This window comes from Oncorhynchus nerka, linkage group LG26 (genome assembly GCF_034236695.1).
Source record: "Oncorhynchus nerka isolate Pitt River linkage group LG26, Oner_Uvic_2.0, whole genome shotgun sequence".
In the NCBI taxonomy this organism is placed as follows: domain Eukaryota; kingdom Metazoa; phylum Chordata; class Actinopteri; order Salmoniformes; family Salmonidae; genus Oncorhynchus; species Oncorhynchus nerka.
The window spans coordinates 1,743,360-1,876,504 of NC_088421.1; the positions used below are offsets into that span (position 1 = coordinate 1,743,360).

Below are 133,145 nucleotides of genomic sequence, written 5' to 3' on the forward strand. Positions count from 1 at the left end.
ACAAAATGCATCCCATAATATTTTAACATAGAACAGCTATTTCTATCATTCCACCTACAGCAGCAGCCAATGTGTGGTGTTCAATATAAGCCATCATTGCATGTTTATCCACTTGTCCTTCAGACAAGGAGGTGACTGAAAATGTTGTTGTGTTGTTTGACACAAGAAACCAACTCTGATTGGTTATGCCACACCGGTCTGAAACATTGATAGTGTTTTAACTAACACGAAAACTCTAGAAAGTTGAGTGAAGTTCAATCTTGCGCTTCTCTCTGTGTGCTTATATTTCTTCTGCACTCAGCACAGCAGTCCCGGGGAGCTGTGTGGCGTTCTTGCTCATGAATACAGCTCAGAGAGCATGTGGAGCTGAAGGTGAAATGCCTCTAAAAAGGTGAGATGTCCTATAAAATCACAACGCCCCCCCTAAAAAAAGCATGTTTTGTTATTTGACAAATTCTGTTTTCATAGTTTCATTTTTTTAGGTTTGGGATTTTTATCAGTGTGATAAACTAGTGCAATAGAACAACTTTCTTAAGTTCAATACATTTTCTAGTAAGTTCAATATTTTTTTTAAATATTTGAACCCTTTACACTCGTGGGAATTGGCCTATGGACAGAGACAAATAAAAACAAATTGAGCTGGAGAAATATGGGAAGCATATGCATAACCATGGTAGCAATTGAAAAAGAAAACTTTAGATATTATTTGGAAATTATCCGACCAAAGGTGTGGACACAACAGTTTATCTGATATAAGACTGAATCCGAACATTAGACTGTTGATTTTATGTGCATTTATATTTACTGTACTTATTGCAGCATTTGTCTATATCGAATGGAAACATCATGGAAAATTTGGAGTAGGTGCAACATAAGACAAAAAACGAATTACAAGGGCTTGAGTGAGAGGTCTAACTGTGGCGTAAAAGTGGCCACACATTCTGAACTTTTGGTGACAAGTTATAATTAATGAATTATAATTAAGTGACATCATAGCTTTCACCTGATCAGTCTGTCATGGAAAGAACAAGTGTTCCTAATGTTTTGTCCACTGTGTTTATTTCCTGCATTTCAAAACATTTTGCCATGGGGCAGAGGAAAAATTCTGCACATTTTGTCATGTGTCTCAGAGAAAGTTTTGAAGTTTTAAAACACATTTCAGTCCCACTTTAAATTACTTTCAGCTTATAAATGTCATCGTTATGTGTATAGGTGGCAGGGAAGTCAGGTGCAGGAGAATCGAACTTGGTATAATGTAGTGAGAGGCATCGACTTCGGCAGAAATCGTGACAATAAAGGCTTCATAAAGCATACATAAGTACTACATAAAGGTTTTACATAGCATCTATAACCATATGTCATGCTTTATAAAGTGTTTGTAAATGTGACATAACCCACTATGTCAAATACAATATAAACGTGATTTATAAGGGGTGACTTGTTGGGTCGAAGGATGGCATACGCTAAGTGATGTCATGTTAGTCACATTACACCTAATCTCGTTCCCAGACACTTCCGCCCAAATGCATCAAACTTGGCCTTCATTAGTTAGGGTTAGGTTTCAAATCAAATTTTAAGAAGATAAATTGTGGAAATGGGTAGGGTTTAGCAATAATTATGAATTTTTGACTGTGTTAAGTAGTGACGATGACAAATACAACACTCAGTAAGCTCATTCCTATAGAATTCTATGGTCACTCCCACTAAGGCTGTCACACGTGCTCCCACTCCCCCACTCTGGCGTCTGGGTGCCAGGCGGTCCATCATTACGCACACCTGTCATCATTACGCACACCTGTCACCATTATTATGCACATCAGCGCAGTTTTGGACTCACCTGGACTACTTCACTATGTTTAAAAAAAATGTTTTGCCCCTTTTCTCCCCAAATCCGTGGTATCCAGTTAGTAGTTAGTATCTTGTCTCATCACTACAACTCCCGTACTGGCTCGGGAGAGACGAAGGTCGAAAGCCATGCGTCCTCCGAAACACAACCCAACCAAGCCGCACTGCTTCTTAATACAGCGTGCATCCAACCCGGAAGCCAGCCGCACCAATGTGTCGGAGGAAACACCGTTCACCTGGCGACCTGGTTAGCGTGCACTGCGCCTGGCCTGCCACAGGAGTCGCTAGTGCGCGATAAGACAAGGATATCCCTACCGGCCCTCCCTAACCCGGAAGACGCTAGGTCATTTGTGCTTCGCCCCAGGGACCTCCCGATCGCGGCCGGCTGCGACAGAGCCTTCACTATGTTGATTGCCCCCTCTGTCTGTCTGTCCTTCAGTTTGTTCCCCGTGTCAGCATTAACCAGACGCTGTCCTGTCCTGTTTCATGTCTGTTCATTAATTCATTGTTCACTCCCTGTACTTGCTTCTCGTCTCCAAGCATCTGTCCTTATAAAGGCAAACTTTGAATTGTTGATATCCCAGGCTTATTTGTGCTGTGTGTGCAATAGCCTGGGGATGACAATACACCAAGAAACATTTAACATGCTGATAGAAATGCAGTAAAACTGATTAAAGTTTCCCTGCATTAAAGTCCCCGGCCACTAGGAGTGTCGCCTCTGGATAAGTGTTTTCCTGTTTGCTTAAGGCGTTATACAGCTCATTGAGTGCGGTTTTAGTGCTAGCATCGGTCTGTGATGGTACATAGACAGATACGAAAAATACAGATGAAATCTCTCTCGGTAGATAGTGTGGTCTACAGCTTATCATGAGATACTCTACCTCAGGCGAGCAAAATCTCGAGCCTTCCTTAGATATTGTGCACCAGCTGTTGTTTACAAATATACATAGGCCCCCGCCCTGTGTCTTACCAGAGGCTGCTGTTCTATACTGCCGATAGTGTTGAACCTGCCAGCTGCATGCTATTAATGTTGTTGTTCTGCAACGACTCAGTGAAACATAAGACATTACAGTTTTTAATGTCCCATTGGTAGGATATACGTGCTTTCAGTTTGTCCCATTTATTTTCCAGCAATTGAATGTTAGCTAACAGTACAGATGGCAAAGGCAGATTAGCCACTCGTCGCCTGACAAGGCACCCCGATCTCTTTCCGCGATATCTCCAGTTTCTTTCTACAGCAAAGGACTGGGATGAGGGCTGTGGTGGCATTATTGCATTACTGTGGTGTAAAATTATTGTAGGGAATACTCAGTAGGGTCTGTAGAATGTACACATGTCATTTCGTGGTGCTCTGGATAATATGGAGTGTTGCTGGCCTTTTCCTCCACCCATTCCATTGGTGGCCGAATCACTTGCGCTTACTGCACTACAGAAAACATGCTAACCAAACAACAGTGCAGGGCATGCTCACTGAATTAAAGGGCAACTACAGTCAAAAATCAAAGTTTCTTAGATTTTTCCTTGAACCCAAAAGTCATCCCCTGATTTGGTTTAAACATTGTTGTGAACACAGAAAAAAACTATTTTGTTGGTTTTATAATTAGAAAAGTGTGAAAAAAATGGGGTAAACCAGAAAGAAATTGTGAAATCCAAAACCTGAAAAAACAGAACCAAGAAAATGTCATTTGGGAAGAAACGGGAAGTACCAACCTTTATCTCTGTGCATGATGTGCATGACCGGGAGCCGACGCTGTAGTAGTCCATGTGGGGTCAAACGACATCAGGAGGGCTAGCTCAGAACGTCTGAAAATAGATTTTAAAGAACTGATTCTAGCACTGAAAGATTCCAAAAAGCAGCCAATCATTTCAGGTCCGGTACCATCATTGGGCTACAGATGTGAACGATTCAGCAGACTAGCTGCGTTACACACCTGGCTAAAATATTACTGTAGTTCAGTTGGAATCACTTTTATAGAAAACTTTGACACCTTCTAGAAACAGAAGATACTCTACAGCAATGGTTCCCAAACGTTTTATAGTCCCGTACTCCTTAAAACACTCAACCTCCAGCTGCGTACCCCCTCTAGCACCAGGGTCAGCGCACTCTCAATTTTTTGTTGTTGTTGCCATCATTGTAAGCCTGCCACACACACACTATACGATACATTTATTAAACATAAGAATGAGTGTGAATTTTTGTCACAACCCGGCTCGTGGGAAGGGACAGAGCTCTTATAGGACCAGGGCAAAAATTATCTCTTTATTTAGCCATCTTACATATAAAACTTTCTTTGTTCATAAAAAATTGTGAATAACTTTCCACAGGACAATTAGAAGGTTGTGCTTGAAAGAATGCACATTACTCTGCAATGTTGGGGATGTATTGGAGAGAGTCTCCGTCTTCAATAATTTTCCACACACAGTCTGTGCCTGTATATAGTTTTGATGCTAGTGAGGGCCAAGAATCCACTCTCACATAGGTACAGTACGTGGTTGCAAAGGGCATCAGTGTCTTAACAGTGAGATTTGCCAAGGCAAGAAACTATGATGTTTGGCTACAGGTTAATGGCTACAGGTTAACGTCTTCCCTATCCAGAAACCTGGCAGTGGCGTCTGATTAAATTAAATTTTCACAGAACCGCTTGATGCAATATCGATGAGGCACACCTGTTCAGACATCGGTAAGTGGACTGGAGGCAGGGCATGAAAGGGATAACGAATCCAGTTGTTTGTGTCGGCCGTTTTTGGAAAGTACCTGCGTAATTGCGCACCCATCTCACTCAGGTATAGGGCTATATCACATTTGACATTGTCCGTAAGCTTGAGTTCATTTGCACACAAAGAATCATGCAATAATGGAAAGACGTGTTGTGTTTGTTAATGCAGACAGAAAAGAGCTCCAACTTCTTAATCATAGCCTGAATTATGTCCCACACATTGAATAAAGTTGTGGAGAGTCCCTGTAATCCTAGATTCAGAATATTCAGGCGAGAAAAAACATCACTCAGATAGGCCAGTCGTGTGAGAAACTCGTCCTCATGCAAGTGGTCGGACAAGTGAAAATTATGGTTAGTAATGAAACTTTAAGCTCATCTCTCAATTTAAGAAAAAAACGTTCAATACTTTGCCCCTTGATAACCAGCAGCGCACTTCTGTATGTTGTAAAAGCGTTACATGGTCGCTGTCCATATCATTGCATAATGCAGAAAATACGGGAGAGTTCAGGGGCCTTGCTTTAACAAAGTTAACAATTTTCACTGTAGTCCAAAACGTATTTCAAGCTGTCAGGCATTCCCTTGGCAGCAAGAGCCTCTCTGTGGATGCTGCAGTGTACCCAAGTGGCATTGGGAGCAACTGCTTGCACATGCGTTTCCACTCCACTATGTCTCCCTGTCATGGCTTTGCGCCATCAGTACAGATACCAACAAATCTTGACCACCAAAGTGCATTTGATGTCTCAAAGTTGTCCAGTACTTAAAAAATATCCCCTCACGTTGTCCTGGTTTCCAGTGGTTTGCAGAAGAGGATATCTTCCTTAATTGACCCCCCATATACGTAATGGACATATACCAGGAGCTGTGCCAGGCCCGCCACGTCTGTTCTCATCTAGCTGTAATGCATATAATTCTCTGGCTTGTACACGAAGCCATGACACTGATGCATTGTGAAACAGTGTTGTTTGATGAAGGCATTGTCTGTACATTTTTTGGGGCCTTTCCCCCAGCATTGTCCCAGCCATATCCACGGCAGCAGGAAGAATGAAGTCCTCCACAATAGTATGGGGCTTGCCTGTCCTAGCCACTCGGTAGCTCACCATATAAGATGCTTCTAGCCCCTTCTTATTAATGGTACAGTTGAAGTCGGAAGTTAACGTACACCTTAGCCAAATACATTTAAACTCAGATTTTCACAATTCCTGACACTTTATCCTCATAAAAATTCCCTGTCTTAGGTCAGTTAGGATCACCACTTTATTTTAAGAATGTGAAATATCAGAATAATAGGAGAGAATTATTTATTTCAGCTTTTATTTCTTTCATCACATTCCCAGTGGGTCAGAAGTTTACATACACTCAATTAGTATTTGGTAGCATTGCCTTTAAATTGTTTAACTTGGGTCAAACGTTTTGGGTAGCCTTCCACAAGCTTCCCACAATAAGTTGGGTGAATTTTGGCCCATAGTTACACCAGCTCTGTCAGGAACAGAGTCAGGTTTGTAGGTCTCCTTGCTCGCACAGGCTTTTTCAATTCTGCCCACACATTTTCTATGGGATTGAGGTCAAGGCTTTGTGCTGGCCACTCCAATAACTTGACTTTGTTGTCCTTAAGCCATTTTGATACAACTTTGGAAGTATGCATGGGGTCATTGTCCATTTGGAAGACCAATTTGCGACCAAGCTTTAACTTCCTGACTGATGTCTTGAGATGTTGCTTCAATATATCCACATAATCTTCCATCCTCATGATGCCATCTATTTTGTGAAGTGCACCAGTCCTTCCTGCAGCAAAGCACCCTCACAACTTGATGCTGCCACCCCCGTGCTTCACTGTTGGGATGGTGTTCGTCGGCTTGCAAGCATCCCCCTTTTTCCTCCAAACATAACAATGGTCATTATGGCCAAACAGTTCTATTTTTGTTTCATCAGACCAGAGGAAATTTCTCCAAAAAGTATGATCTTTGTCGCCATGTACAGTTGCAAACTGTACTCTGGCTTTTTTATGGTGTGGACTGTGGATATAACTGTGGATATAGATACTTTTTTACCTGTTTCCTCCAGCATCTTCACAAGGTCCTTTGCTGTTCTGGGATTGATTTGCACTTTTCGCACCTAAGTACATTCATCTCTAGGAGACAGAACGCATCTCCTCTTGATCGGTATGACGGCTGCGTGGTCCCATGGTGATTATACTTGCGTACTATTGTTTGTACAGATAAACGTGGTACCTTCAGGCATTTGGAAATTGCTCCCAAGGGTGAACCAGACATATGGAGGTCTACAATATTTTTTCTGAGGTTTTGGCTGATTTCTTTTGATTTTCCCATGATGTCAAGCAAAGAGGCACTGGGTTTGAAGGTAGGCCTTGAAATGCATCCACAGGTACTGTACAACTACAATTGACTCAAATTATGTCATTTAGCCTATCAGAAGCTTCTAAAGCCTTGACATAATTTTCTGGAATTTTCCAAGCACAGTCAACTTAGTGTATGTAAACTTCTGACCCACTGGAATTGTGATACAGTGAATTATAAGTGAAATAATCTGTCTGTAAACAATTGTTGGAAAAATTACTTGTGTCATGCACAAAATAGATGTTCTAACCGACTTGCCAAAACTATAGTTTGTTAACAAGAATTGTGTGGAGTGTTTGAAAAACAAGTTTTAATCACTCCAACCTAAGTGTATGTAAACTTCCGACTTCAACTGTATCTGTTGCTTTTATTCGTCTTACTACTCAAAAGTCATTTTTATTGTCGCTCAAAAAACTCCTGTGGCTTATTTTCAAATGGTTAAGTTTTGTTTCTAAATGTCTGCGCAAGAGTGAAGGTTTCCCGCGAGAGCGTAACTGTTAATGTGATTGAATGTTAACTACCTGTATTTGACATTGTGTTGTTATTTCACTGGATGGTTTTTTAACACTAGATGGTTTATTTTTTATTTTTGGCAGTGAAACAAGATTTTATTTTAATTTAAATGTGAAACAGATTTTTATTTGTCGTACCACCGATGGCATTGCGCGTACCCCAGTTTGGGGATACCTGCTCTACAGGAATGATGGAGTCCATCCAAATCATCTTGTTCCTGGACTCTGTCCACGCATTTCAAGGCTGCCTTGAGACAATGACCCAAGCTCAGTTAATACCTACCATTGTGTTGCTGACTTGTCATAATGCAGCTTCAAATGTAGATTATCCCAGGGGCGTTGGCAGACACAATGTAAGTAACTTAATTTATGTCCCCCTAACTGCCCTGAATACCTCTGTTGATCCTACAGTTATTGTATGCAGTAATCATGTGCCTATGAACCAGATACACTTTTAGCACTGAGTTAGTGTGCCCTAGTAGGAAGTCCACTGTGTGCAGCTCTCCCTGCACTATTATCTCCAATATAAATAACATGAGCAAGTCTACTTCTGATAAGCTTCCCAGTAAAGCATTACAAACAATCAAGCGTTCAAGAAAAGTGCAAAAAACAGCCCATATTAAGATATGGAGTCAATAACTTGCTAGTAACAGATGACATTCATATTTTGACTAGATCTGAAACTCACTTAGATAATACCTTTGATGATACAGTGTCCGCAGAATCTGATGTTGGCGAGTACACAAATGTACCACACCTGAGGTTATAATATCTACCAAAAAGACGGAAATACCAATGGGCGTGGGGATGCAGTCTATATTCAGAACCACATTCCTGTAAAGCTTAGAGAGGATTTCATGTTAAATACTGTTGAAGTAATACTCTGTATCACATAAAGCCCATTCTTGTGGGAAGCTGCTATAGACCACCAAGTGCTGACAGTCAGTATCTGAATAATATGTGCTAAATACTTGATAATGTGTGTGATATCAACAGAGAGGTATGTTTTCTGGGTGATTTCAATATTGACTGGGTTTCATCAAGCTGCCCACTCAAGAAAAAGCTTCAAACTGTTACCAGTGCCTGCAACATGTGTCATGACTGTCCTGTGAGGATCCAAATAGGTCAAATCAGCTTTGCAATAAATAACTTCAACAAGACCCACTCTCACCCGCAAGAGGGGGGGAGGAGGGAACTGGTGGGGGTTAACACCTCACATCCTGTTGTAAATCAAGGACAGAACATTCAGTATCTCCCTCTCCAATATTCACACGAGGAATGTGCCTTCGCATTAATGTAAATCAAGGACAGAACATTCAGTATCTCCCTCTCCAATATTCACACGAGGAATGTGCCTTCGCATTAATGTAAATCAAGGACAGAACATTCAGTATCTCCCTCTCCAATATTCACACGAGGAATGTGCCTTCGCATTAAGAAGACTTTTCCTGACAAAACTCTAACACGTTCAAAAGCAACTACTGGAACAACATTTTGCTTATTCCCGTTACTAATAAGCATGCACCCACTAAGAAAATGACTGTAAAAACGGTTAAATCCCCTTGGTTGATGAGGAATTTAAAAATGTAATGGTTGAGAGGGATGAGGCAAAAGGTATGGTAAGTAAGTCTGGTACCACAACCAATTGGAAAATGTGCTGCAAATTGAGAAATCATGTAACTAAATTAAATAAAAAGAAGAACAAACTATACAATGAAACAAAGATACATTTTTTTTAAAGAATGACTGTAAAAAGCTTTGGAGCACCTTAACTCTTAGAACTACCCCTCCCGGATCCGGGAGAATTGTCATCAACTGACACTAATTAGCATAACGCAACGGACAAAAAATATTACTCGAAAATATTCATATTCATGAAATCACAAGTGAAATATATTGAAACACAGCTTAGCCTTTTGTTAATCATCTTTTCATCTCAGATTTTGAAATAATGCTTTACAGCCAAAGCAAGACAAGCATTTGTGTAAGTTTATCGATAGCCTAACATAGCATAATGTTGATATCCCATTCACTGCTCAATAGGGACGAATAGGAACGCAGAGCTTTCTAAATAAGAGTCCCTTCGTGATTGGATTTTTCTCAGGCTTTCGCCTGCAATATCAGTTCTGTTATACTCACAGACAATAGTTTTACAGTTTTGGAAACTTTAGAGTGTTTTCTATCCTAAACTGTCAATTATATGCATATTCTAGCATCTTGTCCTGACAAAATAGCCCGTTTACTTTGGGAACGTTATTTTTCCAAAAATGAAAATAGTGCCCCCTAGTTTCAAGAGGTTTGAATTACATTTTGGGCAAAAAGGCAAACAGCTCGATCATTCATTGAATTAGATGGTTCATTCATAACAAAACCCACTGATACTGCCAAATTTAGGAATGAAATGCCAGCAACAAATGCTGACACAAGTACATCTGACCAAATTAAGAAAGACAAGCATTTTCATTTTGAATTCTGTAAGGTGAGTGTGAAGAGGTGAAATAACTATTGTTGTTTATCAACAATGACAAGCCACCGGAGTCTGACAACTTGGATGGAAAATTACTGAGGATAATAGCAGACGATATTGCCACTCCTATTTGTCATATCTTCAACTTAAGCCTACTAGAAGGTATTTGCCCTCAGGCCTGGAGGGAATCAAAAGTCATTCCGCAACCTATGAATAGTAAAGACCTCTTCACTGGCTCAAATAGCAGACCAATCAGGCTGTTACCAACCCTTAGTAAACCTTTGAGAAAAATGGTTTGACCAGATATAATGCTATTTTACAGTAAACAAATTGACAATAGACTTTCAGCATGCTTATAGGGAAGGACATTCAACAAGCACAGCACTTACACAAATGACTGATGATTGACTGAGAGAAATTGATGATACAAAGTTTGGGAGGAGGCTGTTTTGTTAGACTTCAGTGCGGCTTTTGACATTATTGATCATAGTCTGCTGCTCAAAAAAAAAACATATGTGTTATAGCTTTACACCCCATGCTGTATTGTAGATAAAGAGTTACTTGTCTAACACAACACAGAGGGTGTTCTTTAATGGAAGCCTCGCCAACATAATCCAGGTAGAATCAGGAATTCCACAGGGCAGCTGTCGAGACCCCTTTCTTTTTTTCAATCTTTACTAACAACATGCCACTGGCTTTGAGTAAAGACAGTGTGTCTATGTATGCGGATGAGTCAACACTATAAACGTCAGCTCCTACAGCGACTGAAATGACTGCAAACACTTATAGAGCTGCAGTTAGTTTCAGAATGGGTGGCAAGGAATAAGTTAGCCCGAAATATTTCAAAACTAAAAGCACTGTATTTGGGACAAATCTTTCTCTAAACCCTAAACCTTAACTAAATCTTGTAATGAATAATGTGGAAATTGAGCAAGTTGAGGTGACTAAACTGCTTGGAGTACTCCTGGATTGTAAACTGTCGTTGTCAAACCATATTGATACAACAGTAGCTAAGATAGGGAATAATCTGTCCATAATAAAGCCCTGCTCTGCCTTCTTAACAACACTATCAACAAGGAAGGTCCTACAGGTTCTAGTTTTGTCGCACCTGGACTACTGTTCAGTTGTGTGGTCAGGTGCCACAAAAAGGGACTTAGGAAAATTACGATTGGCTCAGAACAGATCAGCACGGCTGGCCCTTAAAACTACACGGGGAGCTAACATTACTGATAAGCATGTCAATCTCTCATGGCTCAAAGTTGAGGAGAAATTGACTTCATCACTACTTGTTTTTGTAAGAAGTGTTGACAAGCGCAGACACCCATGCATACCCCACAAGAAATGCCACCATAGGTCTCTTCACAATCCCCAAATACAGAATAGACTATGGGAGTCCCACAGTACTACATGCAACTCTATTCCACATCAAGTAACTGATGCAAGCAGTAGAATCAGATTTTTTTAAATGATCAAATACACCTTATGAAACAGCGGAGACTGTGAAGAGACACACACAAAGGTATAGACACACGCATGCGCACACAAGCGCTAGCACACACATGTACATTGTAATATTGTTGTATGGTGGTATTATACATTTTGCATTGTGGATATGTAGTGGCGTAATGATGTTATATACAACAATGTACTGTTTTATCTGTTGCTCCAGACTTAGAGAAAACTGCCTTTGCACCCCATGTATGGAATAACAAGTTCCTTGCAACTAGTTACATTGATGACTCTCGGGCAGTTCAAAATATTGGATTGAGGACATCTTTGTTGAGGAATGTGATTGTTTTTCTTAAGTGTGTATTTTTGTATTCTCTTGTATTTTGTCAAATGTGTGAAATTGTAAAATGCAGGGCTGCCTTATGAAAGACACCGGTCCTTTTTGTCAGCGGGACTCCCTGTTGAAATAAAGGTAACATCAAATATAATCCAGTAAAACAAAAATCACAGCATTTTTAATTAAGTTGTTAGCGGCACATTATTGTGGTCTCAAACCAGTGAGCATAAAGTACATTCTTCAAGAATATGAGCACTCTGGAATTATTTACACAATGAAAGTCATAATTGCTGCAGTTATTAAAACCATAAGTGCTGTGAATGACACACCTTCTCACCGGGACCAATTTCCTCTTCTCTCTGCATACATCTGAGAATCAGGATGAACCAACATCACCCATGGTGAGTAAAAAATGTGCCAAATTCATATGATGAGACAGTTACGTTTCAATTTCCATAGCGTCGCTGTAAAGTTTAAACAAAGGACATTTCAGTTTCACTCTGCCAGCTAGATGCTGGCGTAGAAACAGTGGGGTAGTGGTAAAAAAAATAGCTCATCCCAGGTTGCAGTGAAAAAAGCTATGCTCCCTATACGTTCAATACATTTTTCTGTAAAAGGTGGATAAACGCTCACTTAAAATGAAGGTGAGTAAATTACGTTTACTCCACAACACTGTAGAATAGATTATTAATAATGTATGCCTACACAATCTTCCAATGGAACGATCATACCACTAAACGACACCACCGTTGCTTGTTTTCAAGTAGTTTACAGAACTATAGTTTAATAGTGGATCCCAAATGAATTGTGGGGAAGGGATGCGAGGCCTCATTTTCCCATCGTATTGAGAAAAACAAACGCCATAAGGAGAGTGAGTGAGAGAATGCCAATGAATGCTCTGACTGCTGCGAGAGGGAAACCTTGTGGTCTGGTGTTACCATGGCCACTGGGAGAAAGAGGATGGAAACAGAAAAATGGTTCCGACATTACATTTATTTAGACACACTTTGACATTCAAATAAAAAACATTTTATTAATAATATGGAACACTAAAATACAGGACACAAGTGTATTAAAATACATTGAAAAAATCATAGCCATGCATTTTTACATGACCAGTATTTAGATTTGAGTGTGTTCTTACATAGGGAATTTGGTTTTGTCCTAATTAAACAGTTCACATCACTGTCCGGGTGTGGTGAAGTGGACTAGGAGGAGAGAAACACATTGTGCATTGAGCCCTGTAAGAGCTTTTTATTAGTTAGCCCAACTGTGCAATATATTGGTCTGTGTAATAATACATACATAAATAAATAGTTAATCACAATACTTGCAACCTCACCACATCAATGCTCTAAAAATCTCCCAATGGTACACTCTACAGATCACAGGCAAGCCAAGCACTGCAGTAGTCTGGGTACTAGTCTCTTTAGCTATTCCACTCCCTGTACTCTATGTCATTTGCCAAAGATGAAGATTGGCAATGACAAGGAGTGGCAAGGAGTGGAATGTTTCTAAAGAGACCTGTACTCAGACTAGCACTGTTGCACACGATTGGCAAACACCACACAAACACATACACACACACACATTGACGAATGAGCAACAACAAAAAAATTGATCAGATCTTCTTCTAGTCCATGGGCTCAAACAGCTTCATTCTCTCTTGGACAGAAAGACCCTCCTTCAGACTCTGACAGACAAAGAGACGACACAGATGAAAAAAAAGGAAGAAATGAGGCACAAAATCAGTGTTTTGTTTTTAGTTATTGCAGTGTTATCAAATTGGGATTGAGTGAAAGTTACAGTGGCTTGTGAAAGTATTCACCCCCTTGGCATTTTTCCTATTTTGTTGCCTTACAACCTGGAATTAAAATGCATTTTTTGGGGGTTTGTATCATTTGATTTACACAACATGCCTACCACTTTGAAGATGCAAAATATTTTGTATAGTGAAACAAACAAGAAATAAGACAAAAAAATTGAAAACTTGAGCGTGCATAACTATTCATCCGCCCAAAGTCAATACTTTGTAGAGCCACCTTTTGCAGCATTTACAGCCGCAAGTCTCTTGGGGCATGTCTCTATAAGCTTGGCACATCTAGCCACTGGGATTTTTGCCCATTCTTTAACTTCTCTAGCGTAGGGGGCAGCATTTGGAATTTTGGATGAAAAGCGTGCCCAAATTAAACTGCCTTCTACTCAGGCCCAGAATATAGGATATTCATATAATTAGTAGATTTGGATAGAAAACACTCTAAAGTTTCCTTTCCAAAACTGTTAAAATAATGTATGTGAGTATCACAGAACTGAGAAAAATCCATTCAGGAAGTAGGATTTTTTGTCTGTTGTAGTTTTCTATTCAATGCCATGACAGTATCCATTGACTTAGGACTCAAAGTGCAGTACCTATGCCTTCCACTAGATGTCAACAGTCTTTAGAAATTGTTTCGGGCTTGTATTCTGAAAAATGAGGGAGTAAGAGCAGTCAATGAGTGGACCCTGCCATGTCACAGAGCTTTTTCATGCGCACGACCGAGAGAGTACCTTTCTTGTTTACCTTTTACATTGATGACGTTATTGTCCGGTTGAAATATTATCGATTATTTAGGCTAAAAACAACCTGAGGATTGAATATAAACATCGTTTGACATGTTTCTATGAACTTTACGGATACAAATTAGATTTTTTTGTCTGCCTGTTGTGACTGCGTTTGAGCCTGTGGATTACTGAAGAAAAGGCGTGAACAAAACTGAGGTTTTCGGATATAAAGAGAGACTTTATCGAACAAAAGGAACATTTATTGAATAAATGAATGTCTTCTGAGTGCAACCATATGAAGATCATCAAAGGTAAGGGATTAAGTTTATCACTTGTGTAACTCTTCTACTTGGCTGGTTACTGTTTGTAATGATTTGTCTGCTGGGCTATGTTCTCAAATAATTGTAAGGTATCCTTTCGCCGTAAAGCATTTTTTAAATCTAACAACGTGGTTGGATTCACAAGATGTTCATCTTTAAATCTATGTAAAATAGTTGTATCTTTTCAGAATTTTTATATTGAGTATTTCTGTATTTGAATTTGGCGCTATGAAATCTCACTGGATGTTGGCATACCCTAGAGAGGTTAAGGCAAAACTGCTCCAGCTCCTTCAAGTTGGATGGGTTCACTGGTACACAGCAATCTTTAAGTCATACCACAGATTCTCAATTGGATTGAGGTCTGGGCTTTAAATATGCCAATCCAAGACATTTCAATGTTTCCCCTTAAACCACTCGGGTGTTGCTTTATCAGTATGCTTACGGTCATTGTCCTGCTGGAAGGTGAATCTTCGTCCCAGTCTCAAATCTCTGGAAGACTGAAACAGGTTTCCCTCAAGAATGTCCTTGTATTTAGCGCCATCCATCATTCCTTCAATTCTGACCAGTTTCCCAGTCCCTGCTGATGAAAAACATTCCCACAGTATGATGCTGCCATGGTATTCTCAGGGTGATGAGAGGTGTTTGGTTTGCGCCAGACATAGCATTTGTCTTGATGGCCAAAAAGCTACATTTTAGTCTCATCTGACCAGAGTACCTTCTTCCATATGTTTGGGGAGTCTCCCACATGCCTTTTGGCAAACATCAAACGTGTTTGCTTATTTTTTTTCTTTAATCAATGGCTTCTGTCTGGCCACTCTTCCGTAAAGCCCAGCTCTGTTGAGTGTACGGCTTAAGGTGGTCCTATGGACAGATACTCCAATCTGCTGTGGAACTTTGCAGCTCCTTCAGGGTTATCTTTGGTCTCTTTGTTGCCTCTCTGATTAGTGCCCTCCTTGCCTGGTCCGTGAGTTTTGGTGGGCGGCCCTCTCTTGGCAGGTTTGTTGTGGTGCCATATTCTTTCCATTTTTTAATAATGGATATTATGGTGCACCATGGTTTGTTAAAAGTTTCAGATATTATTTTATAACCCAACCCTGATCTGTACTTCTCCACAACTTTGTCCCTGACCTGTTTGGAGAGCTTCTTGGTTGTCATGGTGCCGCTTGCTTGGTGGTGCCCCTTGCTTAGTGGTGTTCCAGACTCTGGGGCTTTTCAGAACAGTACAGGTGTATATACATGTACAGTGCCTTGCGAAAGTATTCGGCCCCCTTGAACTTTGCGACCTTTTGCCACATTTCAGGCTTCAAACATAAAGATATAAAACTGTATTTTTTTGTGAAGAATCAACAACAAGTGGGACACAATCATGAAGTGGAACGACATTTATTGGATATTTCAAACTTTTTTAACAAATCAAAAACTGAAAAATTGGGCGTGCAAAATTATTCAGCCCCCTTAAGTTAATACTTTGTAGCGCCACCTTTTGCTGCGATTACAGCTGTAAGTCGCTTGGGGTATGTCTCTATCAGTTTTGCACATCGAGAGACTGACATTTTTCCCCATTCCTCCTTGCAAAACAGCTCGAGCTCAGTGAGGTTGGATGGAGAGCATTTGTGAACAGCAGTTTTCAGTTCTTTCCACAGATTCTCGATTGGATTCAGGTCTGGACTTTGACTTGGCCATTCTAACACCTGGATATGTTTATTTTTGAACCATTCCATTGTAGATTTTGCTTTATGTTTTGGATCATTGTCTTGTTAGAAGACAAATCTCCATCCCAATCTCAGGTCTTTTGCAGACTCCATCAGGTTTTCTTCCAGAATGGTCCTGTATTTGGCTCCATCCATCTTCCCATCAATTTTAACCATCTTCCCTGTCCCTGCTGAAGAAAAGCAGGCCCAAACCATGATGCTGCCACCACCATGTTTGACAGTGGGGATGGTGTGTTCAGGGTGATGAGCTGTGTTGCTTTTTTGCATTGTTGCCAAAAAGTTAAATTTTGGTTTCATCTGACCAGAGCACCTTCTTCCACATGTTTGGTGTGTCTCCCAGGTGGCTTGTGGCAAACTTTAAACAAAACTTTTTATGGATATCTTTAAGAAATGGCTTTCTTCTTGCCACTCTTCCATAAAGGCCAGATTTGTGCAATATACGACTGATTGTTGTCCTATGGACAGAGTCTCCCACCTCAGCTGTAGATCTCTGCAGTTCATCCAGAGTGATCATGGGCCTCTTGGCTGCATCTCTGATCAGTCTTCTCCTTGTATGAGCTGAAAGTTTAGAGGGACGGCCAGGTCTTGGTAGATTTGCAGTGGTCTGATACTCCTTCCATTTCAATATTATCGCTTGCACAGTGCTCCTTGGGATGTTTAAAGCTTGGGAAGTCTTTTTGTATCCAAATCCGGCTTTAAACTTCTTCACAACAGTATCTCTGACCTGCCTGGTGTGTTCCTTGTTCTTCATGATGCTCTCTGCGCTTTTAACGGACCTCTGAGACTATCACATGGCAGGTGCATTTATACGGATACTTGATTACACACAGGTGGATTGCATTTATCATCATTAGTCATTTAGGTCAACATTGGATCATTCAGAGATCCTCACTGAACTTCTGGAGAGAGTTTGCTGTACTGAAAGTAAAGGGGCTGAATAATTTTGCACGCCCAATTTTTCTGTTTTTGATTTGTTAAAAAAGTTTGAAATATCCAATAAATGTCGTTCCACTTCATGATTGTGTCCCACTTGTTGTTGATTCTTCACAAAAGAATACATTTTTATATCTTTATGTTTGAAGCCTGAAATGTGGCAAAAGGTCGCAAAGTTCAAGGGGGCCGAATACTTTCGCAAGGCACTGTATATACGTGTATATACTGGTGTATATACAGGTGTATATACTGAGATCATGTGACACTTAGATTGCACACAGGTGGACTTTATTTAACTAATTATGTGACTTCTGAAGGTAATTGTTGGCACCAGATCTAATTTAGGAGCTTCATAGCAAAGGGGGTGAATACATATGCACGCACCACTTTTAAATTTTTTATTTTTGAGAATTTTTTGAAACAAGTAATTTTTTTCCATTTCAACAATTTGGACTATTTTCAGTATGTCCATTACATGAAATTCAAATTAAAATCCATTTAAATTACAGGTTGTAATGCAAAAAAATAGGAAACTTGCCAAGGGGGATGAATACTTTTGCAAGGCACTGTACCTCGCCCCTGACCTCTCACCTTTGACCTGACCCCTCTGATTTGCCTGGTGAGTGTCGACCTCTCCTTCTTCAGGAAATCAGGGTTGCTTGTCAACTTCACTATGTCTACAGTGTATGCATAGAGGGAAGTCCTAAGTCACTATACATGCCAGTAGGATTATTCGTACGTGTGCATGCAGGTGTGCACATATGAATGTGAAGAGGTTGCACTGTGTGGGGTGGGGGTGTTTGTGTGTGCATGTCTTACCGTAAGCCTGAGCAGAATTGGAGCCGTCGCCGCCCCTGCCCTCTTCCCTGGGAGACCCTGTTGCAGTCTGGAGCTCCTCTCGCAGTTTGGGAATGTCACATTGGACCTTGGACCGGCTGAAGCTCAGCTCAGCATACAGGGCTTTGAGCTTGTCTTTGGCGTATGCCTTATCCTGCATACACATATTGGGAAGATTGAAGTTTTACCAGATTTCCTTTGACGGTCTATTGACAAAAATATCTGGTGAATTCGAGTGGATACACATGGTTTCAGAACCCCCATGGAACGGGGAGCCAATCATTTATTTTAGACTACTTGAAACTAGAGATGTGCACTGTTAGTTGAATATACAAATCGAATTAATATTAGTCTTAGCGCAAAATAAAATTACAGGCCTATTTCAACACTGAAAAGTATTTTTTCTGAATTACATTAAAATATCCATGTGACATTGTTACATACAAGTACATACATTGACATTTGAAATTATTAATTTAATAAAACATTTACTTTTCAATGTAGTTTTTGTGACATGCACTTTGCCCCACAACAAAGGGTCTCAATGTGTAACAAGTGTAGAGAGAGTTCATGAATGCAATGCAAGGTGGAATGAAATCATGGAATTTAAAGCTAAAAGAAATGAGAAGGTGTATGCTACAACGAGCAACCAACAGGGGAGTTGGGACCACATTTTGCCTATCTAGCTATAGCTGGCTAGCTTGGCTACTCCATTCAAGACAGACACTGTTACAGTGTCTTCGGAAAGCATTCAGACCCCTTGACTTTTTCCACATTTTGTTACGTTATAGACTTATTCTAAAATTGATGAAATTATTTTTTTCTCTCATCAATCTACACACAATACTGCATAATGACAAAGCAAAAACAGTTTTTTTTTACATTTCTGCACATTTATTAAAAATGTCAAATATTACATTTACATACAGTGAGGGAAAAAAGTATTTGATCCCCTGCTGATTTTGTACGTTTGCACACTGAAAAAGAAATGATCAGCCTATAATTTTAATGGTAGGTGTATTTGAACAGTGAGAGACAGAATAACAACAACAAAAATCCAGAAAAAAGCATGTCAGAAATGTTATGGCTCTACCACGGCATACAGTCATTACTATATTAAAGAATTTAAACAATGAGAAAATATGGAACAATATATAATGACATGTTAATTATTTAAAGCAGCCAGTGTAATCATCTGCCAGAGAGTAGCCCCAATAGGCCCGAGCCCCAAGTAATACATTTGGGCCAGATAACTCTCACCGGAATCAGCCCAAGCCCCAAGTAATACATTTGGGCAAGATAACTCACCGGAATAGGCCCGAACTCCATCCCCACATCCTAGCCATAAGTAATACTGCCGAAGGCGGCCAAGAATCGGACCACATGACGTTGGCCGAGTCTGACTCTCAGCCGTGTGTCATTTTGGGTGCATAAGCATGAGGGAGTGGACTAGAGGTCGACCGATTATGATTTTTCAACGCCGATACCGATTATTGGAGGACCAAAAAGGCCGATGCCGATTAATCGGTCGATTACATTTTTATTTTATTTTATTTGTAATAATGACAATTACAACAATACTGAATGAACACTTATTTGAACTTAATATAATACATCAATAAAATCAATTTAGCCTCAAATAAATCATGAAACATGTTCAATTTGGTTTAAATAATGCAAAAACAAAGTGTTGGAGAAGAAAGTAAAAGTGCAATATGTGCCATGTAAGAAAGCTAACGTTTAACTTCCTTGCTCAGAACATGAGAACATATGAAAGCTGGTGGTTCCTTTTAACATGAGTCTTCAATATTCCCAGGTAAGAAGTTTTAGGTTGTAGTTATTATAGGAATTATAGGACTATTTCCCTCTATACCATTTGTATTTCATTAACCTTTGACTATTGAATGTTCTTATAGGCACTTTAGTATTGCCAGTGTAACAGTATAGCTTCCGTCCCTCTCCTCGCTCCTCCCTGGGCTCGAACCAGGAACACAACGATAACAGCCACCCTCGAAGCAGCGTTACCCATGCAGAGCAAGGGAAACAACCACTCCAAGGCTCAGAGCGAGTGACGTTTGAAATGCTATTAGCTCAAGCTAACTAGCTAGCCATTTCACTTTGGTTACACCAGCCTCATCTCGGGAGTTGATAGGCTTGAAGTCATAAACAGCACAATGCTTGACGCACAACGAAGAGCTAATGGCAAAACGCAAAGAAAGTGCTGTTTGAATGAATGTTTGCCTGCTTCTGCCTACCACCGCTCAGTCAGATACTTAGATACTTGTATGCTTGTATGCTCAGTCAGATTATATGCAACACAGGACACTCTAGATAATATCTAGTAATATCATCAACCATGTGTAGTTAACTAGTGATTATGATTGATTGATTGTTTTTATAAGATAAGTTATTTAGCCCCCCAGCCCATTCACTTTGTTGACTTATCTTTCCTCTCAAAAGCAGCTCCCAATGTCCCCTCATTGTCCCTAAACAATACTCTAGCCGGTCCCATTCGGTTGATGCATTTACCAACAAAGGTGTGTTGCCATCTGTCCCTTCCACAAAAAGTGTAAAATGCTAACACCACAACTCGTCTGCAGGAGGACCAAAAATGTGGTGGTTAAGAAGCAATTGTTTCCAGAAAACAGGATCCCCATTATAGTCAATGGGAGTATGGCGATCTTCGTGGTCAATATTTTTTGTAACACAATCATGTATGAATATTTGCTTCTATTTAACCAGATGTATGTCCTTGAACCAATTAGTTTAAAATCCCACACTGAAATGAGGATATGAGGATAATTGTTTTTGCTACCGGCAGCTAGTTTTGACGTCACAATCCTGTGTAGAGAAGAAGAGCTAGAACTTATATGGTCATTGCAATCCGTGGGAAAGATGTTCCAGTCTCCTCCTTGCCTACAGGCTGATAGTGTTTATGTCAGATCTATTTTTATGATCGCACCACTTTCCAGTGTTTGTTCTTCGGGTATGGGATACAGTTTTGTTAGCAAGGGCAAACATGGCTTGTTCAGGATTTAACTGCACTAATCTCTATTCCAAGGAGGACCATTTGTTTGGTAAGTCTGGAAAGATTTTCACTTTCATATTTTCACGTCAACTAAGGCTAGGCTTAGGCTAGTAGAGGGTTAGCTAACAGATAGCCTAGCTTCTAATGCTAGCTTTAGCATGAATGTTCCAATTTTATGTTAAATAATTAGCAACATGAGAAGCATTGTACAGTGCATTTGCTTGTTTGCTAGTAGCAAGTATGTTCATGAGTCATGAATACAGGTTTGTGACAGAGGTCTCATTTAAAAACGTTTTTTAACCATTATTTAACTAGGCAAATCATTAGCTAGATAATGTTAGCTAGCTAGCTAGCTAATATCATTTCGAAGACCCATTTGCGACGAAGCTTTAACTTCCTCACTGATGTCTTGAGATGTTGCTTCAACATATCAACATAATCTTCCTTCCTCATGATGCCATCTATTTTGTGAAGTGCACCAGTCCCTCCTGCAGCAAAGCACCCCCACAACATGATGCTGCCACCCCCGTGCTTCACTGTTGGGATGGTGTTCTTCAGCTTGCAAGCCTCCCCATTTTTTCCTCCAAACGTAACGATGGTCATTATGGCCAAACAGTTCTATTTCTGTTTCATCAGACCAGAGGACATTTATCCAAAAATACCATATTCGTCCCCATGTGCAGTTTGCCAACTGTAGTCTGGCTTTTTTATGGTAGTTTTGGAGCAGTGGCTTCTTTCTTGCTGAGCGGCCTTTCAGGTTATGTCGGTATAGGACTCGTTTTACTGTGGATATAGATATGTTGTACCGGTTTCCTCCAGCATCTTCACAAGGACCTTTGCTGTTGTTCTGGGATTGATTTGCACTTTTTGCACCAAAGTACGTTCATCTCTAGGAGACAGAACAAGTCTCCTTCCTGAGCGGTATGACGGCTGTGTGGTCCCATGATGATTATACTTACGTACTATTGTTTGTACAGATGAACGTGGTACCACCTACAGATACAGCCCACCTACTGTTTGTGTGTCTGTGTGTCCGTGTAAGTAGGACTGTGGGGAAAGATACAGTCCATCTACTGTTTGTGTGTCTGTGTGTGCGTGTAAGTAGTCGGGGTGGGAATGTCTTTGCATTTTGGACTTTAGAACGTTCTCTGAATAAACCTACGGACCTTTTGCAGAAGCTGAGTCTTTGCCTAAATATGATTAAACCCAGGGTCTTACAAACCTCAGGGATTGGTCAAAGCTTAAATAATTGTTTAGTTATCAACATTGGGATTGAAAATTCTTGTGACACTGAGTTTGAAGGTAGGCCTTGAAATACATCCACAAGTACACCTCCAATTGACTCAAATGATGTCAATTAGCCTATCAGAAGCTTCTAAAGCCATGACATAATTTTCTGGAATTTTCCAAGCTGTTTAAAGGCACAGTCAACTTAGTGTATGTAAACTTCTGACCCACTGGAATTGTGATACAGTGAATTATAAGTGAAATAATCTGTCTGTAAACAATTGTTGGATAAATTACTTGTGTCATGTACAAAGTAGATGTCCTAACCGACTTGCCAAAACTCTAGTTTGTAAACAAGAAATGTGTGGAGTGGTTGAAAACGAGTTTTAATGACTCCAACATAAGTTTATGTAAACTTCTGACTTCAACTGTAGATATGGTTAAAGTGACTATGCATATATGATAAACATAGTGTAGCAGCAGCGTAAAAGAGGGGTTGGGGGGTGTGCACACAATGCAAATAGTCCGGGTGGCCATTTGATTACCTGTTCAGGAGTCTTATGGCTTGGGGGTAAAAACTGTTGAGAAGCCTTTTTGTCCTAGACTTGGCACTCCAGTACCGCTTGCCATGCGGTAGTAGAGAGAACAGTCTATGACTGGGGTGGCTCGGGTCTTGGGCAATTTTTAGGGCCTTCTTCTCACACCACCTGGTGTAGAGGTCCTGGATGGCAGGCAGCTTAGCCCCAGTGATGTACTGGGCCGTACGCACTACCCTCTGTAGTGCCTTGTGGTCGGAGGCCGAGCAATTGCCATACCAGACAGTGATGTAACCAGATGTTGCAGATGTAGATCCTTTTGAGGATCTGAGGACCCATGCCAAATCTTTTTAGTTTCCTGAGGGGGTTAAACAATAGGTTTTGTTGTGCCCTCTTCACTACTGTCTTGGTGTGCTTGGACCATGTTCGTTTGTTGGTGATGTGGACATCAAGGAACTTGAAGCTCTCAACCTGCTCCACTACAGCCCCGTCGATCAGAATGGGGGTGTGCTCAGTCCTCCTTTTCCTGTAGTCCACAATCATCTCCTTAGTCTTGGTTATGTTGAGGGATAGGTTGTTATTCTGGCACCACCCGACCAGGTCTCTGACCTCCTCCCTATAGGCTGTCTCGTCGTTGTCGGTGATCAGGCCTACCACTGTTGTGTTTTCTGCAAACTTAATGATGTGTTTTAGTCGTGCCTGGTCATGCAGTCGTGGGTGAACAGGGAGTACAGGAGGGGACTAAGCATGCACCCCTGAGAGGCTCTAGTGTTGAGGATCAGCGTGGCAGATGTGTTGCTACCTACCCTCACCACCTGGGGGGCAGCCCGTCAGGAAGTCCAGGATCCAGTTGCAGAGGGAGGTGTTTAGTCCCAGGATCCTTAGCTTAGTGATGAGGGTACTATGGTGTTGAACTCTGAGCTGTAGTCAATGAATAGCATTCTCACATAGGTGTTCCTTTTGTCCAGGTGGGAAAGGGAAGTGTGGAGTGCAATAGAGATTGCATCATCTGTGGGTCTGTTTGGGCGGTATGCAAATTGGAGTGGGTCTAGGGTTTCTGGGTTAATGGTGTTGATGTGAGCCATTACCAGCCTTTCCAAACACTTCATGGCTACGGACTTGAGTGCTACGGGTCTGTAGTCATTTAGGCAGGTTGCCTTTGTATTCTTGAGCACAGGGACTATGGTCGTTGCTTGAAACATGTAGGTATTACAGACTCAATCAGGAACATGTCGAAAATGTCAGTGATGACACCTGCCAGTTGGTCAGCACATGCCTGGAGCACACGTCCTGGTAATCCGTCTGGCCCCGCAGCCTTGTGAATGTTGACCTGTTTAAAGGTATTACTCACGTTGGCTACGGAGAGCGTGATCACACAGTCGTCCGGAATAGTTGATGCTCTCATGGATGCCTCAGTGTTGCTTGTCTGGTAGGCTCGTGTCACTGGGCAGCTCGTGGCTGTGCTTCCCTTTGTAGTCTGTAAAAGTTTGCAAGCCCTGCCACAAAAGACGAGCATCGGAGCCGGTGGTGTAAGATTCAATCTTAGCCCTGTATTGACGCTTTGCCTGTTTGATATTTCGTCACAAGGCATAGCGGGATTTCTTATAAGCTTCCGGATTAGAGTCCCGCACCATGAAACCGGCAGCTCTATCCTTTAGCTCAGTGTGAATGTTGCCTGTAATCCATGGCTTCTGGTTGGGGTATGTACGTACAGTCACTGTGGGGACGACGTCCTGATGCGCTTATTGATAAAGCCAATGACTGATGTGGTGTACTCCTCAATGCCATCGGAACAATCCCGGAATGTTCCAGCCAAAACAATGCAGGAGTGGCTTCGGCACAAGTCTCTGAATGTCTTTGAGTGGCTACCCAGAGCACGGACTTCAACCCAATCGAACATCTATGGAGAGGTCTGAAAATAGCTGTGCAGCAAAGCTCCCCATCCAACCTCACAGAGCTTGAAAGGATCTGCCGAGAGGAATGGGAGAAACTCCCCAACATTTTTTACAGTACTGGTCAAAAGTTTGGACACACCTATTCATTCCAAGGTTTTTCTTTATTTTTACTATTTTTACTATTTTCTACATCAAAACTATGCACTAAGAAATATGGAATCATGTAGTAACTAAAAAAAGTGTTAAACAAATCAATATATATGTTATATTTGAGATTCTTCGAAGTAGCACCCTTTGCCTTGACAGCTGTAACGGATTTCCTCCTCTTCGTCTGAGGAGGAGTAAGGATCAGACCAAAGTGCAGCGTGGTAAGCGTGGTAAGTGATGATATTTAATTAAAACTCAGAACACTAAACAATAAATGACAATGTGAATTTACAAAAGCGAAACAGTACCGTGTGGCCCAAACACTCACACGGAAACAAACACCCACAAACCAACAGGGAAACCCAGGCTACCTAAGTATGATTCTCAATCAGAGACAACTAATGACACCTGCCTCTGATTGAGAACCATACTAGGCCGAACACAAAAACCAACATAGAAAAACAAACAGACTGCCCACCCCAACTCACGCAGTGACCATACTAAAACAAAGAATAATATAACAGAACTATGGTCAGAACGTGACAGTACTCCCCACCCCCCAAAGGTAGGAGGGTCTGGGTGGGCGTCTGTCCGCAGTGGCGGCTCTGGCGCGGGACGTGGACCCCACTACCCCATAGTTTTTGTCTGCCTCCTCAACCGCCCCCTTGGCATCTTACGAGCCTATAGGGGAGGGTCTGGGTGGGCGTCTGTCGCGGGTCGTGGACCCCACTTCACCATAGTTTTTGTCCAACTCCTCAACCGCCCCCTTGGCATCTTACGAGCGGCGACCCTCGCCGCCGACCTCGGACTGTGGACCCTCGCCACGGGTCCCGAATGGACGGGAGACTCCGGCAGCGCCGGACAGGCGGGAGACTCCGGCAGCTCCGGAGTGAAGGGCGATTCTGGCATCGCCTGGCTGACTGACGGCTCTGGCAGCTCCTGGCTGGCTGACGGCTCTGGCAGCTCCTGGCTGGCTGACGGCTCTGGCAGCTCCTGGCTGGACTGGCGGCTCAGGACAGACTGGGAGACTCTGGCAGCTCAGGACAGACTGGGAGACTCTGGCAGCTCAGGACAGACTGGGAGACTCTGGCAGCTCAGGACAGACTGGGAGACTCTGGCAGCTCAGGACAGACTGGGAGACTCTGGCAGCTCAGGACAGACTGGGAGACTCTGGCAGCTCAGGACAGACTCTGGCAGCTCAGGACAGACTGGGAGACTCTGGCAGCTCAGGACAGACTGGGAGACTCTGGCAGCTCAGGACAGACTGGGAGACTCTGGCAGCTCAGGACAGACTGGGAGACTCTGGCAGCTCAGGACAGACTGGGAGACTCTGGCAGCTCAGGACAGACTGGGAGACTCTGGCAGCTCAGGACAGACTGGGAGACTCTGGCAGCTCAGGACAGACTGGGAGACTCTGGCAGCTCTCTGGCAGGACAGACTGGGAGACTCTGGCAGCTCAGGACAGACTGGGAGACTCTGGCAGCTCAGGACAGACTGGGAGACTCTGGCAGCTCAGGACAGACTGGGAGACTCTGGCAGCTCAGGACAGACTGGGAGACTCTGGCAGCTCAGGACAGACTGGGAGACTCTGGCAGCTCAGGACAGACTGGGAGACTCTGGCAGCTCAGGACAGACTGGGAGACTCTGGCAGCTCAGGACAGACTGGGAGACTCTGGCAGCTCAGGACAGACTGGGAGACTCTGGCAGCTCAGGACAGACTGGGAGACTCTGGCAGCTCAGGACAGACTGGGAGACTCTGGCTCTGGCAGCTCAGGACAGACTGGGAGACTGGGAGACTGGCAGCTCAGGACAGACTGGGAGACTCTGGCAGCTCAGGACAGACTGGGAGACTCTGGCAGCTCAGGACAGACTGGGAGACTCTGGCAGCTCAGGACAGACTCTGGGAGACTCTGGCAGCTCAGGACAGACTGGGAGACTCTGGGAGCTCAGGACAGACTGCCAGGAGATTCTGGCAGCTCAGGACAGACTGGGAGACTCTGGCAGCTCAGGACAGACTGGGAGACTCTGGCAGCTCAGGACAGACTGGGAGACTCTGGCAGCTCAGGACAGACGGGAGACTCTGGCAGCTCAGGACAGACGGGAGACTCTGGCAGCTCAGGACAGACGGGAGACTCTGGCAGCTCAGGACAGACGGGAGATTCTGGCAGTGCTGGAGAGGAGGAAGGCTCTGGCAGCGCTGGACAGGCGGGAGCACCTGTAGGGAGAAGACAGAGAGACAGCCTGGTGCGGGGGGCTGCCACCAGAGGGCTGGTGCGTGGAGGTGGCACTGGATAGACCGGACCGTGAAGGCGCACTGGAGCTCTTGAGCACCGAGCCTGCCCAACCTTACCTAGTTGAATGCTCCCCGTAGCCAGGCCAGTGTGGTGAGGTGGAATAGCCCGCACTGGGCTGTGCTGGCGAACCGGGGACACCATGCGTAAGGCTGGTGCCATGTACACCGGCCCGAGGAGACGCAATGGAGACCAGATGCGTAGAGCCAGCTTTATGGCACCTGGCTCGATGCCCACTCTAGCCCGGCCGATACGAGGAGCTGGAATGTACCACAGCGGGCTATGAACACGCACCAGGGACACCGTGCGCTCCACCGCATAACATGGTGCCTGCCCGGTCCCTCTCGCTCTCCGGTAAGCATGGGGAATTGGCTCAGGTCTCCTACCGGACTTAGCCACACTCCCCGTGTTCCCCCCCAATACATTTTTGGGGCTGCCTCTCGATCTTCCAGCCGCGCTGCCGTGCTGACTCCTCATACCGGCGCCTCTCCGCTTTCGCTGCCTCCAGCTCTGCCTTAGGGCGGAGATATTCCCCTGCTTGTGCCGAGGGTCCCTTGCCGTCCAAAATCTCCTCCCAAGTCCAGGAGTCTTGTGTTTTCGGCCGCTGCTGCCCGTTACCACGCTGCTTGGTCCTTTTGTGGTGGGTGTTTCTGAAACGTATTTCCTCCTCTTCGTCTGAGGAGGAGTAAGGATCGGACCAAAGCGCAGCGTGGTAAGTGTTCATGATGATATTTAATTAAAACTCAGAACACTAAACAATAAATGACAACGTGAATTTACAAAACCGAAACAGTACCGTGTGGCCCAAACACTCACACGGAAACAAACACCCACAAACCAACAGTGAAACCCAGGCTACCTAAGTATGATTCTCAATCAGAGACAACTAACGACACCTGCCTCTGATTGAGAACCATACTAGGCCGAACACAAAAACCAACATAGAAAAACAAACAAACTGCCCACCTCAACTCACGCCCTGACCACACTAAAACAAAGAATAAAATAACAGAACTATGGTCAGAACGTGACAACAGCTTTGCACACTCTTGGCATTTTCTCAACCAGCCTCATGAGGTAGTCACTTGGAATGCATTTCAATTAACAGGTGTGCCTTGTGGAATTTCTTTCCTTCTTTATTGTGTTTGAGCCAATTTGTGTTGTGACAAGGTAGGGGTGGTATATAGAATATAGTCCTATTATGGAAAGAATAGCTCAAATAAGCAGAGAAATTACAGTCCATCATTATTTTAAGACATGAAGGTCAGTCAATCTGGAAAATTTCAAAGACTTTGAAAGTTTCTTCAAGTGCAGTCGCAAAACTATCAAGCGCTATGATGAAACTGGCTCTCATGAGGACCGCCACAGGAAAGGAAGACCCAGAGTTACCTCTGCTGCAGAGAATAAGTTCAGTAGAACTACCAGCCTCAAAAATTGCAGCCCAAATAAATGCTTCACAGAGTTCAAGTAACAGACACATCTCAAAATCAAAGAAACCACTACTAAAGGACACCAATAAGAAGAAGAGACAAAGAAACATGAGCAATGGACAGTAGACCGGTGGAAATCTGTCCTTTGGTCTGATGAGTCCAAATATTTTGGTTTCAACAGCCATGCCTTAGGTGAATGGATGACCTCCGCATGTATGGTTCCCACCGTGATGCATGGAGGAGGAGATGTGAGGGTGCTTTGCTGGATTCAAGGTTTATTTAGAATTCTAGGCACACCACAGCATCCCATCTATCATTTGATTTTCAACAGGACAATGACCCAACACACCTCCAGGCTGTGTAAGGGCTATTTGACCAAGAAGGAGAGTAATGGAATGCTGCATCAGATGACCTGGCCTACACAATCATGGTTGAGATGGTTTGGGATGAGTTGTATCGCAGAGTGAAGGAAAAGGGGAATGGGATACCTAGTCAGTTGTACAACTGAACGCATTGAACTGAAATGTGTTATTTCATAGTTTTGATGTCTTCACTATTATTCTACAATGTATAAAATAGTCAAAATAAAGAAAAACCCTTGAATGAGTAGGTGTGTCCAAACTTTTGATTGGTAATGCATTTTTAATAAATACCAACAATTTCTAAAAACCTTCTTTTGCTTTATCATTATGGGGTATTGTGTGTAGATTGATAAGAGGAAAAAACAATTGAATAAATTCTAGAATAAGGCTGTAACGTAACAAAATGTGAAAAAACTCAATGGGTCTGAATACTTTCTGAAGACACTGTAGCTGTGCAGCAACCCTCCCCATCCAACCTGACAGAGCTTGAGAAGATCTGCAGAAAAGAATGGGCGAAACTCCCTAAATACAACTGCGCCAAGATTGAAGCATCATACCCAAGAAAACTTGAGGCTGTAATCACTTCCAAAGGTGCTTCAACAAAGTACATTACTGTGTAAAGGGTCTGAATACTTATGTAAATGTCATATTTCAGTTTTTTTTTAATATATATATTTGCAAAAAATTCTAAGAGCATGTTTTTGCCTTGTCATTATGGGGTACTGTGTTTAGATTGATGATTATGTTTTTATCCGTTTTAGAATAAGACTGTAACGTAACAAAATTTGGAAAAGGTCAAGGGGTCTGAATACTTTCCGTATTCACACTTGATCTCACACGCCCATCTAGAAGAGGAGAGGTAGGCTACTGAAGATGAAGCAGCGAATTTTGAGTGTGTGTAAATAGTACGACAAATATGTTTTTAATAGGTAGGCCTAGGCATACAAAGCAGAAAGATGACCATTTCCAATTAATCTGCAAGACAACATAAACATTTTAATTACAAAATCATCAGATTCAAAAATCAAGTTAAACAAAATGATTGCACACAGAGTGAGTCTATACAACTTATTATGTGACTTGTTAAGCACATTTCTACTCTTAAAACTTATTTAGGCTTGCCATAACAAAAGTTTGGAATACATATTGACTCAAGACATTTCAGCTTTTCATTTTTTATAAGTTTGGAAAAAAATTCTAATGACATAATTCCACTTTGACATTATAGGGGTATTGTATATAAACCAGTGACAAAAATCACAATTTAATCCATTTTAAATTAAGGCTGTAATACAACAAACTTTGGAAAAAGGGGTGTAAATACTTTCTGAAGGCACTATACATTCGAACAAAGAACACCGTGGTTAGAGCGTTGGACTAGTAACCGGAAGGTTGCAAGTTCAAACCACCGAGCTGACAAGGTACAAATCTGTCATTCTGCCCCTGAACAGGCAGTTAACCCACTGTTCCTAGGCCGTCATTGAAAATAAGAATTTGTTCTTAAGTGACTTGCCTTGTTAAATAAAGTTACAAATAAAAAATAGAATTTAAAAAAACGTCACAAATAGTGTGTCCCCATTTAATGAGTACGGTGACAAATAGCAAAGGTGCCTGGGGCCGGATTTGAAGTATCTAAATATAGTGTAACCTACCAATCAATGTATATTAAGTGCTATGAAGGGCACAATCTTACAATGTTGCAGTACAGAAATTAAAGCTTTATGATATATGCCAAAAGCCTGGGCCTCTGATGAAGACTGTAGAACTGTCATAAACACCTGCTTCACTATTCCCCCTTTTCTCTAGGAGCATTTGTGTGCCCAGGCCCCATAGGCATATCGAAAGGGTCCCTCCCTGGTCACCAATGTAGCTGACCGATGTAAAGAGAGAGAAGTGCCTTAACAGAATGCAATCTAAAGCTTGTGTGGTCCAAAGACGGGAACTCTAACACCTATGGCAAAAGAATGGGCTCTTGACGGAGACCATATAATTCTCCCCGCTGAATGTTACAATAGTAGCAATAGTCACCTGTTAAACTGATTCTACATTCAATTTAGACTTTAAGTCTAAATTAGTTGGTGTTCTTCAACCCAAAAGGCACTCGACTGTGTAAAACAAAATCCACAAAGGAAATACATCAGGCAAATGCATATGTGGACCCAATGTCTAAGTAGTGACGGCAGGGCTAGTTCAAACTGTAGTAGGATGGTTCTCCTCACAGGTGAGTAAATCAGCCCAGGCTTGGTGAATAGCACTTGGTTGATCTCTGGGAGCAGGACACTGGAGAGCTGAATAGAGACAAAAGTGAGAGACAAGAATGAATAAAATAATTCATCACGGCTAAGGAATGTAGTTTATGATTTTAAAGGTTTTTGTAGTCTTGAATTATTACTTAGAATAAACTAGGGCTGACCCCATTTAGTCAACTAGTTTAGTTCAACTGGTCAATTGTTTGGTCGATAGGCTGTTGATCGACCAAGATTATTTTAGCCGAGCAGCTGCAAATAGATTTTTCTATTTAATGGCACACACCTTTCTGATTCAGTCTGTCTCAGTGAACTAATCCATCGTGGAAGCCGCAGGGATGGCACGGTCCAAGAAGAAGGGGAGTGTGGATAAAATGCACAAGGCACGTCTCTCTCCAGAATGCGCTCTCGCCCGCCATTTTGAACACATTCATTGTTTCATAACTTCATTGTGTGAATTGTTTGCCATTTGATTGTTAGATTCTATCAATTCCCCATTACATACACTGAGTATATAAAACATTAGAAACACCTGCTCTTTCAAAGACATAGACTGTCCAGGTGAATCCAAATGAAAGCTATGATCACTTGTTGAATCTACTTCAATCAGTGTTGATGAAGGGGAGGAGACAGGCTTCGGGATCGGTACCCCTTCCACGGGACGGTTGAGCTAACGTAGGCTAATGCGATTAGCATGAGGTTGTAAGTAACAATAACATTTTCCAGGATATAGACATATCTGCACTGTCCAATTTATAGTAGCTATTACAGTGATATAATACCATGCTATTGTTTGAGAGTGCACAGTTTTGAACATGAAAAGTTATTAATAAACAAATTAGGCACATTTGGGCAGTCTTGATACAACATTTTGAACAGTAATGCAATGGTTCATTGGATCAGTCTAAAACTTTGCACACACACTGCTGCCATCTAGTGGCCAAAATTTAAATTGCAGCTGGGCTGGAATAATACATTATGGCCTTTCTCTTGTATTTCAAAGATGATGGTACAAAAACAAAAAACTAGAACAGTTGTTTTTTCTTTGTATTATCTTTTACCAGATCTATTGTGTTATATTCTCCTACATTCCTTTCACATTTCCACAAACCTCAAATAGTTTCCTTTCAAATGGAACTAAGAATATGCATACCCTTGCTTCAGGGCCTGAGTTACAGCCAGTTAGATTTGGGAATGTTATTTTAGGCGAAAAAAAATAAAAAAAACAGGGTGGATCCTTTTAAAGAATAATTTTTAAGCCTTGAGACAATTGAGACATGGATTGTGTATGTGTACCATTCAGTGGGTGAATGGACAAGACAAAAGATTTAAGTGCCTTTCAAAGGGGTATGGTAGGTGCCAGGCGCACCGGTTTGTGTCAAGAACTGCAACGATGCTGGGTTTTTCCACAATCAACAGTTTCCTGTGTGTATCAAGAATGGTCCAACACTCAAAGGAAATCCAGCCAACTTTACAATTGTGGGAAGTATTGGAGTGACACCTTGCTCCGACAAATTGAGGCTGTTCTGAGGGCAAAGAGGGCAATACTATGTATATGGTAAAATACACCGTTTAACATTTCGACTAATCGATTGGTCGGAAGAACAGACTACTCTCAGTTGACCAAGATACTTTTTTGTCGTGGACAGCCCTAGAATAAACTGATAGCTAAAACGCTCCTTGTCCCAGAATAACATGCTAGCTAGTGATAAAGCTATCTGCTCCTGCTAGCTAACAACATATCTACTTGTTGTAACTGGCTAACTAGCAAGCTAGCTACATTAACAAGGTTGCTGCATTCTCAGTTGGGACTCTATTTACAGCTTGCATTGATGATATCACATTTCTAACTAGTTAGATTACAGATAAATAAAAAATACTTTACCTGATAGCAACTTGTCGGACAGAACTCACCAGCTGTCTACTACCTTAGATGCGGATAATGTGATTGGCATACATGATCAGCAGAGATAGTACCATGTATAAGACACAAGTTTTGATTGGTTTACAGATTAGTACCCAGTGGCGTTTGCCTGTCCAGCTAGCAAACATAAAAGTATTTAGAAGAATACTTAATTTTTTTTGACACTGCCAACAAACGGAAATGTGTTCAGAAGAATATAAATATATAATATATAAAAACCAGCACCTCTCTGGACAAGATCAATCATCTCAAAAACCAAAGCAAATAGCTTTCTATGGTCCACCACCTAGAGTGGATCCAGTCAATTTGAAACTGATTGTGCCACAGACAAACCGTTAGTGTGCGGCTCAGGCCCAGTCAATGCGACAACGAGAGCCTTCTTTTTGTTGACCAATAAGTAGACTAAAACATTAGAATGCAATTTTGTGTGGGCCCAATTGAAAATGTCCAGGGGAAAACTATTGTGAAACACTATCATTTCACTATTACTTTAGATACAGTGGGGCAAAAAAGTATTTAGTCAGCCACCAATTGTGCAAGTTCTTCCACTTAAAAAGATGAGAGAGGCCTGTAATTTTCATCATAGGTACACTTCAACTATGACAGACAAAATGAGAAGAAAAAAATCCAGAAAATCACATTGTAGGATTTTTAATTAATTTATTTGCAAATTATGGTGGAAAATAAGTATTTGGTCACCTACAAACAAGCAAGATTTCTGGCTCTCACAGACCTGTAACTTCTTCTTTAAGAGGCTCCTCTGTCCTCCACTCATTACCTGTATACCTGTTTGAACTTGTTATCAGTATAAAAGACACCTGTCCACAACCTCAAACAGTCACACTTCAAACTCCACTATGGCCAAGACTAAAGAGCTGTCAAAGGACACCAGAAACAAAATTGTAGACCTGCACCAGGCTGGGAAGACTGAATCTGCAATAGGTAAGCAGCTTGGTTTGAAGAAATCAACTGTGGGAGAAATTAGACCACTGATAATCTCCCTCGATCTGGGGCTCCACGCAAGGTCTCACCCCGTGGGGTCAAAATGATCACAAGAACGGTGAGCAAAAATCCCAGAACCACACGGGGGGACCTAGTGAATGACCTGCAGAGAGCTGGGACCAAAGTAACAAAGCCTACCATCAGTAACACACTACGCCGCTAGGGACTCAAATCCTGCAGTGCCAGACGTGTGCCCCTGCTTAAGCCAGTACATGTCCAGGCCCGTCTGAGGTTTGCTAGAGAGCATTTGGATGACCCAGAAGAAGATTGGGAGAATGTCATATGGTCAGATGAAACCAAAATATAACTTTTTGGTAAAAACTCAACTCGTCGTGTTTGGAGGACAAAGAATGCTGAGTTGCATCCAAAGAACACCATACCTACTGTGAAGCATGGGGGTGGAAACATCATGCTTTGGGGCTGTTTTTCTGTAAAGGGACCAGGACGACTGATCCGTGTAAAGGAATGAATGAATGGGGCCATGTATCGTGAGATTTTGAGTGAAAACCTCCTTCCATCAGCAAGGGCATTGAAGATGAAACGTGGCTGGGTCTTTCAGCATGACAATGATCCCAAACACACCACCCGGGCAACGAAGGAGTGGCTTCGTAAGAAGCATTTCAAGGTCCTGGAGATCTGCATGGAGGAATGGGCCAAAATACCAGCAACAGTGTGTGAAAACCTTGTGAAGACTTACAGAAAACGTTTGACCTCTGTCACTGCCAACAAAGGATATATAACAAAGTATTGAGATTGTTATTGACCAAATATTGTTATTGACCAAATACTTATTTTCCACCATAATTTGCAAATAAATTCATTACAAATCCTACAATGTGATTTTCTGGATTTTTTTTTCTCATTTTGTCTGTCATAGTTGAAGTGTACCTATGATGAAAATTACAGGCCTCTCTCATCTTTTTAAGTGGGAGAACTTGCACAATTGGTGGCTGACCAAATACTTTTTTGCCCCACTGTATATTGAAGACATTTTCTGAAATTACAATGCAAAAATATTACATGTTGCTCCTATTTCAAATATCTGGATGTCCGACAAAGATGTATGATACTATATGAATAGGAAAATTATTTCAATTCCCATCCCTCCTTGAAACACATATACATTGGCCGGATCTGAATACCCATACTAGCCTACTACATACTTAAACTGCATACTAATTTCAGCGTTTGATCTAGAATAATTCACTCAGCTTTTCCGACTCAGCTGTTTGACAACACCTGCTAATCAGATAAATTGATGGGCTGTACCAAAATTAACAAATGGTGGGAGTCAACGTAATCACGCATTAGATTATGCATCCGGAGTACTATTTTCGAAATTCCACATACTATAAAACGACTATTTAGTACGCTCTTATGGGTATTCGGACATAGTCATTGTTAATTTTCCATTGAAAAAAATGTAAAAAGCATCTGCTAGAGGGCATTGATGTAGAGGGCAGATCATTGGAGGTGGTCGGCATTTACCTCTCCTCTCCTATTTGGGCGTGCGAGATTAAGTGCCCAGGCCTAGTATATGTGCAGTCTCAATGAAATAGAGTAGGCTGCCTATGGAAGTTATCTTTCAAAGGAAACCACATATGATTTGACTGTAGTTTACTACAGTGTCTGTAAATGAATGTTGTTAATGGAAAGAAGTGGGGGGGGGGGGGGGCTCGACCAACATGAGTCGAGGTACAATCAAAAGATTGGATCATTTCTCTGAGTATTTTCTAAATGCTAGGAGGTGAATGCATGTACCCTGTGAACAGCTTTCAGTTCCTCCTTCAGAGAGTTGGTCTCCTGTTTGAGGCACTGCAGCTCCGTGTCCCTGACCCGTAGGATCACCTGCAGCACAACACAACAAATGGAGGTTAAAAAAGACATAAGGGTTAAGGTAATTTGTCAATGGAGGTTTAATAATAATAATAATAAAATGTACCCTTTGGAGTGCCGTCCATATAATTATTTATGGATACAATTTTGGAGGATCCAGCACGTATCTACTTTTGAATAATCCGCAAATGATGTAGTATGAATAGACTGAGCGAATGTGTAGTATGAATCCTGCTATAATGTGAGTACCTCCAGTTCGTAGAGGTCTTTCCCCTGTAAGGCAGTGGCCGGTACCTCGCTAAGAAGGGAGTGCTTGCAAGAGATCTCCTCGGTCAGCCTCTGAGTCAGCTCCTGAGGAGAGGGGGATGAGTGTCAGACAACAACATCAAAGAAGCTTCCCTTTTGCCAACCATCCATGTTGAGTCTATGAAAATGTTGGTGTCCTACTACATTCTTTTCAATAATTTCCCTCGAGATCATTTACATTTTTTATTTATTAGCCTTTATTTAAAACAGAGGAAACAAACGGAGACAGAGTATATTTGACAGTTGTGCCCTATGATACAACAATAAAAACAACACAGCAATTAATACGAATTTAAAACCAAACAAAATTATAACATGTAAAAAGTACAAGATGGAGATTTAAAATGATTAAAATAAATATTCTTCTATAAGATAAACACACATTGCAAAAAGCAATCACAATTTAGAATAACATGCTCATGTAATGTGCATTTAAACTGTATTACAAGCACCAAAACATCTAACTGAAGTTCTTTCTGCAATTCATTCAATGAGTGTGGAGCATGATATTCAAATGCCGTTTTGCCTAACTCAGAGTGAATACTATATCTTTCAGATTCTGTACACTTTATTTAATACTTTAGACAAATGTAATTTCAATTTAGCGTCATCTCCTCCCAGGATTTACTGTGTGTCAATCACTGAGGTAAATATTTAACTGGAGACAGCATTGGACTAGTAACCGGAAGGTTGCAAGTTCAAACCCCCGAGCTGACAAGGTACAAATCTGCCGTTCTGCCCCTGAACCGGTAGTTAACCCACTGTTCCCAGGCCGTCATTGAAAATAAGAATGTGTTCTTAACTGACTTGCCTGGATAAATAAAGGTAAAATTTTAAAAAAATAAAAAATTAGAAGATGGCTAATCTCATTACCAGACACTTTCTGGCAAATTTGCAGAAGTGCTGGTGGACCATTATATCAAACATGGCCTGAAAGTTAAACTAAATAATTAGGATTTCCATCATCCTAGTCGAAGTGTAGATTACATCTGACATTCCAGTGTTCAAACTTGTAAACAAGGCTCCATGGGATTTCTCTTAATGCGACTCCATGCAGCGAATGGCAATGTCTGCTTTACTGTGGGTATAATGCGAGTAGCCACTTGTGGATTTGACAGCTCTAACACAGTTCCACCTCTGACATGGCCAAAACGACGGTTAGAGCGTATCTGATTGAATAGAGTTCTTAAAGGGGAACAATGGCAAATTTCAGGAAATTTCTAAAAGTACCTAAACCTCTCTGACTCAGTGTTGGACTGTCTGTCACAGTGCGCATCTCTCTCACACAGGGAGAGCGAGGTAGAGCTAGGACACAGGGTTATGCGCCCCTCCTCCTCACTGCAGCGCTACTATGCGCTAGCTATAACTTTGTGGAATAACACGGATCACAGGTTCACAATTGTACCTTTTATAAAATCTCTGCCAAGCAGGAAAAAAAAATCTGCCTGTGGGCTTACAGCACATGCAACAACACACACACAAGGGAACTCCTCATAAACACTACACCTGTCTGTAACCAGCAGTTTTCAAAACGCAGACATCACCCCTTTTACTATATTGTCAGAAGCATCAGGATAACATGTCTACAGGGGGAGCAGCAGCAAGTTTCTTCCCTGCCCCCTAATTTTGGCAATGCATGAAATAGCCTAGTATATCAAATTCTGGCCCAAAATGATCAGACTACACCAAGTTTGACAACAAAACCAAAGGAGATACAATAAGTATAATATTTCATCAAGTCAACCTAAAGTATCATTGTGATTGAGTCCATTATACAATTGGCATTATCTAATGCAAAGAAAACAGAGAGCATGTAAAAATATATATATTTTACAGGAAGTAAACATGGGATAACTATGAAATATGAAGGTCTGTATAGTGACGATGTAGAGTGAAGGTGTCTCTGTTTTCATCCCTCTCTGTACCTTGGTGCAGTGGAACAATTATTCATTCTGGATAGCTGAACTCCTGTTAATAGTGAAAGGACACACATGTCTATGGGACAGTTTTCCAACCATAAAACAATCACAGTGGGCTGAGGTTTTCTAATCAGGTCACATAGTTTTAAAAATCTTTAGACCCTCGGGGGGGATGAATAGAAACACAGAGACAACAACCGCAGTTGGACAATATAAAAAAAGGGCTGATCTTGCTGTATGCAGGGTTGCATCGTTTAGTATGCACTTGTAATTAAAAAGTTATTCAGTCTGTCATCACTATGTTGATAGATTAGTTTCAGTCAATCATTTCGGATGAAAGGTCTAGGTAACCTAGCCAGCTGACACTTGGCTATAAACCAAATTTGTTCAAATTCACAATTTGTCCTCTCACAAATAAATAGGCTTATATAGCGAAATACATTATATAATGTTTGTTTCCTCTGGCCAGAGGGGACAGGGCACATTTGTACTTATTATGGATCCCCAACCACATATCTACATTACTAAATCCATGTGTATGTATAGTGCGTATGATATGTGTGTGTGTGTGTGTGTGTGTGTGTGTGTGTGTGTGTGTGTGTGCGTGTGTGTGCGTGTGTGTGCGTGTGTGTATGCATGTGTCTGTGCCAATGTTTGTGTTGCTTCACAGATCCTGCTGTTCCATAAGGTGTTTTTTTTAATCTGTTCTTTAAATCTAATTTTACTGCTTGGGTCAGTTACTTCATGTGGAATAGAGTACCATGTAGTCATGGCTCTATGTAGTACTGTGTGCCTCCCATAGTCTGTTCTGGACTTGGGGACTGTGAAGAGACCTCTTGTGGCATGTATTGTGGGGTATGCATGGGTATCCGAGCTGTGTGCCAGTAGTTTAGACAGACAGCTTGGTGCATTCAACATGTCAATACCTCTCATAAATAAAAGTAGAGATGAAGTCAATCTTTCCTCCACTTTCAGCAAGGAGAGATTGACAATATTAGCTCTCTGTGTACATACAAGGGCCAGCCGTGCTGACCTGTTCGGAGCCAATTGCAAAGTCCTTCTTTGTGGCACCTGACCACATGACTAAAAAAGTAGTCAAGGTGTGACAGAACTAGGGCCTGTAGGACCTGCCTTGTTGATAGTGTTGATCAGGCAGATCATTGCTTTATTATAGACAGATTTCTCCCCATCTTAGCTACTACTGCATCAATATGTTTTGACCATGACAGTTTACCATCTAGTGTTACTCCAAGTAGTTTAGTCATCTCAACCTGCTCAATTTCCAAAGGATTTATTACAAGGTTTAGTTTATGTTTAGGGTTTAGTGAGTGTTTTGTTCCAAATACAATGCTTTTAGTTTTAGAAATATTTTGGGCTAACTTATTCCTTGCCACCCACTCTGAAACTAATTGCAAATCTTGTGTGTTGCGGTCATTTCAGTCACTGTAGTAGCTGACGTGTATAGTGTTGAGTCATCCGCATACATAGAAACTCTGTCTTTACTAAAAGTATGTCGTAAGTAAAATAGAAAAAAGGGGCCTAAACAGCTACCCTGGGGAATTCCTGATTGTAACTGGATTACATTTGATAGGCTACCATTAAAGAACACTCTCTGTGTTCTGTTAGACAAGAACCTCTTTATCCACATTATAGCAGGGGGTGTAAAGCCATAACACATACGTTTTTCCAGCAGCAGACTATGATCAATAATGTAAAAAGCTGCACTGAAGTCTAACAAGACAGCCCCTGTAATCATTTTATCATCAACTTCTCTCAGCCAATCATCAGTCATTTGTGTAAGTGCTGTGCTTGTTGAGTGGCCTTTTGCCTTTTAATTTTCCATCTAGATTGTCAGACCCTGGTGGCTTGTCATTGTTTATCTTTTAAATTTCTTATTTACAATGATGGCCTAGGAACAGTGGGTTAACTGCCTTGTTCAGGGGCAGAACTACAGATTTTTACCATTGTCAGCACACGGATTTGATTTTGCAACCTTTCGGTTACTGGCCCAATACTCTACCCACTAGGCTACCTGCCGCATCGATAGACAAAAATAATTTTTTCACCTCTTCCACACTGACTTTACGGAATTCAAAACTACAATTCTTATCTTTCATAATTTGGTGCAATATACTTGGATGTGTAGTGTCAGTGTTTGTTGCTGGCATGTCATCCCTAAGTTCGCTTATCTTGCCAATGAAAAAGTCATTAAAGTAGTTTGCAATATCAGCGGGCTTTGTGATGAATGAGCCATCTGATTCAATAAATGAAGGAGTCGAGTTGGCTTTCATTCCCCAAAATGTTATTTATGGTGCCCCAAAACTTTTTTACTACCATTCTTTATATAATGTATCTTTGTTTCATAGTGTAGTTTATTTTTATTTAGTTTAGTCACATGATTTCTTAATTTGCAGCACGTTTGCCAATCAGTTGGGCTGCCAGACTTAATTGCCATACCTTTTACCTCCTCCCTCTCAACCATACACTTTTTAAATTCCTTCTCCTATCACAGCCATTAAACTCTGTAACTGTTTTAAAGTCACCATTGGTCCTCATGGTGAAATCCCTGAGCAGTTTCCTTCCTCTCCAGCAACTGAGTTAGGAAGGACGCATGTATCTTTGTAGTGACTGGGTGTATTGATACACCCTCCAAAGTGTAATTCATATCTTTACCATGCTCAAAGGGATATTCCATTTTTTTATATACCCATCAACCAATAGGTGCCCTTCTTTGCGAGGCATTGGAAAACCTTCCTGGTCTTTGTGGTTGAATCTGTGTTTGAAATGCACTGTTCGAATGAGGGACCTTACAGATAATTGTATGTGTGGAGTACAGAGATGAGAGAATATTTCAAAAATCATGTTAAACTGTTAAATTATTGCACACATAGTAAGTCAATGCAACGTATTATGTGACTTGTAAAGCAGATTTTTCTCCTGAACTTATTCAGGCTTGCTATAACAATTGGGTGGAATACTTATTGTCTCAAGACATTTCAGCTTTTTTAATACATTAATTTTTAATACATGCAATGTTTTTTTTAAACATAAAATCAAATCAAATGTTATTGGTCACATACACAGGGTTAGCAGATGTTAATGCGAGTGTAGCGAATTCCACTTTGAAATTATGGGGCATTGTGTAGGCCAGTGACACAAAATCTCAATGTAATCCATTTTAAATCAGGCTGTAACACAACCTGTGACAGCCTGTCTCCATTTAACTTTGTTTCAACTGACTGTGAACACATTGGACAATAGTGCAATATTGCCTACTTGGATTTACTCTTTTTTTTTTACTCTCCCAAGGCACGGTGTAGCACTTGCCAGCCTCCCGGCTTTCCACCAGCCTGTACTGGAAACCACATTCCCTCCAAGGTGCTTCTCTTCTGGCTATCATACAGGTAATATGACCAGTGTTGCATTGCTGTTTTGATGGGCCCCAGTATTTAATCGCATGAGTAAGTCACAGCTCTCTCCTTGCTGTTGTTAATTAAGCTGGTGAGTTTTCTGCCTTGGCTTATTATCTAACTTGTTAAGCACATTTTTACTCATAAACTTATTTAGGCTTTCTATAACAAAGGGGTTGATACTTAATTACAAAAAAGATTTTCAACTTTTAACTTTTAATTCATTCGTAAACATTTCGACTTTGACACTATGGGGTATTGTGTGTAGGCCAGTGACCAACAATCTCAATATAATCTATTTTAAGTTCAGGCTGTAACAACAAAAGGTGGGAAAAGTCCAGGGGTGTGAATATTTTCTGAAAGCACTGTGTATGACATCACAAATTTTAAAATTATACAAAACTGTAAATGATAGACAAACCTCGCACTGGTTGGTTTCAAATACTAGTGTTAGGTAAAATTACTCTTCACAAAAGCTTATATTCTGTTTTATCTGCAGATGCATATAACCTTGCCCTAAGAGATATCTGTAGACTCTAGACTTCATAGGGAAAACTGTCACCATATTAGATAAACAACTATTGGCTTTAGTAGCTAGATACTGAATACGAGAAATACATAAATAATGGCATAGATTCATCATAATACCGGTGGTTTCAGATACTACAGCTAACGTTAACTTACTATTCTGAATGGCTTCTCCTGTCTGACCTGCAGATGCATGACTGTAGGCCCAGCTACTTGATGTTGTGGCTGTAATTGCACATAGGCTACATGTAGAATGGCACCGGAGAGGATGGCTGACGTTTTACATGCGCCTAACCAACTGTGTTATTTGTTCGTTATTTGCGTTGTTTGTACCTTGTTTTTTATGTTCTTATTTTGTACATAATGCTGCTGCTACTGTCTCTTATGACTGAAAATAACGTCTGGGCATCAGAACAGCGATTACTCACCACAAACTAGGTGAAGCATTTCCCTTTAACGAGTCCGACGTGAAGGATATACTGCTTTCCCGGGAACAGGCCCAAATCCCCGTCATTTGCATGAAGAGATTCAGAGAAAAGGGGGGCGGAGGTCGGGCTCCCTTCTGAGAATTCATAGGTGAGTGAGTAAAACCCTACTGCCATCCGTTCTATTGGCAAACATGCAATCATTGGAAAATAAAATGTATGGCCTATGAGAAAGATTAAACTACTAACAGGACATAAAAAAATGTAATATCTTATGTTTCACAGACTCGTGGCTGAACGACAACATAAACATCATACAGCTGGCGGGTTTTACACTGTATCGGCAGAATAGAACAACAGCCTCTGGTAAGACAAGGGGTGGCCGTCTATGTATATTTGTAAACAAAAGCTGGTGCACGATATCTAAGGAAGTCTCAAGGTAGAGTATCTCATGATAAAATGTAGACCACACAATCTACCTAGAGAGTTTTCGTCTGTATTTTTTGTAGCTGTCTAAATTACCACCACAGACCGATGCTGGCACTAAGACCGCACTCAATGAGCTGTATACCGCCATAAGAAAACAGGAAAACGCTCATCCAGAGGCGGCGCTCCTAGTGGCTAGGGACTTTAATGCAGGGAAACTTAAATCTGTTTTACCAAATTTCCACCAGCATGTTAAATGTGCAACCAGAGGAAAAAAACTCTAGACCACCTTTACTTCACACACAGAGAGGTGTGCAAATCTCTCCCTCGCCCTCCATTTGACAAATCTGACCATAATTCTATCCTAAGTGCATCGATGACGTCGTCCCCACAGTGACTGTACGTACATATCTCAACCAGAAGCCATGGATTACAGGCAACATCCGCATCAAGCTAAAGGCTAGAGCTGTCGCTTTCAAGAAGTGGGAGACTAATCCGGACGCTTATAATAAATCCCGCTATGCCCTCAGATGAACCATCAAACAAGCAAAGTATCAAGGTAACCTGCCTAAATGATTACCGCCCCGTGGCACTCACGTCAGTAGCCATGAAGTGCTTTGAAAGGCTGGTCATGGCTCACATCAACAGCATCCTCCCGGTTACCCTAGACCCACTCCAATTCGTATACAGCCACAACAGATCCACAGCTGACGCAATCTCAGTCACACTCCACACTGCCCTTTCCCACCTGGACAAAAGGAACACCTATGTGAGAATGTTATTCCTTGACAGCTCAGCTTTCAACACCATAGTGCCCTCAAAGCTCATCAATAAGCTAAGGACCCTGGGAGTAAACACCTCCCTCTCTAACTGGATCCTGGATTTCCTGACAGGCCGCCCCCCAGGTGGTAAGGGTAGGTAACAACACATCCGCAACGTTGATCCTCAACATGGGGGCCCCTCAGGGGTGCGTGCTCTGTCCCCTCCTGTACTCCCTGTTCCCTCATGACTTTACGGCCAGGCCTGACTCCAACACCATCATTAAGTTTGCCGATGACACGAGGGGTAGGCCTAACAAGACTGACCTTCTCCCTATAGGCTGAAATCTGGCCATGTGGTACCAGGACAACAACCTCTCCCTCAACATGATCAAGACAAAGGAGATGATTGTGGACGACAGGAAAAGGAGAACCGAGCACGCCCCCATTCTCATCGATGGGGCTGTAGAGGAGCACGTTGAGAGCTTCAAGTTCCTTGGTGCCCGACAAACTAACATGGTCCAAGCACACCAAGACAGTCGTGAAGAGGGTACGACAAAACCTATTCCCTCTCAGGAGACTGAAAATATTTGGCATGGGTCCTCAGATCCTCAAAAGGTTCTACAGCTGCACCATTGACAGCATCCTGACTTGTTGCATCACTGCTCGGCCTCCGACCGTAAGACACTACAGAGGGTTGTGCGTACGGCCCAGTACATCTGTGGGGCCAAGCTTCCTGCCATCCAGGACCTCTATACCAGGCGGTGTCAGAGGAAGGCCCTAAAAATTGTCAAAGGCTCCAGCCACCCTAGTCATAGACTGTTCTCTCTGCTACCGCATGACAAGTGGTACTGGAGCACCAAGTCTAGGTCCAAGAGGCTTCTAAACAGATTCTACCCCAAGCCATAAAACTCCTGAACATCTAAGAAAATGGCTACCCAGACGTTTTACATTGTCCCCCTATCTTTTACACTGCTACAGTACTCTCTGTTATGATCTATGCATAGCCACTTTAATAACTCTGCCTACATGTAAATATTTCCTCAATTACCTCGACTAACCGATGCCCCCACACATCGACTCTGTACTGGTACTCCCTGTATATAACCTTGCAATTGTTATTTTACTGCTGCTCTTTAATTATTTGTTACTTTTAATTTCCTATTCTTATTTTTTAAACTGCATTGTTGGTTATGGCTTGTAAGTAAGCATTTCACTGTAAGGTGAAATTATAATACCTGTTATATTCAGAGCATGTGACAAATACATTTTTATTTGATGTGATTTAATGCATGTCCATTGAATCAGAACGACAGCTGGTTAGCTAGCTAGGTGTACACCTTCTCATTGAACATCTCATTCCATATTCATGGGCATTAAAGGTCCCCCCTTTGCTGCTAAAACAGCCTCCACTCTTCTGGGAAGGCTTTCCACTAGATGTTGCAACATTGCTGCTGGGACTTGCTTCCATTCAGCCACAAGAGCATTAGTGAAGTTTTGCACTGATGTTGGGCGTTTAGGCCTGACTCGCAGTTGGCGTTCCAATTCATCCCAAAGGTGTTCGATGGGGTTGAGGTCAGGGCTATGTGCAGGCCAGTCAAGTTCTTCCACACCGATCTCGACAAATTATTTCTGTATGGATCTCGTTTTGTGCACGGGGGCATTGTCATGCTGAAACAGGAACGGGCCTTCCCCAAACTGTTGCCACAAAGTTGGAAGCACAGAATTGTCTAGAATGTAATTGTATGCTGTAATACTAATTAGCTAGCTAGCTAATGAACCGATTTTAGCTGTCTGGCAGCTAACATGTTCTTGATGTGTTCAATAACTTTAGCTAAATAGTAATTACATATTACAGCTAACATCACATTTTGATAACATGCACCAAGTGTAGAACAACTTTGCGACAGACGAGTAGGTAGCTAGTTTCCTGCGTCACATCTGGACATGTGGCGGACTGACTAATCGGATTGCAGAAGTGCTGACAAAAGTGGGAATAGCTAGGATCTATTGTCCATCCGATCAGAGATACTGTGCTCACAACATCTATCTCCTAAATAGCGTCGTTGGTGTATTTTTTTCAAATCTTTGAACAAATTGCGCAATATATGCCGTTTTTACCAGGTGCGACTCATCAAACAGACTATAACAAGAATGTAGCCAACTGTCAACAACCTTTTAGATAAGAAAATATCTGCTTACCATTCTTGTCATGTCAACCATCCATCTAAATAAAATAATTCCATGTGCCCTCCTTTTGTCTTTATATGTGTCTTCACACATAGCTTAGTCCATGAAATGGGGGTAATCCCAGGCCCGGTTTCCTAATGGGAATTGAAACTTGTGCAACTTCAGTTTAAGTTTTATGTCCATATATATAAATTGCAAAAAAGTTCAAATGATTGAGTGACAGGTTAGTGCAAAATATGTTTTTGCTGCGGTGTGTTTAAGGGGGCTATGGAAAGCCACTGAGGCGGTTATTTATGACTCCTTTGGGTTGTCATAAAAAGCAAAAAAGAAAAGGCTAAGTGAACAACGTGATATGACTCCGCCTGTAATATTTGCCACTGCCACGATGGATATCAGAAATGGGCTTCGCCAAAGTAACCAAACAAAGCGAAAATAAAGGGAGACAACTGGCTACTGTGTCAGTGGTTGTTAAATGGTACGACAGCATTGTGACATTCCTCTCTGACATCGAATGCACGCAATCGTGCAAAAAAGAAGTAAGACTCAAGGCTACAGGGATACTGAAGGCGGTGACTGACCCCGGCTTTAAGTTTACAGCCACCATAGTGCACAGAATCCTCAAGTCTTCTCGATTCTGTAAACAAATGACTCCAGGCAAAAGCAACAGATCTTTACACTGGAGTCAAAGTGGTCCACAGTGAGTTGAGAAGCTGAGGTGTGACAATGAGTTCGAAGTAATTTAGCCAATGTTTAATGCAAGCGACGCACCACCAGCTCCAAACAAATGATGACATTATGTCAGTACAAATCTCTAGCAATACGTGGTGGACAGGTCAGCAAGACAGATGAGAAGAGACTGAGTGTAAAAGACTGTTCTTGGATGCTGTCATTAGTGAAGTGTCAGGACAATTTTTTATTTTACCTGTATTTAACTAGGCAAGTCAGTTAAGAACAAATTCTTATTTTCAATGACGGCCTAGGAACAGTGGGTTAACTGCCTGTTCAGGGGCAGAATGACAGATTTGTATCTTGTCAGCTCTGGGATTTGAACTTGCAACCATCCAGTTCCTAGTTCAACACTCTAACCACTAGGCTACCCTGCCGCCCCAGTGGAATTCAGCTAACTCAAACAGCCAAGTGGTGGAGACCCTGTGTGCCCTTGACCCAGAGAGCCGTGACTTTCTAGATGTGAAAATGGTGAAACATTTGGTGGTGTTGAGTTCTGAGAATATGAAATGTTACTTACTCATGTCACTGATGAGGTTGAGGGTCTTCACCAATAGTTGAAGGTTACATAGTGGGTGCAACTAAGCTTGGAATGTGTTGAGTGCAGGGAAGTGATTACATGTGGCAGGCATTGATAAGGGGAGACGGGTGGAGATCTTAGAAACTAACAATGTCACTGAGGGAGAGAGGGTAATATATAACGTTTACATTATGTTAGGATATGTTATTGTTAGCCATCAGGGATCCTCTGGGAGAAGAGACAGTCTGGTATCAATAACCATGACAGCCTTGAGTTGGGGAGGAGTGAGCACGTTGGGGTAGAGGTCAGGTCAGATGTGAGGAAGAACATGTATAACTAACGTTCTGTCTAGCAACAGGGATACATTGGCTGTTCGGTTGTGGAGGAGGAGACAGCCTAGGAGAAAGTGCTAAATATCAGTGCTTCTGTGAAATGTTTTTTTTTTGTCTGAATTGCAGCTGTAACGACCCTTTGGGAAGAATTAAACTTGGTTAAGCTTCTCTAGTGTCCGTGAGTTATTCAATCTGAAAAATAAGAACGTAACAGTGGAAACTGAGTTTAGTTTTTTGCACACTGAAATCGCCCCACTCCTGGTCAAATGAGGACAAATGGACCCCACTTGATATCCTGAAACGATTCTCTGGGCCTCTCTCCACTATGCTGACCGTGCTTACTGCACTGACACGTGGATGACCGTTGGGGAGTCCACAGCTACATGCGAGAACTAATTTTACACTTTGACAAACGTGTTCAGTCAGAACAGAAGAAGCATGCTATACCCGAGGAAAGCTCATCTAATCAAACTGGCATTTGAGAGGGATCTTACAAGAATATTTCGGAGAGAATGGAATAATCAATGTTTCATGAGCTGAAATAAAAAATCCTAGAATGTTGTGCACAAATGTGTTTACATCCCTGTTAGTGAGTATTTCTCATTTACCAAGATAATCCATCCACATGACAGGTGTGGCATATCAAGAAGCTGATTAAACAGAATGATCCTTACACAGGTGAACCTTCTGCTGGTTACAATAAAAGTTCAATCTAAAATGTGCAGTTGTGTCACACAATAAAATGCTCAAATTTTGAGGGAGCACGCAAATGGCATGCTGACTGCAGGAATATCCACCAGAGCCGTTGCCAGATAATTTAATGTTAATTTATCAACCATACTGTTAATGTAACTATCCTAAATGTAGATTGTGTCCTGCCTTTATCAATCTGATATTTAGTTTACTGTTAATGTAACTATCCTAAATGTAGCTTTTGTCCTGCCTTTATCAATCTGATATTTAGTTTACTGTTAATGTAACTATCCTAAATGTAGATTGTGTCCTGCCTTTATCAATCTGATATTTAGTTTACTGTTAATGTAACTATCCTAAATGTAGATTGTGTCCTGCCTTTATCAATCTGATATTTAGTTTACTGTTAATGTAACTATCCTAAATGTAGATTGTGTCCTGCCTTTATCAATCTGATATGTAGTTTACTGTTAATGTAACTATCCTAAATGTAGATTGTGTCCTGCCTTTATCAATCTGATATTTAGTTTACTAGGCCTACCTGGTATCGCTGTTTTGTTCTGTTCCTATTCATTTGTTCGCATTCACAGTTGTGTCGTTATTCTAAGACAAACTGATATTCAGTGTTTTTGTTTGCATTCATGAATAGCTAGGCTACTACTTTCTGCATTTAGTTTTAATTATTTTGGTAAGACAGGTGTGTGTATGGCTGCATTCACAAAGGCTGTTTGTTATGGGGGAATTCACCTATCTTCATTACCAAAACAGCATTGCTTTACTGCGTAGGGCGCGGTTTATTGTGCTGATACAGTGCAGCGGATATAGGCTACAGATTTTGCCCAGCCTGTCCCTTCAAAAGCACTCAATCAATGGTCTCGGAGTCTCTGCATTTGAACTTTATGTTTATTGTGGTATAGCGTGATAGTATAGCGTGAAATAAGCATAATTCAATACACAGTGCCTTCGGAAAGTATTCAGATCCCTTGACTTTTTCCACATTTTAGTAGGTTACAGCCTTATTCTAAAATTGAATTAAATAGGACATTTCCATAAGTATTCAGAACATTTACTCAGTACTTTGTTGAACCACCTTTGGCAGCGATTGCAGCCTTGAGTCTTCTTGGGTATGACGCTAAAAGCTTGGCACACCTGTATTTGGGGAGTTTCTTCCATTCTACTCTGCAGATCCTCTCTAGAACTGTTAGTTTGGATGGGGAGCATTGCTGTACATCTATTTTCAGGTCTCCTCAGAGATGTTCGATCTGTTTCAAGTCCGGGCTCTGGTTGGGCCACTCAAGAACATTCAGAAACTTGTCCCGAAGCCACTCCTGCATTGTCTTGGCTGTGTGCTTAGGGTCGCTGTCCTGTTGGAAGGTAAACCTGTTGGAAGGTAAACCTTTGACCCAGGCTGAGGTCCTGAGCGCTCTGGAGCAGGTTTTCATCAAGGACCACTCTGTGCTTTGCTCCGTTTATCTTTTCCTGACTAGTCTCCCAGTCCCTGCAGCTGAAAAACATCCCCACAGCATGATGCTGCTGCCGCCACCATTCTCATCTGTAGGGATGGTGCCAGGTTCCCTCTAGATGTGACACTTTGTATTCAGGCCAAAGAGTTCAAACTTGGTTTCATCAGACCAGAGAATCTTGTTTCTCATGGTCTGAGTGTGTTTAGGTGCCTTTTGGCAAACTCCAAGTGGTCTTTCATGTGCCTACCATTAAGGCCTGATTGGTGGAGTGCTGCAGAGTTGGTTGTCCTTCTGGAAGGAAGGTTCTTCCATCTCCAGAGAGGAACTCTAGAACTTGGTCATAGTGGCCATTGGGTTCTTGGTCACCACCCTGACCAAGGCCCTTCTTCCCCGACTGCTCAGTTTGGCTGGGAAGCCAGCTCTAGGAAGAGTCTTGGTGGTTCCAAAGTTCTTCCATTTAAGAATTATGTAGGCCACTGTGTTCTTGGGGACCTTCAATGCTGCAGAAATGTTTTGGTTACCATTCCCCAGATCTGTGCCTCGACACAATCCTGTCTCGGAGCTCTACAGACAATTTCTTAGAACTCATGGCTTGGTGTTTGCTCTGACATGCACTGTCAACTGTGGGACCTTATATAGACAGGTCGTATTGCCTTTCCAAATCATGTCCAATCAATTGAATTTACAACAGGTGGACTCCAATCTAGTTGTAGAAACAGCTCAAGGATGATCAACGGAAACAGGATGCACCTGAGCTCAATTTCGAGAACCTGTTTTCGTTATTATGGGGTATTGTGTATAGATTGCTGAGTTAAAAAAACAAACACATTTCAGAATAAAGCTGTAACAAAATGTTGAATAAGTCAAGGCGTCTGAATACTTTCCGAAGTCACTGTATATGCCATATCTCACAATCGATTGGGGTTACCCGAAGAAAAAAACATGTTCACTGGGATAGTATGTGTATTTTTTCATAGACCTGTGTTTTTCCACAAACTTATATCTAGAGCATTGTAGTGCTGCAGTGAGGCAGAGGGGCGCAGCTGGGACATAGCTCTACTTAGCTCTAATAGAGTGAGACAGCTGTGCACTGTGACAGCCAGTCCAAAACTGAGTCAGAGGTTTATGTACTTTGACAAATCTCAGAAATGTGCTGTTCCCCTTTAATCTACCAATGAATCATCAATCTACCAATCATCATCAGCACCTTCCACCACTTGTCTTATAAAGAGATTGTGCTTGTAAGTCTTATTGGGATAGTTTTCCACGCAAGTGCGACACACATCGACCATTGATTTGAAGGTTGTAGTCTTTCTTCTTCTCGGTGAAGCCATTAGCCAGCTATATATGGCTAGATAACTGTGACCTTTGCTAGTTAGCTAGCTGGAAGGTAGGGCAGATAGTTTTTTTCTCTTTGAGGCCAGTGGGAATCGGTGAATTCGAAACCACTCAATTGCCCCTACCAACTCACTCAGAGGGTCTTCCGTTGTCACGTGTTGCTGACCAAACGCAAAGGGTGACTTTCAGAGGGTGGTGAGAGGACCAATAAACCCATCAACTTCAGGATTTTCCACTTTTAAATAGTAAAACAAGCATGAACATCGAATTATCGAGTTGAATTACTACATCCATTGAATTACTCAAATAATTGTAGCTGTTCACAAAGATGATGATTGGGAATTGTTGATTGGGAATTGTTGTATTTTACTTCCCGACTTAAGTTAAACTGCAACACCAAAGCTGGCTTGTAGGTACAGTCGAAAGCATGCTTCGAGACTGGAACCCTGGGGCTAATGGGCCTCCTGTTGCCAGCTCAACAGCTCAAATTGGCACACTGGGTGAGTACATGCAGTGTACTATATGGGTGTCTGGTGGTGTCTTGCCTGCTTGTGGATGCTGAGCACCTGGTTCTCCCTCTGGCACTGTAGCAGGGCCTGTCTCTCGGCCTCCAGGGCCTGATTCTGCTGGGCGCACTCCAGACACTTCTGGGAGTACTGGCCCGACAACACCTCCAGCTCCCTGTGCAGAGACCGCAGCTCAACCCTGGACGATGGGGCAAAGGGGAAAGTCGGCAGTTACACAAAGGTGCATGTACTTTGCATTGAAACATACATGTAACACACTCACACACACACAGTGCATGCATGCACACACACACTTTAAAAAAGCCAGGTGCATGAATACAAAAAACACCCAGATAAGAAAGGGACATACAGTCTCAGTCAAACGTTTAGACACACCTACTCATTCCAGGGTTTTTCTTTATTTTTACTATTTTCTACAATGTAGAGTAATAGTGAAGACATCAAAACGATTAAATAACACATATGGAATCACGTAGTAACCAAAAAAAATCTAATTTATATTTGAGATTCTTCAAAGTATTCACCCTTTGCCTTGATGACAGCTTTTGCACACACTCATATACACTGTGGCAGTGTCCGAATAACCATACGTGCATTCTAAATAGTAGGCATTTTGGGTATGCAAACAAATAAAGTTTTATAGTATGTTAAATTTGGGAAATGTAGTGCTTTAAATGCCAGGATGTCATACTCATTTCAGCTTCTCATCTAGTAGAATTCACTGTACACTATTAAGGAAGAGAATTGTCTTTAGAAACGTGTGTTTGACAACAGCTGATAATCAGCTGAGGAGACACACTGTACCAAAATTCTCAGTAGGATGAGCCTAGTATGATGATATTTGTTGCTTGCTGTATTTGTTTTTAGTAAACCGTGCGTTCTAGTATGCAATTTAAGTAAGTAGTAGGCAAGCCAGATTTATTTTCCACACACATAGTCACTCACTCATACTGGGAGGGAAGGTCCGTGATGTCAGAGCTCCCTCCACTCTGACTCCTCTCCAGCTCCTCCCGATGAGCATTCCTGATTGCCTCGATCGCTACACACAGGCCACAAACACAGGAAGTGAACAGACATGTTGCCACATGCTGCCCCCCCCCCACCCCCATCCCACTTCAAGGGGCATGTTCAGCAGGACACAATGTTGTGAAACATTCAGATGGAAATATGCTAAGTGGAACAAACATGCCACTCTAAGGAATCATGTTGACTCTATTAATTTGAATCAGCAACTTTCAACCATGGTTGGCTACAGAACATGGGACAGATGTTTTACCTGCGACAGTGGCGGCTGTCTCCTCCTCCAGTAGGCAGTCTCTCTCCTGCAGGAGCGTGGCCACCTCCCTCTGGTGCTGCCGTTGCAGATCCCCCACCAGCTTCTGGTGTACCTCCTCCATGGCAGTGAAGCCACGCTCACAGGAAACCTGCAGGGTATGAATTTCACACTTACATGTGTATACTTTTTAACACCTGCTTTTATGGAGTATTTGGTATGATGTTGGTACTGATGTATATCAAAGCATTAGCATTTACGGTGCCTTCAGAAAGTATTCAGACCCCTTGACTTTTTCCAGATTGTGTTACATTAAAGCCTTATTCTAAAAGTTATTAAATATTTTTTTAAATATCCGCCATCTACACACAATACCCCATAATGACAAAAGGGAAAACAGGTTTGTAGAAATTATTGCTCATTTATTACAAATAAAAAACAGAAATTCCTTGATTACATACGTTTTCAGACCCTTTGCTATGAGACTCGAAATTGAGCACAGGTGCATCCTGTTTCCATAGATTATCCTTGAGATGTTTCTACAACTTGATTAGAGTCCACCTGTGGTAAATTCAATTGATTGGACATGATTTGGAAAGGCACATACCTGTCTATATAAGGTCCCACAGTTGTCAAAGCAATAACCAAGCCATGAGGTCAAAGGAATTGTCCGTAGAGCTCCGAGACAGGATTGTGTTGAAGGACATATCTGGGGAAGGTTATCAAAAAATGTCTGCAGCATTGAAGGTCCCCAAGAACAGTGGCCTCCATCATTCTTAAATAGAAGGACCACCAAGATTCTTCCCAGAGCTGGCTGCCCAGCCAAACTGAGCAATCAGGGGAGAAGGGCCAGGGAGGTGACCAAGAACCCGGTTGTCACTCTGGAGCTCTGTCAGAGAACCTTCTAGAAGGACAAGCATCTCTGCAGCATGCCACCAATCAGGCCATTATGTTAGAGTGGCCAGACGGAAGCCACTTCTCAGTAAAAGACAAACATACATAAAGGCTCTCAGACCATGAGAAACAAAATTCTCTGGTCTGATGAAACCAAGATTGAACCCTTTGGCCTGAATGAAAGCCGGCATCATCCCTACTGTGAAGCATTGTGTTGGCAGCATCATGCTGTGGGGATGTTTTTCAGCAGCAGGGACTGGGAGACTAGTCAGGACTGAGGGAAAGATGAACACAGCAAAGTACAGAGATCCTTGATGAAAACCTGTTCCAGAGTGCTCAGGACCTCAGACTGGGGTGGACGTTCACCTTCCAACAGGACAACTACCCTAAGCACATAGCCAAGACAACGCAGGAGTGGCTTCGGGACAAGTCTCTGAATGTACTTGAGTGGCCCAGCAAGAGCCCGGACTTGAACCCGATTGAACATCTCTGGAGAGACGTGAAAATAGCTGTGCAGTAACGCTCCCCATCCAACCTGACAGAGTTTGAGACGATCTGCAGAGGACAATGGAAGAAACTCCCCAAATACAGGTGTGCCAAGCTTGTAGCGTCATACCCAAGAAGACTCAATGCTGAAATCACTGCCGAAGTACTTCAACAAAGTACTCAGTAAAGGGTATGAATACTTATGTAAATGTCATATTTCAGTTAAAATTTTTAATACATTTGCAAAAATTCTAAAAAACAGTTTTTGATTTGTTGTTATGGGGTATTGTGTGTAGATTGATGAGGGGAAAAAACTATTTAATACATTTTAGAATAATGCTGTAATGTAACACAATGTGGACAAAGTCATGGGTCTGAATACTTTCCAAAGGCACTGTACATAAGTCAATGTGTTTGTGTAAACGTATTGGGTATTTGAGTGGGGCTGTGTTGTACCTTGATGTTTTCAAGGTCTCTCTGATAAGCTTCCTTCATGGCAACTTCATCCCCTTCCAGATTCCGTCTCCCCGCCTCATCTGTCATGGTGTTTACCTGCGTCTCAAGCACATGGATTCGTTTCTTCATTGTTTCCATAGACACCATGTCTATTTTGCAGGCTCCATCCAGATTAAGTTTATCTGCCGGCAGGGTGGAATCCAAGGTGAAGTCTGGGTAGAAGGTGGCTTTTTCGGGAGTAGTGTTAGGGGTGGTCTGCGATGAGCGGGACTCTTGTTGTGCATCTGTTGCAACACAGGTAGACTGAGCATGGTGGCTGTGCAGACGTATCATTTCCTCCTCGTGGATCTTCTGGAGCTCCTGCATCTTCCCTTGGAACTCCTCCTCCAGCTTCTGCACTTGCTCCTCGTGGCGATCCTCGATGCTCTCGATATCAGCTAGGAGTACACCCACCTTGCGCCGGGTCTCGCTCTCTGCTGCGGCCCTCCCTTGCTCCACCTGCTCCAGCTTCTCCTTGAGGGCCTGGCTGTCCTCCTGCAGTCGTGACAGGGCGAGGCTAAAAGTGCGGCGGTCCTTGCTGAGCATGGCCTCTTGCTCCTGACACAGCGTCACTAGGCTGTCGAATGCCCCCTTGCACTGCTGCAGTTCCTGTTCGTGATCCAGCTGCAGGCGGCATGCCACGTAGGTCACCTGGGACTGGACCAGCACCTCCGGCCAGTACAGAGTCAAGTCCAGGGTTGCAACAGAGTCCGGGTCATCCAACCAGCGTCTACCTTTCGCCGCACTACTCTCCCCCTTTGAGCCACTGCTGCTGGGGATCTCCTGACAGAGTTGGTGCAAGACCTTGGCCCTTTTCCTCAGCTGGACTGCAAGTCTTTCTGTCCAGTCGTGTTGTTTCTCTGTCTTGTCCCCATTCCAGACTGATTGGATCCTCTCCAGCAGGTTGTCTGTGAGGCCTCTGGACTTCAACTGGACCTGTTCCTCATAAGGAGCCAGCTCTGGAGGACTGACATCAGCCAGACCCCTGGCCTGACCAGAGCTCAGATTGTTATCCCCAGCGCCGCCACACTGTTCCTCTGACTGAGAGCTCCGCCATAGCTGCTCCCTGGTCGGGTTGTCAGAGTGCAGTTCTTCTTGTATCGGCTCTCCCTGGTAGCGATGCTGTAAGGTTAGAGAGATGTAAGCTAACTCTGCTCTGGCACAGACCCTGCCAATGGCGCTCTCCTCCGACTCAGTGTCGCCACCTACTGGTTCCCTACAATCCATTCCGAGGGCCATCCTTTTCAAAAGCACGTCGGCATACATGTGTGCTGAGTCACCTTCGTCTCCACCAAGGAGGGCTTCATTCTGGCAAAATAATGTATCTTGGCTCTGCATTGCCGACGCCATCTTCTCCAACGTAGACGCTTCCAGGGCTAAAGCTCTACCCAATGTTTTCATTCCAGCTTCCTCTCCTTCTGGGCATGACATTGGGGCATACGTGCCTGTGCTCATTTGCTCAACCTTGTCCTCTGATAGTGTCTTGTCATCAATCAAGTCTTCCTCCTCCCTCTGAGCTCGGTGGCACTCGTGCCATTGCTCATCTGCAATTATTCCTCCTTGCCTGAGGCAGGCGGCAGCAGTGACCAGCTGCATCTCCAGGGCACAGAGCTCGGCTTCTAGGTCAGGGTTGCTACCTTCACCAGGGTTCCTCCTCAGCAGGGCTTGGATCCTCTCTCTGCAGGCCTGCACACTGGCCAGGGCCGCCTGACACTGCCCACCCAGCACCCTGGTTCGGCCCTCCGTTTCCAGGGCGAAGCGCCTGCTCTGCTTGGCCTGGTTGTGAAGAAAGAGGCTAAGCCGCTGGGTAGCGGCCCGGCTCTGGGTGAGCTGGGAGAGGACGTGGGGGTCAGTGGCTGCACTGCTGCACCACTGACCTTGTGGCTCCTCCAGCCTCTGGGTGATGTCTTTCAATTTCTCCTCTGTCACATACAGCTTGGTCTCCAGGACCTGGATCACTGACATGAACCTGTCCGGATCATCTCCAGCCGTAACGATGTACTGGTAGGCCGGGTCGACAGAACATGAGCCAGGTCCGGAGTGGCTTATGGCAGGGACGCTGCTGCTATTTGTCTGTCCTCCGTCTGTATTGTAGGAGTGGTGGATGATCTGGGTTTCCGGTGAATTCAGACCGCTGGATTTGATATTCAGTCTGTTGTCAGTCACTTTGAAGAGAGGAAGAGAGGAACAACAGGTGCATGCTTCCTTCACCTCACTCAGTTTCAGCTCCGTCTCTTCCAGGCTGCTCCCAAGGGCGGCCATCTTAACCAAGGCTTCACTCAGCTCCCGCTCCTTCCTGTCCAGCAGCCTCTTGTAGTCCTCCCTGGCATCACTGGCTGCCACCTCCCTCTCCTGCGCCTGTCCCAGGGCCCGCTGTAGCTCCTCTGAAACACTCTCGTAGGAGTGCTCCAGGTTGTAGTAGTCAGTCTCCTCCGTCTGTAGGCGTCTCTGCAGCTGAACCACCTCCCCGTCTGCCTCGGCCAGCTGGTTCTGCAGCTCTTGGCAGCGTCTCTCCAGCTGCTCCCCCTCCCCCTGTAGCCTCCCTATAGCCGCCAGCGTGCGGGCCAACTCCTCCTGCAGCTGCTGCTGAGCCTCCGCCACCTCTCCTTCCCTGGCCCACGGCTGACCCTGCCCCTTCCACAATGTCTCCGCTTGCTGCTCAGCCTTTTGCAGCTGCTCCTGCAGGTCCTGAGAACGACGCTCCGCCTGGGCCAGGTTGGCCCCCAGGCTTCTGCGCTCCCTGTCCTGGCTCTCCTGCAGGAGGCCCAGGTGCTTCTGCAGGCGCACCTCCTTCTCGGCCTGTGCCTCCTCTTTTGCTCTCATCTGGGCTGACACCTCTTGTAGTCGCTGGCGCAAACACTCCAACTCCTGCCGGTGTTCGTGCTCCCCTTCCTCCCGCTGCTTCCGAGCGCTCTGACGCTCCTGCTGCAGCTCTGAGCGTGCCAAGGCTGCAGCCTCCCCTGCGCTTAACGCCCGCGCCTGCAAGGCGATGAACTCGGCCCTCCGCTGCAGTTCAGCCTCACGCGCCTCCTCCTGGCTCCTCCTCTGGGCCTCCAGCTCGAAGCGCAGGTCCTGGTTCAGCTTCTGAAGACGCTGCCACGCGCATGACTGTGCGGAGGAGGACTGGTTGAAAGATGTGGGTAGGCCATTCTAAAAGAGATTGATGGGAGATTTGGTTCCATTGTTACGGGGAAGCTAAACCAAGCGTACCTTAAGTATTATAAAGTATTTGACTTATGTATTTGACCCAATTCAGCTACAGGTATGGTCTGACCTGTAGTAGGCGGTTCTCCCTGGAGCGTTCCCTCTCCTGCTGCAGCTGTTGCTGCAGACTGATGTTCACCTGCTGGAGTCTGGACAACTCTCTCTGGGTCTGCTCCAGCTGAGGGCACACACACAGAAACATGCTCAAACACACACACACACACACAGAGAAACACACACATGCCTGAACACACACAAATGCATCCTCAAACACACACATACATACACTCACAAACAAGCCACAGTAACTTAAATCACACTCCTAACACACCGTTACACACACATACTCACCTCTTCAGTCTGTTGTTCATAGGACTGCTGCTCCGTCTCTTCTTTGGTTTCGTCAGAGTTATTGATGGGAACCCACCTCTCCTCTCTCAGCGGTGTGGAAGCCACTTGCTGCTCTATCACCACCTCCACCCGTACACCGGCAGTGCCATCACAAGGGGTGGGGCTAGGAGTGTTGCCAAAGCCATCACCAAGGGCAACGCTAGGGACATCACTAGGGGTGTGGCCAGTGACATCGCCATCGCCACAACCAATGGGCAGCTCTGGTGTAGAAGAGGTGGAGCTGTTGTCCACCTCAGAAATTGTCCTTTTTTCAAAAACCTTATTTTGAGCATGAACTAGTGTTGTGGATGTTGTGGGTGTTTTGGTCCCAGCAACACTTCTTTCCTCTAGGGGTTTGGCCGTGAATGGAGCCTGGGGTAGCATGGTTGGACCTGCCCCCCTTTGTAGCACCTCCGCCTCTTGTGAAGCTACAGTGTCCCTGAGGCACTGAGAAGAGTACGAGGAGGAGCAGGAGTTAGAGGCAACCAGAGAGGAGGCAGAGGAGACTGGTGATGGGCTGCCGCCGTCAGCGGTGTCCCATCCTACCACAGGACGCGACTGTCCACTGGGCTCCGCCTCCTTCTCTACTCCCTGGTGGTGCTGATGGAGGCTAAAATCAGCCCAGTCAAAGGTTTTGTAGCGTCCCTCCCGGCGACGCTCGCGGACACTACGGTTCTTCCTCTGATCTGGATCCACATCTTCCTCTGCAGAGCGTGTCTCCATAGGGCCTAGCGCTGGTGGCTCCTTCTGCTGTGGAAGAGAACTGGAGGACAGAAGAGAAGGCAAAGGCATGGTCAACTGTTGTCAAATGACAACATAACAGTTTACGTAAGCTTTCTCATCACCTAGCCACGACAAAGGGACCAAGTCAACTGTTACAATCTACATAGGGTATGCCAGAACTACTTTACATTTACATTTTAGTCATTTAGCAGATGCTCTTAACCCTAATTTCTCCTGTAAATTGCTCTGGATAATTGCCTTGCTCAATGACACAGACAGATTTTTCACCTAGTCGGCTCAGGGATTCAAACCAATGCTCTTAACCGCAAGGCTATCTGCCACCCAAAATACTTTCAAATACTTGAACTGTGGGTTGATTTCGTTTTCTGGGCACAATGGAAACAATGGAATGTCCAAAAGTGCACACTCCAAACTGAGTCAAGTGCACATCAAACTCTACATATTTTACGTAATGTATTTGACCCAGGTCTGGTGTGTGTACACAGATACAGAAATACAGGTAACACTTTACTTGACACCCAGCGTCATAACATGTTATGACACAGTCATAACCATGTCATATGTCATAACAGCTGACATAACTTGTCATAACCTGTTATAATATGGTCATAACACTGTCATGACACATATATTTAGACCTGTTGTGACATATATTGCGTTATTTTACGGCTGGTTATGACACCTACATAAGAGTGTGAAAAACCACAAAATCACCACACAAGGCAAAGCCTTCCATTACACCATAGCCTACATGTCAACAGTATATTTATGATGTATACTTTTTTTTTTAAATAGACCATATTAAATTATCATTGTAATTCCGCACACATTGATGTCAGACATGCACCTACCCCAATGCTCTGTTACATGACTTATATGATTATGATGGTCATAATTCTGCTTCACAATGTCATAAAGTGTCTTTTTTTAGTCCAAGTAAAGTGACACTGGATGGTCATAATGCTTCACGACAGTGTCATTTTATTTAAAATATGATGAAAAAACATGACTGTAAAGAATTCACTTCTGCGAACAGGCCTTTCTAATTGACCTGGCCTGGGTATCCTGGAATGACATCCCGTCAGTAGAGGATGCCTGTTTATTCTTTAAAAGTGCCTTCCTCACCTTTTTAAACAAGCATGCTCCATTAAAAAAATGTTGAACTAGGAATAGATATAGCCCTTGGTTCACTCCAGACCTCCCCCATAGATATGCAACTTTTTAGGGAAGTTAGGAACCAATATACACAGGCAGTTAGGAAAGCTAAGGCTAGCTTTGTCACGCCCTGGTCGAAGTATTTTGTGTTTTTCTTCATGTATTTGGTCAGGCCAGGGTGTGACATTGGTTTTTGTATGTGGTGTGTAGCTTAGCGGGATTGTAGCTTAGTGGGGTGTTCTAGGAAAGTCTATGGCTGTCTGAAGTGGTTCTAAATCAGAGGCAGGTGTTTATCGTTGTCTCTGATTGGGAACCATATTTAGGCAGCCATATTCTTTGGTTGTATTGTGGGTGATTGTCCTGAGTGTCTTGATGACCTTGTTTGATGTTAGTTGACACAAGTATAGGCTGTTTTTTTTTTTGTTTTTTTCGTTTCGTTTATTGTTTAGTAGTGTTCGTGTTTAGTCGTGTTTACGGTTGTTTAAATAAACATGGATCGCAATCGACACGCTGCAGTTTGGTCCGACTCTCCTTCACCATATGAAAACCGTGACAAGCTTTTTCAAACAGAAATTTGCATCCTGTAGTACAAACTCAAAAAAGTTCTGAGACATTGTAAAGTCCATGGAGAATAAGAGCACCTCCTTCCAGCTGCCCAATGCACTGAGGTTAAGAAACACTGTCATCACCGATAAATCCACAAAAATTGAGAATTTCAATAAGCATTTTTCTACGGCTGGCCATGCTTTCCACCTGGCCCTTTCCACCTGACCCCTACCCCGGTCAACAGCTCTGCGCTCCCCACAGCAACTTGCCCAAACCTCCCCCACTTCTCCTTCACTCAAATCCAGATAGCTGATGTTCTGAAAGAACTACAAAATCTGGACCTCTACAAATCAGCCGGGCTAGACAATCTGGACCCTCTCTTTCTAAAATTATCTGACAAAATTATTGCAACCCCTATTACTAGCCTGTTCAACCTCTTTCGTATCGTTTGAGATTCCCAAAGTCTCTATGGGGGTGCCACAGGGTTAAATTCTCGGGCCAACTCTCTTCTCTGTATACATCAATGATGTCACTCTCGCTGCTGGTGATTCTTTGATCCACCTCTACGCAGACGACACCATTCTGTATACCTCTGGCCCTTCGTTGGACACCGTGTTAACTAACCTCCAGATGAGCTTCAATGTCATACAACTCTCCTTCCGTGGCCTCCAACTGCTCTTAAATGCAAGCAAAAATGAATGCATGCTCTTCAACCGATCGCTGCCCGCACCTGCCCGCCCGTCCAGCATCACTACTCTGGACGGTTCTGACTAGAATATGTGGACAACTACAAATACCTGGGTGTCTGGTTAGACTGTAAACTCTCCTTCCAGACTCACATTAAACATCTCCAATCCAAAATTAAATCTAGAATAGGCTTCCTATTTTGCAACAAAGCATTCTTCACTCATGCTGCCAAACATACCCTCGTAAAACTGGCCATCCTACCGATCCTCGACTTCGGCGATGTCATTTACAAAATAGCCTCCAACACTCTACTCAACACATTGGATGCAGTCTATCACAGTCCCATCCGTTTTGTCACCAAAGCCCCATATACTACCCACAACTGCGACCTGTATGATCTCGTTGGCTGGCCCTCGCTTCATACTCGTCACCAAACCCACTGGCTCCAGGTCATCTACCAGTCTCTGCTAGGTAAAGCCCCACCTTATCTCAGTCACCATAGCGGCACCCACTTGTAGCACTCACTCCAGCAGGTATATCTCACTGGTCACCCCCAAAGCCAATTTTTCCTTTGGCCGCCTCTCCTTCCAGTTCTCTGCTGCCAATGACTGGAACAAACTGCAAAAATCACTTAAGCTGGAGACTCTTACCTCCCTCACTAGCTTTAAGCACCAGCTGTCAGAGCAGAGATCACTGCACCTGTACATAGCTCATCTATAAATAGCCCATCCAATCTACCTCATCCCCATACTGTATTTATTTATTTATCTTGCTCCTTTGCACCTCAGTATCTCAACTTGCACATTCATCTTCTGCACATCCTACAATTCCAGTGTTTAATTCCTATATTTTAATTACTTTGCCACCATGGCCTATTTATTGCCTTACCTCTCTCATCCTACCTCATTTGCACATGCTGTATATAGATTTTTCTACTGTATTATTGATTGTATGTTTGTTTATTCCATGTGTTGTTGTATGTGTCAAACTGCTTTGCTTTCGCAGTTGCAAATGAGAACCTGTTCTCAACTAGCCTACCTGGTTAAATAAAGGTGAAATAAAATAACAATAAAAACTACAACAACAACGATGATATAATAATTTTTGGGTAGGAATAGATGTGGGTTTTGACACTCTTATGTAGGTGTCATAATCAGCCATAAAATAACACAATATATGTCACAACAGGTGTAAATATGTGGGTCATGACAGTGTTATGACCATATAATGACAGGTTATGACAGGTTTAGTCAGCTGTTATCACATTATGACATGGTTTTGACAGTGTTATAATGTGTTATGACACTGGGTGTCAAGTAAAGTGTTACCCAAATACATCTAAAGGTCAAGGGTCACGAGGCCCAAGGATTCAACCTGGCTCTGAGAGTGGACAGTTCCAGCAGCCGCAGGTTTTTCCTAAAGAGTTGCATGGAAGACATAGGACAAAGTAGGAAAGAAGAGCCATCAGACTTTGTGTATCCTAACAAGCACATATCAGGGGATTGAGGTGTTCAGTTCTGGATGCCATTTTGATTTGTTCATTTTTACTCTTTGATTTATAAACTTGCAGTTTTCACATTATTGTAAACTGAAGTAAATTGTGTAATGTTCTGTTTAGAGCGTTGATGTTATCTTTTTGTCTTGACAGTCTTGTTTTGACATTAAAAATCAATCAATAAATCATAAATAGTTTGTCTCAACCAGAGAAGACTCCTTTACCTTGTGACGACCAGGGCCACGTTGTGCCTCACGTTCTTCATCACTGCCTGGACCCAGTTCCTCCGGATCCCAGAAGTCATGGCACACAGGGTGAACGCTCCCTCTGCAGTCTTTGTGAGGAGGGGGGAAGACTCAATCACTGTGTGACTCAATCACTCAATTTCAGTGTGCTTTTTGTCATTAACTATCCTACCCTGTCCTACCCTTGAATAATTAATTTCATAGAATATTTTCACCCTGAACATGCACTACACACAGAACACACAAAAAGAGATCTGATCTAAGATACACCCCAATGAACCCTTTATTATTAACTTTTAATACCATCCCACACACCCCTTGACAGCCCTACTGCATAGAACTGTCACGAATATTACCGAAGGTGACTCCCCTTCTTGTTCGGGTGGCGCTCGGCGGTCGTCGTCACTGGTCTACTAGCTATCGCTTTGTTCTGTGTTCCTTTGGTTTTGTCTGATTGGATTCGCCTTTTTCTTTTTCTTTCAAGGCGATGTTCACTGAGGCGCCGGTGTTGGCGCATCCGGACCCTTCTTTGGCGTTTATAGTAGAGGTGGACGCATCCGAGGCTGGGGTTGGAGCGGTGCTCTCACAGCGTTCGGGTGCGCCACCGAAGCTCCGCCCCTGTGCCTTCTTTTCGAAGAAACTCGGGCCAGCGGAGCGGAATTATGATGTGGGGGATAGGGAGTTGTTGGCTATGGTTAAGGCCCTGAAGGTGTGGAGACACTGGCTTGAGGGGGCTAAGTACCCTTTCCTTATCTGGACTGACCACCGTAACCTGGAGTATATCCGATCAGCTAGGAGACTGAATCCTCGTCAGGCAAGGTGGGCCATGTATTTCACCAGATTTCGTTTTACTATCTCGTATAGATCAGGTTCCCTCAACACTAAGGCCGACGCGCTGTCAAGACTCTATGACACTGAGGACAGGTCCATCGATCCTACTCCCATCATTCCGGCAGCTAAGCTGGTGGCACCAGTAGTATGGGAGGTGGACGCGGACATCGAGCGGGCGCTAAGGGAGGAACCTGCGCCTCCACAGTGTCCGGAGGGTCGTAGGTACGTACCGCTCGCTGTTCGTGATCAATTGATTCGATGGGCTCATTGTCTACCCTCGTCGGGTCACCCAGGTATTTTTAGGACAGTACGAGGTCTTCAGAGGAAGTACTGGTGGCCCACTTTGGTGAGGGATGTGCGATTCTATGTCTCCTCCTGTTCGGTGTGCGCCCAGAGTAGGCTCCTAATCACCTGCCACGAGGTAAATTACAACCTCTCCCCGTTCCACAGCGGCCGTGGACCCATCTATCGGTGGATTTTCTTACTGACCTTCCCCCCTCTCAGGGTAACACAACGATCCTGGTCGTTGTGGATCGGTTCTCTAAGTCCTGCCGTCTTATCCCATTGCCCGGTCTTCCTACGGCCCTACAGACTGCGGAAGCTCTTTTCACCCATGTCTTCCGGCACTACGGGGTGCCCGAGGATATAGTTTCTGATCGGGGCCCCCAGTTTACCTCCCGTGTATGGAGGGCATTTATGGAACGTCTGGGGGTCTCGGTCAGCCTGACTTCAGGGTATCACCCGGGGAGTAATGGGCAGGTGGAGAGAGTGAACCAGGAGGTGGGTAGGTTTCTGCGGTCGTATTGCCAGGACCGGCCAGGGGAGTGGGCGAGATATATTCCCTTGGGCAGAAATGGCCCAGAACTCACTAAGCCACTCCTCTACCAACATGTCACCATTTGAGTGCGTGTTGGGGTACCAGCCAGTCCTGGCACCGTGGCATCAGAGCCAGACTGAGGCTCCTGCGGTGGAGGAGTGGGTGCAGCGCTCTAAGGAGACCTGGAGGGCTGTCCAAGAGTCATTACGCCAAGCGAGTGTAAGGCAGAAGAAGAGCGCTGACCGTCACCGCAGTGAGGCCCCCGTGTTTGCACCTGGGGACAGGGTCTGGCTCTCGACCCGAAACCTGCCCCTCCGCTTGCCCTGCCGGAAGCTGGGTCCGCAGTGTATAGGGCCATTTAAAGTCCTGAGGAGAATAAACGAGGTTTGTTATCGATTATTACTTCCTTCGAATTATCGTATTAACCTCTCGTTTCATGTGTCTCTTCTCAGGCCGGTGGTAGCTGGTCCCATGCAGGAAGGTGAGGTTCCGGAGGTTCCTCCGCCCCCTCTGGACATCGAGGGGTCCCCGGCGTACACGATACGAGCTATTCTGGACTCGAGACGCCGGGTGAGGGGCTTGCAGTACCTCGTTGACTGGGAGGGGTACGGTCTGGAGGAAAGGTGCTGGGTTCCGGTGGGGGATATTCTAGATCCATCCATGTTGAGAGAGTTCCATCGCCTCCGTCCGGATCGCCCAGCGCCTCGGCCCCCGGGTCGTCCCCGAGGCCAGCGTTGGCGCGCTGCGGGAGCTGCACGTCAAGGGGGGGGGGGGGTAATGTCACGAATATTACCGAAGGTGACTCCCCTTCTTGTTCGGGTGGCGCTCGGCGGTCGTCGTCACCGGTCTACTAGCTATCACCGATCCTTTGTTCTGTCTTCCTTTGGTTTTGTCTGATTGGATTCACCTGTTTCTTGTTTGGTTGTTAGGGTGGGGTTATATAAGTTTGTTCAGCCCGCTTCTGTTTCGTGCGGGCTTGTTCGTCTGTTTTGTGTTAGAGGGAATTTTGTTTGCATTTTCGGGTTTCGCGCTGTCCGTTATTATTTCTGTTCATTTGTTTTCCTACTTTTGTTCATGTTATTTTTCCTGGACATTAAAGCGTGTTTTTCCCACATCCTTTTGCTCTCTGCGCCTGACTCCACACCTCTTCACTCATTAATCGTAACAAGAACAGGTAAACTGTCGGGCTATAACAAATCATCTCAACTGACTGAGGATAAACCAATCAAAGACTCCAAATGTGACTCGTTTCAGGTAACTAGGCGTATGTCGTAAGTCACAACTTCACAGGACTGGCATTTGAACGTTTATTTTAATTTCTTTCAGCAGAAATGCCTTCTGGAACATTTGATCTTTCATTTGCCTTAATAACAAACTTGTATGCCATCTGTAAATATGAATAAAGTTGTTAAATTACAAGCCTAGTTGGTTTAGCCACAGAAAAAGACAGGAACCTTCCCGCTACCCATAATTGGCTGAGATAATGAAAGGGCTGAACATGCTGAGAGATGAGTTTCAGATTGTTCTGCCATGTAGCATCTTCTGTCTATAAAATGACTGCAGTTTTTTTTTAAGATATAACATTAGCTATGGAGAACTGAAAATGTGTTGCTAATGCTCAGGCCCTATCGACAACGGTCAGTGGGGGAAAAATGTGATGGACTACTTTCAGTAGGATGATCGTACCATGCTGACTCTCAGGAAATCCCTGATTTAGGTAAAAACATTTTAATTGAAGAAGACATTGTAGAGTCAGTCTTCTGGTGACAGTGATGGGGAAGAAACATGGATCAACAGTGTTGTTGTCACGGAAGAAGTTTACTGAGTTTTGAAATCTGTACAAATAAATAGGAAATTAAACAGGGCGTCGTGTTTAATGAAAGGGGTTGCAGTCTGCTATTGAGCGTTCATCCATGCATACGGGTAAGAATCTAGCTACAGTTACAGATATTATACGTTTCTAATTTTGTCAGAAAGTTGTTTTCATTGGAAGTTAAAGCGTACTGTTAACATTACGTGTATGATCTGTGTAGAAAATATTATCTCAACAATCCATTCGCATTGCTAGTTATAGCCTAATGTTACCTAGCTAACTAGCTAACATTGAACTTATTTGGTTAACTTTAGCTAGCTATGACCCTCGGTTTGTATTGCTAGTACTCTATGGATTGGGATGATGGTTCATTGTTTAGCTAGCTACATGTCTAAACAAAAGACCCCAAGATAAAGCGTACTGTTAGCTTTCTAGCTGAGGTTAGATGACTGGCTCGGTAGCTAACATTACGTGTATGATCTGTGTAGAAAATATTATCTCAACAATCCATTTGCATTGCTAGTTATAGCCTAATGTTAGCTAGCTAACTAGCTAACATTGAACCTATTTGGTTAACTTTAGCTAGCTATGACAATTAGTTTGTATTTCTAGTACTCTATGGATTGGGATTATGGCTCAAGACTCCACTTCACCAGATGATTACATGACCCATCAAGTTAACAAGGTGCGTCTGACAGTGATTACTGTTTGTATAATAGCACTATTGTATAATAGTGCTAAAGTATTTGTGTCTGGAATTTATCTTTAAGCATCAGTAGAACAAGCCTGGCTTCCTCTACCAGTCATACAAGGAAAATGGTCTGGATATACCATTTTGTAGCTCTGTCTCTACTTTTATCCAAAGTTTTTTTTTAAACACAATTTCAAATTTTGCTACATAAAACTGAATCAAAGCGGTCGGTCACAAATGTCAACTCACGTGTATCTGGAAGCCGTAGTTCCTCTGAACTGGGTAGTCTGTGATGTCATAACAAGTAGAAAGGTTCATCTCGCCATCCAAATCAGCAGCCTGAAATTAAATATGATAGAGAAAGAACGTTGAAGTTAAGAGGATGCTGTGATGCCCACACACACACACACACACACTCTCGCTCATTCTCTCTTTCTCTCTCACACATAAAATAATACAAGTCTAGTGTATTCTCAAACAACATTTAAAATAAGGCTGTGGCAGTGGATCTGACGTTTTCAGGATCGTTATACCGCAGACAAAAAGATCTGGAGCTTCCCGAAGATTCTGGAATTGTGACCCGGAGAAAAATGGGGGATGGCCATGCTTTTTCAATTTCAGACAGTGGGAGGGTTTAGTATTATTTATTTTTTAAATCTAGTCCAGGTGTCACGCCCTGACCTTAGAGAGCCTTGTTTATTCTCTATTTGGTTAGGTCAGGGTGTGACTTGGGTGGGCAAATCTATGTTTCTATTCCCAATCAGAGGCAGTTGTTTATCGTTGTCTCTGATTGGGCATCATACTTAGGCAGCCTTTTTTCCCACCTTAGAGTGTGGGATCTTGTTTGTGTGTAGTTGCTTTCTGCATGTAGCTTTACGCTAGTTTTTGTATTTTGTTGTTTTTCGGTGTCATTTAAATAACCACCCTGCACCTTGGTCCAATCCATCTTTAAACGATAGTGACACCAGGGGACAGTCATGTTTTTTATAATAGATTAAATGTCAATATTGCTTAGTGTTTAAGAATTAGTTGCTTATTGATGTGTGCCTGATGCTGCCCCTCATCCATGATTCTTTGCTGGGCGTGCAATATTAAGTGTGCCAATATTTAGTGTGGTCTCAATCAAATGATCCATAGCCTATACTGTAGGCTATAGGCCAAGGCTACTGTATACGAAATGAATGCTCTGAGAAAGGAAATGTAATGGTATTTGTCACATGCTCTGAATACAACAGGTGTAAACTTTACTGTGAAATGCTTACTTACGAGCCCTTTCCCAACAATGCAGAGTTAAAAAGGAATACAAAAAAATACAATAAGGGAAAAAAAGGAAATAGTAACAATGATATGACAATAACGAGGCTTGCCGTGGGTGCGGCAGCAGAGAGAACAGTCTATGACTTGGGTGGCTGTAGTCTGACGATTGTTGGGGCCTTCCTCTGACACCGCCTGCTATAGAGGTCCTGGATGGCAGGGAGCTAAGCCCCAGTGATGTACTGGGCCATACGCATTGCCCTCTGTAGGATCTTGCGGTGGCATGCCAAGCAGCTGCCATACCAAGCAGTGATGCAGCAAGTAAAGATGCTCTCAATGGTGTAGCTGTAGACCTTTTTGAGGATCTGAGGGCCAATGCCAAATAATCTCAGCTTCCTGAGGGGAGACATGCCGTCTTCACGACTGTGTTGGTGTGTTTGGACCATGAAAGGTCCCGTGATGTGGACACAGAGGAACATGAAGCTCTTGAATCGCCCACTACAGCATTTTGGATGCAAATGGGAGTGTGCTCAGTACTCCATGATCAGCCAGCTCCTTGTTGTCCCGGCACCACACTGCCAGGTCTCTGACCTCCTCCCTGTAGGCTGTCTCATCGTTGTCGGAAAATCAGGCCAACCACCGTTGTGTCGTCGGGAAATGTAATGATGGTGTTGGAATTGTGCGTGGCCACGCAGTCGTGGGTGAACAGGGAGTACAGGAGGGGACTAAGCACACATCCCTGAGAGGCTCCCGTGTTGAAGATAGTTGTCTTTGCTGTCTTCGTATCCAAGATAATTGTGTAGTTTAGAGTGTGTAGTCTTAGAGTGATTATCTTAATTTACCGAGGTTAGCTAGCCAGCTATTTGTCGTCCTTAACGTAGGAGACACTGCTAGCTAGCCAACAGCTAGCCAACGTCTACCGAATAGAACTTCCTCACTCAACAACCCGGTCGCATTCCGCTTCGCTCCACAGGTAGTATCACATTTTCATTTCATTTCATTACAGTACAACGGTTTTGATTTGTTTGATCGTAGCTAGCTACATAGCTAGCTACATAGCCGTCTTTGTATCAAAGATAATTGTGTAGTCTAGAGCGATTTTCTAGGTTAGCTAGCCAGCTATTGTCGTTCTTTTAACGCAACGTAATCAACACTGCTAGCTAGCCAGCTAGCCCCGAATAGCAGCACTGTAGAAACTATCACACTCAACGGAACGACTTGATTAGTGTAGTGGCAACAACGCAGCCACTGCCAGCTAGCCTACAAAGTCAACAACGCAGCCACTGCCAGCTAGCCTACTTCAGCAGTACTGTATCATTTTAATCATTTTAGTCAATAAGATTCTTGCTACGTAAGCTTAACTTTCTGAACATTCGAGACGTGTAGTCCACTTGTCATTCCAATCTCCTTTGCATTAGCGTAGCCTCTTCTGTAGCCTGTCAACTATGTGTCTGTCTATCCCTGTTCTCTCCTCTCTGCACAGACCATACAAACGCTCCACACCGCGTGGCCGCGGCCACCCTAATCTGGTGGTCCCAGCGCGCACGACCCACGTGGAGTTCCAGGTCTCCGGTAGCCTCTGGAACTGCCGATCTGCGGCCAACAAGGCAGAGTTCATCTCAGCCTATGCCTCCCTCCAGTCCCTCGACTTCTTGGCACTGACGGAAACATGGATCACCACAGATAACACTGCTACTCCTACTGCTCTCTCTTCGTCCGCCCACGTGTTCTCGCACACCCCGAGAGCTTCTGGTCAGCGGGGTGGTGGCACCGGGATCCTCATCTCTCCCAAGTGGTCATTCTCTCTTTCTCCCCTTACCCATCTGTCTATCGCCTCCTTTGAATTCCATGCTGTCACAGTTACCAGCCCTTTCAAGCTTAACATCCTTATCATTTATCGCCCTCCAGGTTCCTCGGAGAGTTCATCAATGAGCTTGATGCCTTGATAAGCTCCTTTCCTGAGGACGGCTCACCTCTCACAGTTCTGGGCGACTTTAACCTCCCCACGTCTACCTTTGACTCATTCCTCTCTGCCTCCTTCTTTCCACTCCTCTCCTCTTTTGACCTCACCCTCTCACCTTCCCCCTACTCACAAGGCAGGCAATACGCTCGACCTCATCTTTACTAGATGCTGTTCTTCCACTAACCTCATTGCAACTCCCCTCCAAGTCTCCGACCACTACCTTGTATCCTTTTCCCTCTCGCTCTCATCCAACACTTCCCACACTGCCCCTACTCGGATGGTATCCACCCTCTCCGAGTTGGGCATCTCCGGCGCGGCCCACGCTTGGATTGCGTCCTACCTGACAGGTCGCTCCTACCAGGTGGCGTGGCGAGAATCCGTCTCCTCACCACGTGCTCTCACCACTGGTGTCCCCCAGGGCTCTGTTCTAGGCCCTCTCCTATTCTCGCTATACACCAAGTCACTTGGCTCTGTCATAACCTCACATGGTCTCTCCTATCATTGCTATGCAGACGACACACAATTAATCTTCTCCTTTCCCCCTTCTGACGACCAGGTGGCGAATCGCATCTCTGCATGTCTGGCAGACATATCAGTGTGGATGACGGATCATCACCTCAAGCTGAACCTCGGCAAGACGGAGCTGCTCTTCCTCCCGGGAAGGACTGCCCGTTCCATGATCTCGCCATCACGGTTGACAACTCCATTGTGTCCTCGTCCCAGAGCGCTAAGAACCTTGGCGTGATCCTGGACAACACCCTGTCGTTCTCAAATAACATCAAGGCGGTGGCCCGTTCCTGTAGGTTCATGCTCTACAACATCCGCAGAGTACGACCCTGCCTCACACAGGAAGCGGCGCAGGTCCTAATCCAGGCACTTGTCATCTCCCTTCTGGATTACTGCAACTCGCTGTTGGCTGGGCTCCCTGCCTGTGCCATTAAACCCTACAACTCATCCAGAACGCCGCAGCCCGTCTGGTGTTCAACCTTCCCAAGTTCTCTCACGTCACCCCGCTCCTCCGCTCTCTCCACTGGCTTCCAGTTGAAGCTCGCATCCGCTACAAGACCATGGTGCTTGCCTACGGAGCTGTGAGGGGAACGGCACCTCAGTACCTCCAGGCTCTGATCAGGCCCTACACCCAAACAAGGGCACTGCGTTCATCCACCTCTGGCCTGCTCGCCTCCCTACCACTGAGGAAGTACAGTTCCCGCTCAGCCCAGTCAAAACTGTTCGCTGCTCTGGCCCCCCAATGGTGGAACAAACTCCCTCACGACGCCAGGACAGCGGAGTCAATCACCACCTTCCGGAGACACCTGAAACCCCACCTCTTTAAGGAATACCTAGGATAGGATAAAGTAATCCTTCTCACCCCCTTAAAAGACCTAGATGCACTATTGTAAAGTGGCTGTTCCACTGGATGTCATAAGGTGAAAGCACCAATTTGTAAGTCGCTCTGGATAAGAGCGTCTGCTAAATGACTTAAATGTAAATGTAATGTAAATGTATCGCGCCGTCCCAACCTTCGCTCTCTCTCCCCCGCTACTCTCTCCTCTTCCATCCTATCATCTCTTCCCTCTGCTCAAACCTTCTCCAACCTATCTCCTGATTCTGCCTCCTCAACCCTCCTCTCCTCCCTTTCTGCATCCTTTGACTCTCTATGTCCCCTATCCTCCAGGCCGGCTCGGTCCTCCCCTCCCGCTCCGTGGCTCGACGACTCATTGCGAGCTCACAGAACAGGGCTCCGGGCAGCCGAGCGGAAATGGAGAAAAACTCGCCTCCCTGCGGACCTGGCATCCTTTCACTCCCTCCTCTCTACATTTTCCTCTTCTGTCTCTGCTGCTAAAGCCACTTTCTACCACTCTAAATTCCAAGCATCTGCCTCTAACCCTAGGAAGCTCTTTGCCACCTTCTCCTCCCTCCTGAATCCTCCCCCCCCCTCCTCCCTCTCTGCAGAGGACTTCGTCAACCATTTTGAAAAGAAGGTCGACGACATGCGATCCTCGTTTGCTAAGTCAAACAACACCGCTGGTTCTGCTCACACTCCCTACCCTGTGCTCTGACCTCTTTCTCCCCTCTCTCTCCAGATGAAATCTCGCGTCTTGTGACGGCCGGCCGCCCAACAACCTGCCCGCTTGACCCTATCCCCTCCTCTCTTCTCCAGACCATTTCCGGAGACCTTCTCCCTTACCTCACCTCGCTCATCAACTCATCCCTGACCGCTGGCTACGTCCCTTCCGTCTTCAAGAGAGCGAGAGTTGCACCCCTTCTGAAAAAACCTACACTCGATCCCTCCGATGTCAACAACTACAGACCAGTATCCCTTCTTTCTTTTCTCTCCAAAACTCTTGAACGTGCCGTCCTTGGCGAGCTCTCCCGCTATCTCTCTCAGAATGACCTTCTTGATCCAAATCAGTCAGGTTTCAAGACTAGTCATTCAACTGAGACTGCTCTTCTCTGTATCACGGAGGCGCTCCGCACTGCTAAAGCTAACTCTCTCTCCTCTGCTCTCATCCTTCTAGACCTATCGGCTGCCTTCGATACTGTGAACCATCAGATCCTCCTCTCCACCCTCTCCGAGTTGGGCATCTCCGGCGCGGCCCACGCTTGGATTGCGTCCTACCTGACAGGTCGCTCCTACCAGGTGGCGTGGCGAGAATCTGTCTCCTCACCACGCGCTCTCACCACTGGCGTCCCCAGGGCTCTGTTCTAGGCCCTCTCCTATTCTCGCTATACACCAAGTCACTTGGCTCTGTCATAACCTCACATGGTCTCTCCTATCATTGCTATGCAGACGACACACAATTAATCTTCTCCTTTCCCCCTTCTGATGACCAGGTGGCGAATCGCATCTCTGCATGTCTGGCAGACATATCAGTGTGGATGACGGATCACCACCTCAAGCTGAACCTCGGCAAGACGGAGCTGCTCTTCCTCCCGGGAAGGACTGCCCGTTCCATGATCTCGCCATCACGGTTGACAACTCCATTGTGTCCTCCTCCCAGAGCGCTAAGAACCTTGGCGTGATCCTGGACAACACCCTGTCGTTCTCAACTAACATCAAGGCGGTGGCCCGTTCCTGTAGGTTCATGCTCTACAACATCCGCAGAGTACGACCCTGCCTCACACAGGAAGCGGCGCAGGTCCTAATCCAGGCACTTGTCATCTCCCGTCTGGATTACTGCAACTCGCTGTTGGCTGGGCTCCCTGCCTGTGCCATTAAACCCCTACAACTCATCCAGAACGCCGCAGCCCGTCTGGTGTTCAACCTTCCCAAGTTCTCTCACGTCACCCCGCTCCTCCGCTCCCTCCACTGGCTTCCAGTTGAAGCTCGCATCCGCTACAAGACCATGGTGCTTGCCTACGGAGCTGTGAGGTGAACGGCACCTCAGTACCTCCAGGCTCTGATCAGGCCCTACACCCAAACAAGGGCACTGCGTTCATCCACCTCTGGCCTGCTCGCCTCCCTACCACTGAGGAAGTACAGTTCCCGCTCAGCCCAGTCAAAACTGTTCGCTGCTCTGGCCCCCCAATGGTGGAACAAACTCCCTCACGACGCCAGGACAGCGGAGTCAATCACCACCTTCCGGAGACACCTGAAACCCCACCTCTTTAAGGAATACCTAGGATAGGATAAAGTAATCCTTCTCATCCCCCCCCCCTTAAAATATTTAGATGCACTATTGTAAAGTGGCTGTTCCACTGGATGTCATAAGGTGAACGCACCAATTTGTAAGTCGCTCTGGATAAGAGCGTCTGCTAAATGACTTAAATGTAAATGTAAATGTAAGTGTGGCGGATGTGTTTTTGCCTACCCTCACCACATGGGGGCGGCCCATCAGGAAGTCTAGGATCCTGTTGCAGAGGGAATTATTTAAACCCAGGGTCCTTAGCTTATTAATGACCTTGGAGTGCACAGGGCAGTTACAGGTCTAAGAAAATATACTTCCTTCACATTTTTTTTGTGCTGGTGGGATGGTGTAAAACTAGGCTACACTACAGCTGCAATGGTATCCCAATCATGAGCCCTGGTCTGCCCTGCTCTTGCAGATGTAAACCTTTGTGTGCCGTCTAAACAATGAGGGCACTTCAGGAGGCGAGTATAAGGCTTCTTCCAAAAATAATTTTTGATTTGTCCCAAAAATTAATTATGCCTATCTGTACATGCAGGCTACTGATTTCCTGTTCAGTTTGAAAGGGAGAGCACAAAGATGCGAAGGAGGACCGGAGCTACATTTTATTAGCTTGCTACTGCTATAATTGATTTGAATAAAAACAATATGTTTCGTTGCCAATGATGAAGTTTTATCAGAGTTATTGACCTCAGGGAGGGCATATTCAAGCCATATTCAAGTAACTTACATAACTTAGGCTATGTGCTAAAAGTAGGCTAATTCGAGAAGGCCTAATTCATTTAAACAGCCAGTCTTTGGTTTGATGCTCATGTGGTGAGCTATAGTTTGTTAGTCGAGTTAGATTCTCGATGGTGCTGCTGTAGAACTTTCTGAGGATCTGCGGACCCATGCCAAATATTTTCAGTCTCCTGAGGGGAAAAAGGTGTTGTCGTGCCCTCTTCACAACTGTCTTGGTGTGTTTGGACCATGACAGTTTGTTGGTGATGTGGACACCAAGGAACTCGAAATTCTCGACTCGCTCCACTACAGAGAGTGTCTGCGTTGCCAAGCGTTAAAATAGTAGTCAGTTCTATTTGTGACGCTGAACGCGGTGTAAGTCCTGCCTCTCCCATCTCCTCATTGCTTTACAGAAGCAGATACCCTGGTGCCATCTCCTCATTGGTTATACCCACGTGGGTGATGAGGGGACAAAATCAATTGGCGCACGATGGTGCACGCGCGTGTCTGGTTTGCTCATGGTGTAAGGCTCAGGTGTGAGGCTCTGGTCTGTCTTAGGCATGCTCTCTGCTATCCACTTTGTTTTAATTATAATTTTGTGTATAGTGGAGGGTCATTTATTTATAGAGGAGGGTCACTTTTCTTCCAGATGAAAATGTTAGTGAGGGCTATCCATTTTCATTTCAGAGGTCCGATTTTCTCCAGGTATCCCTCATTATAAATAACGTACAGTCCCTAATTCTTCAAGTCTTACCCATAGTAGCCAACCATTTGATCTCAATCAGTTTCATGGGGATATGCATTTAGACATTGAGTTATACAGTGTTGTCGCACAGTATTGTTTTGAATGATGTACAGTGATCAAATGTTTGAGCAGATGCTGTTAACAAACTGTAGCATAGCCTACATGTGCATTATGCCTAGTGGTGCGCTCTGTTGTATTTTGGCCACATGAGCGAGATGTGAGGTGGTGTTTTTGTCTTACAGTAACGTTATACTATGCTATTACAGTGGGGCAAAAAAGTATTTAAGTATTAAAAATTCTACAATATGATTTTCTGGATTTTCTTTTCTCATTTTGTCTGTCATAGTTGAAGTGTACCTATGATGAAAATTACAGTCCTCGCTCATCTTTTTAAGTGTGAGAACTTCCACAATTGGTGGCTGACTAAATACTTTTTTGCCCCACTGTATATTTGGTTCTGTTATGTAAAATACTGTGATCATTATGTGATCTTGCAGACATTGATTCAGCTTTGTCTAACGTTGATCTAACTTTGCCTGAGTAGCCTGTTCTCTACGCGTGTACTTATGCGCAGAACGTGATCCACACAAGTGCTGGCAGAAGCTTCAGGAAGCTCCAGATATTTTATTCAGAGGACTAAAGATCCCAAAAATGTCATATCCGTAGGCACTCCATTAAAATAACGATAACTGTCCATCCATACCTCCTCAGCAACAATATCTCTGTAGAATCTCAGGGTTTGGTCAGTCAGGACGAACCAGTGCTTCTTCCACTGCAAGATAGATAACGAATCAACAATTAAGGAATTGCAATTCACATGCACAAACACATACAGATACAAAGTTTATAAACACTAACCTGCCCTTTGTCAGTCAGTCTGGTCATCCAGCCCTTTTTGAAGTTGAGTTCGGGCTGGGAAGGGGAAAACCTTTATCATTTTTATTTAAAAATGTTTATAATAATGTAAATCAGTTTAGCTAAATTAAGCTTACCCTATATTTGTAATATTAAATGTAAATGTAATGTAAATGTAATATTAGGCCAGTTTCCCAGACACAGATTAAATTTAGTCCTAGACTAAAAGGCATGCTCAATTGATAATCTCTTTGTCTGGGAAACCGGCACATTATGTATTGGACACACCCAGATCTAGTTTAAGAATGTAGAGGTCCCATCTGGACAGATTTACGGTTGCTGTGGTGGCTGTAGCTTCTGCTGCTCTCCGGTCCAAGGACTTGGAGCGGCGGTAGCAGGGCATGGTTGGTCTGGAGACATCCGGGGCAGAACGCTTCAGAGCAGATTCCAGGGCCTCCTCCAACCACAGGCAGAGAGGAGAGAACTACAGTTGAGCACGTCTACTTTTATCCCCAAAAATTACAAAATTTCAACCAAACTTCCATTGTGTTGCTTAATGTAGGGTGTGTGAAAACTCACTTTGGTGATGCCATTTAGTCTAGTATGATGGTGCCGACAGGCAGCTCTGCTTCTAGCTCCTAAGCAACTTTGACGGTAACAAAGTTCTACCAACACGCTACCGAAGTTCTACCAACACATTGACTACAGTACTCGTGCTGGGAAAACACTCCACCACTGCAAGTCTCTCTTCCAGGATGCCTACAAGGCCCTACCCCACCCTCCCTTCGCCAAATCAGATCACAACTTTATTTTGCTCCTCCCTTCCTATAGGCAGAAACTTATACAGGAAGTACCCGTGCTAAGGTCTATTCAACGCTGGTCTGACCAATGCTTCAAGATTGTTTTGATCACGCGGACTGAGATATGTTTCGGGTAGCCTCGGATAATAACATTGATGAGTTCATCAGGAAGTGTATAGGGGGCGTTGTTCCTACTGTGACTATTAAAACCTACTCAAACCAGAAACTGTGGAAAGATGGCAGCATTCGCGCTAAACTGAAAGCGCAAACCACCGCATTTAACCATGGCAAGGTGACTGGGAATATGGTCGAACACAAACAGTGTAGTTATTCCCTCCGTAAGGCAATCAAACAGGCAAAATATTCGCAATTCAATGGCTCAGACACAAGACGTATGTGGCAGGGTCTACAGACAATCAAGGATTACAAAGGGAAAACCAGCCACGTCGCCGAGACCAACATCTTTCTCACAGACAAGCTAAACACCTTCTTCACCCGCTTTGAGGACAACACAGTGCCAGCGATGAGGCCCTCTCCCAAGGACTATGGGCTATCCTTTTCTGGCCGACATGAGTACGACATTTAAAGCGTGTTAAACCTCGTAAGGCTGCTAGCCCAGACAGCATCCCTAGCTGTGTCCTCCGAGCATGCGCAGACCAGCTGTCTGGAGTGTTTACGGACATTCAATCTCTCCCTATCCCAATCTGCTGTCTCCACTTGCTTCAAGGTGTCCACCATTGTTCCTGTACCCAAGAAAGCAAAGGTAACTGAACTAAATGACTATCGAATGTAGCACTCACTTCTGTAATCATGAAGTGCTTTGAGAGGGTAGTTAAGAACCATATCACTTCTACCTTACCTGACACCCTAGACCCACTTCAATTTTCTTACCACCCCAATAGATCCACAGATGATGCCATCGCCATTGCACTGTACACTGCCCTATCCCACCTGGACAAGAGGAATATCTATGTAAGAATGCTGTTCACTGACTACAGCTCAGCCTTCAACACCATGGTACCCTCCAAGCTCATCATCAAGCTCGGGGCCCTGATCTGAACTCCGCTATGTGCAACTGGGTCCTGGACTTCCTGACAGGCCGCCCCCATGTGGTGAAGGTAGGAAACAACACCTCCACTTTACTGATCCTCAACACAGGGGCCCCACAAGGGTGCGTACTCAGCCCCCTCCTGTATTCCCTGTTCACCCATGACTGCGTGGCCACACACGCCTCCAACTCAATCATCAAGTTTGCAGACGACACAACCATAGTAGGCCTGATTACCAACAATGATGAGACAGCCTACATGGAGGAGGTGAGGGCCCTGGCGGAGTGGTGCCAGGAAAATAACCTGTCCCTCAACGTCAACAAAACGAAGGAGCTGATCGTGGACTTCAGGAGCAGAGGTAGCACGCCCCTATCCCCATTGACGGGACCACAGTGGAGAAGGTGGAACATACTGCTTTACTAGTTTCATATGTATACGCTGTATTCTATTCTATTGTATTTTAGTCAATGCCACTCTGACATTGCACGTCCTAATATTTATATAGTTCTTAATTCCATTATTTAACTTTCAGATTTGTGTGTATTGTTAGATATTACTGCACTGTTGGAGCTAGGAACACAAGCAATAACATCTGATTAATATGTGTATGTGACCAATACAATTTGATTTGATTTGATTTCACTTCCTTAAATATGATTCTAAATATTCTAAAATCGTTCAGTGGGGTCTCTCTAACATATCATTAACATAATATCCAAAAAGTTAGATTTCGTAACCTAATACATCTGATAATAAGCACCGAGCTCTGTTGACAAAGAGCGGTGCGGCTTTCTCGCTGATGCTTTTGAGGATATAACATTTTGTGGTCGTCCCCTTCCAAGTTGTTTCCGCAAATATCAAATTAGCCTGACACGAGCTGAATTAAATATAAAAGGCTTTGAAGATTTAAAAAAAGCTTGCGGGAATGCTCAGTGCTCCGTTGACGTTTCAAAGAGAGGCGCTTTTTTTTGTGATAAGTCTTCAAAAAAGAGCAGGAACTTCGCGTTATGAAAAGTGTATACTAAAACATGAAAATGCTACCTGTCATATCTCAAAATAGATATCTATCTTACCTCTATATTGTTTTATGTCCTCCGGATTTGAGAAGCAAGATGACGAATTCAATGGTAAACCTGTCAGGCAGCCTTAATTCTCGCACAGCCTATCTGACGCGATGCAATTTTTTGACAACTTTTTTTTCTGGCCATTGATTTATTCACCCTAATTTTGACCATCCTACAAGTGTAAAAAGTCAAATAGGTTTTGAACGGATTATGATAGAGACAAGAGGTTTGGAACATTGGTTTTCTTAGAGGAGTATCTACACAATTAACATTATTTTACCCATTGGCCAAAATATGCAGTTTGATTGGACACTACTTAATGTCTCTTCAGTTTCAACAGCAGTTTCTATCTCCACATATCTCACAATTCAGGTACTTGGTAGTCCAAAGCTATATTAATGTGATCAATATACTGGTAGTTTATTGCGCAATAATCCGTTTACCAAAAATGGTCATTGTACCTGTTTTTTGCTTATCTGCATTCTGCTGTGTCGGGTCTGGCTTGTGGTGTTGGAGAATGATGAGGAAGAGGAGGTCGGGTCAGATGAAGAGCTGGTGTCCATGTTGTCAACGTGATCACCGTCTAACTGGTCTATGACCTGCGACCTCCTGATCCCAAAACAAACAAACACACACAGAGTACACATATCAATGCTTAACTCAATTGACTTACTAAATGCAAAAGTACCCAAACACATTCCCTTAAAATACACAAAGAGAACAACACATATCAATGCTGAACTTAAATGACTTACATAACGCAAAAGTACACAAACAGATAACTAACAAAATGTCAAGTTTACATGTTTAGTAATGTAATTTCAGCATGGTAATAATAAGGAATGCAGAGGCAAAATAATAGGTTGTGATGATAGGAATGGATTTGGTAATGTAGGGGTGATGGCTGGAGCCCCATGTTTTGTTTGTTGGATGGTTTGGAAAGAGGCCAACAGGCAGGAACGGGCAGTCCCAGTAGGGCTGAGTGACATGGTTGGTGGGGCTCCAGAGACCTAAGACAGGGAAAACAACAAAGGAGTATGATTTGTGTTTGGAACGTATGAACATAAAAACAGAAGATACAAGTTTTGAGATGGTGAACACGACAGCTCATGTGGCAAAAAGAGACATGAGAGCATCAATTCTGCTCAGTCAGTCTGCTCTGTCGGTGATCAGCGACTTGAGAAGAATTTATGCTCTCAAACACCGCTGTGACTAAGAAGTCTGACCTGCGTTCCAAGACAAATAGCCTGTTGAGCTGGTCCCTGCCAGGGCTGTCTGCTCTACCCTGCACCAGACTCCCTGCCTGGGCCCCGAAGGCCCCCATCGTCTCCCTGTCATCCAGCCGTCTGGTCCTGTGCACATCAGCCAACCACACATACTTTGGTCTCCCCACACTGGGACCCCGGGGGTCGTCACCCTGGTCCTCAGCCCGGCCCTTGTCCACCTTCACCATGCCCCTGGTAGACTCACCCCGTAGCCAGCCGAAGGACGTGCTGGTGGCAGAGCATCTTGAGCCCATTGGGGACCTGCCAATCAGGACCTGAGGACAAGGGGAGGAGGAGGAAGAGCAACCAGAAGAGGAGGAAGAGACGGGAGATGCCAAGGGACCGTTGATGGGGAGGAAGACAAACCTCAGGGGGTCCCTGGGAGAAACACTGGACAGAGACAAAGATGGCTGCCAGGAGTCTGTAGCTGGTATGTTCTTCTCTAGGGAGGAGCAACCACTCTCTGCCCGAGACTTGGGTCCGGAATGTAGAAGGAATTGTTGGGCATCTGGGGAGGGAGTTCCAAGGAGAGGGAACGGGGGAAGAGGAAGGGAAGGGTTAATCTGCAATACAGATAAATCAATGGGAATAACCAGTAAATTGTAGGTAAATTTGTGCATAAAGTGGGCCACCAACAGGAACGTGTGTGTGTGTATATGTGTGTCTGTGTGGTGTGTCTGTGTGAGTGTATAAACGCTGGTTTCACTCAGTCAGGAATAATCTGTCCCGAGCTGGGGCTTTGTGGCAACTCCAGTGCCTTCAGAAAGTATTCACATCCCTTGATTTTTTCCACATTTTGTTGTGTTACAGCCTTAACTTCTTCGATATAGCTCTTTTAATTTTTGGGAAAAAAAACATTCCCGTTTTAAACAAGATATTTTGTCACGACAAGATGCTCGACTATGCATATAATTGACAGCTTTGGAAAGAAAACACTCTGACGTTTCCAAAACTGCAAAGATATTGTCTGTGAGTGCCACAGAACTAATGCTACAGGTGAAACCAAGATTAAATTTCATACAGGAAGTGCCCCAGATTTTGAATGCGCTGTGTTCCAATGTCTCCTTATATGGCTGTGAATGCGCCAGGAATGAGTCTACACTTTCTGTCGTTTCCCCAAGGTGTCTGCAGTATTGTGACGTATTTGTAGGCATATCATTGGAAGATTGACCATAAGAGACTACATTTACCAGGTGTCCACTTGGTGTCCTCCGTCGAAATTATTGCGTAATCTCCAGCTGCGTGCATTTTTCCATTTGGTTCAGAAGAGAAACCAAACTGCCACGAATGATTTATCATCGAATAGATATGTGAAAATCACCTTGAGGATTGATTCTAAACAACGTTTGCCATGTTTCTGTCGATATTATGGAGTTAATTTGGAAAAAAGTTTGGCGTTTTAATGACTGAATTTTCGGGGGGTTTTCTTAGCCAAACGTGATGAACAAAACGGAGCGATTTCTCCTACACAAATAATCTTTTTGGGAAAACTGAACATTTGCTATCTAACTGAGAGTCTCCTCATTGAAAACATCCGAAGTTCTTCAAAGGTAAATTATTTTATTTGAATGCTTTTCTTGTTTTTGTGAAAATGTTGCCTGCTGAATGCTAGGCTTAATGCTATGCTAGCTATCAATAGTCTTACACAAATGCTTGTGTAGCTATGGTTGAAAAGCATATTTTGAAAATCTGAGATGACAGTGTTGTTAACAAAAGGCTAAGCTTGTGAGCCAATATATTTATTTCATTTCATTTGCGATTTTCATGAATAGTTAACGTTGCGTTATGGTAATGAGCTTGAGGCTATGATTACGCTCCCGGATACGGGATTGCTCGACGCAAGAAGTTAATTTAAAATAGATTAAATTCATATTTTTTGTCATCGCTCCTTGTGGCGGGCAGGGCGCCTGCAAGCTAACTTCGGTTGTTAGTTGGACGGTGTTTCCTCCGACACATTGGTGCAGCTGGCTTTCGGGTTAAACAAGCAGTGTGTCAAAAAGCAGTGCGGCTTGGCGGTCATGTTTCGGGGGATCAAATCAAATCAAATTTTATTTGTCACACACACATGGTTAGCAGATGTTAATGCGAGTGTAGCGAAATGCTTGTGCTTCTAGTTCCGACAATGCAGTGATAACCAACAAGTAATCTAACTAACAATTCCAAAACTACTGTCTTATACACAGTGTAAGGGGATAAGGAATATGTACATAAGGATATATGAATGAGTGATGGTATAGAGCAGCATACAGTAGATGGTATCGAGTACAGTATATACATATGAGATGAGTATGTAGACAAAGTAAACAAAGTGGCATAGTTAAAGTGGCTAGTGACATAAGGATGCAGTCGATGATCTAGAGTACAGTATATACGTATGCATATGAGATGAATAATGTAGGGTAAGTAACATTATATAAGGTAGCATTGTTTAAAGTGGCTAGTGATATATTTACATCATTTCCCATCAATTCCCATTATTAAAGTAGCTGGAGTTGGGTCAGTGTCAATGACAGTGTGTTGGCAGCAGCTACTCAATGTTAGTGGTGGCTGTTTAACAGTCTGATGGCCTTGAGATAGAAGCTGTTTTTCAGTCTCTCGGTCCCAGCTTTGATGCACCTGTACTGACCTCGCCTTCTGGATGATAGCGGGGTGAACAGGCAGTGGTTCGGGTGGTTGATGTCCTTGATGATCTTTATGGCCTTCCTGTAACATCGGGTGGTGTAGGTGTCCTGGAGGGCAGGTAGTTTGCCCCCGGTGATGCGTTGTGCAGACCTCACTACCCTCTGGAGAGCCTTACGGTTGAGGGCGGAGCAGTTGCCGTACCAGGCGGTGATACAGCCCGCCAGGATGCTCTCGATTGTGCATCTGTAGAAGTTTGTGAGTGCTTTTGGTGACAAGCCGAATTTCTTCAGCCTCCTGAGGTTGAAGAGGCGCTGCTGCGCCTTCTTCACGACGCTGTCAGTGTGAGTGGACCAATTCAGTTTGTCTGTGATGTGTATGCCGAGGAACTTAAAACTTGCTACCCTCTCCACTACTGTTCCATCGATGTGGATAGGGGGTGTTCCCTCTGCTGTTTCCTGAAGTCCACAATCATCTCCTTAGTTTTGTTGACGTTGAGTGTGAGGTTATTTTCCTGACACCACACTCCGAGGGCCCTCACCTCCTCCCTGTAGGCCGTCTCGTCGTTGTTGGTAATCAAGCCTACCACTGTTGTGTCGTCCGCAAACTTGATGATTGAGTTGGAGCGTGCGTGGCCACGCAGTCGTGGGTGAACAGGGAGTACAGGAGAGGGCTCAGAACGCACCCTTGTGGGGCCCCCGTGTTGAGGATCAGCGGGGAGGAGATGTTGTTGCCTACCCTCACCACCTGGGGGCGGCCCGTCAGGAAGTCCAGTACCCAGTTGCACAGGGCGGGGTCGAGACCCAGGGTCTCGAGCTTGATGACGAGCTTGGAGGGTACTATGGTGTTGAATGCCGAGCTGTAGTCGATGAACAGCATTCTCACATAGGTATTCCTCTTGTCCAGGTGGGTTAGGGCAGTGTGCAGTGTGGTTGAGATTGCAGCTGGTTCTGCTCACACTGCCCTACCCTGTGCTCTGACCTCTTTCTCCCCTCTCTCTCCAGATGAAATCTCGCGTCTTGTGACGGCCGGCCGCCCAACAACCTGCCCGCTTGACCCTATCCCCTCCTCTCTTCTCCAGACCATTTCCGGAGACCTTCTCCCTTACCTCACCTCGCTCATCAACTCATCCCTGACCGCTGGCAACGTCCCTTCCGTCTTCAAGAGAGCGAGAGTTGCACCCCTTCTGAAAAAACCTACACTCGATCCCTCCGATGTCAACAACTACAGACCAGTATCCCTTCTTTCTTTTCTCTCCAAAACTCTTGAACGTGCCGTCTGGGCCTGCAGCCTTGCGAGGGTTAACACGTTTAAATGTCTTACTCACCTCGGCTGCAGTGAAGGAGAGTCCGCATGTTTTCGTTGCAGGCCGTGTCAGTGGCACTGTATTGTCCTCAAAGCGGGCAAAAAAGTTATTTAGTCTGCCTGGGAGCAAGACATCCTGGTCCGTGACTGGGCTGGGTTTCTACTTGTAGTCCATGATTGACTGTAGACCCTGCCACATGCCTCTTGTGTCTGAGCCATTGAATTGAGATTCCACTTTGTCTCTGTACTGACGCTTAGCTTGTTTAATAGCCTTGCGGAGGGAATAGCTGCACTGTTTATATTCGGACATGTTACCAGACACCTTGCCCTGATTAAAAGCAGTGGTTCGCGCTTTCAGTTTCACGCGAATGCTGCCATCAATCCACGGTTTCTGGTTTGGGAATGTTTTTATCGTTGCTATGGGAACGACATCTTCGACGCACGTTCTAATGAACTCGCACACCGAATCAGCGTATTCGTCAATATTTCCATCTGACGCAATACGAAACATGTCCCAGTCCACGTGATGGAAGCAGTCTTGGAGTGTGGAGTCAGCTTGGTCTGACCAGCGTTGGACAGACCTCAGCGTGGGAGCCTCTTGTTTTAGTTTCTGCCTGTAGGCAGGGATCAGCAAAATGGAGTCGTGGTCAGCTTTTCCGAAAGGGGGGCGGGGCAGGGCCTTATATGCGTCGCGGAAGTTAGAGTAACAATGATCCAAGGTTTTACCACCCCTGCTTGCGCAATCGATATGCTGATAAAATTTAGGGAGTCTTGTTTTCAGATTAGCTTTGTTAAAATCCCCAGCTACAATGAATGCAGCCTCCGGATAAATGGTTTCCAGTTTGCAAAGAGTTAAATAAAGTTCGTTCAGAGCCATCGATGTGTCTGCTTGGGGGGGATATATACGGCTGTGATTATAATCGAAGAGAATTCTCTTGGAAGATAATGCGGTCTACATTTGATTGTGAGGAATTCTAAATCAGGTGAACAGAAGGATTTGAGTTCCTGTATGTTTCCTTCATCACACCATGTCTCGTTAGTCATGAGGCATACGCCCCGCCCCTCTTCTTACCAGAAAGATGTTTGTTTCTGTCGGCGCGATGCGTGGAGAAACCCGTTGGCTGCACCGCATCGGATAGCGTCTTCCCAGTAAGCCATGTTTCCGTGAAGCAGAGAACGTTGCAGTCTCTGTTGTCCCTCTGGAATGCTACCCTTGCTCGGATTTCGTCAACCTTGTTGTCAAGAGACTGGACATTGGCAAGAAGAATGCTGGGGAGTGGTGCGCGATGTGCCCTTTTTCGGAGTCTGACCAGAACACCGCCTCGTTTCCCTCTTTTTCGGAGTCGTTTCCTTGGGTCGCTGCATGCGATCCATTCCGTTGTCCTGTTTGTAAGGCAGAACACCGGATCCGCGTCGCGGAAAACATATTCTTGGTCGTACTGATGGTGAGTTGACGCTGATCTTATATTCAGTAGTTCTTCTCGACTGTATGTAATGAAACCTAAGATGACCTGGGGTACTAATGTAAGAAATAACACGTAAAAAAACAAAAAACTGCATAGTTTCCTAGGAACGCGAAGCGAGGCGGCCATCTCAGTCGGCGCCGGAAGTCAGTGACGCATGGCTCTTGACCTTTGCCTCTCCCGAGACCATTGTGGAGTTGCAGCGATGAGACAAGATCGTAATTACCGATCTGATATCATGAAATTGGGGAGAAAAAGCAAGTAAAAATATTTTTTTAAATATATAAAAAAACAAATGTAAAAAACAATAATAAAATCACAGTACCAGTCAAAAGTTTGGACACATGGGTTTTTCTTTATTTTTTTCACAATTTTCTACATTGTAGAATAATAGTGAAGACATTAAACTATGATTTAACACACATGGAATCATGTAGTAACCAAAAAAGTGTAAAAGTAAAATATATTTTATATTTGAGATTCTTCGAAGTAGCCCCCCTTTGCCTTGATGACAGCTTTGCACACTCTCAGCATTCTCTCAACCAAGTTCACTTGGAATGCTTTTCCAACCATCTTGAAGGAGTTCCCATGTATGCTGAGCACTTGTTGGCTGCTTTTCCTTCACTCTGCGGTACAACTCATATCCAAACAATCACAATTAGGTTGAGGTCGGGTGATTGTGTAGGCCAGGTCATCAAATGCAGCACTCCGTCACTCTCCTTCTTGGTCAAATAGCCCTTACACAGCCTGGAGGTGTGTTGGGTCATTGTACTGCTGAAAAACAAATTATAGTCTCACTAAGCGCAAACCATAGGATGGCGTATCGCTGAAGAATACTGTGGTAGCCATGCTAGTGTGCCTTGAATTCTAAATAAATCACAGACAGTGTCACCAACAAAGAACCCCAACACCATCACATCTCATCCTCCATGCTTCATGGTGGGAACCACACATGCAGAGATCATCCGTTCACCTACTCTGTCTCACACAAAGACACAACGGTTGGAACCTAAAATCTCACATTTGGACTCATCGGGACAAAATACAGATTTCCACCGGTCTACTGTCCATTGCTCATGTTTCTTGAACCAAGCTAGTCTCTTCTTCTTATTGATGTCCTTTAGTAGTGGTTTCTTTGCAGCAATTCAACCATGAATGCGTGATTCCTGCAGTCTTCTCTGAACAGTTCAGGTTTGAGATGTGTCTGTTACTTGAACTCTGTGAAGCATTTATTTGGGCTGCAATCTGATGTGCAGCTAACTCTAATGAACTTATCCTCTGCAGCAGAGGTAACTCTAGGTCTTCCTTTCCTGTGGCGGTCCTCATGAGAGCCAATTTCATCATAGCCCTTTATGGTTTTTGCGACTGCACTTGAAGAAACTGTCAAAATTCTTGAAATGTTCTGTATTGACTGACCTTCATGTCTTAAAGTAATGATAGACTGTCGTTTCTCTTTGCTTATTTGAGCTGTTCTTGCCATAATATGGACTTGGTCTTTTACCAAATAGGGCTATCTTCTGTATACCACCCCTACCTTGTCACAACACAACTTATTGGCTCAAACGCATTAAGAAGGAAAGAAATTCCACAAATTAACTTTTAACAACTCATACAGTACCTTGCAAAAGTATTCATCCCCTTTTGAGTTTTTCCTATTTTGTTGCATTACAACCTGTAATTTAAATGGATTTTTATTTGGATTTCATGTAATGGACATAGACAAAATAGTCCACATTGGTGAAGTGAAATGAAAATAATTACTTATTTAAAAAAAATAAAAAAAATAAAAAGTGGAAAAGTGGTGTGTGCATATGTATTCACCTCTTTGCTATGAAGCCCCTAAATAAGATCTGGTGCCAGCAATTACCTTCAGAAGTCACGTAATTAGATAAAGTCCACCTGTGCAATCTAAGTGTCACATGATCTGTCACATGATCTCAGTATACACCTGTTCTGAAAGGTCCCAGTCTGCAACACCACTAAGCAAGAGGCACCACCAAGCAAGCGGCACCATGAAGACCAAGAAGCTCTCCAAACTAGTCAGGGACAAAGTTGTAGAGAAGTACAGATCAGGGTTGGGTTATAAAAAATATCTGAAACTTTTAACATCCCAAGGATCCCACCGTTAGATCCGTTATTATAAGATAGCTTCTTTTGTTAGCGCGTTTGGTTAAAAAAATCCAAACGCGCGTTCAGGTCCAGCCGAACGTCGGACGAAAAGTTAAAAAAGTTATATTACAGTGCGTAGAAACTTGTCAAACTAGGTAGAGAATCAATCTTTAGGATGTTTTTATCATAAATGTTCGATAATGTTACACCCGGAGAATTCCTATGTCTGTAGAAAAACAATGGAACGAGAGCTAACTCTCTCGTGACTGCTCCTCACGAGCCTGTGGCACTCTGCCAGACACCTTGCTCAATCAGCTCTCATTCGCCCCCACTTCACAGTAGAAGCCTGAAACAACGTTCTAAAGACTGTTGACATCTTAGGAAGTGCAATATGACCCCATTTACACTGTATATTGGAATGGCAAACAGTTGAAAAACTGAAAACCTCAGATTTCCCACTTCCTGGTTGGATTTTTGTCAGGTTTTCGCCTGCCATATGAGTTCTGATATACTCACAGACATAATTCAAACAGTTTTAGACACTTCAGAGTGTTTTCTATCCAATACTACTAATAATATGCATATATTAGCATCTGGGACAGAGTAGCAGGCAGTTTACTCTGGGCACCTTATTCATCCAAGCTACTCAATACTGCCCCCCTGTCACCAAGAAGTTAAGCCATACACTCCACAGAGCTGGGCTTTATAGAAGAGTGGCCATTGCTTCACTTCTTATGGCTGGGGGCAGTATTGAGTGGCTTGGATGAATAAGTTGCCCAAAGTAAACGGCCTACTCCTCAGTCTCAGTTGCTAATATACAGTAGGGAGAACAAGTATTTGATACACTGCCGATTTTGCAGGTTGTCCTATTTACAAAGCATGTAGAGGTCTGTAATGTTTTATCATATGTACACTTCAACTGTGAGAGGCGGAATCTAAAACAAAAATCCAGAAAATCACATTGTATGATTTTTAAGTAATTAATTTGCATTTTATTGCATGACATAAGTATTTGATCACCTACCAACCAGTAAGAATACCGGCTCTCACATACCTGTTAGTTTTTCTTTAAGAAGCCCTCCTGTTCTCCACTCATTACCTGTATTAAATGCACCTGTTTGAACTCGTTACCTGTATAAAAGACACCTGTCCACACACTCAATCAAACAGACTCCAACCTCTCCACAATGGCAAAGACCAGAGAGCTGTGTAAGGACATCAGGGTTAAAATTGTAGACCTGCACAATGCTGGGATGGGCTACAGGACAATAGGCAAGCAGCTTGGTGAGAAGGCAACAACTGTTGGCGCAATTATTAGAAAATGGAAGAAGTTCAAGATGACGGTCAATCACCCTCGGTCTGGGGCTCCATGCAAGATCTCACCTCGTGGGGCATCAATGATCATGAAGTAGGTGAGGGATCAGTCCAGAACTACACGGCAGGACCTGGTCAATGACCTGAAGAGAGCTGGGACCACAGTCTCAAAGAAAACCATTAGTTACACACTACGCCGTCATGGATTAAAATCCTGCAGCGCAAGCAAGGTCCCCCTGCTCAAGCCAGCGCATGTCCATCTGAAGTTTGCCAATGACCATCTGGATGATCCAGAGGAGGAATGAGAGAAGGTCATGTGGTATGATGAGACAAAAATAGAGCTTTTTGGTCTAAACTCCACTCGCCGTGTTTGGAGGAAGAAGAAGGATGAGTACAACCCCAAGAACACCATCCCAACAGTGAAGCATGGAGGTGGAAAAATCATTCTTTGGGGATGCTTTTCTGCAAAGGGGACAGGATGACTGCACCGTATTGAAGGGAGGATGGATGGGGCCATGTATCGAGAGATCTTGGCCAACAACCTCCTCCCTCAGTAAGAGCATTGAAGATGGGTTGTGGCTGGGTCTTCCAGCATGACAACGACCCGAAACACACAGCCAGGGCAACTAAGGAGTGGCTCAGTAAGAAGCATCTCAAGGTTTGGAGTGACCTAGCCAGTCTTGTCATGAAGACAAGAAGGAATAGTCCGTTTGGAACTTTATTGACGATATATGTTAAAAACAATCCTAATGATTGATTCTGTACATAGTTTGAAATGTTTCTTCGACCTGTAAATAACTTTTTGATGTTTTTGTCCGATATAACGCTGACCAGAATGAGCGTTTGGATATGTTTTTCATCGGCAGGGACTGGGAAACTGTCCAGAACTGAAGGGATAGATGGTGCTAAATACAGGGAAATTCTTGAGAGAAACCTGATTCAGTTTTCCAGAGATTTGAGACTGGGATGGAGGTTCACCTTCCAGCAGGACAATGACCCTAGCATACTGCTAAAGCAACACTCGAGTGGTTTGAGGGGAAACATTTAAATGTCTTGGAATGGCCTAGTCAGAGCCCAGACCTCAATCCAATTGAGAATCTGTGGTATGACTTAGAGATTGCTGTGCATCGGCGGAACCAACTTGAAGGAGTTGGAGCAGTTTTGCCTTGAATAATAGGCACAAATCCCAGTGGCTAGATGTGCCAAACTTGCAGCTGTAATTGCTGCAAAAGGTGGCTCTAAAGTATTGACTTTGGGGGGGGGGGGGGTGAATAGTTATGCACGCTCAAGTTCAGTTTTTTTGTCTTGTTTGTTTCACAGGAAAAAATATTTTGCAACTTCAAAGTGGTAGGCATATTGTGTAAATCAAATGATAGAAAAATATCCAGACAACATAATAGAACATTTTTTAAGGGGGGTGAATACTTTCGCAAGCCACTATACCTGTTAATTGAAATTCATTCCAGGTGACTACCTCATGAAGCTGGTTGAGAGAATGCCAAGAGAGTACAAAGCTCTTTAACCCTTTTTTGGTTACTACATGATTCCATGTGTTATTTCATCATTTTGATGTCTTCACAAACATTCTACAATGTAGAAAATAGTAAAATAAAGAAAAACCCTTGAGTGAGTAGGTGTGTCTAAACTTTTGACTAGCACAGTATATATATATATATATATAAATCATTTTGCTGGCCTACACACAATACCCCATAATGTCAAAGTGGAATTATGTATTTAGAAATATGAATGAAATAATTAAAAATGAAAAGCTGAAATGTTTTGAGTACAGTCGTGGCCAAAAGTTTTGAGAATGACACAAATATTAATTTTCACAAAGTTTGCTGCTTCAGTGTCTTTAGATATTTTGTCAGATGTTACTATGGAATACTGAATTATAATTACAAGCATTTCATAAGTGTCAAAGGTTTTTATTGACAATTACATGAACTTGATGCAAAGAGTCAATATTTGCAGTGTTGACCCTTCTTTTTCAAGACCTCTGCAATCCGCCCTGACATGCTGTCAATTAACTTCTGGGCCACATCCTGACTGATGGCAGCCCATTCTTGCATAATCAATGCTTGGAGTTGGTCCGAATTTGTGGGTTTTTGTTTGTCCACCCACCTCTTGAGGATTGATCACACGTTCTCAATGGGATTAAGGTCTGGGGAGTTTCCTATCCATGGACCCAAAATATCAATGTTTTGTTCCCCGAGCCACTTAGTTATCACTTTTGCCTTATGGAAAGGTGCTCCATCATGCTGGAAAAGGCATTGTTTGTCACCAAACTGTTCCTGGATGGTTGGGAGAAGTTGCTCTCGGGAATGTGTTGATACCATTCTTTATTCATGGCTGTGTTCTCAGGCAAAATTGTGAGTGAGCCCACTCCCTTGGCTGAGAAGCAACCCCACACATGAATGTTCTCAGGATGCTTTACTGTTGGCATGACACAGGACTGATGGTAGCGCTCACCTTGTCTTCTCCGGACAAGCTTTTTTCCGGATGCCCCAAACAATCGGAAAGGGGATTCATCAGAGAAAATGATTTTACCCCAGTCCTCAGAAGTCCAATCCCTGTACCGTTTGCAGAATATCAGCCTCTCCCTGATGTTTCTCCTGGAGAGAAGTGGCTTCTTTGCTGCCCTTATTGACACTGGGCCATACTCCAAAAGTCTTCGCCTCACTATGCGTGCAGATGCACTCACACCTGCCTGCTGCCATTCCTGAGCAAGCTCTGTACTGGTGGTGCCCCGATCCCGCAGCTGAATCAACTTTAGGAGATGGTCCTAGCGCTTGCTGGACTTTCTTGGGCGCCCTGAAGCCTTCTTCACAACAATTGAACCACTCTCCTTGAAGTTTTTGATGATCTGATAAATGGTTGATTTAGGTGCAATCTTACTGGCAGCAATATCCTTGTCTGTGTACCCCTTTTGTGCAAAGTAATGATGACGGCACGTGATTCCTTGCAGGTAACCATGATTGACAGAGGAAGAACAATGATTCCAAGCACCACCCTCCTTTTGAAGCTTCCAGTCTGTATTTCGAACTCAATCAGCATGACGGAGTGATCTCCAGCCTTGTCCTCGTCAACACTCCCACCTGTGTTAGCGAGAGAATCACTGACCTTTTGTGGCAGGGCTGAAATTCAGTAGAAATGTTTTTGGGGGATTCAGTTCATTTGCATGGCAAAGGGGGACTTTGCAATTAATCGCAATTCATCTGATCACTCTTCATAACATTCTGGAGTATATGCAAATTGCCATCATACAAACTGAGGAAGCAAACTTTATGAAAATTAATATTTGTGTCATTCTCAAAACTTTTGGCCACGACCGTAGAGTATTACTTTATTAATTTTAAATTGTTTTATCACAGCATGCATCAATGACTTACAATGACAGAACACGCAACAATGACCAACACGATAAAAAGAAAAAATACACTAAGTCAAAGGCACATACACCAACTGTAGTATCTCTATAAGAATAGTCTGATTCAAGTGCTGATTTTCCATCCTAGAAAACAAGCAACAACATTTCCCAATAGAAAGACCCCATAAAACAGTTAATCAATTACACTCATTAAAAAGCCTCATGGCTGTGGGTAAAAATGACCATCTAAACCTCTCTTTGGAAAATCTGGGCAGGATGAATCTGATACGAAAGCTGTTTCTGCGTTGCATTAGAGTGCTGTGGATAGGGTGTGTGTCATTGTCCATGATCATGTGTGTTTTTACATGCAGCCTTTTTATGAACATGTCCTGCATTGATTCCAGGCTGCAACCAATTGTAGCACTGGCTTTGTTAATGATATTGTCAAGCTTGATTAAGTCTTCCTTAGCTAAATTCCCTTTCCAGCACACAATGGCATAGGTCACTACACTCGCCATGACACTGCTATAGAACATACAAAGCATTTTGTCACATACATTAAAAGATCTACTGCCTGGATTGGGCTTTTTGTTGATAGTTCAGTTTGTTGTCCACTCTTACACCCAAGTAATTATAAGAGACAACAGTGTCAATCTCTTCACAATTAATAGAAATCTACCACTAGCTCCTTGGTCTTCTGTACATTCAGGTCCAAGTAATTGGCCTCACACCAAGGACTCTGTTATATCCCTGTGATGAGCATCGTCTCCTCTCATGACACAGCTTACTATATTCATCAGATAATTTCTTGAAGTGGCTCAGTTCATTGTTGTGTGTGAAATCATTTGTGTAAAGGGTATTCAATCCCTTTGTTATGGCAAGATTAAATACACAAAATGACCAAAAGTTTGTGGACACCTGCTCGTTAAACATCTCATTCCAATATCATGGGCATTAATATGGAGTCCCCCCCCCCCCCTTTGCTGCTATAACAGCCTCCACTCTTCTGGGAAGGATTTCCACTAGATGTTGGAACATTGCTGCGGGGACTTCCTTCCATTCAGCCACAAGAGCATTAGTGAGGTCGGGTAGTGATGTTGGGCGATTAGGCTAGGCTCGCAGTCGGCATTCCAATTCATCCCAAAGGTGTTCGATGGAGTTGAGGTCAGGGGTTGTGCAGGCCAGTCAAGTTCTTCCACACTGATCTAGACAAACCATTTCTGTATGGACCTCGCTTTGTGCATGGGGGCATTGTCATGCTGAAACAGGAAAAGGCCTTCCCCAAACTGTTGCCACAAAGTTGGAAGCACAGAATGTCAATATATGATGTAAGATTTCCCTTCACTGGAATTAAAGGGCCTAGCCCGTATCATGAAAAACAGCTCCAGACTATTATTCCTCTTCCACCAAACTTTACAGTTGGCACTATGAATTCGGGCAGGTAGCATTCTCCTGGCATCCGCCAAATCTAGATCCGTCTGTCGGACTGCCAGATGGTGAAGGGTGATTCATCACTCCAGAGAACGTGTTTCCACTGCTCCAGAGTCTAATGGTAGCAAGCAATACACCACTCCAGCTGACTATTGGCATTGCGCATGGTGATCTTAGGCTTGTGTGCGGCTACTCGGCCATGAAAACACATTTCATGAAGCTCCAGACGAACAGTTCTTGTGCTGATGTTCCTTGCAGAGGCAGTTTGGAACTCGGTAGTGAGTGTTGCAACCAGGCGAGGACAGACAATTTTTACGCGCTTCAGCACTCAATGCTGTGAATTTCAAACACAGATTCAACCGCAAAGACCAGGGAGGTTTTCCAATGCCTTGCGAAGAAGGGCACCTATTGGTAGATGTGCAGAAATACATTTTAAAAAGCAGACATTGAATATAACTTTGAGCATGGTGAAGATATTGGATGGTGTATCAATAGACCCAGTCACTACGAAGATACAGGGGCGTCTACAAAGTAATGACTCAGTTGTGTGAATAGTTATGTAAATGAGATATTTCTGTATCACATTTTCCAAAATTGCTAGAATTTTTTAAAACATGTTTTCACTTTATTATTATGGGATATTGTGTGTAGATTGGGTGAGAAAAAAATAGATTTAATCCATTTGGAATTAAGGCTGCAACAACAAAATGTGGAAGGCACTGTAACTGCCCAGTGAAAATCTTACTTTTAAAAATGTATATTCTGTTAACTCATACCCAATTAATGTTGTTGACTCATTCTATACTTCTATTTGACCAAAGCATAAATTGGAGAGAGAAAAAGCAGTTTCAAAAATGCTTGATATAATACTGTAATACTCCTCAGGAGGATTAGCCAATTGGCGGTCTAGAGGAGGAAGAGATGTCCAATCAGCATTCTGCTTGCATGAATATTTTTAATGAGCGGTATACGCTCACACTATTCCAACACAATGCAGATTTTAAACAGGTCATGAACAGTAAAAATCGAAAATTATATTTGGATGAAACCAGATCAAAGTATGATGATCAAAGTATGAACAATTACTTGCTTATACATGGATAAAGTTTGATCATTTAGTTATTAGTCCCCTCCCACATGTCAAACACTTGTATTTAGGAGGCGGGATTATTAAAGGGATTTACAGTAACCTAGTTTAAAAAGTACCCTCTTGTAACCAACATCGGAGAAGGCTTGTTTGCAGAGGGATGTGGTTTATATAGCTCAAAAGTTACTCTACTCGTGACAAAATTTGAATGTAGGGTGTCAGCAAATATAATTCAAAGTTTACACTATCATCTATGGCACAGATATTTATGTCTCCCCTGTCATCTTTGTCTGGTGTTCAGGTCTTCAGCCAGCATGGAACAAAAAGGGAGGAAGGGTCATTCAAAACATGTCAACACATCCGTCAGTGTAGCTCTGACCCGCATAACAAGAGACGTGCCAGACAGGAGATGTATTCAAAAAATTGACATCATTGATGCAATTTCAATACCGTTTGAGTTGCTTTGTGTATCACCAAATTTGCTTGCATAGACACTCTGGTTATCCTCAAAGCCAGTGGAAATTCATTAGAAAAGATGGAAAAAGTAATGGGCCTAGACAGCTGCCTTGGAATTCCTCATTCTACCTGGATTATGTTGGAGAGGCTTCCATTAAAGAACCCCCTCTGTGTTCTGCTAGACAGGTAACTCTTTATCCAGAATATAGCAGGGGGTGTAAAGCCATAACACATCAGTTTTGCCAGCAGCAGACTATGATCGATAATGACAAAAGCCACACTAAAGTCTAACAAAACAGCCCCCACAATCTTTTTATCATCAATTTCTCTCAGCCAATCATCAGTCATTTGTGTAAGTGTTGTGCTTGTTGAATGTCCTTCCCTATAAGCATGCTGAAAGTCTATTGTCAATTTGTTTACTGTAAAATAGCATTGTATCTGGTCAAACACAATTTTTCCCAAAAGTTTACTAAGGGTTAGTAACAGGCTGATTGGTTGGCTATTTGAGCCAGTAAGGGGGGCTTTACTATTCTTAGGTAGCGGAATGACTTTTGCTTCCCTTCAAGCCGGGGGCACACACGTTCTAGAGGCTTAAATTGAAAATATGACAAATAGGCGTGGCAATATCGTCCGCTATTATCCTCAGTAATTTTCCATCTAAGTTGTCAAACCCCGGTGGCTTGTCATTGTTGATAGACATCAACAACAACAAAAATTCACCTCTTCCACACTAACTTTATGGAATTTAAAATTACAATGCTTGTCTTTCATAATTTGGTCAAATATACTTGGGTGTGTAATGTCAGCATTTGTTGCTGGCATGTCATGCCTAAATTTGCTAATCTTTCTGATTTTGAAAAAATCATTAAAGTAGTTGGCAATATCAGTTGGTTTTCTGATTAATGAGCCATCTGATTCAATGAATGATGGAGATGAGTTTGCCTTTTTTCCCAGAATTTAATTTAAGGTGTTCCAAAGCTTAGTCATTTTCTTAATGAGTGCATGCTTATTAGCAACTGGAATGAGCAATTTCATAAATGTGTCAAGTGCAGTGTCTGTTTTCTCCTCATTACACACCACTGACCAACAGATAGTCTTTACATCAATAACATAGGAATCACTACAAAACGTATTGTATGACACTATATTATATTAGGCTCAGCCTTTGGAACTCTGGTTTTCCTAGATATGGCTACTATATTGTGATCACTACATCTGATGGATCTGGATACTGCCTTCAAGCTCATTTCTGCAGCATTAGTAAAGATGTGATCAATACTGATTGATGATGTAATTCCTGTGCTGTTTGTAGCTACCTTGGTAGGTTGACTGATACCCTGAACCCGTTTGCAGGCACTGGTTACAGTTTGAACCATTTTTTTGGAGTCGGCAGCATAAAGGCGTGTTCCTTACATATGTTAGATGTAGTTTTTCTTTGCCTAAGTGAATGAGCTGGTATTGAGGCAAAAGGGTTGGGGCTGCCTTGGCAGGCGGACGAGTTACATTTTTCGTTGTTATGTGTTTATATGTTTGTCTTATTTTGTCACCCCTTCTCCAGAGACCTTCAGGGCTGGCTGCCTTTTGGAGGGGCTATTTTGGTTATAGAGTAGCAGTCTTATGAATTCACGTGTGTGCTTTTGCATTCTAATTATCACAAAGTGTGTTATCATCTTTCAGAGTGTTTAATCTCCAGTGTGCCATCTTACAACAAGTGTGAGTTGTACATGCAAGGCTTGAGTCTTGGAAACTTGGTGTTATTCCTTGCCCTGCTGCTAATTCATTGTGTGTGCCCTCTAAGCTGTATTTCCAGACAGTTAGTCTGTTCAAGTTGTGGTGACCTGTCTCCCTGTATGTATTGCCTCTTTATCTGTAATAAATCTTTCCACTTTGGTTAACTCTGTCAAATATTTGACATACCTGTGTATAACATGTCCCAAGTACATCCTCTCTTAACAAAAAGGTGGCATAGCACAGTTTCCATAAAGTTAACACAATACCATAAAGTAACAAAAATCACCTCACACACAACTCTCTCACATAAAACAGATGCGCAAACAAAAATACTCATAGCACTCCATTGCATAGAAAAACAAGTATGACCACACATTAAAGCCACAAAAAACATAAAAACAAACAATGGACCATATGTTTGCTCTTACCGTCTCTGGAGATGGTTTGACTGAGCTGGTCGAGGGAAGCGCTGCCACTCATGGAGGGAGACAAAGAGCAGAGAGAAGAGGAGGTGCTGATGGATGGAGAACTGCGGCTGCTTGGGAGGGTTCTTCTCCCGCCTCCTATCCTCTGCTGTTGTTCCTCCTGGCACCGCCAGGACCGACCTGTCGGAGTCTTCTCCACCATGGCTTTGCAAGCACTGCCGTGTCGGCTAGTGCTACCGCTAACACTATCGCTACTTTTGCTGCTAGCGCTTTTGCTGATGCTACAGCTAGGGCAACTGCTGTAGCTACCATTAGCACTTCCAGCACTGCCCCTAGTAGCACTGCTGTTACTTTTAATGCTAACAGTATTTTTCCTGCTGATGCCCAGCTGGTCAACTCCACTGGTCACAGCCACCCTAGCTGGCCCGGGTTCCTGGAAGGAGAGTGAGCGAGAGAAAGAAATAAAGAGGTAAGAGAAGGAGAGAGAGATTGAGTCAGAGCGAGAGAGAGAGATAATGTGAGTCACTCAGAAACAGACAAATAAGAGGGAGAAAGGGACGAGGAATGATGAGGATGCAGAAGTACATTTCAATCAAATCTGTGGATACTTCAACTGCTACCACTGGACGACCAATGTAAACTGTTTCCCATCTGACTCGACGAGGAATCCCCTATGTAGTCCAGTTAGCTCCTCTCCCTCATCAAGTTTAATGTCCCACGGAGCAGCGCCACGTCCCCTGCGTGCGTCCCAAATGGTAACGTATGGACCCAGGTCAAAATTATTTTACTATATAGAGAATGGGGTGCCATTTGGGACACGGATGCTCCTCCGCCTCTCAATCCCATCAGCCTGGGAGGGGAGTGTCCTTTAATCCTGTTCAGATCGCTGCAGCTAATTCTGTTAATGTGGCCATCTGACTGGGCCTTTTAATCACACAGCCGGCTGACCAACAACGCTAAAAGTCCCTCCCCACACACACACACACAAGCCTGACTAATGCTTAATTACACTAGAGCACAGGATGCCATCAGACAGACGTTCTAGGAAGACGGAATGCCATTGGGAGATGTGCAAATCTTGAGAGCTGCAACCTCACCAAGTACACACACACACACACACACACACACACACACACACAATAATCAATCAGTAGGGGCCATCTATCTGTGGCTGCACCATTTATAAAGCAGGGTGAAATCAATTGGCTCCAGCCTGCTGCCAGGAAAGTCCTGACTCTGCTACTGATGCAGTCATAAACAAACTCTTTAGTTCACTCCAAATGTTTTTCCAACCTTTTCAGACCTCAAGTAGTCTGACAAAATGAGTCTGCATCCCACAACATCTGTTGTGTAGTTTCAGCTATATACACAAGTTGTATTGTGTATATAGAATTCATCCCAACATTGGACATACTGTACTAGACATCATCTCACCATGTTGTTGACAAAGCTATAGAGGTAGAACAATGAGGAAAAGAAGGCGGGTTTACAGTATCTGTGGTTGTGTTATGATGAGTCGGAAGACAGGGTCTACCTGGGATGTGGGTGTGTCCACTTTCCTCTTCTTCTTTTGTGTCAGTTTGTGGGTCTTGGGGTATACAACAAGGGCCTCCTGCCACCTGCTTGAGAAAAACACATAGTTATAAACACACACACACACAAACAACACGGTATCAATTTAAATATATAATCACACAAAAACACACAAAACAGACAGCACACACAACCAGCTACATACAACAAGCCGGAATGTTGAGCATGGCTGATCTCCAACTGTTTGTCCCTGTGTATAGGCTAGTGCGTTTTCAGAGTCTAACAGTTAATTATATATATTGTATAACAATGTGTAGTCAAGTTTATAGAGGTCAGCTTCAGTAGCTAACCAGTGGATTAGGAAGCAGGAGAGTAGTGTTGACTACCCTGGATTAAACTCTTGAGATCTAGATTGCTGATATAAACGCATAAACTGTGTTTACACAGGCAGCACAATTCTGATCTTTTAAACAATTATTGGCATAAAAGCTGATCTAAATGGTTAAAAAAACAATGAGTGAATAAAACAATCAGAATTGGGCTGCCAGTGTAAATGCAGATGTAGACTGGAGAGGAAACAGTTAGACATTACTGTTTTATGTGTAATGCTTTCAAATGTATTATTGTATACTTGAGGTGCACTTGATTCAGATTAAGCTTTATCGTGTGCAGAATGGGTGGAGTTTGCAATTTTGGGACTACTCCAATGGTTCGGGTCAGGTTTGGAACAAACCCCTAAGCAACAGCCAGTTCTGATCGATTCCATCTTAACGAAAAATAATTAAAAGACCACTGAGGTCAAGAAGGCATTGCTGTCCTTAAAAAATGGCTGCCATCCAGACTGGAATAGAATTACGTATAGAACTAAATTATCCCTAAAGAGGATTAAGGCTTTAAATGAACATTTCATTAGTGGTAAAGAGGTTCACATCAAACAACTTTCAGTCATATGTAGAAGTTATTGTGAGAATTTTGTTTACTGTGAATTCCTGTTATGTGTTTGTTTTCTAAATAGATTATAGTTACTTAGAGTGATATGCCAGACATACTCCAGACAAGCAAACATTAAGGTTTGAGTCACAGACTTTCAGAATCTGCCGTCAAATAGTCTTTAGATAGACATAGTTTCAATGACATCCAGATTGTCCTGCTGATCACAATAAGAAAGTATCGCTCCTACAGTTACAAAGTGTCTCATGCACATTTAACATTCAGAAATAAAAGGCATTATGCTGGACTATTATCACGACAAGACCTCTAAAGCTTTCAAACTAATTTAACTCATATCTACACAAATAGAGTCCAATTATCTTTTCTAACACTACAATATTCCCATGTCTACATCTAAATATTCAGATTTCTTACTTCTGTTTCCTGGACATTGCCTGGTCTCAGAATAGTAGTTATTCCAGAAGAGATGTCCACAATAATCCACACCAGGCACAATAGATCCCTATCTCAAATGAGGAATGACCAAGACCGAACAATCCTTAAATAGCAATAATGTCGAACAAAGAAATCCAAATTGAGATAACAAGAATTCACAAGTATGCCATTCAGTCAGTGTTTGGGATACAGAGCCACACACACAAAGTCAGGTACTCAAGTAGACACACCAATCATGCTGCACACAGACACACACCTTGGTGCACACACATACATACACACACAAACACATTAACACCCCCACTTTAATCCTGTTCAGACAGTTGACACACTACATTACAGTCTTACTGGATTAAGCATAGATTTCTTCAGATTTACAGCCTAATGACACTTAAAGTACAAGGAAACAAGGATGAGAGAGGAACAGGGAGACAGTGAGAGAGTGATGAAGGAGATGGGGAGCGAGAAAGAGAGAGACTCAGGAAGAACAGACAAGAGGGAGAGAGGAAGGGTAAGAGAAACGGGGAGACAAGAGGGGGTTGGTTATATTTGCATTAAATATCTGTGTTAAAGGCTTTAACCCTTGCTAAACACTATAATCCAGAAAGCCCATCAGCATTGAACTTGAACTGAGGGGACCTGTAACTAGTCTAAGTCAGAGAAGCTTACTCACTGATGTGGCTAAAATTGGTAGAGCATAGCGCTTGCAACTCTGCAGTCAGGATAGTGGAATACATTCCCCCTGGCGCCACACATACGAAAATGTGTACAAGCACTAATGTCAAATGCTTGGAATAAAGTGTCTGCTAAATTGGATATATAATATTGACTGGGTAAATGAGGAGTGAGAGGCACAGGAGGAACATTACAATTAGGATCTAAATCAAAACCTTTTCCCCCAAAAGCCACCACACTTGGCCACAGTTTCAAAGGCTCATTTGGGTAGCTGCAGTTTAAGACTTATTACACTAGAGGGAGCCATCAGCAGTGTGTGTGTATTTCCCTCTAAGCCAATGATTGCCTACTTGGTGTCAACACAGATAAGGTTATCTGTGGCATAATACTGTGTCTGTGTTGTTTTTTCACCCTGCTCTGCTCTCACCATGACATCCAAGGCGTCATAAACTCTGGGACTACTACATCTCCATCTGTTTTTCAATGTAAAACATCTAATGTAAACCCCGCTCCTCCGCTCTCTCCACTGGCTTCCAGTTGAAGCTCGCATCCGCTACAAGACCATGGTGCTTGCCTACGGAGCTGTGAGGGGAACGGCACCTCAGTACCTCCAGGCTCTGATCAGGCCCTACACCCAAACAAGGGCACTGCGTTCATCCACCTCTGGCCTGCTCGCCTCCCTACCACTGAGGAAGTACAGTTCCTGCGCAGCCCAGTCAAAACTGTTCACTGCTCTGGCCCCCCAATGGTGGAACAAACTCCCTCACGACGCCAGGACAGCGGAGTCAATCACCACCTTCCGGAGACACCTGAAACCCCACCTCTTTCAGGAATACCTAGGATAGGATAAAGTAATCCTTCTCACCCCCACCCCCCCCTTAAAAGATTTAGATGCACTATTGTAAAGTGGCTGTTCCACTGGATGTCTTAAGGTGAACGCACCAATTTGTAAGTCGCTCTGGATAAGAGCGTCTGCTAAATGACTTAAATGTAAATGTAAAACATCTCTTTAACAATACTTCCTGTTGATCCAACCTCTCACCTGTGCCCTCTGTGTCAGTCAGTTCAAAGGTGAGAGGGGTTCACCGACACAGCTGATATAACCTAGAGGATTTAGAGAGAAGGGGAGAGGGATGACGTGAAGGAGAGAGACTGTAGGTGTGTGGTCTCACCTGGTGTCCACATTAAGTGGCCAAAGAGTACTTTATGCTGAAAAACAGACACATGAGGACAAACAACAGAAGATAATTTCATTATTAGACATAAATACCACTTGAAGCTTGATGATGACTTGAACATTTTAATTAATCAGCTGTGTAGTGCTAAGGCAAAAACAAAAATGTGCACAGATGTTTGGAGTAGAGGTCGACCAATTAATCGGAATGGCCGATTAATTAGGGCCGATTTCAAGTTTTCATAACAATCGGAAATCGGTATTTTTGGGCACTGATTTCCGATTAAAAATATATATATATATTATACCTTTTATTTAACTAGGCAAGTCAGTTAAGAACACTTTCTTATTTTCAATGAATGCCTAGGAACTGTGGGTTAACTGCCTTGTTCAGGGGCAGAACGACACATTTTCACCTTGTCAGCTCAGTGGTTCCAATCTTGCAACCGCACAGTTAACTAGTCCAAAGCTCTAACCACTCCACAAGTAGCGCGAATGCAGTAGAAGCCAAAGTAAATGGCTAGCTAGCATTAAACTTATCTTATAAAAAAACAATCAATCATAATCACTAGTTATAACTACTAATCCAGTTTAGCAGGCAATATTAACCAGGTGAAATTGTGTCATTTCTCTTGCGTTCATTGCACGCAGAGTCAGGGAATATGCAACAGTTTGGGCTGCCTGGCTCATTGCGAACTAATTTGCCAGAATTGTACATAATTATGACATACATTGAAGGTTGTGCAATATAACAAGAATATTTAGATTAAGGGATTCCACCCGTTAGATAAAATACCGAACGGTTCCGTACTTCACTGAAATAATAAACGTTTTGTTTTCGAAATTATAGTTTCCGGATTCGATCATATTAATGACCAAAGGCTCGTATTTCTGTGTGTTATTATGTTATAATTAAGTCTGATTTAATAGAGCAGTCTGACTGAGCAGCAGCAGGCCCGTAATCATTCATTCAAACAGCACTCGTGCGTTTTGCCAGCACCTCTTCGCAAGCTCAGCGCTGTTTATGACTTCAAGCCTATCAGCCTAATGGCTGGTGTAACCAATGTGAAATGGCTACCAATGTGAAATACTGTTTCAAACGTCACTCGCATTTAGATTTGGAGTAGTTATTCCCCTTGCGCTGCAAGGGCCGCGGAGCGTGGAGCGATGGGTAACGATGCTTTGTGTGTGGCTGTTGTCGACGTGTTCGTGGTTCGAGCCCAGGTAGGGGTGAGGAGGGGGACGGAAGCTATACTGTTACACTGGCAATACAATAGTGCCTATAAGAACATCCAATAGTCAAAGGTATATGAAATACAAATGGTATAGAGAGAAAAAGTCCTATAAATACTATATTAACTACAACATAAAACCTCTTACCTTGGAATATTGAAGTCTCATGTTAAAAGGAACCACCAACTTTCATATGTTCTCATGTTCTGAGCAAGGAACTTAAACGTTAGCTTTTTTACATGGCACATATTTTACATGGCACACATTTTAATGGCACACATTTTAATGGCACATATTACTTTCTTCTCCAACACTTTGTTTTTGCTTTATTTAAACCAAATTGAACATGTTTCATTATTTATTTGAGGATAAATTGATTTTATTGATGTTTTATATTAAGTTAAAATAAGTGTTAAATCAGTATTGTTGTAATTTATAATTATTACAAATAAAAAAATTGTCCGATTTAATCGGCATCGGCTTTTTTGGTCCTCCAATTATCGGTATCGGCGTTGAAAAATCATAATCGGTCGACCTCTAGTTTGGAGCATTCCGATATGCCACAGTTGGTGAGGTGTCAGGTTCGCCTCTACTTAAAAGGTGATTATTCCAACTCTCTGTGAAATGCTGCAGATCTGCCCGCAGACAAGACAGGTACACACATCCCACACAGAAGAGGTAGATAGAATTTGAAAGGTCAAGGTATCATTCTTCCTCCAAACTGTGCATGTGAGACAGGTTCCATGCACAACAAGACAGGCAGAGAGGAAGAGAGAAAGAGAACACAGAACAGTTTAATTACCTCTGGTTATGGACACTTTCCCCAGCAATTAAGCTTCCACGGCCTGTTCCTCAGACCGTGAACATCTGGCAAAATTTACATTTTCGACCCCTTGATCAGCTCGCACACTGAAAGTAAAGAAAATAGCTTTTTTTTTTTGTAGATATGAAAACAACAACTGAGATATGACCATTCAATCGAAAGCAGCAGATGCCATTTACAGGATATGTCAATACAACACAGAAAGCTTAACACCAGACTGGTATTGTGGTTCATTAGGTGCTGGGAAATATGCAATATGTATACTATATGCAATATGTATACAAAATAATATACAACAGGTTAGTATCTTGAAAACAAAGCATTGGAATTAAAAGTGAAATGTTTAACATATTAACCTGCTTCATTATTTATGTATTACCAGTTGATGAAGAACAACTCCAATTTCATACATCATTGAACATTTGTCTAGGAATAAGTAAGAATAAAAAAAGTTTAAATAACTTCTTAGATTTGATGGAGACATTATAAATCTTAGTACCTTATCAATGTATGGTTTGTATCAATGTGGACGAGAGACAGGGATAGAGGAACAGAGCATTTTTGCCGATTAATGCAACGCAGATGGATCATTCTGGCAATGATACCTTCACCATCTACACACTGCAAAGACTCTTCGCCATTGTACACGATGGTCTACTCTGAGACTTTCTTTGACCATTCTAAAGCCCGCATGGGGCATCCTTGCCTTAATGGCGCTGACTTTCTTGTCTAACTCTTCATTTGGCATATCAGAATAGCATTCCCTGACAGACATATTGTGCTCTTTCATCCTTCTGTAAACAAAGCTAACCGTTACACTGTCATGAAATATGATTATATATCGACTTTGAAACAAATACGACATGGCTTATGAGTTGACATGAAAGAAAGTTAGGTTAATTCAACTGTAAATGGCGAGAACAGGCGTTCGTTGCTAAATGCTTTTGGTTAGCTTGAGAATAATAATAGCATGATTTATCATTCTACGGTATGTATCTATGTAATATATAATGTCATGTTATGAACCGACACTGAATCGTAGGAGCTAACTACTAGCTATGTAAAAGTTGGAGTGCTGCTTATCCGAGATGCCATCATGACACAGTCCTTCTTCATAGGTGTCCGCTATGACTTCCTTTGTGTCGGAAAGAAAGGCTGAACAGTATTGGTTGTAGCCAAACTGATACTCAAAAAAATTGCCAAATTGGAGGGTGGTTGTTAGCGAGAGTTTTGTTTTCAAATTCCTTTATTTGTTCTCGAAATATTTTTGGGGAAGAAAATGCATAAAGTTTTGTGCTCTATTACTAAATATTTGATCGCAAATCTTCTTTTTTACTCTGAAGCCTCGTTTTGGCTTTCAGAACAATTATTTTGGATTGAAAACATTTTAAAAGTTGCTTTCAGAAAAAAATGTTTGACTAGAAAATAAAGTTTTGCTCTCGACAAAAAGACATCAATTTGTTGCAAGTTGGTGAGGGGGGCTAATAGCTGAACAATAGACTATTCAATCTTTACTAAAGTATAGTCTAATAGCCGAGGTGTGAAAAAAACGTCCTATTACAGACCAGATTTGCCTTAACGACCAAGGGGGAGTTAGAGCACTGATTGTGCTTTTGGGTCCCAATGCACTACTGTCTCTAACTGACAATGAATGGGCAATATACACCAACTAATAAACTGACAATTGTGTAGGACTTCAAATGAAACAAGCAGGGAGCAGGTTTCGAACTCTCAATCTTCTTGCCCGAAGTCCAGCGCGCTATCGACAGTGCACCAAAAGCATGATCAAGCCGCAGTCGATAGAGCGCGTCCTTGCGGTAGCTTGCTACTCAATGTAATAAAGTAATGGCTTTTCAAATAAATTCCCTGCACGTTATGTTGGCTGACAATTTGTTAGCTGCGCTGTCCTTACGAACCACATAGCATATCATTACAGCAGTATGTACTATCTACCTAACGTTAATAGTTATACATCAAACTTGACCGTATATTAACTAGAGGCTATCTAACTACCCAACGTTTATTGACTTGATTATTCCCGTCATTCTTAGCCTGGCTGAATGGTATTGTCGTGTGCGTTCTCAATGGACATACGGGTGCTTTTGTAAATTCTCTCTGGCTATCTACTCCGATTTCAGCGCACTCTCATCTGAGTGAACCAGAGCGCAGAATAATGAATTTACGAGCGCTCAACACCCATTGAATATGGCCGGTGTCAGTAAACGGTCGGCAAAAAAACGTAATTAAATTGTTTCCCGCAGCACCGTTACAGACACCAACGCTCTGGTTAACACGAAAACTGCCTAACCAGCTCTGCTAGGGCAAGTAAAATGGTCAGAGTGGTCTCATTTGTGTCTGGAAGTAGCTAGCAAGCTAGCCAACATTAGCTTAGGTGCTTGACTGCTTCGGCACGAACGTCCAGTGTACGCTCAGAGTGAAACGGTCTGAATTTACCCAGAGGGTTTTGCGTTTTTCATGGAATAGAAACTCTATAATATTGTAACGACCCTGGGTTTATACGCGGGCATATCGACTCTGCCGCTTGAGCATGCTTTTGCGGCACAGTCGATAGCGCGCCGGAGCTCGGGCTAGAAGGTCCAGGGTTCGAGACCTGCTCCCTGCTGTTTCATTACACTGGTGTCAGAAGTGATCGGATCTTGCATCCACGACAGTGCGTGTGCTTGGCCGGTGAGCGCGTTCCTGTAAGACGTAGAGTCGCAAGCTAGCGCGAGGACGCGCTCTTTGAAAGGAGAGTGTAACACCCTAGGTTTATAAGCGCGGATATTGGCTTGAGCATGCTTTTGCTGCATAGTCGATAGCGCGCCGGACCTCGGGCTAGAAGGCCGAGGGTTCGAGACCTGCTCCGAGCTGTTTGATTACAATATTAATCAAATTAATTAAGCAAGTACCAGTCAAACGTTTGGACACACCTACTCATTCCAGGATGTTTCTGGTGGTCAAACTAGCAATAACTTGCAGTAACAGAAAAAAATGGCTGAGAATTAAATTATGTGCCACAGAATTCTGAGGCAGCACGCAAGGTGTGCCGCAGTATGACACAACTTTCAAAGGAGGAACCACTGTACAGTATTTAGCTGGTATTTATAAACTTTTATAAAAATTACACATAAAATAGCCTAACAATTCTCCTGAAGTATTTCTCGCTGCATCTCTCTGTCTGTCTTTTGTTCTCTTTCTTTCTCTTAGAAAAACCTTTTATGTGTCTGTGCTTAAGAGTTTAGTGACTTTCAACATGGCTCCGTCATAGGATACCACCTATCCAACAAGTCAGTTTGTGCTATGTAGTATCTGGGATCTACATCTGTTTATATTAGTTACTATGCTGTTACTAAGCAGTAATGTATTATGGCAGTGTTACGTTACTACACCTAATAGGAAATGCACATGCGCACTAGGGTGCCGGGAACTGTAGAGCACGAGGGGTTTTGACTAAACGAAAACTAACTGTACTCCCGTCTCCTGCCTGGTCATTTCTCCACAACACAAATATTACAGTGGCGACGAGGATGGGATTAAACTACATAAACGGACATTGTTTGAAGGGAAGAATGTTGCGTGAGTAATGAAACTCAAAATAATTATGTAATTCGTCAGTTATTTTTTATTTTCTTTTGCCAGTAGAGAAGGCTAAGCACTGCTAGCATTGCTAGTACAGTATTCAGGAGCTGCCAACTAGCAAGACTATTGGAGTCCAGAATAGCGACACTGCCCTCTGGTGGTTAAATTTAAAAAACTGTCTCATTGAACCCATTGAAATTAGGCGATCTCAGTGGAGAAATATTGTCAAGTGGGAAAAAAAGGAAGAAGGGACGTAACAGGGTGTGTACATTAATACAAATGAGTGCAGTGAATGAGGTAATTGCAGAAACTTCTGAAGTGAAGAAGTAGATGAAAATTCAGAAAATTAAGGAATATAAGGAAACTGAACAATTAACTGTGAAAATGGCAACCATTGGTCGAGTATCAGAGATTGAGGCTACAAAAGAGGATTTTGATTCCTATTTGGAGCGTTTTGAGCGTTGGCTGGCTGCAAATGAAATCAAAGAGGAAAAGAAAGCAGACGTATTTCTCAGTGTTTTGGGTCCAACTGAGTATGGATTGCTGAAAGGTCTCATTGAACCAATGAAAGCAGTGGAGTTGAACTATGCAGAACTGACTGAAACGCTTTCAAGGTATTTCAAGCCTAAGCCAATTCTCATTGCAGAACGTTTCAGATTTTACCAATGTCACCAGAGTCTAGGGGAAACCGTGGCTGACTACATCCTTGCTTTGAAAAGGCTGGCAAGTACATGTGAGTTTGCACGATTTCTTGATGATGCTCTCCGAGACAAGTTTGTATGTGGTCTCACAGGTGAAGCATATCATAGAAGGCTCCTGTCAGAGAAGGACCTGACCTTTAAGAAAGCCTGTGATATAGCACTTGGACTCGAACTTGCCCACAGGGATACTATTGAGCTATCGGGACATGCAGAACGTCAGAAAGGTGCTCACAAGGTCAGTGATGCACGTGGTGGAAAAAGCTCACAAAAGTCACACTTTTTTCAGTCCCGTCCTCAAGGTTACACAAGAACAAAGCAGCCCACATCTCAAAGGTCTAAGCCAAGTTGCTACAGATGTGGGGAGATAATCATCAGCACAGTGAATGTCGATTCCAAAATGAAAAGTGCCACAATTGTGGAAAGGTTGGACATTTACAGAGAGTGTGTAAAGCCTCGAAACGCACAGCAAGAGCGCACAAAGTGTCAGACACAGCACAATACGAGGAAGGTACAACTGAAACAGTATTGGAACTGTTCACAGTGTACACAGCTCAACAACTAAAAGATGGAATCTATCTCAACATGGAGTTAGCGGGGAAACCAGTAAAAATGCAGCTGGACACCGGAGCGTCTGTATCCCTGGTTCCAGAGAGACTCTATAAAGAAAAACTGAAAGAGTGCCCTCTTCAGCCCGCGTCCATCCGCCTTTCTTCATACACTGGTGACACTATTCCTGTGTTAGGGCAGATCCAGGTACCAGTCCTGAAGCTGGATCCGGAGTCAGAACAGCTCCAGTGATATTTCAACACACAATGGATCAGATCTTGGACGGTATAGACAATGTTGTGTGCTTCATGGACGACATCCTCGTGTCAGCACCAACCATTGGAGAGCACCTTGTAGTGCTGGACAAAGTGATGTCAAGACTGGAGAGATACGGAGTGAGAATGAAACGCAGCAAGTGTGAGTTCCTCCAGGACTCAGTGGAGTATCTCGGATACAAGATTGTTAGGAAATTATGATTAATATGACTGAACAAATCATTTTAAATGGAACTGTAAGTAAACTTATACTCTGTTATATTATATCTGATTAACAATATGAGTTCATAAGAAGAAATTGTGTGACAGGACAAGGAGGAATAAAATGTTAATGAACACCATTCCTACTGGGCAGGAACAAATGGGTTGTGGACTGTGTAAACACATATGGTCGTTAGCCTATGGTTGACCCAACTGAAACTTAGCTCTGGGGTTTTTAGATAAGGCAGTGAGTGCATTCCTAGGGTTTCTGTTAATTAAAACTGTCAGTTCAGTGGTGATCGATAATGTTGAGGGGTCAAAAGTTATCTGGGAGTGTGTTAGTAAGTTAGAATGAACTTTTCACCTTACTTTGTCCCGGTCGAGAGGAGGGGGTTCGGTTAAGGCAGTGAAATGACGTCATGATCTGTATTTAAACTGATGCATGTGTTTGAGTGGTAGCGCGCTCCGAGAATAAATTCTATTACCTATTATTTAAAGACTGGTCTGCGTCTATTTTATGCAAACAAGAAATCTTACAAATTCTCATAAAATAGATGAAGGGCTTTCAATTGATGAAAGCACATCGGCATAATTAAATTATACTAACAAAGATTGATGCACAAGGCCTGCACCCAACCAACAACAAGGTGGAAGCAATCGTAAACACACCAGCACCCACAAATATCTCAGAGCTGAGGTCATATTTGGGGCTCCTGAACTATTACGGAAAGTTTGTGGCAAACTTGTCCACATTGTTGCATCTGCTTCACCAACTGCTGCAGGCCGATACAAAGTGGAATTGGTCCCCACAATGCGAAGAAGCATTCAAGACTTGCAAACAGCGTCTGCTAAAGAGCAAGTGGCTTACCCACTATAACACAGAGATGAAGCTGAGACTCGCGGGTGATGCATCTCCATACGGAGTAGGAGCCATCATCTCACATGTTCTACCGTCAGGTGAAGAACACCCTATTGCATTTGCATCACGGACTCTGTCACCAAGTGAGAGAAATGATGCTCAAATTGAGAAGGAAGCCCTGAGCATAATATTCGGAGTGAAGAAGTTTCACAAATACCTCTACGGAAGGAAGTTCCAACTGCTGACAGATCACAAGCCTCTGTTGGCCATCCTTGGACCAAAATCAGCTATACCAACCCTTGCTGCACTTCGAATGCAACGTTGGGCTCTGATATTGTTAGCCTACGACTACGAGATTGAGTACAGACGATCCAATGATCACGCAAATGCCGATGCACTATCGAGACTACCGTGCAATAGTGACTCCGACAGTGAAGATGATAGAGCAGTCTTCCAGATCTCACTCATTGACGAATTGCCCATATCTGCTTCAGACATAGCAGAGGAAACAAGGAAAGACCCAGTGCTTTCCAAAGTCTTGGACTTAACATTAGGCGGTTGGCCAACATTCGTAAATGACGATAACCTTCGTCCATTCATCGACAACAAAGACCAGTTGTCCACTGATCAAGGGTGTGTTCTGTGGGGATCAAGGGTGGTGGTACCTCACAAATTCCAGAGGAGACTGCTATCTGACCTGCATGAGGGACATCCAGGGATCACTCGAATGAAAGCACTCGCTCGCAGTTATCTGTGGTGGCCTGGACTGGATCAGGACATTCAACAGCATGTAGGCCACTGCTCACCTTGTGAAGCTGTTCGCAACAAGCCTGCTGCTGCACCTCTTCATCCATGGTCCTGGGCTGCTACACCTTGGGAACGCATCCATGTGGATTACACTGAAATTGACAAGCAACATTTCCTTGTTGTCGTCGATGTCCATTCCAAGTGGATGGAAGTGTTCCCTACTCAACTGATCACAGCTGAGAAGACCATCAATCTTCTCAGACATCTGTTTGCATCATTTGGACTAGTCAAGGAGCTCGTATCGGACAATGGCCCTCCGTTCACGTCAAACGATTTTGAAATGTTTCTCAAGAACAACGGAGTAAGGCACATCCTGTCACCACCTTACCATCCGGCATCAAACGGAGCAGCGGAGAGAGCCGTGCAAACCTATAAGAAGGCCTGGACTAGACTCGAGGTTCAGTCTGTGCCCGTCCACCAAAGGCTTCCCCGGTTCCTGTTTACTTACCGTAACACCCCACACACAGTAACGGAATGTACACCAGCTGAACTGTTTCTGAAACGCCAACCACGTACCCGCCTGACATTGTTGAAACCAGACCTGTCAAGCACTGTGGCAAAGCACCAGCTACAGCAGAAGAATTCTCATGACAGAAACTCAAAGACTGTCAGAGAATTCAAAGAGGAAGAGAGGGTGATGGTACATGATTTCAGACACCCTAAGCGCCTGTGGAACTCAGGTCTGATCTTGCAACGCAGAGGACCTTTGACTTACCAAGTCCAAGTTGGTCATCGACAGGACAACGTTCATGTGGATCATCTGCTACGGTCCAACACCCCAGCAGAGACATGCCGAGAGAACAACAATAACGATCCCCAGGACTATTCTCCCGACTGTGGACGTACGGGAGAGACAGAGCCTGACCTTCCACCCGAACCTGGCCCACCACAGGAAGCCCGGGAGGAGCGGAGATATCCTATTCGACAGCGAATGGCACCTCAAAAGCTTGACCTGTGAGTTGAGCTGGTTAAGGAGGTAACAGACAGTAAAACAAACACTTTAATATGTCCTAGATAAAAGGAAAGACAAAGGACATTACCTGGGTTAGTTATTAGGACACAAACTCCATCTTCGGGGCAGAATAATCCCCTGGATTTGTGCTGGGCTCTGAAAAGTCTGCTTCAACCCAGTAGTTGAAAAATGTTTCAGAATGCATTGTTCAGATATTGCATTAGTAGTTACCTAACATATTTACCTTGTTCTCTGGGAGTTAAACACTATGGGGGAGGAGTGTAGTATCTGGGATCTACATCTGTTTATATTAGTTACTATGCTGTTACTAAGCAGTAATGTATTACGGCAGTGTTACGTTACTACACCTAATAGGAAATGCACTTGCGCACTGGAATGCCGCGAACTGTAGCGCACAAGGGTTTTTGACTAAACGAAAACTAACTGTACTCCCGTCTCCTGCCTGGTCATTTCTCCACAACACAAATATTACATGCTAGAGCTGCTCTGGTCAACTGTAAGTTTTGTTATTAGGAAGTGGAAACGACTAGGAGCAATAACAGCTCAGCGGGAAGCAATCAGCCACACAAGCACACAGTACAGGAACTCCAATTGCTGAAGCACGTAGTGTGTAAAAATTCTCTTTCCTTGGTTGCAACACCTATTACCGAGTTCCAAACTGGTTCTGCAAGCAATGTCAGCACAATAACTGTTCGTTGGGAGCTTCGTGAATTGGGTTTCAATGTCGAGCAGCCGAGCAGCCGCACACAAGCCTAAGATCACCATGCGCAATGCCAAGCATCGGCTAGAGTGGTGTAAAGCTCAACATCATTGGACTCTGGAGCAATGGAAACACATTCTCTGGAGTGATGAATCACGCTTCACCATCTGGCAATCCAACAGATGAATCTGGGTTTGGTGGATGCCAGGAGGACGCTACCTGCCTGACTGCGAGCCAGGCCTAATCACCCAACATCAGTGCCCGACCTCACTAATGCTCTTGTGGCTGAATGGAAGCAAGTCTCCGGAGCAATGTTCTAACATTAGTGGAAAGCCTTCCCAGAAGAGTGGAGGCTGTTATAACAGCAAAGAGGGGACCAACTCCATATTAATGACCATGATTTTGGAAAGATATGTTCGACCAGCAGGTGTCCACATCATTTTGGTCATGTAGTGTATGTCCATTGCACTGCACACAATTTAAACTTAGTCTTGAATGATACATGCCAAGATATAGCCTACCAGAGACAAGGGACTGTTGATATTGCAACCACACAACTCAAACGCCGGTTCACCAGTATGAACGAAATTGCAAACCATTTTTTTTGTTTTAACTCTCAAGAACTGTTGTCCGCTGAAGATGATCATCTGTTTGCATCTGCCAGTATCCAGACGACCTGTCCCCAGACAATCCTATACAGTTAATCTCTTTCCGTAATGTGTTGACGCCGGCTATTAAGGAGAATGAGCAGCTCAATTAAAGATGTTGTAGAACTGCTTATTTGAAGCACCACTCCCCTCTGCCCAATTCCCCTGATTTTGCTATGGCAATCAAGCTGTTTAAGCTTCACTGTAACTGTCCCTTCTGCAGAGAGTTTGTTTTCTAAACCAAAACTAATAAAGAACTACCTAAGAAGCATAGACTCTCGGTCTGATATGCGCTTTTGAACACCTGAGTAAGATCCACAAATTATTTTATTTTAAAAATGTTTAAAAACTTTATTTAACGTGGCGAGTCAGTAAGAACAAATTCTTATTTACAATGACGGCCTACACCGGCCAAACCCGCAAGATGCTGGGCCAATTGTGCGCCGCCCTATGGGACTCACAATCACGGCCGGTTGTGATACAGCCTGGATTCTAACCAGGGTGTCTGTAGTGATGTCTCTTGCACTGAGATGCAGTGCTTTAGACCGCTGCTCCACTCGGGAGCCCTCATTGCACTAGCACCATCGTAGCCGTGACCACGGCATTTGTTCACTGATATCCCCTTACTTTCAATCAGTTCAATTATTTATTTTTCAAGGCCTGAGGCACTTTGATCAGTCACATTCTTGAAGCACAAGAAACAAATACTTTACAGTCCCTTCCGAAAGTATTCATACCCCTTGACTTATTCCACATACTGTGTTGTGTTATGGATTACTTTTTTTTATCTCACACATTTACACACAATGCCCCATAATGACAAAGTGAAAACATGCTTTTATGCATTTTAGCAAATTCTCATTTATATAACTTTTCACCCCTGAGTCAATATTTTGTAGAAGCACCTTTGTCAGTGATTACAGCTGTGAGTCTCTCAGAGCTTTCCATACCTGGATTGTGCAACATTTGCCCATTTTTCTATCCAGATTTCTTCAAGCTCTGTGAATTTGGTTGTTGATCATTGCTAGACAACCATGCTGAACAATAGACTATTCAACCTTTACTAAAGAATAGTCTAATAGGGATGCTGGCCTACTAGGCAGAGTTGCAAAGAAAAAGCCATATGTCAGACTGGCCAATAAAAACAAATGATTAAGATGGCAAAAAGAACACAGACACTAGACAAAGGAACTCCGCCTAGAAGGCCAGCATCCCGGAGTTGCCTCTTTTTTGGGCCTTCCTTAGACACCGCCTAGTATATAGATCCTGGATGTCAGGAAGCTTGGCCACAGTGATGCACTGGGCTGTACACACTACCCTCTGTAGCACCGTACGGTCAGATGTCGAGCAGTTGCCATATCAGGCGGTAATGCAACCGGTTAGGATGCTCTCGATGGTGCTGTCCTCTATTAACTCTTTTCCTGTTTGGTGGTTCGTCTGAAAGCATAGTGGGATTTCTCATAAGCGTCCGGATTAGTGTCCCCCTTTATGAAATTGCCAGCTCTAGCTTTCATCTCAGTGCGGATGTTGCCTGTAATCAATGGCTTCTGATTGGGAAATGTACTTACGGTCACTGTGGGGAGGACGTTGTCAATGCACTTATTGCTGAAGCCGGTGACCAAGGGTCAGCAGGAATCCGGAGGATAGAATTATGGTAAACTCTCCTCGTGGAGGGCGAGGGAGAGTTTTGTTTGCGTCTCTGTGTGTGGAGTAAAGGTGGTCTAGAGTTTTAACGAGATTCTAGTTTTTATGTCCTTTGCACATTAACTAAGCCACGCCCCAAATGAGGTCAGAAGAGCGTGTCAGTGTGATGGAACTGCCCTTTTTGACCAGAGTGCTTAAAAGGACTCGCTAAGAATTAACATAACAGACCAGCAGACGTGAAGCGTAGTTGAAACTCTAAGACCAGAAAACGTGGAGCTGTGGCTACATGGCTGAAAATGGTTAGAAGTTTGAATCTCCACACAAGGCGAAGGTGATGAAGACTAGACCTTAACTTTGCCAGTCTGCAGCTGGGTATGTAAAAGTGGTCCTAGAACTTTGACTAAAGATACAAGGTGGGAAGGAATAAAAATCCTACAGATTGTAAATGAAACAATTTTATCGAGAGTATTATTATATTATTTGTCAATTGACTATGGCTTTAGCAGTGCTATTCGCAGAGTTAGCTCCAGGAAAATAATGCAATTATTCAGCCATTCCTGAACCTGCAACCAAGGCAGTACCAAAACAAGTCTATCTTATGATTCTGTCTCTTCACAGCAAAATCTGTCAAGCTGGGGTGGATGTATCCATCATATACATAACATTCTATTGATCGGAAAGAATTTTGGATAGTAATTTTAATTGAAAAACTCAACATTTTTAATCCGCCGTTGTTTTGGGTTCATAAACCATGCCATGGAATCGGCACATCGAAAATGTTTTCCCAACTATATATTTTGCAACCTTATGGCGCGGTGCAGCTGTCCATTTTTGGGTCCTTAAATTAAACTGGTATACTTTTCTTTACATCACAATTTTCTTTAACCAATTTAGGTCTTTAATGTAGGGCCGACAGACAAGTGCCTTACCTTCTCCGGTTCCACTAGCATCCACCATTTTTGTGGTAATGCTGCTACCAGTTGGTTGTAATTTAGGATAGAGCAGACGTTTCCATATATTTTTGTTAGCTGGATGTGTGATATAACTCCACCAGTCCTATTTATGATGTCATTAACAAATATTATACTGTTCTTAATTATTGTTTTATCAATTAGTATATTTGAGTTTAAGCATAATATTTGTTGTAATATTTGTTCTGTCTTTTCTGGTGGATTAAACTGAAATTGCAACCAACTTTCTATGGCTTATTTTAAAAATAGTGATACAGTGGGGCAAAAAAGTATTTAGTCAGTTGTGCAATTCAGTTGCAATTCTTACAAACAAGCAAAGAAGTAAAATAAAATAATATGTTTCTAAATATCAAAACGTCCAACAATTGGCAACATTCAGGGCAGGTGGGGTGGGGCGTATAGTTGAAGTCAGAAGTGTACATACACCTTAGTCAAATACATTTAAACTCAGTTTTTCACAATTCCGGATATTTAATCCTTTAAACCTAAAGATTCCCTGTCTTAGGTCAGTTAGTATCACCACTTTATTTTAAGAATGTAAAATGTTAGAATAGTAGTAGAGAAAATGATTTATTTCAGCTTTTATTTATTTCATCACATTCCCAGTGGGTCAGAAGTTTACATACACAGTGAAATGCTTACAAATTCAAGCCCCTTGGGTTCCTGCCATAGACTTACATTAGAAGTGCCCATCCAAGAATGCTCAATGTCATTTGCCACAGATAAAATTGTCAAATCACGTTATATCTACAGTAGCTTTGATTGGACTGTCAACATCATACATTCAAAATCTTAGCTAACAAGCTATCAGTCATCATGAATAAAGTTGACAATCTACTGGCAAATCCTTTTCAATCCTTGTCATATGAAGATAAATTATAGATAAAATGTATCGGTGCTCATCGGCCATTAGACATAAACATTACACAGCAAGCTGGAAATCGCAAATTCAAAAATGAGTGCTAAGGCTCCACTGCAGCCTTGGGTTTGATCCCAGGCTGTTTCACGAGGCGGCGCACAATTGGCCCAGTGTCTTCATGTTAGGGGAGGGTTTGGTCGGCCGGGATGTCCTTGTCTCATCGTGCTCTAGCGACTCCTTGAGGCGGGCTGGGCTCCTACAAGCTACTGGTCAAGTGTTTCCCTGACCTGACATTGGTGCGGATGGCTTCCGGGTTAAGAGAGCAGTGTGTCAAGAAGCGATGCTGTTTGGATCTCGACCTTCGCCGAGTTCATAGGGGAGTTGCAGAGATGAGACAAGATTGTAACTACCAATTGGATATCACAAAAAAGGGGGAAATGCCACGGGGCAAAAAAAAATGAATCATTGGCCATGCTGTCAATCCAGCATGACTTCTGCCGCGTTCAAAACAACTGGAAACTCGGAAATGGGAAATATCAGACATCAGTGAGTTCAAGAGAACTGGGAACAAGCTCCGTCTGGGAAAATACAGAAAATAATTTTGAACTGTCATCCAACTCGGAATTCCAAGTCCGGATTTTGGGCCTCTTTCTAGAGCCCACAAGAAGGACTGTCACACTACTTTCCTTCAAGTGAGCACAGCACAACAAAGTGAGTCCAAAAATGTATTGAATGCTGCTGCATAAATGACGTAATATGCCAGAGAGATATGTATATTGTAGCCAAGAAAGTAATGCTAAGTGTATGTTGGGCTAACAGCTTACTACACATGTGCCTCACCCTAATAATTTGGTCCCGTTCCACCCTCAAAACGTATCCTACTGTTCTGACTTGATGGTGCACATGTAGCCTATAGCCTGTTTTAGAGAAATGCAATCATTGATTTTTGTAAGAGCTTTCATTGTCTGCTTTTATGCCCCCTTTATTTATCCAACAGTTCTAACTTGGTGTACAGGGAGAATATTGTAAGAACAGCCCATGTTCTGAATTCTGTCACTGTACATTTCAAAAGTGCTGAACAAATAGTTATATTTACTACGTCCGTCCGAGCTCGCTCATTAATGTCTTAATCAAAATAACGGATTGCCTCTTATCCGCTCGTCGTCCCCTTATGCCATAATTTATACGTCTCAATTGTCAGTAGAAACCACATTTGTTTAAGTAAGTCAGCCATATCAGCTATGCTTTTTTTAAAGGCAGTAAATGAGGCTGAATTAACTGTTTCGCTGCCAGACAAGGCTCTGCTGATAGCCAAGTATAGCAGTGGTAAGGTGTTGGGACAGCTGTTGGAACTCTGCTGTTGGGACAGCTTTATGTAGGCCCTAACAGTTTGTGGGCACTGTTTGTCACCGTTTTTGTGCAATTAATGTATTGTTTGGTGTTTTGTGTTGTGTAGTGGCTTTGCTAGCATGGCATCCCCCCCAAAAAAAAATTTGGGGGGGGTTTGCCCCACCAAGATTTACATGCTAAAATCGCCACTGCGTCCAACCAAGACGACTGCATTATATGAAGATGAATGAGCTATAATTGTAAATAAGTAATGTGTATAAGTAGTGTATTTAGTATTTTAATGTGCCTGTAAACTTGCCTTGACAACAAAGTATCCTAATATTGTGGCATTTCAGAACACCTAATAGATATGCTCATGTTGACATGTTTATTGAATGTTAAGGTTTGTCATACTATGGTCTTCACATGACAAAATCTGTTATATCATGTAATTTGTAGCAGGAAGCAGAATGTTGTGTCAACAATTTAAATTAACATTCTTCAGACAGCAATATAAGAGATCAAAAATAACGTTGGTTGTGAGATTCACTCTATTCAATCAGCATTTTAGCTGGCTGCTAGTTTATAACGGCTGTGAACATCAATGGTATACATTCTTGGATTTTTACGTATTAATTTGACATTAAAATGTGTACTTTTGACTTCAGTCTGTTTGTGGTGGTGGTGATTATTATAGTGAAATATATCTAATGTCACACAGTTGTGTTTGAATTGTATTCTGACTTCCTCCAGGACACAGGATGTTAGTTTACCTAGCACAGTGTCACCCAGGAATCAAACTTCAGAAGCTTAAATACTGGATAGAGGGGTTGAGTGAATTTGGTCTGGAATGTGTGCAGGTGGCGCTGTAGAAGGATAGTGTCAGCCGGCCAGTCCAGATACACGCCTCCTCTGCTGGAGTCAGAGGAGGGAACGGGTATTTCTGTTTTGTTTTTATTGTGCCTGGCAGTCAGTGACACTATCATATTTATAATTCCAGGTCAAAGTAGAATTGCTCCCAAGCAGGGAGTCACCCTCCATTCCTCTCCTGCGGATTCCTTTATATTCCACTCTTAGCTCAGCCTCTCTCCTATTCCACTCTACCTCCCAGTAACAGCGCCTAGACAGACCCTCTTTACACAGAACCTGTGCCCAGTGCTCTAATCTCTCTGGGTGATCAGGATAGTCATTCAGGTGAGGAAACCCACCTGTCACCACTCACTGATCCAAGGATAGAGAGGCAGCGTTTTGGTCCAGTGTGAGCTAACAGGCATCTGATGGGGGAAACAAGACACAATATGGGAAATCTTCAAAATTCACAAATAGAACATTAACTAACTTCTCATTATTCCACCTTTAAAAAGGTTATTTATTTATTGAATTTATAAATGTAGTATATCACTTTTTTGGATACAGGAGGTTCATCAAGCAGAGCTGATGACATATGGCATGACAGATCTTCCAAAGGTGGTGGAGTGGCAATCTTTAACAAGGAACAACTTTGGTACTCGGTTGTCTCCACCAAGTCTGTCCCCAAACAATTTGATTTAATCTTTCAGATTTAATCTTTCAAATTGCTCTTTGTTAACTGTTGGTGGTATCGTCCACCATCAGCACTGGCGCTAAAGTAGTGTGGCCCCTTACACTAAGTCTGAATTTGTCCTGCTAGGTGACCTAAACTGGGACATGCTTAAAGCACCTGACCAAGTGTCAAAACAATGGGACTCCCTAAATCTATCTAAGATCATTACCAATCCCGCAAGGTATGACCCCAAACACCCATTAAGGTTTACTCTTTTTGATGTTATCCTCACAAATAATCCTAATCGGTACCAGTCTGGTGTTTTCTGTAATCATCTTAGTGATCACTGTTTTATGGTCTGTATTCGTAATGGCTGCTCAGTTAAACAACCTGTTCATAGGCGCTTGCTGAAAAACTTTAATGAGCAAGCCTTCCTTCACGATCTGGTCTCTGTAAATTTGTTTAGAGTCATCTTGATCGCCACTGTCAAAAATGCTTGGACCTAATTTTTAAAAATGTTTTCAGTGGTATTGTTAACAAGCATGCTCCCATAATGAAAATTTGAATTAAAAACAGGTTTAGCCCCTTGTTCAACAGTAATCTGTCAGAGTTACTCCACCTCAAGGACACCATAGGCTCAGCACACAAATGCTCAGGCTGACTGTATGTCGTTCAGGCAAATGCACTCAGGCTATTCAGAAGGCCAAAGTTAGTTACTTTAAGGAGCAGTTCTCCATCTGTGTGTCAACCCCAAGAAGTTCTGGAAAACAAACCCTCCTCACAGCTGCCCATGTCCCTTAATGTTGATGATGTGGTTGTTACTGACAAGGAGCGTACAGCTGAGCTCTTTAATCACCACTTACTTAAGTTATTATTATTTGACTCAGCCACGCCTCCTTACACATACAACAGTTCTTCGTCTCCCAGCACTTCTAATGCGACTAACTCTGCTCCTCACACTTTTTCCCTTGCCCCGCTACACAGCTTCTCCTTGCAGGCGGTCACTGAGTCTTAAGTGCTAAAGGAACTCCATAATCTTGACCCTAAAAACATCTGGGTCAGATGGTTTAGATCCTTTCTCCTTTAAGGTTGCAGCCCCTATCTTTGCTCACCTTTTAAACCTCTCTGGGGAGGTTCCCAGTGCATGAAAGGCAGCCACGGAGCATCCTTTATGTAAAAGGGAGATCAAGCTGATCCTAACTGATATAGGCCAATTTCTATCTTGCCCTGTTTATCAAAAGTGTTGGAAAAACTTGTCAATAATCAACTGACGGGCTTTCTTGATGTCTATTGTATTCTCTCTGGTACGCAATCTGGTTTTCGCTCAGGTTGTGGATGAGTCACTGCAACCCTAAATGATGTCACCACTGCCCTTCGTTGACTCTTCGCAATGTTGTGTTGCTATTTTTATTGACTTGGCCAAAGCTTTTGATTTGGTAGACCTTTCCATTCTTGTGGGTCCGGCTAAGGAGTATTGGTGTCTCTGAGGGTCTTTGGTCTGGTTTGCTAACTACCTCAAAGAGTGCAATGTGTAAAGTCAAAACATCTGCTGCACCTGCCACTGCATTTCAGCAAGGGAGTACCTCACAGCCCCCGTCCCCAAAGGAGGCCTTTTGCCTCTTGGTAGGCCGTCATTGTAAATAAGAATTTGTCACTATTCCCCTGACTTCTAATTATGTAGAATAGGAGATGTTTGACGTGGTTTTTGACTTTGAATTAAGACTCATTAATAACAGAATTCACAGCAGTCAACATCCACTTTTTTAAGCTCTTGTTTGCACCTGCACTCTCCACCATGTGCAGAGAAAAGTAGGACAGTGATTAAGTGACTGGAGAGCGAGAGTGCACGTGAACTTAGACTATACAGGTGATAAAGTCACATCTACAGATTTAACCATTTAAAAGGTGTGAGAAAGAGTGGGTAGGGTGGACACAGGGAATGAAACGTGGTCTCTCATGGAAAGTTGTGTAGGGTGTTGTTATCACTACAGCTCTGCACAGGTCTACCTATTTACTGTACAATAGGCTGCAGTAGACAGCGGAGTACATCCAATAAAAACAAACACTGTCATTCACATAATTATCATCACCTTTGTTCTGTTCTGTATAAATGTTTTTGTCTTTTACATGTATTGGCTGTTTCATAGACTGGTCACTCTTCCTGGACACACTGCTGGGCACAGGTTGGTCTTGTCACTCCTGCTGGATTGGGCTTCAACACAACAGATACAGCCAGACCTTTCAGTCTCTCTAATATTCTGCCTTATTTCTATTACTTTATTGTGTATGTTTTTTTGTTCTCTATTGTAAAGCCTCCTTGAAAAGCATGACATAAAACATGTTTTTTATTATCATTGTCAATATTATTTTTATCATTATTACCTCAACTTTAACCTCAATGTAATGTTCCCTAGAGCCCGTGACCCCTTCATCTGTCTTCTCTTTGTATTGAGGGTCCTTTTTGAGGAAGTGCCCCCCATTTTCACATATATAAAAAACATCCACCAATTTGTTAATGTGCCTCTGTGTGTATTTTTCACTCTGTGTACACGCTTTGAAATAATCCTTGAGATCTTTATGTTGTAGCCTGAATTCACTACCAGAACAAAGTAAGTATGGTAATGTAATGTAAGTGGCTCTGTATCATTCTAGTGACTGGTTAACTTTGAATACAATAACATCTTGTTAAAGTCTAGTTACATTGACATCATAAAACCAGTTAAACCAGTTTAAAGGAAAGGCCATGTTTACAATAAAATCACTGTTTAATGATCAAAAACTATTCCTTTACAGAAACAGTCAAAGCAATTTGACAAATCCATTTACAGGAATATAATCCAACAATGAAAAAGAATAGCAAGATCTGCTTTCCAACTGTTAGTGTGTTAGTGTTGTGATTCACTTTATTTAGAAAATGACTCCGGTACAATATCTGTGAACCTTAATGAACTAAAAAACGATTTACGTAATCATAGGTTGTGTGTGTGTGTGTGTGTGTGTCACCCAGCTGTGTTTGAGCAGGAGTGTGATTTCGCTGAAGACTCCGGATATTCTATTTTATCTGGCACAGGGACACTGTGGAGTCAGAACCCCAAAGCTTAAACCCTGGATAGAGGCGCTCAGTGAAAGTGGCATGAAATGTATGCAGGTGGGTCAGTGCGTCAGAGACACTGTAGAAGGCCAGAGTGCCGGCCAGGCAGTCCAGATACACTCCTACTTTGTGAGTGCTGGAGGAGGGGACAGATATGGCAGTAGTGCTCTCATTATTGTGTCTGGCAGAGTAACTGGTACTAGAGCACTCCAGACTCCAGGACTTGTCATTGCGTCCAAACCTAAAGTCAGTAATCTCGCCACTCCTGCAGATTCCTCTATATGTCAGTCCTATAACAGCCTCACTACCACTCCACTCTGCCTCCCAGTAACAGCGCCCAGACAGACCCTCTCTACACAGCACCTGTGCCCAGTAATTAAATCTATCTGGGTGATCAGGATACGGTTGCTTCTTTCTCCCATATGTCACCTTTCTGTTCTCCTCAGACAGACTTTTTTGAATGCTGTGTTTGGGTCCAGTGTGATTTCACAGGCATCTGATGGGGGAGACCAAGACACAATATACTGTGTTAGTGATCAATACAGAGAGTGTGTGGGGGTGGATTTCAGTTAGTACTCTAATTTTTTTCAGCCCTGATTTCAACCAACCCCCTTTACCGTGGTCCACACTGTAGGAAAAGCAAAACATCAGACAGGTGTTGAGTGATACACAAACTGGGTGACATCATCCTACCCATGTCGACACCTGCTAGAGTACTGTAAATGTATTGATCTTTTGTACTTCAACAGATGCACTCACATAGGATGAGTTGATTAGGATTCAAACCTTCTCTCAAACAACCTAATACATAATGTTATAGTAGGTTAATCCCATTAATGTATTTTGTCATTTAAATGAGTATATTCATGTAATACATCCTCCCATTTAAACATTATCGGGAGGTTTTCCCAGCAACAGATTAAGCCTAGTCCTGGAATATAAAGTGAGGTTAATGGAAAATCTCCAGCCAAAATCCTTCTAGTCCAGAACTAGGTTTAGTCTGTCTGTGAAACTGCTCCTTGCTATATTGTATTTTCTTCGCCACCCTGGCCTTTTTTTTTGCCTTTTATCTCCCTTATCTCACCTCATTTGCTCACATTGTATATAGACTTATTTTTCTACTGTATTATTGACTGTGTTTGTTTTACTCCATGTGTAACTGTTGTGTCGAACTGCTTTGCTTTATCTTGGCCAGGTCGCAATTGTAAATGAGAACTTGTTCTCAACTTGCCTACCTGGTTAAATAAAGGTGAAATAAAAAAATAAAAATAGCCTAATACATAAGCCTACTCAGATGGGAAATGGACAAGGTATCGTAGTTGACAGCTTTTGAACATATTTTGAAGCCATACATGGTTTATTTTCCTGTTATAAACAATGGAGTTAGACAGGTACGCTATGCTTGAGACAATTTATATTATTTAAAGGATCAATCGGTGATTGCTACAATTGTTTGACTTCAATTATTTACACACACCCATTGATTATTGAAGAGTATCTTACATAAATGCCTCATGAGCTTAGTCCAATTGTTGCACCCCACCAGAACCAAATTGTAAACAAACACTTTAGCTTCTGAATATGTGTAACAATGTGCACTGAGTCGGGAAGCAAGTTCAGAGTGTGAGTGTTGTAATACAATAAACTGAACATAATACAAAACAAGAAACACTAACAGCACATAGATATGAAACTGAAACCAAAACCATGACGCCTGGGAAAGGAACCAAAGAGACATTTATAGGGAATACATCATTTAAACATTCACAGTGTAGGTTGGAAAAAGTATGTGACCACCTAGGGTAATGAGCTCTCCAAAAGCTAAATGGAGTCAGGAGTCAGCTAAAGAGATCTCAGAAGACCTAAGATTAAGAATGGTTGACTTGCATAAAGCTGGAAAGGGTTACAAAGGTATCTCCAAAAGCCTTGATGTTTCAGTCAACAGTAAGACAAATTGTCTATAAATGGAGTTCAACTGTTGCTACTCTCCCTAGGAGTGGCCGCCCAGCAAAAGGTGACTGCAAGAGAACAGTGCCGAATGCTCAATGATATTAAGAAGAATCCTAGATTGTCAGCTAAAGACATTTTTGGAACATGCTAACATCTCTGTTGACTAGTCTGATACCTAACACACTAACACTATGTCATAAGGTGAACGCACCAATTTGTAAGTCGCTCTGGATAAGAGCGTCTGCTAAATGACTTAAATGTAATGTAAATGTAAACAAGAATGCTATTCATGGGAGGACACCACAGGAGAAGCCACTGCTGTCCAAAAAAACAATTTCTGCATGTCTGAAGCTCGCAAAAGAACACCTGGATGTTCCACAGCGCTACTGGCAAAATACTCTGTAGACAGATGAAACTAAAGTTCAGTTGTTTGAAAGGAACACAACACTGTGCGGAGAAAAAAAAAGGCACATCAAAACCTCTTCCCAACTGTAAAGTATGGTGGAGGGAGCATCATGGCCTGGATGGCTTGCTATAATCAAAGGAATAATTAATTCAAGTTAAATCAATACATTTTCCAGAGAATGTAAGGCTCTGTCCACCAATTGAAGCTCAACAATAGTGACCCCTTCACGTAGCTATATGTGGCTGTGAGGTGGTTATAGCATTTCACATAACCCATCAATTTAGGGTAATCTAATAATTATACAATATTTCTGGACACTTTCAATTTGATATTACTATGCAAGTAACCAAATTCACCACACCGTTTACACCTTCTGTATCCTGTGCATGTGACAAATACACCTTTATTTGATATAGTGTTTATCAGAGACGGTAATGTGAAGAACCACATGACCTGCACCAAAGTCAGATTAGGATAAAGGCCAAGGAGTAGAGTGTATTGTTGCTACTACTTAGTCTTGAAATGTTTACTATGTTTAGCACATGGCCGCACATGTGAATCCTTAAAGAGATTGGTGGAGCTAAGGTTTAAGAGGGTGTGAACAATTCTGAATGGGTGTAGACAAAGAGCTCTCCATTATGTGTAGTAACACATTCAATGGCCAGTTTCTAAAAAGTGGGTTTACAAATTTATCAACTTTCAAAGCAGAATTCATTTCCATTGTTCCTCAACTGCAGTGTATGATACCATTTTCTAGCTCAGAGTCTACCTTTATCCAAAGTAAAAAAAAGTCAAGAAATTAGTTTATTCGTAACAAATATCACAACGAAGTTAATTAATCAAATTGATCATTAGTTACACAGAAGTTCCCAATTCAATTTAAGGTCAGGGTTCAGGGATAGCAGCTCATGAAACACACCAAACAATCTGTGAAACATAGTACATGTGCAGGTTGCACCACTTAGTCACATCATTTCAGATTGATGTTCTTTTGACAATGTACATGGAAGTATTATTTCAAGGTGTTCACTAGTACTCAACGAATATGATCTACATGTTCTTACATAATGTTAATGCAATCGTATTTCTCAATTACATACAAAATGCAATATTTCATGTCATTAATTCATGTTCTCCAAATAGTACTGCTTTAGTGAACAAACACATATAGGGACCACAACCACTTCCATCTACCTGAGCTTTGAAATGATCATGATGATGAGGAAATTCACATTTCAGAACAGTGTCCACAACCTTTCCATGTTGTAACGGTTTTGACTAGAGGTTACTGTTTATAGGGGTGCCAGGTAGGTTGTGGTTTCTCCTTTTGGTTTGGGAGGGAATGAGTCCCATCTGGTCCGTCAAAAGGACTCGTAAAAGTCAGGATGGACATACCCTTAAAACATTGGAAATAAATTAACTAGTCTTTCGCGTGGGTTGTATTAAACATAAACGGATCACACATAATAATAAACAATGAGCTATCATTCCTCCAGAAAAGTCCTGTACCTCGGGCCTAAGAGTACAGGCCGGTAAAGGAGTTCAGGGAACTCAAGTGGCCTTAAGTCACGCAATGTTTGTCCGTTCATACAAGTGTAGAGTAAACCCACTATCAATTATACAACCAAATAACAATTACTTTACCACACAACCATAAAGCGTATCAAATCGTAATAAGTCCTCACCTACAACTACATAAATCCTCACGGTATACATAAATCCGCTTCAGAACTGAGGGTTGAACACATCCTCATTCATGTCTCCATCACAATCCCACTTTTGCGCAGCTGATGCTGGCTATTTAATTGGGAATTAAAGGGGAAGCGCCCTATTGGAAGGAGAAGCACTGAGACGGTTCAGACAAATTCAGGGCCGTCACAATGTAAAGTCAAATAGTGTAGTGCCAGATATTTCTGTAGAGAGTGAAGAATACCCTCCAATTCCTTCTCATACTGCTTTAAGGAGTCCATTATTTTAACACTCAAAGTTATACTACTGCGAGCATATACTTTCTTTTTCATGTTTATAGCTGTGGCCATCTAATGTGCTTTTAAATTCACAAGTGTTATTACATTCTCAAAATGCCATCAATTGCGTGCTATTCTAGGCAGAACATCTAACCTCTCAGAACAGAGATTCTGTAACTGTTGGCTTACAAAATAAGCGGGAAACATCAACACTAAATTATTCTGCAAATTAGATTTTACAAAATCAAGGTACACATCAATTATCTTATCACTGAATCAATCTCCATTGCTCATCCACAGCGGTTAGTGAAGACTGTTTCCTCTGAGTTGGCTAAGAAATGTGTTTATGTTGAGAGGAATCACATTCCTTGCATTTGACAGAAAATAAGTGAATGACATCTTTCAGACAAAAGTGTAGAACCTCTAAACTACTTATCCCGTCATATGCAACTAGATAAAATGTGGCTTTGTACAGTAATTTGTTGAGTAATTCTATACTCTTGCCCACTGACAATTTTGATGTCTCAGTGCAGTTTATGTGCCAAAGCTGTTCATAACTTGTATACAATTTCCCAAATGGGTATTCGTCTGAAAATGTGACTATACTGGCAATAGTATATGTATGGTTGCTAAATTTGCAAGGTAGAGTAAAGCTTTTAGGTAATTTGATCCAGTTTGATCCAGTGTCCAGTTTTACAAACAAAGTCTTTTGGGAATGGGCTACATAAAAGCTTGAATGTTGAGAGCCCTTTGAATTTTTAGATGTATCACATGCTCTGCTCTGTTTATTCAAACCAAAAAAGTAATCGCTGTGCTTTCTGCAGAAATGTACTCCAGTTCTACTATCAGTTGTTTTGTAGTCAGGCTTACACTGCCTGGGCATCGCACTTTATACTGGAAACGCTTGAACATACAGTAGAATGTGTATGTATAGCAGATAATTTGCTAAGACATTTTTAACATCCTGAACATAATGTTAAACTATGTCCTCTACACAACTGTAATAAAGTTGTTCTTGAACCATGGATTGTAAAATGTCCCTGAATTCAATGCTTCAAACTGTGTTATGTCCTTTCATGGCATTCAGAAAATGCTGCTGTAGTATTCAGAAACATTCAAATGGGTAGCAATTTATCCACTGTGTGATTGGAGAAGTATTCATACTGTATTTATTTATTTTATTTTATTTCAACTTTATTTAACCAGGTAGGCTAGTTGAGAACAAGTTTTCATTTGCAACTGCGACCTGTCCAAGATAAAGCGTAGCAATTCGACACATACAACAACACAGAGTTACACATGGAATAAACAAAACATAGTCAATAATACAGTAGAACAAAAGAAAACAAAAAGTCTATATACAGTGAGTGCAAATGAGGTAAGTTAAGGAAATAAATAGGCTATGGTGGCAAAGTAATTACAATAAAGCAATTAAACACTGGAATGGTAGATCGGCAGAAGATGAATGTGCAGGTAGAGATACTGGGGTGCAAAGGAGCAAAATAAATAAATAAATACCCATATGGGGATGAGGTAGGTAGATGGGCTGTTTTCAGATAGGCTAAGTACAGGTGCATTGATCTGTAAACTGCTCTGAAAGCTGGTGCTTAAAGCTAGTGAGGGAGATGTGAGTCTCCAGCTTCAGAGATTTTTGCAATTCATTCCAGTCATGGGCAGCAGAGAACTGGAAGGAAAGACGACAAAAGGAGGAATTGGCTTTGGGGGTGACCAGTGAGATATACCTGCTGGAGCGCGTGCTATGAGTGGGTGTTGCTATGGTGACCAGTGAGCTGAGATAAGGCGGGGCTTTACCTAGCAGAGACTTGTAGATAACCTGTAGCCAGTGGGTTTGGCGAAGAGTATGAAGCGAGGGCCAACCAACGAGAGTGTACAGGTCGCAATGGTGGGTAGTGTATGGGGTTTTGGTGACAAAACAGATGGCACTGTGATAGACTGCATCCAGTTTGTTGAGTAGAGTGCTGGAGGCTATTTTATAGATGACATCACCGAAGTCGAGCATCGGTAGGATGGTCAGTTTTACGAGGGTATGTTTGGCAGCATGAGTGAAGGATGCTTTGTTGCGATATAGGAAGCCGATTCTAGATTTAATTTTGGATTGGAGATGCTTAATGTGAGTCTGGAAGGAGAGATTACAGTCTAACCAGACACCCAGGTATTTGTAGTTGTCCACGTATTCTAAGTCAGAGCCGTCCAGACTGGTGATGCTGGACGGGCGAGCAGATGCGGCAGCGATCGATTGAAAAGCATGCATTTAGTTTTACTTGCATTTAAGAGCAGTTGGAGGCCACAGAAGGAGAGTTGTATGGCATTGAAGCTCGTCTGGAGGTTAGTTAACACAGTGTCCAAGGAGGGGCCAGAAGTATACAGAATGGTGTCGTCTGCGTAGAGGTGGATCAGAGAATCACCAGCAGCAAGAGCAACATCATTGATGTATACAGAAAAGAGTCGGCCCGAGAATTGAACCCTGTGGCACACCCATAGAGACTGTCAGAGGTCCAGACAACAGGCCCTCCGATTTGACACACTGAACTCTATCAGAGAAGTAGTTGGTAAACCAGGTGAGGCAATCATTTGAAAAACCAAGGCTATCGAGTCTGCCAATAAGAATGTTGTGATTGACAGAGTCGAAAGCCTTGGCCAGGACGATGAATACGGCTGCACAGTAATGTCTCTTATCGATGGCGGTTATGATGTCGTTTAGAATGACAGAAATCTATGATTCTGAATCAAGTGGTTGTATATAATTGTTTTCGCGTCTGAGGCTCATTATAACTGCTTCATATAAATACATAACCCATTCCTTTCTCGTTCCAACCCATTCCCTATTAGTTTCAACAGAAATGTGTAAGTCATCTGCCTGTATCTTAAAAGTTTCAAAATCCAGCTCTGACCGGATATGCCCCCATCTGAAGATTTTTTGCCTGAGTGACATATTACAGAGCTCAATCTGTACATCTGTTTATTGTTGCCAACAACTGGGATTTAAACTGGATGGAAGAACCGGGTCTCTCTTAACTGTACCATTTTGGTCTGTGTCTTGGACACCGCTAGTATGGTCTTTGATGCTTTGAGCCTGTGTTTCAATGAAACACTCAATGAAAGGTGATACAGAATTCAAGATTTCTTGCCGTAGCATGTCCTGTGGCTATTTTCCAGTAGCGCCACAAATAAATCTCCATATTGTTGCTATTAAAGATTTTCATAGCTGCATTCAACAACATCATGGACCTATCAATATTCATTTGTACAGGTACTGTATTACTGTTATGCACCGGCCTTTCTTTGTCCCTCATTGCATTCAAAAACTGCTCTACTGCACTCTGTGTATGATCTTCGCTTATCATAACTGCTACAGGCGCGTAGTTGTTTGACTCAGAAGGGCAAGCTACAACTACAGTGTCTTCAGAAAGTTTTCATACCCCTTGACTTAATCCCCATTTTGATGTGTTACAGCCTGTATTCAAAATGTATTAAATATATGTGTTCTCACTCATCTACACACAATACCCCATAATGACAAAGTGAAAAACATGTTTTTAGAAATATTTGCAAATGTATTGAAAATGAAAGACAGAAATATCTAATTTACATAAGTATTTACACCCCTAAGTCAATACTTTGCAGAAGCACCTTTGGCTGTGATTACAGTTACAGTTTTTCTGGGTAAGTCTCTAAGAGCTTTCCACACCTGGACTGTGCACATTTGCACATTATTCTTTTGAAAATTCTTCAAGCTCTGTCAAATTAGTTGTTGATCATTGCTAGACAACTATTTTCAGGTTTTGCCATACATTTTCAAGCAGATTTAAGTCAAAACTGTAACTTGCCCACTCAGGAACATTCATTGTTTTCTTGGTAAACAACTCCAGTGTAGATTTGGCCTTGGGTTTAAGGTTATTGTCCTGCTAAAAGGTAAATTAATCTCCCAGTGTCTGGTGGAAAGCAGAGAACCAGGTTTTCCTCTAGGATTTTGCCTGTGCTTAGCTCCATTCCGTTTATTTCTTATCCTAAAAAACTCCCCAGTCCTTAACAATTGCAAGCATACTCATAACATGATGCAGCCACGCCTAAGCTTGAAAATATGGAGTGTGGTCCTCAGTAATGTGTTGTATTGGATTTGCCCCAAACATAACACTTTGTATTCAGGACAAAAAAGTGAATTGATTTGCCATGTTTTTTGCAGTATTACTTTAGTGCCTTGATGCAAACAGGATGCATGTTCTAGAATATTTATATTCTGTACAGGTTTCCTTTTTTCACTCTGTCAATTAGGTTAGTATTGTGAAGTAACTTACAATGTTGTTGATCCATCCTCAGTTTTCTCCTGTCACAGCTATTAAACTGTAACTGTTTGGCCTCATGGTAAAATCCCTGAGCAGTTTCTTTCCTCTCCGGCAAATGAGTTAGGAAGGACGCTTGTACCTTTGTAGTGACTAGGTGTATTGATACACCATCCAAAGTGTAATTAATAACTCCACCATGCTCAAAGGGATATTCAATGTCTGCTTTTTATTTTATTTTTACCCATCTACCAATAGGTGGCCTTCTTTGCGAGGCATTGGAAAACCTCCCTGGTCTTTGTGGTTTAATCTGTGTTTGAAATTCACTGATCGACTGAGGGACCTTACAGATAACTAACTGTATTGTGTGGGGTACAGAGATAAGGTAGTCATGCAACTTATTATGTGACTTGTTAAGCAGATACTCTAGACTTGATCACACCCCCGGTGGCGTCCCAGGATGCTGCACTGTGCTTGGGCATATCATGCCAGAGTCTGATTCCCCCCTCAGTAAAACAAATAACCTTAAAAGGAGATACTTGTAAACATGAATGAACACCTTTATTACCATATTTTGGTCATCTTTATTCTCAAGTTTTTCTTTCAGTAATTGCAGTTACTTGATTTCATCAGAATCCAAAAAGTTTTGTGTTTTGTTTAGATTTGATGTTTTTCAACAGTGAAGTTCTATTCTGAACAGCCAAACATCGGAGGTCGGCATTGGATATTAATTCCCTGTGCACCTTATATGGGGCAGTATTATGTATTAAGTTTCTCCCTCTCTGGAGCTTGAAATGGTCTGGCCTTTATACCATCTTCATCTGAATATGAGACATGTAAATCTAGCACATTCGCAATGTCCAGAACAATAACACATTTTAGCTCACATGAAGAATGGCCACATTATCAATTTATTTGAAGATGTGTTTTTTTACATATCCTTTTCTGAGCGACAGAAAATGCATGATATCGAAAATGTACTACACAGTAAGGATCGGACTCGTTCATTTTTCCTACAAATGGGCCTACCAATGCTAACGTTTTGAAATACCTACCACTTC

At 43.0% G+C, this 133,145-nt stretch overlaps 1 protein-coding gene across 4 annotated transcripts; it reads right to left on the bottom strand.

The window, feature by feature from the left end:
* Positions 1-12,654: 12,654 nt before the first annotated feature.
* On the bottom strand, positions 12,655-101,093 carry LOC115109977 (uncharacterized). Of its 4 annotated transcripts, none has more exons than XM_029635260.2 (22): positions 100,831-101,092; positions 99,467-99,551; positions 97,936-98,365; positions 80,986-81,127; positions 79,816-79,963; positions 76,776-76,898; positions 76,445-76,498; positions 76,290-76,358; positions 67,525-67,614; positions 63,103-63,212; positions 62,758-62,799; positions 58,213-59,014; positions 57,932-58,039; positions 54,619-57,807; positions 52,786-52,933; positions 52,455-52,548; positions 51,528-51,687; positions 36,198-36,299; positions 35,874-35,960; positions 18,007-18,178; positions 17,779-17,864; positions 12,655-13,374 (listed from the first exon to the last, which is right to left on the bottom strand). In XM_029635260.2, the coding sequence occupies exons 1-22, from the start codon at positions 100,845-100,847 to the stop codon at positions 13,315-13,317; spliced, it is 6,318 nt and encodes a 2,105-aa protein (XP_029491120.2). In that variant the 5' UTR covers positions 100,848-101,092; the 3' UTR covers positions 12,655-13,314. The 4 variants fall into 4 exon arrangements, with proteins under 4 accessions (XP_029491120.2, XP_029491119.2, XP_029491121.2 ...); XM_029635259.2 differs by having other exon boundaries at positions 99,467-99,554; XM_029635261.2 differs by lacking the exon at positions 62,758-62,799 and having other exon boundaries at positions 99,467-99,554.
* Positions 101,094-133,145: the final 32,052 nt, after the last annotated feature.

What these genes read in the sequence shown, in the direction of transcription:
- LOC115109977 (XM_029635259.2), bottom strand. An exon ending in TGGACACACCCACATCCCAG is followed by an intron (nt 98,366 to 99,466) that starts GTAGACCCTGTC and finishes CTCTCCTTCCAG; the next exon opens with GAACCCGGGCCAGCTAGGGT. An exon ending in GTGGCCCTGGTCGTCACAAG is followed by an intron (nt 62,800 to 63,102) that starts GTAAAGGAGTCT and finishes GCAACTCTTTAG; the next exon opens with GAAAAACCTGCGGCTGCTGG.